The 139,653-nt window shown below is 47.7% G+C and overlaps 7 protein-coding genes across 11 annotated transcripts in view; 3 read left to right on the plus strand and 4 right to left on the minus strand.

Annotated features, from left to right (window-relative positions):
• Window positions 1–5,575, minus strand: part of GJB1 (gap junction protein beta 1) — a 6,672-nt gene extending 1,097 nt beyond the window's left edge. Inside the window, exons 1-2 of one of the 3 annotated variants that reach the window (XM_046673410.1) lie at window positions 5,507–5,575; window positions 1–405 (exon numbers count right to left, since the gene is read on the minus strand). The exon at window positions 1–405 is cut by the window's left edge and continues 1,097 nt beyond it. In XM_046673410.1, coding sequence (XP_046529366.1) covers window positions 1–389 — 389 coding nt within the window. In that variant the 5' untranslated portion in view covers window positions 390–405; window positions 5,507–5,575. Of the gene's footprint in view, window positions 406–763; window positions 783–3,197; window positions 3,420–5,506 lie in introns of those variants that run through there. The other 2 variants (XM_046673409.1, XM_046673411.1) reach the window with 2 other exon arrangements.
• Window positions 5,576–39,188: 33,613 nt separating this feature from the next.
• Window positions 39,189–60,750, minus strand: NLGN3 (neuroligin 3). Of its 2 annotated transcripts, XM_046672698.1 has the most exons (7): window positions 60,649–60,750; window positions 57,487–58,143; window positions 52,834–52,893; window positions 50,929–51,078; window positions 44,654–44,839; window positions 41,755–42,544; window positions 39,189–41,113 (listed from the first exon to the last, which is right to left on the minus strand). In XM_046672698.1, exons 2-7 carry the CDS (start codon window positions 57,941–57,943, stop codon window positions 40,270–40,272), a joined length of 2,487 nt encoding a protein of 828 aa, XP_046528654.1. In that variant the 5' UTR covers window positions 57,944–58,143; window positions 60,649–60,750; the 3' UTR covers window positions 39,189–40,269. The 2 variants fall into 2 exon arrangements, with proteins under 2 accessions (XP_046528654.1, XP_046528655.1); XM_046672699.1 differs by lacking the exon at window positions 52,834–52,893.
• Window positions 60,751–61,568: 818 nt separating this feature from the next.
• MED12 (mediator complex subunit 12) lies at window positions 61,569–83,652 on the minus strand. Its single transcript, XM_046673172.1, has 46 exons — window positions 83,459–83,652; window positions 82,842–82,946; window positions 82,444–82,635; window positions 82,148–82,307; window positions 81,464–81,645; window positions 81,164–81,274; window positions 80,801–81,055; window positions 80,298–80,444; window positions 80,051–80,150; window positions 79,784–79,920; window positions 79,433–79,564; window positions 78,936–79,062; window positions 78,249–78,478; window positions 77,792–77,872; window positions 77,501–77,671; window positions 77,153–77,297; window positions 76,936–76,986; window positions 76,473–76,591; window positions 76,137–76,280; window positions 75,518–75,681; window positions 75,163–75,294; window positions 74,527–74,754; window positions 74,208–74,352; window positions 73,914–74,034; window positions 73,446–73,547; window positions 73,232–73,345; window positions 72,805–72,980; window positions 72,446–72,625; window positions 71,305–71,376; window positions 70,725–70,858; window positions 70,394–70,555; window positions 70,022–70,133; window positions 69,766–69,855; window positions 69,164–69,273; window positions 68,780–68,915; window positions 68,362–68,523; window positions 66,947–67,321; window positions 66,580–66,730; window positions 66,222–66,427; window positions 65,979–66,056; window positions 65,832–65,886; window positions 65,669–65,756; window positions 63,879–64,113; window positions 63,362–63,505; window positions 63,067–63,148; window positions 61,569–62,862 (listed from the first exon to the last, which is right to left on the minus strand). The coding sequence occupies exons 1-46, from the start codon at window positions 83,555–83,557 to the stop codon at window positions 62,819–62,821; spliced, it is 6,486 nt and encodes a 2,161-aa protein (XP_046529128.1). The 5' UTR covers window positions 83,558–83,652; the 3' UTR covers window positions 61,569–62,818.
• A 2,160-nt stretch (window positions 83,653–85,812) lies between these two features.
• Window positions 85,813–89,461, plus strand: IL2RG (interleukin 2 receptor subunit gamma). Its single transcript, XM_046673396.1, has 8 exons — window positions 85,813–85,960; window positions 86,175–86,328; window positions 86,564–86,748; window positions 86,956–87,095; window positions 87,503–87,665; window positions 88,208–88,304; window positions 88,541–88,610; window positions 88,951–89,461. Exons 1-8 carry the CDS (start codon window positions 85,846–85,848, stop codon window positions 89,134–89,136), a joined length of 1,110 nt encoding a protein of 369 aa, XP_046529352.1. The 5' UTR covers window positions 85,813–85,845; the 3' UTR covers window positions 89,137–89,461.
• Window positions 89,462–89,961: 500 nt separating this feature from the next.
• C10HXorf65 (chromosome 10 CXorf65 homolog) lies at window positions 89,962–91,845 on the plus strand. Its single transcript, XM_046672760.1, has 6 exons — window positions 89,962–90,029; window positions 90,148–90,234; window positions 90,437–90,571; window positions 90,868–90,936; window positions 91,394–91,500; window positions 91,721–91,845. The coding sequence occupies exons 1-6, from the start codon at window positions 90,005–90,007 to the stop codon at window positions 91,820–91,822; spliced, it is 525 nt and encodes a 174-aa protein (XP_046528716.1). The 5' UTR covers window positions 89,962–90,004; the 3' UTR covers window positions 91,823–91,845.
• Window positions 91,846–92,311: 466 nt separating this feature from the next.
• On the minus strand, window positions 92,312–99,908 carry FOXO4 (forkhead box O4). The gene is made up of 3 exons (XM_046673900.1): window positions 98,895–99,908; window positions 94,109–95,168; window positions 92,312–93,782 (listed from the first exon to the last, which is right to left on the minus strand). Exons 1-3 carry the CDS (start codon window positions 99,345–99,347, stop codon window positions 93,775–93,777), a joined length of 1,521 nt encoding a protein of 506 aa, XP_046529856.1. The 5' UTR covers window positions 99,348–99,908; the 3' UTR covers window positions 92,312–93,774.
• An 18,159-nt stretch (window positions 99,909–118,067) lies between these two features.
• Window positions 118,068–126,714, plus strand: SNX12 (sorting nexin 12). 2 transcript variants are annotated; one of them, XM_046673527.1, is made up of 5 exons: window positions 118,068–118,307; window positions 123,136–123,231; window positions 123,801–123,925; window positions 124,331–124,421; window positions 126,696–126,714. In XM_046673527.1, the coding sequence occupies exons 1-5, from the start codon at window positions 118,143–118,145 to the stop codon at window positions 126,699–126,701; spliced, it is 483 nt and encodes a 160-aa protein (XP_046529483.1). In that variant the 5' UTR covers window positions 118,068–118,142; the 3' UTR covers window positions 126,702–126,714. The 2 variants fall into 2 exon arrangements, with proteins under 2 accessions (XP_046529483.1, XP_046529481.1); XM_046673525.1 differs by lacking the exon at window positions 126,696–126,714 and adding an exon at window positions 126,052–126,206.
• The last annotated feature ends 12,939 nt before the right edge of the window (window positions 126,715–139,653 follow it).

Genomic DNA, 139,653 nt, shown 5'->3' on the forward strand with positions numbered 1-139,653 from the left:
GTCCCTGAGATGTGGACCTTGTGCCTCTTCACCTCCTCCAGGTGTATGGGGTCCCCATGACCCTCAAGTCGAAGCATTTTCTTTTCTATGTGCTGCTGGTGAGCCACGTGCATGGCCACAAGGAGAGCTGGGGTGGAAACCAAGATGAGCTGCAGAGACCACAGACGCACATGGGAAATGGGGAAAAAGTGGTCGTAGCAGACGCTGTTGCAGCCGGGCTGGAGGGTGTTGCAGATGAAGGAAGACTTCTCATCACCCCACACGCTCTCTGCAGCCACCACCAGCACCATGATTCTGAAGATGAAGATGACCGAGAGCCATACTCGGCCAATGGCAGTAGAATGCCGGTTCACGCCACTGAGCAAGGTGTACAAACCTGTCCAGTTCATCCTGCCTCATTCACACCTGCAAAACATGAGCCACAAAGCAAGCTGTCAGAAAGCTGGGGCAGAAAGCCGGGCACCATAACACTGCAGACAGCCCCCTCCCCCACCCCTTCCAAGAGCCAGTGACAGGAAAGGAAGAAGGGAAGTCATAGCTTTCCTCATCACCCATCTCCCTGCCAGCCTCTCCTCCTCCTCCTCCTCCTCCTCCTCACTCACTTAGCTTGATCTCCCTTCTTTGCTTTCGTCCAAGATTCTTTCCTCTCCAGCCCCTTTCTCTGCCAGGCCCATCTTGTTCTGCCATCAGCCATCCTCTTTAGCTCCCCAGCCCCCAGCTCCTTAACTCTGGACCTGGGGCAAACCCAACAAAGCCCCATTACCTTGGGGAGCGCCTATCCCTGAGGCCACCCAGACAGGTCCCCTATGGTCTCATGTCTGTGCAGGGGGAGTGGTCCCTGGGTCCGCGCCTGCGTCCCAATTCATCGCCGCCCGGTGCTGGGGAGTCATATGCTGCTTTATACCCAGTGTCTGCACAATGGGACCTTTGTGGGGCTCTGAACAACGCCCTTTAGAATTCAGATCAAACGCCCTGACTTCCGCCCACCCTACACACAGAGCACTTGTGTCCCAGCGCCGGACACCCAGCCTGCACCCACCTGTTCTGTGCCCGCCCGGTCCATCGCCGCACCGGCCCCATAGCCCCACCAGAAGAATGGCCACGGCGGGGGTGGGGAGAGATGGGACAAAGACAGGTGCATGTAAGAGGGGACACCTGGGGATCGGGAGGCTCTGGGCTGAGGCCCTCCCCCATGACCCTACTAGAAACTGAAGGGCAGCAGGATTTTTCCTAGGCTTAGATCCGCTCCAGGGTATGGGTGAGCTAGAGGAGAGGAAAGGGAGCTCGTGTGGATGGAGCCAGGAACTGCGTTAAGCGTTTTCCCGTACCTTCTTTCTTTTGACTCACTTAACAAACCTCTAAGGACTGTTACCCTAGTCTTTTCGGGTGAGGAAGCTGAAGCTCACATAAGTAATAACTCACTCAAGTTCACACAGCTGGGAAGTGCTAGAGTAGGAGAACACAGAAGTATATGAAGCAAAAGGCTAAACTCTTTCCCCAGCATGCTCCTTGTGCTTTTGCAGATAGTGTCAGCAAAAACAAAGGCTAGCCATTAATAATAGTGGTAATAATACTAACACTAACAACAACAGCAGCAAAAGCAAAGGCTGAGGCTACCCTGAAAAGCACAAGAAACATGTGACCCGTGAGCACATTCTAACTCCAGTGTCATGGAGCAAACCCTGACCATCCGTCCTTGAGCTTCAGGAAAGGGCACACATACCGAGGGTGGACAAGTGGGCACATGGTGAGTACAAGCCGGCAGGAGAAAGGAAAGTTAACCAAGCAAACAGAAGATTAGTCAGAAGATGGACTAGGTACGAGTCACACAGCTTTGGGTTTGATTCCTGGTTCTTCACCTAACACGACCTTGGGCTGGTTGTGGAACTTCTCTGAGCTTGCTTGCTCATCTGTCAATGGGCTTCATACCCAGGGTTATCGTGAAGTTAAACGAAGCAACCTGCAAAAGTTCCCAGCCCAGCTCAAGTTTCATAGTTGGTGATCAACCGAAGCAAGAACCTTATCAGGAAGAGAAAACAATGTTGCTTTAGGGGACTAAGTGGTCTGCCAAACTCAGTATCACTCTTCTTCCCAATGCTGTTGTCGACCTATAGTGCCTGTCTGAGATAGAATAGACTGTTCCGTTGCTGTCCTGCCCCCAACATCAAGTGTATGTTGTAACCTCCTCATTTCCTGAGCTTGCCAGTGGCTCTAGGGAAGAAAGGCCCCTCTCTCCCTTGGGCAGGCAAAGAAGGCCTCCCCCTACCTCCCACCACTGCTGCCATTAAGTTGTAAGGAGATCACGCTGGAAGTGGGGAACTGGATGTGAAGAGAACACACAGGCCTGGACTGGTAGGAAATGCAGGGCATTTCCTGCCCCCAGTGCAGGGGCAGTGCTTGTGGCGGAAGTCCCATATCCAGTTCTGGGTGGCTCTCTCTGGTGAGAGAGGGTGAGGGGGTAGGGTATTAGCAACTGGAAAAGTTGGGGAATGAGATGAAAGAAACTAGGGGACAAAGGGATGGTCCATAGGACGTAGATTACCTCTCAAAACAAGGTTTCTTCATTTAGCTTAAAAAAAAAAAAGCCTTAATGAGTTCATGCTGTGGGCCTGAACCAGGGAGGGGAAGCAGGAACATGGAGGCCCCTTCTCCCAAGCCTGGGACTCTGAATGTAGAGCACCATGGTTAGCTGGAAAGGGATGCTTCATCCGGCGAGACACGTTAGATTCAAAAACAGGCAGTCAAGGAGCATTATTAAGAAGAACCATTTACCGAGCACCTGTTGTGTGCCAGGCCCTTGCATGTGCACTGGCTCGTGTAAACCTCACGGCAACCCCATGGGGTAGGTGTTATTTTCAATCCTCACATCACAGATGAGGAAACTGAGGTAAAGAAAGGTGAAGGGACTTGTCCAAGGGTCACAAGGGTTGCACAGTGAGTACGTGACAGAGCTGGCATTTGAGCCAGGCCGAGCTGACTCCAGAGCCCATACTCTTTCCTGTAAGCTCTACTGACTTGGCTGGAATTGTAGTTTTTCTTTCTATGAGTGTTTTTAGAAACAGGGAGATTCATAACTGATCTGGCTTTTATTCTCCTCTAGCCCCTTCTCCCCTTTCCCATCAGCTGACAGCTCTTTCGTCTCCTTCCTTCCAGGGCTTTCCATGGCCTCCTGATTGGTTTTGTTTTCCCATCCTTACCTTTCTCAGGCTGCTCCCTCAAACTCCAAAGCAAACTTCAGCTGTTCTCTTCTCTCTGCCCCTGAAGGGTGCCCCACAGACAGCCTGGCCTCCCGAGTTTCTAGGTTCTTATAGCTCTCCGCCTCTCATCTTCTAGAGCCCTCTGGGACGTAGCCAGTAGCTCCCTTTGGGCCCCCTAAGGGCCCTTGTGTGGGCACTGGGATCTCAGTTTTTGCTCTCGCCTTTGGAAGGAGAGCTGATCCCTACATCAACATCAGTACCTCAAGGGTTTCATTTTGAAAACATCCAGGGGAGTGACCTGATTTTGAAATTCAAACAGTTTTTGTGACTTTGGGTTAAAGTCCAGGTATTGATACACGCTGTGTTGCTCCAGGCGTGTTTTGCGCTCATGTTTAATTAGACAAGACTTCTCTGGCCGTGTCAGGCTCTGGCCTTGTCCTCAGATTCAGACTCGCCCAGGCGCTCAAGCACAGTTCAAAACCAGGAGATCGCACTTAGTCCTTACAACAGTCCTGTAATATCATCCCCATTTTTCAGACAAGGAAGTTGAGGCTCAGAGAGGTTAAATAACTTGCCTCAATGGCACCTGCACTGCTGCTAAATGGTAAAGTTTCAAATTAGCATTTTCTTCTGACCTCAGAGCCTTTTTACATTGTACTGCCTTTGGCGGCCTCTCTTCCTTTAAGGACTTTGCATTCTGAGACCAGGCCCACAACTCAAAAACTTATACTCTGTCCACGTGTGCTCGCGTGTGCACACACACACATGCACACACTCACACATGTTCATCAAGTCTGTCTCACTCTTTCTGCCCCAACCCTTCCTTGTCCTTCCTTCCAACCACAGGAAATCCTTGTGTTTTTTTGGTTTGGAGAAGAAAGGCCCAGCTGGGCTGGATGAGGTTACATTCAGCCTCAGACTCCACACTCCCTCCCCCATGTCACAGGCAGCCTCTGGCCAGGAAAGGACAGGGAGCTTTCTTTGACATTTCCTTGTGAATTTCGGGCTGCCTTCATCAGTTTGGCGTGGCTAAGGCCAAATCCCTCCAGCCCTCTTCCTCTTCCCAGCCTCCACCCTGTGGTTCCACAGCACCTCAGTCGTTTGTCCTCTCCACCCTGCCATATGTATTCTGTGGCCAGATTTGGGTCAGGGCCAGTCTAACCCCTCCTAATGTTCTCCTTCTCTTGCTCTGCCATGCTCTTTTCGTAGATCTCTCCTGCTAATGTCAGCTCCCTGACTCACTGTTTGGACTACACCCTCTTACTCCTCCATCGGCTATCTGACTTCCTGTTGCTCTCTGCTTAGGCTTATTATAACAGCCACCATTTATAGAATGCCCACTATGTGCTGGGAACTGTATGTTCATTAGCTCTCGTCCTCACAACAACCCTCTGAGCTGTGAGTTATTCTCTTCAATTCACAGGTGAGGCAGCGGAGGCTCAAGAAAGCTGAGTAACTTATCATACAGCTGGTAAGCAAGTGCTGGAGCTCAGATTAGGACCCGTGTTGGCCCCTCACCAAAGCCTGGGGCCCTTCCCCATTGCTCTGCCGCATCCTCATCTATGCTTGTCTCCACTCAAACCCCTCTTGTCTGTATGCTTCTCTCCTTATCACATTTTCTAAGTCCATGCATTCTGCCTTGCCATTCCCAACAGCTGGAACAACTTTCAAGCAGCTGGGGGGCCACCCCTCCTTTACATCTCCAAATCGTCAGTTATTCCAATCTCGATTTGAGTCTGCCTACCTCCCTTAGGAAAATGGAAATGCATGCTCCCAAATCTCGGCCCTGTTGGCTTGCCCTCTGCGCCTGCTGAGTGCACTGTATTCATCTGCCTGTAGCCCCCATGTTGGTTGCATGCCTCGTTTACCTTCTAATCTGGACAGAAAACAGCACCTGCCAGTGCCCAAGGGTCCCACCGGCCCCTAACCTTCTGTAGCAGGAAATGTCTGAAAGAGACGAAGTTGGCCACCCTGCACCTAGGGGGTCCCTTGAGTCTTTCTGGGAATTCGGCCTTGTGGGAATGAGAGGAGTCCCTGACTGGGAAAAAAGAGTGAGAGGAGAAGCAACTGTGAGCCTGGAGGATAAGAGTTGGGGGATACAGAGAGAAGCTAAGCAAGCCTGGCACCTGGCAGGAGGGGCCTCACCCCAGCTCGCAGGGAAGCACAGAAGAGATCTATGTGGCTGAATGCTGAACCACATAGAGCCACAAGAGAAGGCAAGACCCGAGCCTCTCCCCAACCCCCATTTCTGTCCCCCTGTGCCACACCAGCCCCTCTGGCCCACCTCCCTCGGCCTCCAGCTTCCTCACCTGGCTGCTGCTGCCCTTTCCCAGGGAATGTCTGCAGGCGTGTCTGCACTATGCCACTAGGTACTGTCAGCCCAGCCCAGGGGAGGGACAAAGAACCCAGGGCCAGAGCCAGATATGGCCCACAGCCCAAGAGGAACCAGACAAACATTAACCAGCCCCACCTCCTCCCACACACAATCATTAAATAAGATTGATCCCCTGAGCTCCCAATGGGTTTGGAGAGACAAATCACATAGCCTGGAGTTACTGCCTTGTCCCAGAGGAAGCGAGGCATCATTGTCACCCATGTTTAGCCCGTCTGGGACACTGGACCTGGGTTCATCAACAACCCTCAGCCTTTCCCTACCCCCTGGCCACAGGTAGACCCAATGTGTGGGCAAGCTACAGAGAGGGCTCCTGCACTGGGTACCATCCCTGCCATTCCTTACAGCTCCCAGCCTCTAAAACGATATGACTATGAGGAGAAAAAAGCCATGGGCAGTGCGTCCTGGCACCTGAGGTCAAAGTGGGTGATGGCAGTGCTTCCCACCCGTATGGCAGTACCACGGTGCTCTTTGGCCCTCTGCTTATTGTCCACGTCCTGAGTGGCTGGGGATGGACAAGAGTATTTCCAGTCCCATCCCGGAACCCTAAAATGTCTTCAAAACTTGCCTTCTACCCTCGGGGCCAAGACAGTTGAACCACAAAGTGTGCCATGTGCAGCAACAGATCTTGGCAATCATTAAGGTAAACAGAGAATGTCAACCATTAACTGAGAGATCAGTCTAGTTTGAAAGAGGACTTACCTGAAGGCCCTGCTAATTCTGTGGCCTGCATGGCAGTGAAGAAATAAGCAAAGTTAGCAGAAACTTGTTCCCTGCCTCCTGCTCTTCACCCCAGCCTGAGCTCACCGCCAGAACGAGAACCAGAGCCTCAGCTTTTCTTGGCTAAACCCAGGCATATGCATACATCAATCGATAAGTCTTTACTGGACACCTATTGGGTACCCAGTACTGAATCCATGCTGGGGGCAGGCGGCAGAGGAGGGAAAAACATCTCAACTGTTCTTAAGGAATTTACCAACTTCCTGGGGAGACAAGACCAAGACTCAAGAAGTTGCCATGAAAAATGTCAGCGTATGTTCAGTTATGCGGTTCTGAGGGACTTCAAAGAAGGGGAAGCTAGAGTAAACTGAAGTAATCAGGGAAGGCTTCCTAGAGGAGGCGAGGCTTGAGTGAATTAAAGGACGGATGGGAGTTGGAAAGGGGATGGGTAGAGCTAGCATTCCAGGGAGGAGGAACAGGGTGAGTCAAGGCACAGAGAGAGGTAGGAATGAGCAGGGCATGTCTGGGAGACAGAAGGGAGACAGGACTGTGTTGGGTGGCTGTGGAAGATACCGTCAGTCAGCTAAGGGGCTCAGGGTATGAAGGGCATTTAAAGTCAAGTAGGGAATTCCTTTAGTGAGTGTCTGGTAAATTTGGTATAAGGTATAACTGAGCTAGACACCATGGGGGACAGGCTGAATGCCGTTCTTTGGCACTTGGCTATTCCTGCTGAGAGTACAGGTTGGAGTAGATAAAGAGGAGTAGCATTTCTTGAGCACTTAATGCGTGAGAGGCAACATTCAAAGTCCTTTGCAAGTATTGCTTTCTTTGATCCTCAGCATAAGCCTATGAAATAGGCATTGTTAATATTCCCATGTCACAGGGGAATTAAGGCATACAGAAGTTAAGTGACATTACTGAGGGCACTCAGCTAGAAAGTAACAAAGCTAGATTTGAACCCAGGCAGTCTGGCTCGAGAACTTGTTCACTTAACCAGTACATCACAGCTGATGAGCTCTACAGGTCCCACTGAGAATCTGAGTAGGAACCGGTCCCTGACTCTAGAAGATTCTAAGCTAGCAGGAGAGATGAGACATGTACCCAAGTACCTACAACAAGGGAGTATGTCCTAAATGCCATATGTAGATATGAGATGCCAGAGGGCGTTCAGATGTAGGAGAAAAGGGAAGGTTTAATGGAAGAGGCAGAGGTGGACATAGGTCATAAAGGAGATGGAGAAGCCAAGCATTCCAGGTGACAGGAAGCTGTGAGATGTGCTCCGGGAATGGTGGGCAGACCTGTTTGACCAGAAGAGAGAGCTCCTATACTGAACTCCTGGGAAGGGAAACTGCAGGTCGACATCAGTGTGTACTCATTGTTCCTTGGAGTTCTGGCAGAGTTTCTTCAGAGCGCTTGCAGGTCAGAAAGTCTATTTGAGTAGTTTGTAGCTGTATGAAAAATACCGTTGCTAGAATCTACTTGTCCTCTGCTGTTTACTGTGACTTGAACGTATCTTCTGGATGGGGTGCTGCTGCGAGAGAGAGAGAGAGAGAGAGAGAGAGAGAGAGAGAGAGAGGGAGAGAGAGAGATAGATTGAGAGAGAGAGAGAGAGAAGGCAAGGAGAGAGGAGGGAGAGCACGTGAGGGAAAAGAGGGGAGGGAAATGGAGAGGAGGAAAACTGTACTACAACGAGCAGTGGAAATCCATTTGCTCCTGGTAACCAGCTAAAATCAGCTTCTGCCTTGAATCTTAAGCAGACGTTCTTCTTACAATGGACATTTTGGGGTAATATTTTAAAATTTTACATCAGCTTGCTTACTTCCTCAGATTCACTCAGGGAGATCTTCGTTAGACCTTGAAACATACAAGATAAGAGGCCCTAAACATAAGCCTGCCATCTCCAGCACGGCTCAAACATCAGCCCAAAAAGGGCTTTCCCCATTCCTGTTCCACCCAGGACCAGGACGGTTGATGGAGGAAACTGATCACATTATTTAAGAGCACATCTCACCAGTGACATTGTCATAGTTCAGAGGTTCGTACCTCATCAACAGAATTGTATCGCGGAGCCATGCTGGCTGCCTCAGCACAGCAGTCTTGAGGCTTCCTCGGACAGCATGCAGCAGCACTGCCTTGCATGTGAAGTCCATCATCCAGCCTGTCCCTGGGCCTCTTTACCAAACAAAATGTGGCATTTTGCATGCCTTTGATCAGTGAGACAGCATTGCCGTACGGCTCAGAAATCAAAGGGGACAGCTTCCAATATAAATGTTGCTCAAGACACACAGGCAAAAACTCTGCTCAAATCGATCCATAGGATTAAAGAAATGGCTAACCCTGAAAATCTACAGAACATTTCAAAAGTCCCCTCTCCAGCTAGGCGGTGGAAGGTTAGGCAAACTCTTCCCAGTAGGGGCTGCCGGGCAAAGATGGAAGGGGTCCTGTGTTCATAATTGCTATTGGTTTCCACAAATCCTTTTCAAAAGGACTCATAATTATGCAAACGAGTCTGCGCCCCAGGAATTCATATTCTTAGAAGAGGTCAACTAGAGGGAGTTATCAATATTTTTCCTAGGGGGTTTCTGAAGAGCTGTACCCAGATAGTGCACCAGTTCACCTGATGCGCATATACCTTTGGCTCTAAGGAGAGTCTGGAGTGGGGAACAAAAGCAAAGTTGTTTTAGCCCTCTCCCCCAAAAAACCTAATTGGATGAAACATCCTAAAACCAGCCCCACATGGTCAGGATGGTACACTCATTCCAGCGACAGTAAAGCCTAAATGTGAGGTGGTGCTTCTTAGAGCTTAGAGATTTCCCGGGAATAAGAGCCTTAAGCAGCACCGTATCTACTCCCTGCAATGTGGAATTCGTTTTGCCCGTTTTTGTGTTTTATGAAGACCCTAATTCCTGGGGTTTAAGGAATGATTCTGTATTTCACTGATGTCTGATCACTGCACCAACAGAGGGTATGCTTGCAAAAAGACTCCAGAAAGTTTCACATCCTTTCACTAGATCAGGTAGCCAAGTGAAAAGGGAAATTGGAACTTTTGGGCTCCCGTCTTAATGTTGTTTGTACTCAGCCAATGCAGCTTGATGTCCATTTCCTGGTCTTTCTTCTCTTGAAGGTACGGTGCACTGTAGGACCTAGGGAGTGGCACAGGGGTAGAAAGTTCCAAGGTTGAATCCAGTCCTGGATTTTTACCCAAGGGGACTAGCGGTAGTGTGGCAGGGGCAAGGAATCAGAGAGGAGTCCAGGTCATAGCCAGAAAAATGGGGCCAAGTGTCAACTTTGAAGGGTGAAGTGAAAAGGACACAGAAGAATTTAGTTTGTTCTGCTAATTGTTCAAGTTTGGGTGGCCAACCTGATGAGCTGACACTCTGCCCACTAAGCTGTTAATAGTTTAGTACTTTCCTTACAGTTTTCTTTCTTTATATACACACCCATCATTGAAATCATATTGTACATACAGGAGATTTTCTTTTCACAGGATCCTTTTCCAGGTCTTCCAAATAGAAATCTACTGGTCCATCACCCATCCTCTCAAACTGATGATCCAATGAAACATGTAAACCAGGCCTGAAATAGAAGCCCTGGTGCTCACCCTTTCTATCTAATCTTTGGACTCCTCTGTGCTTTCCTCTGTCAGCCAAGTTTGCCAACGATAACAACATGAATGCCTCATCCAGAATCTCCCCGCCTCAGTAATCACAACCACTACCCCTTCTGCTTCCCTGCTCCACCCAGTGCTACCAGGTCGGTACCTAGGGGAGTGCCAGGCTGCTGACGACACCCTGAAGGCCAAGGCTTCTGCTGAGAAGCACTGCTCACAGGAGGGGAGGTGGGCTGTCGAGGTAGGAAACCCAGGCAGTTTTCTTCCTACTCCACCTGCCCAGCCAAGCCTGCTGCAAATTAGAGGGCTGATTCCTAGGCCAACTCAGATCTCTGAAATCACGAACTCCATTGCCTTCTGCTTGAAGTGCCCCCCACCCCCCGCCATCCATGCACATCTAGCCATCCTACCTGGGATAGGGAGCCAGAGTACGTGTTGCAGGGATTCCTGGACAGCCCCACCAATGTGGATTCCAGCACCTGGGCCAGGGAGAGAGCTGAGGCCAGAGGGGCACCCATAAAGGCTTGAGTCCAACCTTAACTCCCATCCATAATGCTTTGTGCCTTCCACAGAGCCAACTCAGCTCCAGCCCCAGCCAATACAGTGAGGGGCATGTGTGCGTGCTTGCATGTGTGTGTGTGTGTGTCAAAGGGAAGATAGGATCTGGTCTTTTATACCTTCTTTAAACTGCCAAGTCAGTCCCTGCAACAGGCTCTGAGCACCATACAAAAGGGGGAGTTCTAATACCTCTTCATCCTTCACAGCCTTCATTCTAACAACCTACTTCCCTCGATCCATTCCTTGTACCTGGACGGGACAATCCTGCTCCCAAGCCTCCCAGATAAAGATTTTGTCTCCCTTCTTCTATTTCCATCCTCATCGTGCCTTTTGTTTAAAGATTATGGTTGTCCTCTATGGCTTTACTGTCCTAGACCTCCTCAAGTGAAAACCTCTTCTAGTTGGATGCTCCTAGGATCCTCCTCCCTCTGCTCACCCAAGAAGCGGACACATCTGGCATAAGGATTCTATAATATATGGGGCCTCTGCTTCAGACATAAAGTAAGAGCTTCGGATCCTCTGAAGAGGCCTCCATTTTGGTTATGTTTTCCTCCTATGAAAGACAAGGATGATTGAGCTGCTTCATTATCTCCTAGGAAATGGGTGTTCAGTGGCATTGGATTTGCCAGTATGAGGGCACTTTTCAGAATATCAAGCAATTTTTGATTTCTGAATCTGAGCTAGTGCTTTACAGTAAACATAAACTGCTCTTTCTCACTGCTGACATTTCACCTCACAGTGTTGGGGCTTGGTTGAGCCATAGAATGCACTGAGGTTTGACGTTATTCCTAGAGAACAATATTATCTATGGAACTGAGCTCCACACCTTGATAAAGAAGCCCTGACTGTTATCACATGAGTCACAAGAACTTCCACAACTATTTCATAGTCATCACAAGCTTTTGGGGGGGGGGGGCTCTTTTCCAAGGATTAACCCACATTCTAAATTTTGTAGCCACATATGTAGTATTGGAGTGTTTTGCTCAGTTTTAATGATGATAAATTTGTCTCTGAGCCCAGAAAAACAATTTCTGATGTTGATTCCCTGATGTGGCTGCTGCTTCCAGTTCCACACTATGCTGTTCCCCTTACACTGGAAATCTGGATGTCAGAAGATCTTCATGACCTACCTCTCTTCAGGGTGCTCAAAGCCACCACACATGACGTTGGATTCTCAAACTGGATGATACCTTAAACTGGGTTTCTGCCCTCTCTCTTTCCCTTTTTTTTTTTTTTTTTAAAGATTGGCACCTGAGCTAACAACTGTTGCCAATCTTCTTTTTTTTTTCTTGCTTCTCCTCTCCAAATCCCCCCAGTACATAGATGTATATTTTAGTTGTGTTTATAGTTTAGTTATAGTTTAGTTATAGTTTAGTTTTAGGGCCCTTCTAGCTGTGGCATGTGGGACGCCGCCTCAGCGTGGCCTGATGAGTGGGGCCACGTCCACGCCCAGGATCTGAACCGGCAAAACCCTGGGCCACCAAAGCGGAGCGCACAAACTTAACCACTCGGCCACAGGGCCAGCCCCTCTCTTTTCCTTCTTGATCAAGTTTTGTGAAAGATGCTTCTATACTTACTGCCTACATTTCTTCATCTCCCATTCACTCTTCAGTTCCACTCAAATCTGGCATCTGCTCCCATTCCCTACTCCACTGAAAGAGTTTTCACCGAGGGCACTTTGTTGCTAAATCCAATGGATACCCCTCAGAAGGAGTCTCACTGACTGAGGTATTCGATCCGGTTGACCACTCCCACCTTCTTGAAACTGTCTTCCCCTTTGATCTTTTCCTATTTATATTAATTTTTGTGTTTGCTGATTACACTAGTAATGCATGTTCTTTATGGAAAAACTGGAAAATACAAAAAAATCATAAGGATCAAAATAAAAATAGTCTGTAACACCACCACCCAGAGATAGCCATTACTAATAGGTGTGAAACCTTACAGTTGTTTTTCACTGAAAATATATAAATGTAGGGGCTGGCCCCGTGGCCGAGTGGTTACGTTCGCGCGCTCCGCTGCAGGCGGCCCAGTGTTTCGTCGGTTCGAATCCTGGGTGCGGGCATGGCACTGCTCGTCAGACCACGCTGAGGCAGCGTCCCACATGCCACAACTAGAGGAACCCACAACTAAGAATACACAACTATGTACCGGGGGGCTTTGGGGAGAAAAAGGAAAAAATAAAATCTTTAAAAAAAAATATATATATATAAATGTACTTTTAAAATAAAATTGTCGTCATATGATACATACTATTGTTTTTTTATTTTTTATTTTTTTTAAAGATTTTATTTTTCCTTTTTCTCCCCAAAGCTCCCTGGTACACAGTTGTATATTCTTTTTAGTTGTGGGTCCCTCTAGTTGCGGCATGTGGGACGCCGCCTCAGTGTGGCCTGACTAGCGGTGCCATGTCTGCGCCCAGGATCCGAACTGGTGAAATCCTGGGCCGCCAGCCAAAGCGGAGCACGCAAACTTAACCACTCGGCCTCGGGGCCGGCCCCTATTATTGTTTTTTATTGAGGTATAATTGACATGTAACATTATGTAAGTTTCAGGTGTACAATATAATGATTCGATGCTTTCATATATTGCAAAATGATCACCACAATAAGTCTAGTTAAGATCTGTCACCCTACATAGTTAGAAAAGTTTTTTTCTTGTCATGAGAACTTTTAACATCTACTCGCTTAGCAACTTGCAAATATGCAATACAGTATTATTAGCTATAGTTACCATGCTGTATATTACATCCCCATGACTTGTTTATTTTATAACTGGAAGTTTGTACCTTTTGGCTCCTTCAGCCATTTCACCCAACCCCACCCCTGCCTCTGACAACCACCAATCTTTTCTCTGAAATACATGTTATTTCATATTCTCTTTCACTTGCCATTATATCATGGCCATTTAAAAATGTCATTAAATATTTCTCTAAAACATGGTTTTTAATGGCTATATAGTCTCCTTTAGCCAGCCCTGGTGGTCTGGTGGTTAAGATTCGGCACTCTCACCACCGTGGCCCAGGTTTGTTTCCTGGTCAAGGAACCACACCACCCGTCTGTCGGTTGTCATACTGCGGTGGCTCCCTGTTGCTGTGATGCTGAAAGCTATGCCACCAGTATTTCAAATAGCAGCAGGGTCACCCATAGCAGACAAGTTTCAGTGGAGCTTCCAGCCTAAGACAGACTAAGAAGAAGGACCTGGCCACCCACTTCCAAAAACATTAGCCATGAAAACCCTATGAATAGCAGGGGAGCATTGTCTGATATAGTGCCGGAAGGTGAGAGGATGGCGCAAAAAGACGGGGCAGGGTTCCACTGTGCTGTACACAGGGTCTCTAGGAGCCGGAATCGACTCGATGGCACTAACAACAAAGTCTCCTTTGATTTTTACTGCGCTTTTCTCCACTGATGTCTCTCTTATCTCTCTGACTGCTCCATGCTTTCCTCTTACTCTGCCCCTTAAATGTTGATGTTCCTCAGAGTTCCATTCTCTCTGTTCTTAATGCTTTTCAAACTCTCCCTGAGCAGTCTCATCCACTCCCATGGCTTCAACTCTGATAATCCCAAACCTGTACCTTCAAGCCAGACCTCACTCCTGGCCTCCAAACATATATATATATATAGGATGTCCATCTCATCTCTTCTGCTCCAAAACCTGCTGCTCCTCCAGTGCTCCATTATCCCATTGAATGGTATCATATCCACCTAATTGCCCAAGCCAAGACTCTGAAGAGCTGCCATTAGCTTCCCGCTCTTGCTCACCCCCCCTACTACTCTGTATTAAATAAATAACTAAACCTTGTGGGATTTACCTCATATCTTTTGACTCCTTCTCTCCCTTTCTATTCCATTTCCACTGCCCTAGTACAGACTCTAATAATTTTACAATTGGATTAGTAATCTAGCTTCCTAACTGTTTCCCTACTGCCATTCATGGCCTCTTCCAGTCCATTCTCCAAACTTTCTTCAGACTGGTCTTTCTAAAATGTATATCTGATCATGCCACTCCCCTGCTTAAAATCCTCCATTGGCTCCTCACTGCCTTTGGGATAAAATCTACCTATAATACCTTTTCCCCATTTCTTTACCAACTCTTCTTCATCCTTTGAAACCCAGCTCAGATAGTCTTCCCTTTACATACAAAGGCTGAGGAGTGGTGAGAGGTAGCCAGTGGCCTTTTGTGCTAAATTCAGTGTGAGTTGTATTCCCTCCACTTTCTCTAGCCCTCTGTTCCTCCCCTGCACTGTATATCTCTGTCATAACACTTATCATAGTCCACCATATTGTCTGTTTACTTGTATATCTCCTCCATTAGAAGAATCCTTTTTAGGGCAGGGACCATTCATCTCTGTATCAGTACCTATGTGCCTGGCACACAGTAGGTGTTTAGAAAAAGTTTGATGAATGACAGTTGAATGAATGAATGAAAGTGGCCAACAAAGAAAGGAACTTGAGGCCTTCAACCTGTCCTTAAGCTGTCAATATGAGAATGCAGTCATCTTTTATCTTGGCCATACCCCAGGCATCACTTCCAGAATGGGAATGATTTGCACAGCAGCCTTAGCTAAAAGCTGTGTCCAGAATAACCTGGAACAGACTCTGCTACTGAGAGACCATAAAGGTGTGTCACACATGCCAATTTACTTGGCTTGCATCTCCCATCACAGTTACCCACTCTTCAAAGGGAAATGATCCAGGGAGCTCAGTCAAAAATCCCTTTCCAGGGCAAGATTAATTTCTGGATCATGGCAGCCTCTTCTTACAAATGGCTCCGAAGAGCTTCTGCTTCTACCTCCTCACCTCTTTGCCAGTCACCGTTCTCTCCAGCTACTTGCAACTTGTTGGCTGGGGACAATGGGCCTGCACTGACCTCAGCTTATTTTAAAGAATGTGTGGATAAGGGGGCCAGCCTGGTAACGTAGTGGTTAAGTTTGCATACTCCGCTCTTGTGGCCTGGGGTTCATGGTTTCGGATCCCAGTCGTGGACCTACACACCACTCATCAAGCTGTGCTGTGGTGGCATCCCACATATGAAAAATAGAGGAAGATTGGCAACAGATGTTAGCTCAGGGCCAATCTTCCTCACCAAAAAAAAAAAGAAGAAGAAGAATGTATGAATAAGAACTTTATCTGAGTCATGTCACTTCTTACTTTATCATCCTCAAGCAAACTGTCAGGTTGAAAGTGACTGAGGCTGCCCCAAAGCACATTGTTGGAGATTTGCCAACAAAGTTTCCCAGATTTCTTTTCTCTCAACATGTCACTCCATGTTCAGCAAGAGGAGTTGGTCTTGCTGAATTACTAATGAGATGATGTCTCAAGACTTGGCTCTACAGTTTTCATTTCATTTCAGTAAATATTTGTTAAGTACCTGTTGTGCTCTAGGAACTCTTTGAGGGGCCATGGAGGATGCGAAGATGAATGATTGTGAAACTTGTCGTTTCACTAGTTGTTTAAATAATCAGCTCTAATATAAGGTAAGTGAAATGCGTGTTACACAGAGGTATAAGTAATATGTTGTGGGAACACAGGTGGAAAAAGGAAGGGAGACAGGAACTCACATTTACTAAATGCCTATCTATGATGGCAGCTCCTGTCACATATCATCTTGGAGATTAATTCCGACTAGGGGAATCTGAAAAGTCTTAATGCACTAGGACATTTGAGTTGGGTCTTGAAAGATGAATAAGAATTTTACAGGAGGATAATCAAAGTAAGGACACTCAAAGTTGAGAGAACAGTGTGTAAAAGGCAACAGGGCATGACAGTGCGCAAGGAACACAGAGCACTGGGCGTGGCTGGGCAATGGGGTATAAAAGGGTAGTGTGGGTAATGAAGCATGGAAAGGTGGGCTGGCACCAGATTTTGGAGGATGTTTTTTGCCTAGCTTGGACACTTGAGTTTTATTTAGTAGGCAATGAGGAACCACTGAAAGCTTTTCCACGAGGGGATTGACAAGATGGAAATGATGCTCTAGGGAGATTAACTTGGCAGGATGATGAACTGAGGATGGGGTAGATGAGATGTTGCAAGAGTATGTGGGAGGCTGTGTCAATAATCCAGGCAGAGGCTATAAATATTCTATCTAGGGAGGTGGCAGTGGTGACAGAGTCAACAAGATCGCAAGAGGCAATATAGTGCAGTACAAGTGCAGTAGACTGGGGTTTCAACAGCGCTGAGTTCCAATCCTGACTCCCGTTTACAGGCTATGGGGATTTGCCTTTCAGGATTCAGTTTTCTTTTCTGAAAAAGATGAAGCTTGGAGAAGTAAGTATCTTTAAGATCTCGTCCAGCTTTAATGGCCTGTGGTTCAGACTAAATCACTTGCCGAAGATCACAGAGCCAGGATTTGGTCCCAGGTGGTCTTGTCCCTAGAGGCAGTGTGCTTAACCACTGCACTACGTGCACATTTATAGAGGACTGATCCACCAAATTTGGTAAGAGACTAGCTGACTAGGAGAATGGAGGTGGCATTAGTATGGTAGTGGAGTCAAAGGGGGAAGCTAGCCTTGTGGGGAAAGACGATGTTTCAGACATGCTGAGGGGGAGGTGTCAGTGGAACATCTAGCTGACTGTTGGAAGGGGGGATAGCAGCTCTGGAGAGAGGCACGGGTGGGAGACTTCAATTTGGCAATCAAAAACCTAAAGGCAATCCTAGAAGCTACGCAAACAGACGAGTTTATAGAAAGAGGAAGAGAGTATAGGAGAGCAAAAAGCAAAGAACAGTGGGAAGTGAGAAAAGGGGAGGAAAAGACAAGGAAGGAACAACTGACTAAGAACCTTGAACATGCTACTTCCATTTTCTGGCTCTTTAGTCTCATTTGTAAAATGAGGGGGTTGGAGCAAGTCAGCTATAAGGCTTTCAGCTGAGACATCCTATGCATAATCAGAGAAGATAGAAGAGAACAGAATGCCATGGAAACTGAAGAAGAGAGTTTCTAAAAGAAGGCTTTAAGAGGTCACTTGCATCCAATGCTGCAGAAGTGTCAGGAACTGAGGACTGAAAGACGAAGCCACCGCATTTAGCAATTTAAAGATCCTCTTCAAGGTAAGGTCCTCTCCCTCCCTCTCACGCCACTAATTTTCGGTACCCTTTCTCCTACCACTTTTAAATGTGAATATTCTGCATAATTCCGTTCTCAGCCCTTCGCAGAGGCTCAGCCACTCTCCAAGATCAATTATTATCTAAGATGAATCAGAAACCTCTGGTCCATACCTCCCTTTTGCACTTCAATTCACATTTCTACCTGCCTATTGGACATTTCCATCAGTCACAGAAATTTAGCTTGCAGTAAAACTAAAAATATTAAAAATAATAGCTAACATTTATTGAGTACTTACTCTATTTTGTCTTATTTATAGGTATTTTATTATCCCCATTTTGCAGATGAGGAAGCTGAGGCTCAGAGATGTTAAATAATGTGTCTAAGGTCACACAATTGGGATGTTGCAGAGCTAGCATTCTTCCTGATTCCAGAGCTCAAGAGCTTACTGATTTCATTATGACCAATCTAAAGTCAGGTCATCATCTTTATTTCCTAGATCAGTTCAACTGCCTTATTCTCTATTTCTGTTTCATTCTCCTCCAACCTCTTGCCACTCTCTTAGATACAGGTTCTCATCCTCTCATGCTCAGACAATTATGGAATTGTCTCAACTGGTCTCCCCACTTGCAGTTTTACCCTTCTAAACTCTGGACATGTGACCGATCTAGCTTCAAAAAAAACTCTGCAGGCTTCCCATTATCTACGTTAAAGTCCAAACTCATTAATATAGCTAAAAGACCCCCTTTACAGTCAAGCCCTGCAATTTGTCTGCACGGAACCACTAGTCATCTCCAGACATGACAGAGACATTTATATCTACAAGCCTTTGCTTATGTGTCCCTTCATATGGAATGCCCTCCCCACCCCCCCACCAGGAGAACTTCCACTCATCTTTCAAATCCCAGCTCTAATGTCATTTCCTCTGTCAAGACTCCTCAGATTCCCAACCCCTTCTTCTGACAAAAATTATGTCCCCTTCTCTGTGCTCCCAGACCCTTATGTCTGTCTCCTCCTACTACACTGTGGGCACCTTGGGGATTGTGACCACAGCTTGTTCTTCTTCATATCCCCAACAGCCAAGCCACCCAAGAAATGCTTATTGAAATTGAAAGAAATTTTAATGCTCACCTTCTGTACGTTTGTTATTTAACATATGGTAACTGGTATTGCTATTTTTAAAAGAAATGCCCAGATTGTGGTTTTCAGAAAAAATAGTTCATACTCACTATCTCCACTTCTTTATTTCCCGTCATGATTCGGCACGCTGCAATTTGGCGTCTGCCCTAACTATCTGCTAAAAGTGCACTCCTTATCCTCATGAGTGACTTCCCTACTGGAAAAGCTAACAGACAGGCTTCAGAGGGAGCTTCTCGGTAGTATTTAATGCTATGAACAAATCTCGCTTCTAAAAAGTTACTCTTCCTTTGGCTTCCATGACATCATGCTCGTGATTTTCCTCCTCATTCTCTTCTTCTGGCTCCTCCTTCTCTGTAGATGTTCCCCAGAATTCTAGCCTCACTTGTCCTCTTACTCCAAGACTCTTGCTGAGTGATTTCAAGTACCATCTGTATGTTGGTGAGTCCTATAGCTCTAAGTAAGGTTTTGATAGTTCCTTCCCACCTCCAACCCTCCAGCCCATCCCAGCTATTCCCAGTGTGAGAATCCGTCTATCTGCAGACTGCCCCATCTTCTTCTGGAATCTGTGCAAGGTAAGTGGAATATGTCAGTAGTCTTTACCGCTCTTCTGGGAAGATTTTTACTCCATTTATTTGCTAAGATGAAGGGCAAAGGTGCTGGGCACTCCTGTGAGTGTATCAGACAGTGACCATTTGTGGATATAATGGTGTCCATCAGAAGCATATTAAACTGAAGGGCCGGCCCGGTGGTGCAGCGGTTAAGTTCGCACGTTCCACTTCTCGGCGGCCCGGGGTTCACTGGTTCGGATCCCGGGTACGGACGTGGCTCCGCTTGGCACACCATGCTGTGGCAGGCGTCCCACATATAAAGTAGAGGAAGATGGGCACGGATGTTAGCTCAGGGCCAGGCTTCCTCAGCAAAAAAGAGGAGCACTGGCAGTAGTTAGCTCAGGGCTAATCTTCCTCAAAGAAAAAAAAAAGAAGCATATTAAACTGAGATGAATGAATTCACCTAAAGATTTATATATAGAGAGAAATATATGTAAATAGTCCAGATCCTGCCTCTGCCCCTCCCCCACTATTCCCTATCAATAAATATGTACCCTGTAGTGAGGTAAAATAGGAAATGTGGATCTGATGTTCCCTCTTAATTGATCTCCAGCCCCATAGGAATCTCATGACCCCAAGTGGGGTTTGAATTTACGGATTTTACAACAACACGGCTCCTAACCACATGTCCACAACTTCATCAAGGCTTCAACTCAAGAAATAGCAATCTGTCCCAAGCTGACTATGTTGAATTTCTTGAGAGAGGATATGTTGGTCTCTAGCGTGACATTTTCCTCCTGGATTTTTTAGGGTGAGTTTAACTATTGTTGCTTGGAAAGAAGCAAAAGTACAAAAGGGAGGAGGAGTTGATTTAAAGGCAATTTAAAGAAAAATGTTAAGTAAGTAATAGTACAAGTGGTCACATGGATATGGCAAAAATTATGAAGATGATTCTTAAATGACTAAAGTTTTGGAAATATTGCCAAAGTGCTTGTGTGAGAACTGGCCTTAACCGTGTCCTGGGAGAGTCTAGCAAGACACTTTTGCTCTCAGTGGCAGAAAAGATTAAATTACAACCCAAGGGGTTTGTGGAGGGCAGATTCCTGATCCTGAGTTGCTTGTCTCTAGGAGAGGGCTGAGGGAGTCTATTCCAAGAGGGCAGGTGCGTGGGCAAGCCCAACAGGAAGAATTGGGTCAGGGCAAGAACTGAGGCAACGGCAGAGCAGCTGCAACCTTGCTAGCTCCACACCTGTGTTTCCGATGGCCTTCTAAACACCTCCCAGATGTTTCTCAGGCACCTGTATGGGTGTGCTGGAATCAGCTTGTACTGGCAGTTGATTTTAATTATTTTCAGGGCAGTTTTAGGTTCACAGCTAAATTGAGAGGAAGGTACAGAGATTTCCCACATACCCCTACCCCATACAGGATAACCTACTCCATTATCAATCTCTCCTGCCAGAGTGGTACAGTTGTTATAGTTGAACCTACATTGACACATCATAATCACCCAAAGCCCATGGTTTATCTTAGGATTCATTCTTGGTGTTGTACCTTCTATGGGTTTGGACATATATCCATCATTATAGTGTCATACAAAATAGTTTCACTGCGCTAAAAATCCTCTGTACTCTGCCTATTCATGCCTCCCCAACGCCTGGTGACCACTGATCTTTTTATTGTCTCCACAGTTTTGCCTTTTCCAGAATGTCACATAGTTGGAATCATACAGCATGTAGCCTTTTCAGATTGGCTTCTTTCACTTAGTAATATGCATTTGAGGTTCCTCCATGTCTTTTCACGATTTGATTGCTCATTTCTTTTTAACAATGAATACTGTTCTATTGTCTAGAGGTACCACAGTTTATTTACCCATTGACCTACTGAAGGACATCTTGATTGCCTCCGAGGTTTGGCAATTATGAATAAGGCTGCTATAAACATCTGTGTGCAGGTTTTTGAGTGGACATAAGTTTTCAACTCCTTTAGGTGAATACCAAGGAGTGCAATTTCTGGAACACATGGTAAGAGTATGCTTAGTTTTTTCAGAAACCACCAAACTGTCTTCTAAAGCATCTTCCATTTTCATGTCCACCAGCAATGAATGAGAGTTCCTGCTGTTGCATATTCTCACCAGCATTTGGTGGTGTTCCAGATTTGTGGCATTCTAATAAGTGTGTAGCGATAGCTCATTGTTTTAATTTGCATCTTTCTGATGGAATATGATGTGGAGCATATTTTCATATGCTTATTCGACACTTGTATATCTTCTTTGATGTCTGTTACAGACAGAAACTACTTTGAGGTGTCTGTTAAGGTCTTTGGCCCATTTTTAAATCAGATTGTGTTCTCATTATTAAGTTTTCAGAGTTCTTTGTATGTTTTGGATAACAGCCTTTTATAAGATGTGTCTTTTGCAAATATTTTCTCCCAGTCTATAGCGTGTGCTCTCATTCTCTTGACATTGTCTTTCACAGAGCAGAAGTTTTCCATTTTAATTTCAAGCTTATCAATTCTTTCTTTCATAGAGCGTTCCTTTAGTGTTGTATCTAAAAAGTCATTGCCATACCCAAGGTCATCTAGGTTTTCTCCTATGTTATCTCCTAGGAGTTTTACAGTTTTGAGTTTTACATTTAGGTCTATGATCCATTTTGAGTTAATTTTTGTGAGGGCTGTAAGGTCTCTTTCTAGATTCACTTTTTTTCATGTAGGTTTCCAGTTGTTCCAGCACCATTTGTTGAGAAGACTGTCTTTGTACCATTGTATTGCCTTTGCTCCTTTGTCAAAGATCAGTTGACTATATGTGCATGGGTCTACTTCCGGGATTTCTATTTTGCTCCACTGATCTCCTTGTCTATTTTTTCACCAAGATCACAATGTCTTGATTACTGTAGCTTTATAGTAAGTCTTAACGTTGGGTTGTGTCAGTCCTCCAACTTTGTTCTTCTCCTTCAATATTGTGTTGGCTATTCTGTGTCTTTTGCCTCTATGTAAACTTTAGAATCAGTTTGCTGATAACCAGTAAACACAAAATAACTTGTTGGGGTTTCGATTGGGGTTACTTTGAATCTATAGATCAAGTTGGTAAGAACTGGGGCTGGCCCCGTGGCCAAGCGGTTAAGTTCATGTGCTCTGCTGCAGGCGGCCCAGTGTTTCATTGGTTCAAATCCTGGGCGTGGACATGGCACTGCTCATCAAACCACGCTGAGGCAGCGTCCCACATGCCACAACTAGAAGGACCCACAATGAAGAATATACAACTATGTACCGGGGGGGCTTTGGGAGAAAAAGGAAAAAAAAAAGTTGGTAAGAACTGACATCTTGACAATATTGAGTCTTCCAGTCTACGAACATGGGGTAACTCTCCTTCTTTGCTTTTGTTCATCAGAATTTTGTAGTTTTCCTCATATATATCTTGTAAATATTTTGTTAGATTTATATTGAAGTATTTCATTTTTGGAGTGCTAATGTAAATGGTACTGTGTTTTTAATTTCGAATTCCACGTGTTCCTTCCTGGTATTTCGGAAAGCGATTGACTTTTGTATATTAACCTTGTATCCTGCAACCTTGCTATAATTGCTTATTAGTTCCAGGAGTTTTTTGTTGATTCTTCCATATTTTCTACATAAACAATCATGTCATTTGCAAACAAAGACATTTTTATTGCTTCCTTCCCAATCTGTATGACTTTTCTTTCCTTTTTCTGTCTTGTTGTATTAGCTAGAACTTCCAATACGATGTTGAAAAGGAGTGGTGAGAGAAGACACGCTTGACTTGTTCCTGATCTTAATGGGAAAGCTTTGAGTTTCTCATCATTAAGTATGATGTGAGCTTAGGTCTTTTTGTAGATGTTATGTATTTAGTAGAGGAAGTTCCCCTCTATTCCTAGTTTACTGAGAGTTTTTATCATGAATGGGTGTTGGATTTTATCAAATGCTTTTTCAGCATCTATTGATATGATCAAGTCATTTTTCTTTTTTAGCCTAGTGATGTGATTGATTACATTAATTTATTTTTGAATGTTGTACCAGCTTTGCAAACCTGGGATAAACCCCACTTGGTCATGGTGTATATTTCTTTTTATACATTGTTGGAGTTTATTTGTTAATATTTTCTTGAGGATTTTTTGCATCTATGTTCATGAGAGATATTGGTCTGTAGTTTTCTTTTCTTGTAATGTCTTTGTCTGGTTTTGGTGTTAGGGTAATGCTGGCCTCATAGAATGAGTTAGGAAGTATTCCCTTTGCTTCTATCCTCTGAAAGAGATTGTAGAAGAATTGGTATGATTTCTTCCTTAAATGATTAGTAGAATTCACCAGTGAACCCATCTGGGTCTGGTGCTTTCTGTTTTGGAAGGTTATTGATTCAATTTCATTTATATATAGGCCTACTTAGATCATTTATTTCTTATTGTGTAAATTTTGTCTGCTCAGCTTTCAAGGAATTGGTCCATTTCACTTAGATTATCAAACTTTTGGGCTTGGAGTTGTCCATGTTATTCCTTTATTGTCATTTTAATGTTCACAGATCTGTAGTGATGACCCATCCTTCCTTTTTGATATTGGTCATTTGTGTCCTCTTTTTTTCTTAGTTAGCCTGGCCAGAGGCTTATCGATTTTACTTATCTTCTCAAAGACTCAGCTTTTGCTTTCATTGATTTTCTCTATTGATTTTCTGCTTTCAATTGCATCGATTTCTGCTCTAATTCTTATTATTTCTTTTCTTCTGCTTACTTTGGATTTAATTTTCTATTTTTTTCTCATTTCCTAAGGTGGAAACTTAGATTATTGACTTCAGATCTTTCTTTTTTTCTGATAGAGGCATTCAATGCTATGAATTTCCCTCTAAGCATTGCTTTTGCTGCACCCCACACATTTTGATAAGTTGTATACTTATTTTCATTTAGTTCAAAATCTTTAAAAATTTCTCTTGAGGTTTCTTCTTTGATCCATGTGTTACGTAGAAGGATGTTGTTTAATCTCCACCTATTTCTGGATTTTCCAGTTAACTTTCTGTTACTGATTTCTATTCTAATTCCATTGTGGCCTGAGGGTAGACATTGAATGATTTCTATTCTTTTAAATTTGTTAAGATGGGGGCCGGCCCCATGGCCGAGTGGTTAAGTTTGCACACTCCGCTGCAGTGGCCCAGGGTTTCACTAGTTCAGATCCTGGGCACGGACATGGCACTGCTCATCAAGCCATGCTGAGGCAGCGTCTCACATGCCACAACTAGAAGGACACACAACTAAAATATACAACTATGTACTGGGGGGCTTTGGGGAGAAAAAGGAAAAAAGTAATAATAATGAAATCTTTAAATTTCTTAAGATGTGTTTTATGGTCCATAATTACTAAGAGGAGATGTCAAGGATGGGGGATTCTTGCTAAACTGACCTAACAGTCTTACTAAAGGCAGATCAAGGATTTAGATATAAAGACAGGGGATGAGGAACTTGATCAGATATCAAGGGTGATCAGATATCAAGGGTGGAAGGATGACTTAGCAGGATTCTTTGCTAAGATTGGGTTGGGCAGGCCAAAGACAGGACAAGTGCCAAGCTTGAGGCCTGGTTGAAAAGAAGACTCATAGGAACCTAATTCAAGTTTGGTCAAGGAGAGCGTCTTTGTCAGTCCCTCACTCTTGTTCAAGGAAAGAAGATTTCTTTCCTCTAAACAATTTAAGTCCATTCCTCATCTGGTCACCTTTTGTTCATTAAGGACCAGCTGAACTGTATGTTGCGAGATGGTAGTAGAAGATATTTGTTGGATGGTGTGAGCCATCAGGCATTTAATAAGGGAATTTCTATGACAACAAAAGAAAAACAAAGATTAATGGCCAGAGCAGATTATAAACCCAGTTTATGAGTCCAGACAGCAGCCAGTCAAGAAGATTTCTATATGCTTGGCTGAAGGCATCTTTAGATGGTAGAATGAGGACAGCAGTGGCAACCCAACAAGTTTCCTGGTTTGCAGTTTGCATGCTTATTTCCTGGAGCAGAACTTGGAAGATGAAGGTGTTCCAGTGAACTTCCCAAGTGGTCCACACAGCAGTAGGCACAAAGGTTGCCCATATGTGATCTGCCATGGTGATAACTCCTTTGAAGTTTATATTAGGTTGTCCAGCTTCAGCTTTCAGGGCTTCTTTAGATCCTGGGGGTAAGGTCGGCTACAAAACAACCTAGAGTCCCAATAAGGATCTGGGCAGTCAGGTTTTAGTTCTCAGTGGCACCAAGTCAGGAGGGTGGGAGAAAAATTGGAAATGCCAATTTGGAGAGTTGTAGCCAGATATTGAGGGAAACTAGAAGAATTAAGAAGTTGGTAAGGACTGCCAAATGTGCAAGATGACAGGATACAGTCCAATTCACAGGTATATAACAAAGTAGAAAGTAAAATGTAGTTTTCCAAGAGGCAAAAAATAACTCAAAGACAATGAACAGGACTAGAATTTAATAACCCGCAAGGATGTGCTATAGTTTTCTACTGAAACATAAAATTTATCTCTATGGTCACCCCTGCCTTTTTGAATCATGTTTACAAAAAAAGTCTGGTCTCGTTAAACTTGGCCTGATTACTGACATAACTGCAGCAAGAAGGGTAATTGACCACATAGGTCTTTTTAAGTTTTCTTTGCCTGGAACTTTTCATAAGGCATCTCACGTTACCCTTTTAAAAGCCTTCTGGAGGCTAGAAAGCCACGCCAAGAACTTGCTACCAGATTTCACCTGCAATACCTACAGATTCGGGTGAATTCCTCTCTTCTTGAGGGCCCCAAAGTAGCCTAAGATTCCAAGGCCTTCCAGGAAGTGAGCTTTCTGACTGGGAAGACTGTAAGCCAGGTACCAGGCCAGTTCTCTCAAGAGGGCTTTGTAAGCACTGACTCCATAAAGTCAACTTACTTCCCTAAAGTTGTCTGGTCATATCTGACTCTGTGCACGTCATTCTCAAATACAATATTCCAATCAAAGTCTTGGTTATATAAGCAATGTTTCCAGTTATGTCCTATATACCTATACAAGGAGGACACATTCTTACTGAACTTATGCAAATAATTATATTGCCACGGAAATAAGAATACTCAAGAATATAGATAACTTAAGAGGAAAGAGAAAGGGGTTCCTTAAATCCAGCAGCAATACTCCACACGAAAGCCATAATCATCCTTCATCAGTTCATTCAGTCCACGTAATTAATTCTTGTTCTGCTTGATCTTGGGTTAGCAGTTTTATGAACCTATTAGCTTCTCCACTGGAGTTCTGAAAATCCTGACTCAGTCCAGTGGTGTGGTCTCAAAACTATTTAAGCAATGCCATCAGAGGCCTGTGCCCTAGACCACCTGGCAGAGTCCTTCCCGTGGGTCTCTGAGACTGACTGTTAAATATTCAGGAATTTTGTGAGTGGGTCGACATAACATTGGTAGCTTGAAATTGGCCATCGTGGATGTATTTACACATAAAAATCCGTAAATCCACGTTCCCGCCACCACCCAGAGCTAGTAGTTAAACACTTACCAGCACACCACTAGCTAAACATTTACCAGTACACCACTGGGCACCTCCAACTCAACATGACCAAACCGAACTCCTTATTTCCTCCCGAAAGCCTGCTCCTCATCCTAGATTCCCAATCTCTGTGTGAATCATGTCACCATGGACCCGACTGTTAAGCAAGAAAACTTTGGAGTTGTCCATGGCTCCTTTCTCCCCATCACTTACCACATCAAGCACTGAGTTTTCTCAACCCTCCCTCAGAAATGTTTTCCTGAACTAATTCTTTCTGTCACTTTCCTAGTTCAAGCTCCCATCATTTTTTTTTTCTGTCTGCACAATTGCAATAACCTCCTGAGTGATCTGCCTGCCTCCGGTGCATCTGGGCCCTATCTCCCATGTAATCTGCCTAAAACACCCCAAAGCAATCCAGTCACTTGCCAACATAAAAACCTTAGCTGGCTCTCCTTTGCCTGTGGGAGAATGTCCAAGTTCTTCAGCAGCGCCCACAAAAGCTTTCATAATCTGGCCTCAGGTCTTCTTCAGACTCATATTCCCCACCATTCCTACCATATACCTCATAGTCCAGTATCAATTGCTTCTTGTTCCCCAAATGTGGCCTACTCTTTCAAAATGTTATGCCTTGGCCCATGTTATTCCTTCTGCCTGAAATCCTCTCCATCACTCAGAGCCTGGGAAATTTCTCCTCTTCTTTAAAGACCCAGCTCAGAGTTAATATTCTTTGTGAACTCTCCCAAGAAAAGTTAGTCTCCTCCCGCTACCCCCAACACACAGTCTGTCTGTGCCTCTACTATAAAACTAACCACACAGTACTTTAGCTACCTGTTTTACGGGTCTGGCTCCCCCACGAGACTGTGTCTTACCCCAGAGCCAGGTATAGCACTTGCCAACATCGTGAGAGCTCAAAAAAATGTTGTTGAAAGAATAGATTGGAGGGTGAATGAATGGCGTTGATTCCCAGTTTTAATAACTGGGCTGTTTCCTGGTTTGTTGTATAAAAGCCCCTACTTTAAGCCCCTAATCTGGTGCTCCAGTGCCTTAGTCCTATCTTGGTGCCCTGTCTACACCTTAGTCTTTGTAAGAACAGTGCTTCATATAGCTCTTGACAGACCTTTTGACATCTGGCATTGTGCTCTGGAAGCTCAGGCCCCCGGCAGAGCCTTTATCACTGGCTGCCAGACAGTCCGGCTGCCAACCACCTGCCCGTCCAGGCTTCTTCCTAGTGTCTGCTGCATCTTGGTTACCCAGGCGCTCGCTCTACCTGCCTATCTAAATAGCTGGCTGGGGGCTCTGCTGCTGCTTCTGGGATCTTCTGGTTCACCCTGTTCTGCTCTCAGAGTCCTGGCCCTCCCTGTTCTAGCTTCCCCTGCCACCAAAGGAGTTCCATTTCTATCCCTGTCCAACTAGAAGACTAGGTGGAGCACACTGATTAAATTCATGGGTTCTAGATTGTAACTGCCTAGACTCAAATCTCACCTCTCCCACTTACAGCCAGCTGTGTGATCTCGGGGTGAGTCACTTTCTCTCTTTGAACCACAGTTGGCTCATCTGCAAAATGGGCATGATAATGATACCTACATCATAAGGTCAGTGTGAGTTTTAAATAAGATCATGTGCTTAACACAGCACGTGGCACATAGTAAATAGTCAATAACTATTTGCTATCATTATTATTTTTATCTTCCCAGTATCTAGGACAGAGCTGGCACTCAACAAATGTGTGTTGAGAGGGGAGGAGGAGGAGTAACAGTTGCTGGTTGTTCAAGGCTACCTGATCAAAGTCTACTCCATCTGCGAATTCCACTCCCACCTCAGGAGGTGAAAACCTTATGACCATTTGGTTCTGTCACTCAGCTATTTCCGAAATCCCACCTCCTCTAAGAATCCTTTGCAATTGAGAGCCGATAGCTTTGCTTGTCCCCATCTGCCTAGATCTACAACTCTCACAATTGCCCACCCCCACTTTTCCTTGCAATGACATGCATTTATCCTGATTCCTCAGCCCCAAATTGCACTGACCCTCAGATGTGTCACTGATCTGAACATCTCTGGACTACATACTTTACACAGTAGCCCACTCCCCCCTCCACGTATATGTGCTTTCTGCATTTTCGGAGTCACTCAGCCCTTGTTGTCTCTGATTGTCAGAGCAAGGACTCTGTAAACTAATGAGGACAGACAGAGTCTTGGACAGAGAAATGCTTCAGAACTGTTTTGTGATGAAGATGAAGGGGAGGAGGTGGAAGCAGAAGCTGGGGAGGGGCTAGGATCTGTGTCTCCACTCACTTTTCACCCCAGCAGGGGCAGAAAGCATGCCGCCTCTTTCCTGTTCGTTGGCTACATTCCTCTCAGAGGCCAGAGGGGCAAGCCTGGACAATGCAAATGAGCTTTGGATGGGACTTAGCCAAGGGGCCTCCAAAGGGAGAGCAGTGGGGCTGGTTAGGAGGGAATAGAAAAGGAAGGTGCCTACGTATTTCTCAGCACCTTCTTTGTTTCTCCAAGCTCAAACTACTCTCTTCTCCCAGAGACACAATACCAAAGTGCAAAAGCTCCCTCCAAATAGATGCCGGAATCTGAGAGCACTTTTGCAGACTGGGTGGTCCCTGAGTCTCTAGCCTTTGGTATGCTACTCAGACTCCCGGGAGTTTGTTGTGCACTCACTATGCACAAAGCCCTATACAAGGCAGTGTTAAACCTAGGCGCAACTGGAAGCTTTCGATCACAGGCTCTAGCTGTGGCATAAGAGACACAGCAGAGAAGTAGTGATGATTGTGTGAGCAAAAAAGAGCAACTGAACCTACAAGCGCCCAAAGGCAACAAATTTAGCCAGCTCCTTGCCAACTTCCTACTATAGATCTTCTACGGGTTTCACTTGACCCTATCCAGGAAAGCAGTCTGTGAGGAGTGCATGGGCACAGCAGGGCTAGGGACCCTTGCCCAGGTGAAAGTCTATTCATTCACCTATTTAAACAGACTGGGGACAGGACAGCATCCTAGCTCAGTCTCAGCCTCCTTCTTTTTGCTCCCCTCTTCCCTCTCCCCTTCATTAACTACTCAAGGTCTGTTTCCTCTTTAGGGCTGCAGTCCCCATCAAAATTGTCATATGTGCCTGATGCAGGTGCCCAAGAGACCCACAGAAATGTTTGAACACTTCCAGCCCTACTTGTGCCTCCCTCAACTCCTCCCTCAGCGAGGCCGGCTGTGGAGCAGGGCAGCTTGACCTTTGCAAGGAACTCAGAGCTGCCTGGGGTTTGGAGCTGAACTGGAAACAGAGGCAGAAGCCCTGCTTGCGTTTCTCCCTCACCCACCCCCATCACGTGAAAGGGAAAGCTCAAGAACAGCGACGGGTTAAGCTCCTTATAAGGAAGCGAACCTCCTCTTTCCTGTGCGGAAATTGTTTTTCGCTTCTATATGTTTAAAGTACACTGTAAAAACTATACCCAATAGGATTCACAAAAACCATTCCCCCAAGGGTGGGGGACAAATAGGAGCCAAGGGAGAAAGCACGGGCGGGGCGGGTATACGGCAGGCAAGCGAGCGAGCGAAGAATTTGAGCGATGAGTCATCAAAAAGAAGCTGGGAGAGAGAGCGGAACTAGTAATCTGAGCTGGGAAGGAGACGAGCATTCATTAGACACAGGTCGTGTCAATCACATCTGCTCCACGAATGACCTGAGAGCCTCCCGGGCTTCTCAGACCGGAAAAAGGGTCGGTGGGCGGTCTAAAGGCTTTGAAATCGGAAAAGACAGAGCGCCAGCAGCCGTCAGAGGAGCCTGATGCGGCGCAGGCAGGCTTCTTAGAAAGATGGCGTTTGCCGTCAAGGTTACATGGCCAGTTTAGGGGACTAAACGAGATACTAGTGAGAATAATAGGAACAGCCGCCATAGGATTTTCAGATTTTCAGAGGCAGTCTCCAATCCAAATACGTTTTTCCAGTTAGATTCATAAGCACACTTGGATTTGTCAGAACACATGTCCTAAAAAAAATCATTAAAACAATATGTGAATGGGGTGGAGTTTCATTGGGGCCCCTCTCTGTCAGGGAGCAGGAAAAGGTGGGTGAGCCCAGGAGCCAGGGGGACGGCAGACCCAGAAGGCAGCACGTGCCAGGCCGCGAGGCACTATGGGAAGCCGGGAAGCCGATTCTGCCCAGGACCGCCAATCTCACCAGATCTATGCCAGGTTAAAGTCTAGGCAGCTTGGTCTACCTTCTGATCTCTCACCTGTTCTGAAAGGTTGCCCTGGCAAAACAGGACTGGGTGCCCTGTACGTTGCATCAGATAAGTCCCCCTACAGTTAGACCTTAGTTAATCCAGGATAAAATAAGAAATTCGAGTTAACCCATAAACCCATTTGTTTGTATATTCTTTCCTTAGTTTTCTTATCTGTTTCCTAACAAATGTTACTCTTTAAAAATTGCAACCCTGTTGTGACTAAACTATAGGATAAAAAGGGATTTGTTCACTTCTTGGCCAGTCCAGTTGGTGGGCCTCCGCTCATGCGGCCCTGTATTGTAGGGACCAGGGAAGAGCAGGGCCTATAAAAGTAGTGATCCAAGAATTGAAGCATTAATTTAGCTGATTCTTTCCTTTTGCACTTCAGCCATTTTCGTGCTCCCACCCATAATCCATACTCCAAACTGAGAGCTGGCCCAGGATTCACCAGCACTCAGAAGAGCCTGAAAGGCCTATGCCTGAGAGGGTGGAGCACAACAGAATATCAGACTTCAAGGGTACCTGAGAATGGAGGCAGTGGCACAGGGATTAACCTGTTCGCTAGTTCAGTCTTGTCCTTGCTTGGCTCTGGCCCTCCCAATTCCAGCCATCCCCTCAATCTACCTCTGCGATCCCTGCACTGTGAGGCATCATCAGACCGATTCGGTTTTAGTTTTATTGATGGCTTTGAATCTGTTCAGGAACGGGGTTTGAGGGAAAAAGGGGCCACCATCTGTTCTATTCTGTGCAGCCCCGGCGCTCCCTCCCCATACCTTTTAGAGAGGCTGGAGAAAGCCTAAGTGTAGCCTCGGGGAACAGATTTCTTATGGAGGAGTTTGGGCTCAGTCATTCCAGAACAATATAGCCCACTCAGGAGGAAACAATACTTAAACCTGAGCTCATGAGGGAACCAGACCCTTTTACTGTTACTCCCTTGGCCACTTTAGAGGCTCACGACAATTTCTCTTGGGCAAGTCTGAAAGAGAGATCATATATCATCTGTTACAGATACTCAAGCCACTATAAGAGAGTGTGTGTGAGTCGGGGGAGGGGGTGGAAAGAGGGGCACATGGCAAACACGATCCTGCAGTACTCGGGAAAATACACATTCCCACAGGCATTCTGGGGAAAATAGAGACTTTGGCAACAGAGGAAAGGACGGCCATGAGCCTGGAGCAGCGCTTTCCTTTTCTCCCTGTTTCCCATTACACAGCCCCCCGGAGTGCCTCTGAATGGCTGGCTCTACCCTACTGGGAGGAAGCTAGCCTCATCTCCAGATGCTGGGCGGCAGGATAGTGCTCTAAACTTAGGAGCGGATGGAGGCTGCTACAGCAGGGTGCTATATTCTGTCTCTGACACCAGGTGGCACCAAATTATAACCATATCTCCAAAGACGTGGTCAGGAAATAGACCTTGAGAGCCCTTGAACTGTTTTCTTCTCCCTCCCTGCTCCCTACATGGAATTGAAGAATAAGAAGCCTTTCAGATATGGTAGATAACTCTCCAGTGAAAACGCTCGAATCCTTAAGCTAGAGCCACTTCCAGCTGAAGATTCCTAAGACTTAAATGCAGCCTTAGTCTCTACCCTTCCTGGAGACTTATTTCTCAGCTGCAGATAAGGAAAAAGGTGATTTTCCTAGAATCTTTCCAGATGCCTCCACCCTCCAGAAGAGTTGTTTTTCTCCAAGGAGGTCAGCTGAAGAATAACAGACATGAGACCTAGGAGTCCCTGCTCCAATGCCGGTCCCCCTTCCAAAGGGACTGAACACTCGGTCATGGGCGTGCTGGGAATGACTGTGTCTAAAAAAGTTGTGATGTGGCCGACCAGCCTCATGGCCTCTTACAGTCAAACAGGACTGCTTCCAGCACCTCAAACGTGTTCTATAAATTCCCTTTCCTAGGCTCCTGCACCTGGAATGCTGTCCTCTCTCAGCCATTTCTATCTGTGGGATCTGCCCACTTGTTGAGGTGCCGATGGAACTCCACAAAGCCCTTCTTGGTTTCCCCCAGTCTGGAGGGACCGCCCACTCTTCTTAAATTGCCAGAATAACTTATGCCATTTGCCCTATTCTTTGACATTATATGATAATTATTTGTGAATGTGTCTCTCCTGCAAAACTGTGAGCTCCCCGAGGGCAAGGACCATACCTTGTCTTTTTGTACCCTATACTGAGGAACACAGTAGGCACTCAATAAATCATCATCATAATATTATCTTACATTGGTACGGTGCTTACAGTTTACAAAGCACATCACATCCATTTTCCCATTTAATCCTCACAACAAGCCTGTGAGGTATGTGTTACCAGCCCTGCTTCACAGATGAGCAAACAGACTCAGAAGTCCGACAACTTACCCAAGGTCATCCAGCTAGGAAGAGGCAGAGATAGGTCTGAATGCAGGTTTTCTGACCCTAAATTCAGTTCTTTCAACTTTCTATACCTGAGCTGTTGGCTGGAAATTCCTTCATGGAGACTAAAGCCATGGGACTCATCATGGGGACTGGGGGAAAGGGAGAAGATCTAAAGGTCACATTCCTCTCATTTCGTTTCCACTCCCTTCTCTCCGCACTCTTGTGTTTCCAAAGAGGATTTCAGAGTGCAACCTTATTTTGTTTAAGAATATCCTGATGTGAGATGTCCTTGTGGATAAGAAGGGAAAATGTGGGGTGAAGACAGGACAGTAAGGTGTATTCACAGCTGATGGCTAATGGATCTTTGTCAGCCTGGAGGCAGGTCCCTGGCCTATCCAATGATTTAATTAACGACTTGGATGAGGACATTGATGGTATGCTGATCATATTTGTAAGTGACATGAATCTGGTTTCAGGAAGATCCCAAGAGGCCATAATGAACCAGGAAAATGAAATGTAAAGTTTCATAGTCGAGTTCGTCAAAACCAAATGCTTACGTGCAAGGTAGGAGCGACGGGACTTAATAACGATCCGTGGGAAAAGATCTCAGGTGTTTGAGGGGCCTGTCAGCTCGTTATTTTTGACACTAGCTGCCTGCAGTGCTAGTGCATTCGGGGCTGGGGTGCAGGCATTACGGCTGTGCTTTCTTCTCTGCTCATTAGGCCACGGCGAGGACTGTCTTTAGCCTTGGACGCCACACATGAGCAGGGGCGTTAGCAACCTGGAGCAGGCACGAAAGCGAGAGACCGGGAGTGTGAGAAGACTTAAAAATCATCCCGTAGGAACCACTGGAGCTGTTTTAACCTGGAGAAGGGATCAACAGGGTGATGGTGGTGGTTTGGGAGCCAGTTTCCACATATTGGAAGGTTCATAATCCAGAAGAGGGATCTGCCTTGTTTTGCTTCGTAAGATGGCACCATCAGGGGCAAAGGGCAGGTGCTATGGGAAAACATATTTTGACTCAACCTAAGGAAGAACTTGATAATGGTTCAAGATGACCACATATTATGCAATGGTCTGCTTTGACAGGACAAGATATTCCCATCACTGGAGGTATTTAAGCAGAGGCAAGATAACTATTTGGCAAGGAGGTTGCAGAAGGGAATCAAGCATCTGATCATGAGGGAGGGCAATTAGGCAACCATTAAGGCTGCTTTTGCAACTGTAATTTTGGGATTCAAGTGGGAGGGGGGCTAGAGGTGAAAATAGTTGTAGCCCTCAGAATAGGTGCCTCTTAACCAGTTATTATCTCTACTTCTAGTCTCTCCTCCTCCAGACTGCCCCGCACCTGAGCTCCAGAAATATTTTCCTGAATACTTAACCATGAGACTTTCCAGCTCAAGTATCATAGAATCTCAGTAAACCAAGAGGCCACCTGGTTCAGTCCTTTATCAGATGCTTTCATTGACCTTGCATCATCCACACAGCGTGGTTGTCCAGTCGCTGCCTGAATATCTCTGGGGATGGGGGAGATGCTTACCTTTGGGGGCAGTCCATTCTAATTTCAGAGAGTACTACTAATTATTAAAAAGTTCTTCCTAAACACAGCAAAATGCTTATATTAGGATGTTGAGATTAGGAATTTTTTTCTTCTCTGTACTGAAACTGTTGGTAATGAATTGTAAAAGGACTTCAAGAGGCTGGAAACATGAACTGAAACTTTTATTATCATTGTTTTCATTATAAAAAAGAAAGAAAGCATCTTCCTTATATTGAACCAAAGTCTGCTTTCTTGTAACTTCCACCCATTGGATCTTGGAGGCTTTGGAGTCACAGACAGAACAAATTTACAGCTTCCTCTTCCCCGTGAGCTCGGTAATGATTTGCTGCCAATGGACACATTTCTCCCGGGATTTGCCAGTCCCCTCACTATTCTCACCACTCTTTCTCTGAATATACTTTTGTTGACATCTCCCTTGAAGTGTGATGCCTGCAACTGAAGAGAGGGCCTCAGATGCGGTCTGACTAGTGCAGAGTAGCATAAGATGATCACCTCCTTTATCCTGAAGATTATACTCTTATTAATACAGTCCAAGGTCACAATACTTCTTGTAGCAACCAAACCACGCTTTTGACTCATGGCTCATGATGAGCTTTCATTCACTCTAAAACCCTCTAAGTCACATCTCTCATATTCTACACTTGTGCTGCTACATTTTGGAATTCAAATAAGTGACTTTACATTTGTCTCTGTTAGCTTTCATTTTGCTACAGCTACTCCATTATTCCAGCCTCTTGACATCTCTATGAATTCTGATTCTGTCATCTCACATTTTGGCTCTTTCCCCCAGCTACGTGTAATTTTCAAATTTGATCTAGTGACATTAGAACAGAACCCTTTTGTGTGTAGTCATTCAACGGTTACGAATCCGCCTAGTTTTATCTTTATCTGCGCCACATTTCTCCACATTATCCCCAGAGTATCATGAGAGAATGGTCTGTTGACCTCGAAATACTCTGCAGGTATAGTGTTCTCCTCATCATCGACCCCTCCAGTCACCCTATCACAGGAAGTGAGCTGATGGGGAGCGATTTGTTTTTCCTGAATTCATGGAGGGGCTGAATGATCTTCGCTTCCTTTTATAAGTGCTTACCAACCATCCTTTTAGTCATTTGTTCTAAAATATTGCCCTCAATCAATATTTAAACTTATTGATCTCTAATTTGTGGAATTCATCTCTTCCCATTTGTAAAACTGCGGAACCACGTTTGCCCATCTCTAAGCTGCAGTGTGCATCTTCTTCACTCTCCATGGGGTTTTCAAAGCCACCGCCAGCTGTCCTGCAACTTGAGCTGCAAGTCCTTGCAATGCCCTGGGCTGTTATTGACCCAGGCTGAGATGGAGTTACTCGGAGCAGCTAAAGGCTCTCTTTAGGAGACTGCCTTTAGGAGCCTCTCTCCGGTGCTCGCTTTGTCCTTTCTACTCTGAAAATCCTTCTCCTTGCAGAAGAGAAGGAGCGAAAGAGGAGCTGAGAAGGTTTTGTTTCTCTTTATAAGATCAACAGCAAAAGAAGAGGTTGGGCGTCCCATCACTCGTCCAATAGCACCCAAACTCCTATACTGTCATAAAGAGCGCCACAACCTGCCTCTCCAAGGGGATTTCCCACCGTTCAACTCGAACCCTCTGCTTCGGTCAAGTCAGGTCCCTCACTGCTCAAATGCACCTAGACCTTCTCACTTCCATGCTCCTGCTGAGGCTTTTCTCCCAATTTGGAATGCCCACTATTCCACCCACCTACCCAAACATTGCCATAACCTTTCTTGAAATTTCTCCAGCCCCTTTAACCTTTACCATACAATTGAAGTCACATACTAGATGATGCATTTTGTGCATTTTGTCATAGTTCCGTTTTGTCTTCCTGACAGGGTATACCCCATAGTGGGTAGCTCCTATCCCTCATAGCATATAAACTAGCACAGGGCCAGGCCTACAGTCCTGATGAGCACACTCACTTCCTCCGGAGATTTCCACAGCGACCACCCTCTAGCCCTTCACACACACCGCAAGGTCAGATCCCAAGATAGCTGTGTCCAGCCCCCAAGGGACTAATATAGAAACCAGATAAATCTCGCGAGGCAGACTGGACCCAGTCTAGGCGCTAATGATTTCTGAAATGTCAAATAAAATCCAAGTATGTCTTCAGCCCCTCTTCAAACAAGTAGCTGGGCTTTTTAGCTGGGCCCAAGGCTGGTAGTCAGCAATGGGGCCGAGAACACTCCAGCTACCCAGGCACAGCATTGACCGCCAACTAGATTGAAACCTTGCCTGTCCTGGAGGTCACCTCTTCCACCCAGACCTTTCAAAGGTGTGAAGACCAACCGTAAGCTCTCACCGATGTGTCCCAAATAGGACTGGAGCTGGGTTTGCTATAGCACCTTGAGTTCTTAGAGGAGAGGCGATGCCTAAATCCTCCCCAAATAGAGAGCCTCCTAATTTTGAGGTATAAACACACACACACACGAAGAGGAGGCCCAGTTTGGTAATATCTGAGATGGAGCAATCAAAGGATCATAACAACAAAGACTCTAAATTGACCTAAAAGGGTCATTCGGCCCTCTGCTTTCAGGAGGATGAACACCAGTGCTTTCCTTAGTAGCCCTTCCTACAATTTGGCAACTGTTACTGAGGACGTTCTAAGTGCCATGATCATCTCCACAGTGCTTCCGTGTGTCTAACAATCTTTTTCCCTCTATCATTCTCAAAAAAGATGGAGAACAGCTCGTCGGCTCTGTCCTTCCTTAGGAGTTACATTTTGGAAGATGATATAGCACACTTGTCACATGGCTGGGTGCTCCACAATTATTGAACGTTACCTCATTGGCTTTCTCTTTTCTAAATTAACAAAAAAACTCCAAACTTAGTCCTTTGGCACATTGTTTTTGCTCTTCTCCAGACCCTCTCCAGCTTTTCCATGCATGCTGAAGATGTGTTGACCGAGGGCAGACCCATTAATGCTTTAAAAGGTCTGACCAATGCTAGGTAAAGTGGCAAAGTGGAGGAGCCGGGGAAGGGTCGTAGCTTACTGAACTGCATTCTAGGTCTGTTTCTAACACTAACTGTGATGTTGGGCTTTTCTGGGCCCATTTCCCCAATGACAAGTGAGTTGGATTAGATGACTCTGAGGTTACTTCTAATTCTAAAACTCGGACTCTGATCACTTCCCAGCACTCCAAGCTATATTTTTGTTATTATATGCTAGTATTCACATTAGTTTTGGAAAGAAGGAAGGAAAGGAGGGAGGGAGGGAGGGAAGAGGGAGGAAAAGAAAGAAGAGGGTGAGAGGGAGGAAGGGATGGAGGGAGGGAGAAAACCAGTTCTACACCATGGACTCATTCAACTTGTGACCCACCCTGACACCCTCCCCCCAGTTTTTCTCTTTTTTAAATACACCGTGTCACGTCAATCACTGCCCCTCTCTCTCTTGAACCCACGCACCATTTTAGTATCTTAGTTCTCAGTTTGGGTCTTCGTACCACCTTGTGTTTGTCCCCTCTGAACATCGTCCTGTTGTGTTGGTTCATCTCCCTCATTTTGTCAGGGTCACTTTGAAGAATCCTATTCCTGGTTTCTGAGGTGTCAGCAACCCCGCCCAACTGTCACACTTGATGAGCACACTCCTCGTTCAGGCCATCAAGTCACTGATCAGAATATGAAATACCACAATGCTAACTCTGTGGAGCCCCACTGAATCTGTCCCCCAGGGTTGACAGGGAGCCACTAATCGCAGTCCTGGAGAGAAATTGCTCCCAGGGCCCCAGTGACTTCTCCAAGTCTAATTCACAGAACAGGAAGCAAGTACCCCGGGGAGGAGAGGGCCCCTGCTCTGTCAGTCACCCAAGGCCAGGAGTCCACATATCTGATGCTGCACTGGATTCAGATACGAGAAGGAATTTCAGCATGTTAGAGGTCAAACCTCCTCCCAGGCCCCAGTTCAGGATGAGGGCAGGGTGGTGGTGATAGTGGCAGTGGCGGCAGCAGGTGGCAGCAATGGCGACAGCAGCAGCAGCAGTGGCGCAGAGGAGAAGGAAGTGTTATTTTTGCTGTTTCATTAGGAGGGCTGAGGTGCTGAGAGAAGGCTTCAGCGCAGGAACCCAGAGCGTTGGGGGGTGGGGGGCTGGGGACAGCAACCTGATTGAGATAGATTGGAGAGGCCTTCCTGCGAGGGGCCAGCAGAGTGCAGCCCAGACTTGTATCAGCTTAAAGGCACAGGAGGCGGAGGGAGGCTGCGACTCCTGGCCCCCGCAGAGGCACCCTGCCGGGAGGTCTGTTGGGACAAGGCCTGTGCAAGGGAGGCAGGTTGGGAGTGCTAACTGGATTTTTTATTTTTATATCAAGACACTGTGTTTAAAATTTTTACAAAGGACAAACTCCATGGGTTTCCGTTAGTGTTTTAAGAACTTTTCTTTAAAAAAAAAAAAAAGCCAACAACAACAAAAAACATTGCCTTTTTGAAAGAGAAATGACAGACACAAAAGAGACTCTGTAAAGAAAATGGGGCGAATTTCTGATAGCACTACCCCAAGGGAGAGGCAGAACCCGGATTATACCCAGGGGGGCCCGATAATGACATGGCCTCCACAAAACCTCGTTCACCAAATCTAGGGTCCCCTAGTCTAGCCAGGTTGGTGCTCCTGGCTTTTGGGGGAAGCAGGTCACCCTGTGGTCTCTGCAGCCCTCCATAAGGATGCCGAGATAGCTGGAGAGTTCTCCCCAGAGCCCTCTAACCCCACTCAGCGGCAGCCCCTTCCTCCTTCCATCTGATGGTCTTGCTCAAATCTGTTTCTTTCTTGGGGGTCATGTTCCTTGGTCGCACTGTGTGAGCACTGGGGGTTCCAGAGCCAGAGAGCCCTGGGCCTGGAGCCCTCCCTTCTGGAGGCTCTTTGCACTCATGGGTTGGAGAAGCATTTGTTCCAAAATTTTTTTAAAAAATCAACAAAAACAAGACCCAGAAAAGAGACCAAGTCTGGGGGAGAAAGAGCTCCTCTGCTCTTTAACACTCCCAAGTCTGGAGCTGGGCGGTGGTGCAGTTCCAAGGGAGGCGGAAGGCGAGCACCGAGGGGGTGTCCAGCTGGCGCTTTCAGGCCCCCAGGAGTGTCTGTGGTCAGGCTCAGGGAGCTGGCTTCAGCTGCTGTTTCACGGGTCCTCGGTTTCCCAAGGACTCATTTGCGTCCCCATTTAAAGGGTTTGTTCAGGTTTACTTCTTTATTTGTGTTCTTGTACATGCGGGTGCATGTCCACATCTGTCTATGTTTGTGCAGGTGGGTCTGCTGTCGAGTGTGGGTGTGTGCGTATACATATACGTCTGTATGTGTCTGTGTGTGTGTCTGTGTGTCTGTGTGTGTGTGCGCACACGCGCTCGAGTGCACACATGTGTTCATGGATCTGGGAGGGAGGGAGCCGGGAGATAGGCTGTGCTCAGGGCTGGAGCTATACCCGGGTAGTGGAGTGTGAGTGGGGCAGCCCAGTACTGTTGAACCCTGTGGCAAAGGTGTTATAGGGGTGCAATGTCTGCAGCCCCACCAGGGAGTTGGGAATCATAGTGATGGTGTTGGGGGTCATGAGTGGGATGTCATCAGGGGAGCGCCTCAGGGTCAGCGTGTAGTCGGGCAATGCAGTGAGGCGCAGTGTGTCATGGGGGGGACCGGCCTCACACTCATGATGGGTGGGGCCCAGCTGCAATGCTGCTAGCTCCTCCTCAGGAGCAGCTCCCAATTCAGGGGCCCCGGTTCCCCTCTGAGGGCTAGGCTGCCGCAGGGGCTCCTGACGCCGTTTGTCCTTACGGTAGTAGAGGGCAGCAAAGGCCAGAACGTTAAGGAACAGGAGGGAGGCCCCTACGGCGATGGTGACACTTAATTCAGTGGAGTAGTCACGAGGGTTCTCCACCAGGAGTGGCCCTGCATCCTGGTCCCCGTTCCAGGACCCTTGGGCGTTCTCGTTGCTGTAGGCAGGGGAGATAGCTGGCCGCTTGGTGCTCCAGGTCTTGCCGTTGGGCCTGCGGGTGATGTGGGAGCTGTGGGTGGTATCCGGGGGCGGCACTTTGGTGGTTGTGGACGTATAGTGGAACATGTCATGCAGGTTGTATAGGTGGGGCACCAGGTGCTTCCAAAAGGCCACCTTAGTGGCCCGGTAATGATCGCGGACCCTCGGTTTCAGCCCGATGTGAAGGTAGAGCTGGTCTCGGGGATTATATTTGGACCAGGCCACTTCCTCAAAGCGGTTGGCCTTGGTGTGAATGAACTTGGTGTCCTGGGGGACCGGCTTGTTGGGATCCCTGAAATACCACATGAAAACCTGGGGTCAACACTCTACCTAGATGAGGAAAGGGCCCAGCATTCTTCCTCTCACACCCACCCCTAAACCTCTTCCCCAGTCCAAAACTTCCCGGCATTTTCATCTTTTTCAAGGTCCCTCCTTCTGTCCATGTCCCAACTCTTCCCCAGGCCCCGAACTTCTACTGCCCACGGCATCATAGAAACTGTCTCACCCTTCCCTGTGCCCGTCCTGTAAGATCACGCTGGAGATGCTTTTTCTTCCCACATGCCACTGTGTATCCATTAATCTTTTCAGCTGCCCAGTTTCTCCAAGAGCCCTTTAAAGGCTCTTTCTGAAAGCACTTTATTCCTACTTCACAAGGCCTCAGACCATCTAACCTTGAATTCCATAGTTCTGCCAGTTATCTCTCATTCCTGCTGAGCCCTAAGGCCAACCAAGTTCTGAGCCTCAACAAAATTTTTGAGGGAAGGAAATGGCATGAAAGACTGGAAAGGGGGAAGTAGAGAATGGGGTGAAGGGTTACCAAGCAAGATTTGGGGAATATCTTAGGAAGGGAGATGATGGAAGAAGTTTAGATAGAGAAGCAGAGGGGAGGGCAAGCTGGGGTCCCAAAGAAGAAAAACCCCACTTTCTTCTTACCCGGTCTTGGCAAAGTTGGTCCAGTAGGTCATGACGACAGCACTGAGCATAACGTCATTCTTGGAGAAGTTGCAGGGGAAGAGGTCAGTGGGGCCTACCATAGGGACGCCGAAAACGTAGGGTACTTCGTCCCCATGAGCTGCATCTGACCAGGCAGGCTTCATGAGGCTCTGGCAGTGATGGTAGAAGGCGTAGAAGTAGGTAGGTGAGCCATAGCGGGCATGCAGATCAGCTGTCACCACCGAAGGCTCCACCCACTGGTGGTCGGTGAAGAGTGCCACCAGTGTTTTACGGCGGGTCTCAGGGTTGTCACGGTCTGCCCAGTCTGTGTACATGAATTTGATGGTCTCCCGCAGGGTGTCCTTACCCTCAGGATAGCCATACAGGTTGTCCACAAAGTTGGAGACGGAGTAGTCAAAGTCAGTGCCAGAGACACCATCCTCAGGGTCTACCACCCCTTCCACAAACTTGAGCCCCTCACCCTGGTTGACACCTAGCATGATGTCATAGTTGAGGAACTCACCCTGTTCCATGAGAATCTCAGGGTCATCAGGAATGACATCACCGTCAATCACAGGGCCGAAGGCCACATGGTAGCGGGCTGGCTGGATGTCTTGCTCTACCAGCTCCTTGGCACTCTTTTGCCGAAGACAGTCTACCATATCCACTGTGTCTAGCACGTTACAGCCCACCTTGTCTGCCAGCAGGCTGGTGTACTTCACTGGTTGGTAGTTCACAGCCCAACTGGACAGAGCAGAACCACTTTGGATGATGGCCCTCTGGAAAAGCCCTACGGAAGATAGGCAGCACCAGGTCAGATCTGTCATGTCACCCACAGCCTAGGCCCCCCTTGCCTGTACCTGAGGGACACACTAAATACCTCCTCATTCTTTTGTTACTGAGGCTGCCCTGTGGGTTGAATGGGCTGGGAAGGAGAAACAATCCTTTTGGCTGGGACGGTGGGTTAGAACCAAAGGAGGGGTTGTGGGGCCCCTTCTCTGACTGGTCCCCTGCCTGCTGCCTGCCTCCTTGTTCGGGGGTGATGGTTGGTAACTTGGGGGTTAAGTAAATGGCAGGAAGAATTAACCCCTTGGGTCCCAGACATCAGCTTCCTTATGCTCCCTCTCTTTATCTCTCCTTGTCTTCCCCTCTTGCTTCCTGCCCAGCTGGGCCCAGCTCTGTGCCAGCACACCACCAGGGAGCTCGCGCTTCCACCACAAAGGGGTCTTTTTCATGAGAGATGAGAAATGCAGGCAGGAGAGAGCCTCACATTCTGGGAGTTTGGGGAAGGATTCCCGAGGGCAAAGGCCTTGGGGTCTGAAAGTCTCCAGGGAACGTGCCTTCCCCATCTGTAGTCTCCACAGAGGCTTTCCTTTGCCTGAAACTACTGATGCCTCGGATCCAGATTTTCCCTTAGCCTTATAAGAGGGAGCCAGTCCCCCAAACTAAAAACGTGGATGATTCTCCCCCGCAACGAGGCAAAAAAGGGTCTCATTCTCTCCCTGGCTGTAACCTTCCCAAGGAGGGGAGAATCTGGCCCTCAGGCACGCAGTTCCATTCCTCTAAGAAAAAGACAGTTTGCACGGGCAGAAAGAGAGGAAGGGAAATATAGATTACTACTTAGAGAGCCTCACTTTTCGAAAGATTATTCTCCATGAATTAATTACAGAAAGACAGAGAGAACAAATCTTTAAAGCAGCCAGGCCTCCAGGGACATAGGCTCCCGATGAGAGTCTAGCACCTGTCCAAGAAAGGCCCTCTCCTCCCAGGGAAATCGTCCCCAGGCAGGAGGCACTGTCCCTCTTTTCACACAGAAGCACCCTCACAACCAGTACTTTATCCTCCTTTGTGGAAAAAGGGATTCCTGTTCCCATTACTGTCACCTAGAAACACATTCTACGGTGGGCACCCCACCTTAGTCTCCCCTCACCAAGGCAGTCCCTGGAGGGAGAGAGACAGCATCTCTATGTCAGAGAAGGTGACCTTTCTCTCTCAGAGAGACAGGCCTTCTTCCAAGAGAGACTGAAAGTCTTCCTGTGAGGATATCACCAGCTCACGGGGTGGATTGCAATGAAAAACCATGTCCTCTCTCACAGATTTCCTTACTCCAGAGAAGGGTAGCTATTTCAGGAAGATCTCTTGTTTGTGAGAAGTTCACCTTTGCCTCTCAGAGATAGAATGTGCTCTGTAGTCCAGAGGTAAAGAGAACGTTTCCTGCTGAGCAAAAAAGGGCTTATTCGGGCCCCTTGGAAGAGTCACTGGCAGAGGGACCCACAGCAAGGAGACAGGCTTTCCTTCAGGCTAAAGATGAGTCTCCCTTCAGGGCGGGTACAGCCCAGGAGGACGTCTGGAGTCAGATAACAGATCACTGCCCGCAGAAAAAGCCCACCCCACAGGGTAATGATGCTCACTTCGACCCATCTTCCCCCTCAGGGACAGTTCTCTTGTACAGACTTGTTCTTCAGCGAGAAAGGCAGAGAACGAGTGTTTCTTACACCTAAAAACTAATTTCCACCCTAGCTCACTACCCCGAAGTTGTGTGTCCTTCCCAGACAGAAAGATTTCCCCCCGCCCCAAAGGAACCATCACCCCTGCAGAGAGAGGCATTCTGCTCCCACTCCCCCAAATAAGATTCCCACATCCGAAGGAGAAGCCTACGTTCTCAAGATGTAAATGGGATTCTCTGCTCCGCTCTCTCACATTGGGAGAATTACTTCTTCCCCTAGAGAAACATTCCCTTCTGCTTCTCCCCAAAGGGAGACTGAGCCGGTAGAAGAGGGGTGGCTGAGTCCCCCGGGTGTTCCTGGGGCACGGAGCTGAGCGAGCCCTCGAGAGCCGGAGGCTCAGGGTGGGCAGCCAGCACTCTGCTAGCTCATGTTTTGCCCCAAGAGCTACTCACCCTCAGAGTGATGCGACAACGTGAGGAGGCTGACACAGGATGCACCAATGCCCGAGCCAAAGACGGTAATACGGCGGGGATCGCCACCAAAGAAGGCAATATTCTCGCTCACCCAGCGGAGGGCCTGGATTTGGTCAAGGAGCCCATAGTTGCCCTTGGCAGCCTGATCTCCAGTGCTCAGGAAACCTGGATTCAACAAGGGGCGTGAGGACAGTGAAGGCGGAAGAATGGAGAATCTGGGTTGTGAAGGCAGACAGGAGTCGGGGGCATGAGGGCAGAGAATGAGCATGCAGGGTAGGTCTTTCCACCTAGCTAGCGTAAACCACTGCTCCTTTCGACAAGGTCCAGCACCATCCACACAGGAAGGGTCAGCTCCCTGCCTCCCACTCATTCTCCAGTTTGGAAGGAGGAGTCTCTAGACCCTTCAAAGGGGATACCTCCAGTTGGGAGACTTAAATTGCAGGAACTGAAATGGCCAGGACCCAGCAGCCTCTGCCCAGATGTACTGTCTGGGACATGACCCTAGCACCTGGTAAAATAGAGGAGAAAGAGCAACCCTGGAGTCAGAGAGTCCTTGGTTCGAGTCCTGGCTCCACCACTTACTAGCTGTGTAGCCTGGGGCAAGTTATTTAAAATCTCTGGGCTATATTGTTTCTTCTTCTGTAAAATGGAGATTAAAATACTTCAAAGTGTTATAACAAGGATAAAATGAACATAAGCATCTCTAATATGCTCAGCACACTGTAAATCTATAGTTACTTTTCTTTCCCCTTCCTTCTCTCTCTGAAGGAAGTGAAGATGCCAAGAGGCAACAATCCCTAAGCTCTCCTTGTCCTTCCTGTATGAGTTCATCTATCTCCACTTCTTTCCAGGGCCTCGGATGCCCCTTCCCCTCATTCTCAGGGCAGGTCCTTATTTCTCTTCCTCCAAGACCTAATGAAGCAGAAGCTCTGGGGACAGGGCCCAGCAATCTGTTTTTAACAAGCTCTCCAGGTGATTCTGATGCCTGCTAAAGTTGGAAAACCACTGGGTTAGACCATCTTTTTCGTCTGGTGGAGAAACGGGGAAGTCAGTGCAGTGTGTTACCACAGAAACAGGTCTTCCCGCCCACCCACTGGGATTTGCTGCTGAGGAGACATGTCACCATGGAGACTACCTTCCCACCCACCTGCTGGGATTTGCTGCTGTGGAGACTTGTTGCCATGGAGACCACCTTCCCGCCCACCTGCTGGCTATCCCACAGAGATGTCCTATATTCCCCCCGACCCTGCTTCCATTTTAGACTGATCCTGCTGCCTCATTTCATCTCTCTTCCCTGATCCTTAGGCTCCTTGGAAAGCTCTATCTTCTCCTGCCCTAGGCTGTCGGAGGGCTTCCTTTTCAGGTGGGTAGTGGTGGTGCTCGTACACACTGGAAACCCATACCTGGATCAGTATTTTTTGACTCCACAGTTAAAGTTCATTTGCAGCACCTGGGGTCAACTTTGTGACAGGCCATGTTTGAGGAGGCTCCCTCAGCTCACAGAGAGAGCTGGCGGTCCTGGCAGGTCATGGGCAGAAGCTGAATTCAAATAGATTCGGGCAGGCACACGACCTCATCACTGTCTTTCTCGAGTCCTCCTGTTTCTAGCTTCTGCAAAAGAGCTCAGCTCACCCTCTTCAAGTGTGTTATTAATTTACCTTTGGTACAATTAAGTATGTAAAGTACTTAGTTATTCCTCTCAGGACCTGGTCACAAGCTCTCTTTAGCCCCAGGTTCCCGAGGAGGAAATGAGAAGGAATTAGAGAAAGCCCGAATGAGGATGAACGGAGGAGCCCTTGTTCCTCTAGACAAGGAAGCAGCTTCTCCTTTGCCTGGCCCATTCACAAACTGAAGCTGCTCCTGCAAGCCTTAAGAAGTATGCCGACCAAGATCCAACCCAGCTGTCCGAGCCTTGAGACCCTGGGGCAAAAAAACCCAAACCACTATGTGTTTCTCTTAGCCTACCTTCCCTCCCTCCCTCCTCTCGCCTTTCCCCATATTCTCTTTTCCTTTCATTTAGGCAATAGCAGACTTGGCTTCAGCCTTTGCTAAGGTATCATTCAGTGAAATGTGTCAAACACGTCTGTCTTAATCAGCAGAAAAAGCCTGCATTTAGATGTAGTAAAGTAGATTTCTCCAACATGGACCGATTTCCTGAGTTAGAAACAAAGGCCTGAAAGGGCTGGGTGGAGGATTCGACCATCACTCTCTGCTCCCTCACATCCCACAAACCTCAGGATAAGAGGCACTGAAGCCTGTGGATGATGCCATGTCAACCATCCCTACTATGAGAGTCCTGCTTGAAGCGCTATATCCAACAGGCTCAGGTGGAAGATACAGCAAACGTGACCGACCACGAAAGCTCACGAAACCTGGAAATCTGGGCAAGCAGTCACTCACTGCTAGTTCCCCAGTAACTCAGCCACTCACAGAAACCACACGAGAATGAGGGCCGAAATACCAAACTCCACAGACTGTCAGAATAAATCGGAGCCAGTCTCCCTGGGCCCAAGTTTATACTGCAGTACATGGTAAGCTGCTTGTCAACAGAAGACGGGGGAATCTCGTATATTGTATCAAAACCAGGTATCTGTGTCACTCAAGGCTTGACATTTACCAGGTTTTCAGTCTGCCTGAAGGGTACCTGAGCAAGGACATAGGATTAAATCCTGGAACCCAGAATTAAACTTGGCAAGCCCCTACTTCCTCAGCCCCGGGGATATCTACATCCTATATCCTGCTGGGGTCCCTTTCTTTTGTTGGCCTCAAGCCTAGTTGGGGCTTCTCAAATAAGACCTACCCTTCTGCCTTAGACGGGATCCATGGACTAGCCTGTGACATTCTCCAAACACACGGAATCACCCAAGATGTCTAAAGAAGCACCTTTGAGTGAACCGTCTGTTTGGGCTCAGTGCTCCAGAGAAGCTGACGGGAGGGAGGGTGAATGAATGCATATAACTGAGGTCCCAAACCGACCGCCTCTTCTGGGAGGCTTTGGGAGGCCAAACAACAAAGCCTCAGCTACACAGCGAAATCCCCAAGCTTCTGGGGAAAACCCACGTTCTACATCTGGTGCCAAGAGACAAAAACATCTTGTATGGACCCAGAATCCAATCAGTGGCTTATTGATTACATTTGTGCTCCAGAGCAAGCACTGAAGGGCACACAGGAAGCGGTGGAGAACTCCTGACCAAATCTCAGTTTGTGACTCCTTCTTATAATATTTTGATCATTAAAAGCTTAAGCCCAAAGAATAATATTTCTGCCCTAAGATGTGCTGTTCTGGTCATCCGAATGAGAGGAGGCCGTCAAGTGGGGCTTCTTAACCTGAGTTTCACAGATGAGCTTCAATAGAACCAACGAAATCACATCTCTAAGTGTGTGTGTGTGCGTGTGTGCGTGCGTGCACTTTTCTGGAGGAGAGTCCAGAGCTTTCATCAGAATCTCAAAGGGGTCCAAGACTCCACAAAACGTTAAGAACTTCTGACACGGAAGCTTAAGGACCGGGGCAGTTGAAGGCTTGTGAAGCAGTCGGCACGTCAGGGTATCACAGGCAGCGCTCACCGGCAACAGCCTTCTATGCAGCCCGCAGCTCTCAACCGACACTTCAAATCCTGCGAGTCTCCCCTTCTGCCTCCTTTCTCTGCCGCACTCTGGTCCTCTTTGCTCTCCCCAGCCTCTTCTCTTCCTCGCTTTCTCCCCTCTTTTCCCTGCTCCTCCACTCTCTCTTTTCCTTCACCCCTAGCTGGTCCAATAATCTGGAACTGAAGCGTATCCTTAGTATTCTCTGTGCTTTCCAAAAAGACCTGGTAGAATGGAGCTTTGTGTTTATAACTTTTAAAAGCAGCTGAGTTGAATACTTTCTATCACTCTCACTAAGAAAATAAAGTCACAAAATTACTTTTGGCCTTCACCTACCACGTATGTGTGCCTGCATATCTGTGTGTGATTACATTTGTATATTCATCACTTTTCAGGAACTGTGTGGGGGTTTACAGCCACCTCCATGGTACCATTTTTACTGTCAGAGACTCAGATCCCCTTTCTCAACAGGACAGAACAGCTTACAAGAGCCTTGCTGTGATGGGTAGGGCAACTCAGAAGGACAGAGGAGCAGCAGCGGAACCATGAAACCAAAGCCCACCAGACTGCTGAGAGACCAGGGAGATGCCATGCATGCTTCGTACCCAGTATCCAGATGCCACTGAAGGGGACATAGGCTCCACCTTTTTCAGGAAATAGCCTTTCTCCAATCTGATCCCCAAAAAGATATCTTGCTATCCCACACAGTATCAAGGGTAAGTCAAGAGGACATGGCCTTTCTGTGTACATTACTGCACCCAGAAGTGAAACGCAACACCAGGGCCTCTGGGATTAGAACTGGCAAAGCAATATACTCAAAAGCAAATTAGAATAATGTCCTGTGAGCCTGCCGGCCATGGAGTAAACCGTGCCTAATTGCTGGTGCAGCACCCAGGCCGACAGGCCTGGCAAACAGCCTAGACCCCCACAGACCTCTGAGCACACGAGCCCTCCAGGCAAGAAGGTGGCTTCTTCAGGCCACTCCAGGGATGGGGGGCTGCAGGCGCCCTCTGAGGCTGGGGCGAGCATCTGAAAGGCAGTGAGGCCCTATGTGCTGAGTCACCCTCTCTGAGGCTCTTGTTCACCTCAAGTCCTTGGCCACAGATAAGCATTAACAGTCACCAAGGAAGGTACAGGGTAGAGGGGCAGGCTAAATCACTGAAACAAGTGTGTGGGCAACAAAGTATGCGAGGGGCAGGGCACATGGGTGTGTACGAGGAGGCGTTTGGGACATAAGTGTGTATGTGTGGGAGTATATTTGTGTACTAACGGGGTAGGAGTGTGTGGGGATGTATGCGTGAAGAGAGTAGAAGAAATGTGTATGTGTGTATATAGGGGCATGTAAGTGTGGGACGTGCACAAGCGTGGGGGTGGGTAGAGGTGTGTGTGCATGTACAGATATGGAAGGCCAGGTGTGGGTATATGGATGTGTATGTTTTTGTGGGGTAGGGGGCGGAATATGTGCATCTGTATGTATTGGATGTATATATGCAGGGCATGTATGGGAGGAATATGTACGTGTGTGTGTGTATGTGTGCATGTAGGAATATGTGCAGGAGGTCGATGGGTGTGTGTATATGCGGGGGAAATATATAAGTATAGTGAATGGGATGCGTACGTAGATCTGGAAGCAGGGATATGGGTGTGTGTGTGTAGTATTTGTGTATGTGTGGGGTGGGGAGGTGTGGACATCTAGGTATGGGTATATATGTGTAGGGAGGGAGAATACTGGTTTGCGTTTATGTGGGGAAGGTGTATATGTGTGTATTTGGGTGTTGGGGTGGATGTGGAATGGGGTGTGTAGGGGGATATGGGTGTGTGTGTATGTGTGGAAGAAATATTTATGTACATTTAAAGTATATATATTGTGGGTTTTGTGTGTGGATGTGCAGGGTGTGGGTCTTTGTGTAGAGTATATATATGGGGGTAGAAGAAAGTGTGAGTGTGGGTATGCATGGTGTGTATGGGTATAGATGTGGAAGGAGAGAGATATAGGAACGTGTGTGTGTGTGTATGGAAGGTGAGAGAAACCTGTGTAGATGTGGGGAACGGGTGTGGAGTGTATAGAGGTATGTGGGCATATGGATATGTGTGTGGGGGACGCTATATGTGTGGAGTGTATATGGAGTGTGGGCAGTGTGCATATATGTGAGAAGGTCCGTAGAGGTGGATGTGGGGGTCTATATGTGCATGGGTATATGTGTGTGCTTGTGGGGAGTGAGTGAGAAATAATCGTATTCCTGGGAGTGGATATGTGAGGGTATGGGAGTGTGTGGATATGTGATTGGCTAGAAGGAATATCTGTGTTGGGGGGGGCGGTTTAGGGAGGTGGGGGTGGGTGGGTGGGGATGAGGACAGGACACTAGAAAATTAATGGACCCTACAGAATTCAGCCAAGCAAAAGTCTGCTAACAGAGACCTGGCTTGAGACATAACAGAAGGTGTGAAGTTTGAATTGAATTTCCAATGGCATCTAAACATTCCAGGAAACGGCCTGGGGACATGAGGAAGCTCCCAGCACTTGGGCAGGGGTGATAGGATAACAACATTTTGACTCTGGTCATTAGCACCAGCTAGAGAACCAAGGCCGTCTGTTCTTAACTCCCCCAGCATTCTTTTCTCCCTCCTTGAGAACCCAGGCTTCCTTCTAGGCACCTAGCAAGGAACCATACCTAGCACCCCAACCCGATAGTTGAGGGTGATGACGATGACGTTGCCATAACTGGCGAGGACGCTGCCGTCAATCATGTTGCCTGTCCCTTCCATGTAAGAGCCTCCATGGATGTAGACCATGACGGGCTTAGCGCCACTGTCCCGGATGTCTGCAAGGAGAAGGGTGAGACACAAGCTGGGTAGGATGCCCTTCCTCCCCGACCCCCGCCAGCCCTGGGCGGGTGCAGGCAGCAAAGCTATCCCAGGTGCCAGGACACCACCGCCAACTCTGAGGGCAGGACTAATGGGGCTGCTCAGCCTGGAGCTCAAACATCGGCCAGAGATAGTCGGACTTCAGTGATGTTTTTAAAGCCTCTGCTTTCAAGTGCCTCCCAGCTGAAGGCAGCCAGGCATGCCTGATACAGCTAGGCCTAGGTAGGCCGTGGCTGGGCCCTACCACCACGTGGCTGGGATGGGGAGCAGGAGGAAGACGAAGGCCTGGATCCAGGGAGTCCCTGCCCTGGGCACCCAGGAGTCCTGGGACCTGACATGGCTTCAGAGAGCAGGGGCTGGGGAGCCCTGAAACCCCCAAGACTAGACCAGTTACATGAAAATACAGCCATTGGCAGCAGCTGGCCCCCCAGTGCAGACACAGACATGAGGGGTGGGAATAAGGGGTGGCACAGGGAGAGAACAAGGAAGGATGTGGGGAAAGGGGAGTGAATGGCAGAGATGGGGTAGGGGGAACCTTATCGACACGGTTTCTCAGCCATGTGCTCATTTATCTCATTCTCCCCGGGCATCAGGCAGACTTAACTGGACACACTGGGGATGGGGAAGAGGAAAGGGGCAGAACTAGAATGAGAGAACCTGCCCCCAGTCAGCATTAAGATGAAGATGGAGCCTCCCCAGAGGCCATTCAACGAGGAACCTTCAAGCAACTGCTCCCAAGCCCAGGTAGCACGGCGTGGGCGTCAGGGCTGGGCAGTCAAGAGAAGGCTCCTGCCTGATCATGTCTACCTGCAGTCTCTCAGTCTGTGAGCTGGACCGACACTGCCACACCAGCGCAGCCCTACCAGCCACCAGTGGGCCCCCTGAGCTGTTCGGCCCCTCCAGAGGTGGAGAAGCAGGGCCAGAGCATGGAGGTAGAAGGGAATGCTCTCTGCAGCCAAGCAAACACAACCTGTTTTCCCAAGGAGGAAGGAAGACTGGTTCAACCGTCGCCCAAGGATCTTGTGCCCTCTACTGACTGGGCTGTGGTACCCTGGCCTCAGCCTGCTGCTTTAGCTCACAGTCTTTCTGGCCCTGTCCCGAAGCTATTGCAGCCCCGGCCCTGAGGCCATCTCTCTCTTTCTGGGAGAAGGCTGGGGAGGTTCTGGGTGGTGCTATTCTCCAGCCCCTTTGGTTGTCACTGCCTCACTCCTCAGTGACATCCTGCTGGGCCCCTCTCCCAGGAGCCAGTCTCCCCGCGAAATACAGGTGTCTCCTCAATGAAACACAGGCACCTCCTCGCCATCCAGTATCCTTTGTGCCTCTCCTCACCCTCCCTCAGCCCTGCTTTCTCTCCACCCTCCCTGCTGCTCAGTAGGAGCAGGTGCCCATGAACCACAGAAGATGGGGGAGGAAGCTGTCTCCGGCAGTGCCCGCTTCTACTGTAGGTCTGAGGACAGGGTGGAGGACCAGGGCGAGGAGGATGCCCTCCCCACGGCTCTGCTTGTGGTCCCCTGCTCCCGCCAGCCGTGTCCATCACCCTGGAACTCCCAGTGGCCAACCAGGCCAAAGATGGATGAACAGCCCAACGGCCTTGTACAGGAACAGAAACACACCAACAGACGGACAGACAGACAGACGGGGCTTCTCCCCATCGAGAGGGGGAGGGGCTCTGTGCCATGCACCAGCCGCCACGCCCTGCAGCCCCCAAATACCTTCATCTTCATCCCCGTCATTATCCGCTAAGTCCTCGCCCTGTTTCTTAGCGCCGGATCCTGGGGACCAGACACGGGGAGACACAACAGCACAGAACAGAGAACAAAACAGAGAGAGAATTCAAAAACAGCATGACTGCAGTGTGGCCCAGCAAGCCAGCTCTGGGCCTGAGCCCAGGACAGGCAGGAGGGATGGCAAGAACTGAGGGAATGGGTGGGCTGAGGCCCAGACCTTCATCAGGATGATGGTGTTGCAGGCCCCTGCTGTGCTGGCCTCCCTGCACCTCCCTGCCCCGCCTCCCTGTCCCCAACAGCCCATCTCAACCAAGTACCTTCCCAGCTAGGAAGGGGATAGCAGCAGATGGGCCGGGGCACAGAGCCAGAGACCCACTGAGGGAAAGGATTTCTTCCGGGTGGAAGAGACTGCACGTGTGTACACAGGCAGGCTGAGCTGGAGAGCAAGGGCAGGCCCGGAGGGTGAGAGGCGGCACTGCCAGCATGTGTGGATATGGATGTGAGCTATTAGGGCAGAGACGGGTACCAAGGACCCCAGCCCTGAGCTACCCTGGCCCAGTGGGCAGGCTCAAGCTGGGCCTCAGCTGACCCTGATTCCCACAGGAGAAAATGGGAGATGAAGCTTTCCCTCTGGTCTTCCTCGTTGGGGCCCCCTGAGCTGGTTAATGGCAAACGGGGTTCCAGCCACAGGAACCAGGCCTGAGAGCAGCAAGCATTGCTCTGAGATCTAGAGAGAGCCAGAGAGGGAGGGAAAGGGGGAAAGGCAAAAGGAAAAAGGGACATGAGAAAGAGAGAGAGAGAAACAGAGAGATAGGAATAATGGTAATAGCTCCTACCACGTACTGAATATTTACCATGTGCCAGACACTCTACTTCTGCCATATTGTTTGATCCTTACACCCCAATGAGGTAGGTGCTATCTCTATTCCTGTTTCACTGATGGGGAAACTGAGGTTCAGAGAGGTAAAGTGACTTGCTCAAGATCACACAGCTAGGAAGTGCTAAAGGTGAGATTCAAACCCAGGTCTGCTTGACTCCAAAGCCCATGGTCTTTCCACTGCACCATGCTACCTTTCTGGGATGGGGGAAAGGGAAGGGAAGAAAATAAATGAGAAAAGAGGTGGAGTGTGGAGGGGAGGGGAGGGAAGGGAGGGAGAAAAAAGAAGAGACTAGAGGAGAGAAGAGAGACATTTAGGACCTGGGGGTAAGCTGGCACCAGTTCTCCTCCCTGTTCTAAGGCGACGAGAAGTGCATCTTGAGAATGGCTGTGGAGAAAGAGGACCTACTGCCTGGATGCTGGTCAGCGTGTGGAAACCGAGGTCATTCTGCTGGCACCCCAGGGCTTACCCTCTTGTCTATGACACCAGATACTCTCAGCCTGGAGGCAGCAAATAGCCCTCTTTCTCAGCTGGTCTGGGCTCTGGGGACTGAATTCCCTTACAGCTATTAATCAAAACAGGAACCGCCCTCATATTACAAAATGCCTTTTCAACTAGGGCAAGAGCCAGCTTGAGGGGCAGAAACCGCCTCCGGCTTCCTGAACCTCCAGTGGTGCCTACCAGTACTGCCCTCAGAAACCCTGTGGGACTTGGGGCATCCTCACGTCTCTATTTCCCCCAAATGAAAAGAAATCACTCATCCCTAAACGCGAATTCCCTCCAACTTGATGGGGGTGGAGGCGGGGGCGTGGGGCAGGTCTTTCCCAGGAAATTCTTTACTTCCCAGGGGCCCTGATGCAGAAGATGCGTCCCTTTTGCCCCTCTCTGGGAGTGTCCCTGGGTTGCTGCATTGTCCCGGCCTCCTCCTTTGCTGGGACAGATGCCTTTGGTCTTTCAGCTTGGCACTTGCTGAGCAACTCCTTGCTGCCGTGCCTGTCACCCAGGCCAGCCAGACCACCGACCCCATCCCGACACTATGCTGCAGCAGGATCTCAGCCAGGCCAGCCCTGCCTACCCTATGCACATCACAACCCCAACGGCCTCTGGGGATGGGTCCCCCAAGAGGCAGGGTTTGTAACTCCAGTCCGACTGGCCAACAGGCCCTAGGAAGGGAACTAATTTCAACAGCTAAATGACCGAAGCCCTCCCCCACACTCTCTGGAACCTACTCCCCAGCTTGGCCTGTGGGGCTTAGCCAAACCAGCTGAGTTTAAATACACGGCTAGGATCTTCTTCAAAGTAGCCATCAGGCCTTTAGTTATTCCTCAGTCTTTCCTCTACTTCACATCCCTTCACATCCCGACAGCACCTAGCACATGGCCTTGCCCGTAGTCAACAATCCTGATTGGTAAATGCTTATATTTGGGTGGAGCCTCCAGTCAGCTCTCTAACCAGACTCTCAGGACAGGACTGAACTGCCCTAGGCTCTTACTGGCGCCCTGGGGAGATCATTCCTCCTAGGAAGCCGTTAATGTTAATGTCGTCTCCTCTCCCTGCCCCTCCCCCCACCCCAGTCAGTAACTCATAGAGGTAGGCTTAAGAAGCCCACTTCCTGAATCCGTTTGAAGGCTGATGGAATGTTAAGGCCAGAATGGTCCCCTACCATCTTCAGATGCGGAAAACAGAGGTTCTTAAAGAAAAAGACTTGCCTGAGGTCTCACCATGAGTTAGCAACAGAGCTGGGACTCAGTCAGGCTTTGTGGTTCCCAGACGTGCACTCTTGCTGCAACACGACAATGCTGCTTCATTGGTGCAAAAAAGTGTTTACTGATTGCCTGCTGTGTGCGAGGTCCTGGGCTGGGTGTGGGACTGTGGTGGAACACCTCCCCTAGGGCAGCGGGCCTTAGTGCTTCAGCGCGCCTCAAGAGCACTCAGCACACACACTCACCATGCGGATTCCTGGGCTCTGCCCCCAGAGAGTCTTATTCAGCAGGGAGCATCCGGTCCCAGGAATCCCAACCAGCCCTCTCTGGGGAACCCTGACCTAGGATTTCAAAGGAAAACAAACTCCAAGCTTGCCAAAGGGTTGTGGGGATCAGGCTGTGATCTTCCACCTGTTCCTTAGGCTGTTACTGTTTCCAGTTGGGCCCAACCCATCCAAATTTCAGCATTTTTTTTCCCAGAGTTCGGGAGGTGGGAATGACCAGATGGGAGTTGCTTCGCGTGCTACAGTGGAAAGAACACTGCCCTGAGGGTCAAGAGACCCACGTTTTGGTCCCAGCTCTACCACAGACCAGTGATGGGGCCTTGAGCATCAGCAAGTCACTCCCCTGGGCCTGTTTCCTCATCCATAAAACTGAGATACCGACTCCTGCCTTGTGAGCTTCCAGGTGTGTGGGGAGGATTTTATGAGGCAAGTATGAAAGCACTTCGCAGAAAATATAAAGTGGTATTCGAACAGGAAGAATTATTATACAGGGGTAACAAATTCTTCCCAGCAAGAGGGTAAATTTATAATCCAGGATCTCGTGTCTCATTTAGAGTCCAGAGTTCCTGGAGACCGCCAAGGTCTGCCACCAAACTAGGCTGGGTCACTCAGCTATGCTCTGGCCAGAGGTGGTGGGCAGGGTGGCAGGACTACTTTGGTCTAAGCTTCAGGGCCTGAGAGTTGAGTCTAGACTTTCACCCCAGGAAAGAGCATGGTGGGACGAGCTGGTGGCTCCCCCACCAGGAAAAGGGCAGAGCCTCCGGTTCCATCTTGGCTGCCTCAAGTTTCTCCTGAGGTGGCTCTGTCTTTGGCACACGTTTTAGGGCAGAATTTGGGGCTGGGAAGACTGGAAGAAATGGGGTTGCTGCTTCTGCTCTGAACCTGCCTTAGGCCACCAAATCCTCCCTGAAAAGCAGCCAGGGCCCTTGGATGAGGTGGAGCTTGTGCCTGCTCACCGACCGCCCCCTGAGCCTGTGCTACTTGAAGGAAGGCTGGGTCCTCAGGGGCAAGGGCAGGTGGGCAGGCAGCCCTCCCTCTCTCTCTCTCTCCCTCCCCGCCGGCTCGCTACCTACCTCCTTTCCTACAAATTTTCTTGTTGGGCTTTCGGGCGCATTCCTTGGAAATCCGCTTTACTGTAAAATGAATAAAAAACTAAAAAATAACAGGAGGCCTCTGCCCAGGGGCATGCACCCCCCACCCTCCCAGGCCCCAAGAGCTGCTCTGCAGGCAGCACATGGCAGAGAGCCTGTCCCACCATCTCCTTGTTTCTGTCACTTACCTTAGTATGACCCCCGCGGGAGGAGGCATCAGCTAGTGAAAGAGGAGGCACCTAAGTAATGCCCACCAGGCTTGTCCCCCGCCCCCCACACACACCCAGCTCCCTTGGCCACACACACCTACCACCTTTCAAAGCAGGTGGAATGGCAACAGGGGGGCCTGGTGGAGCCAGCATCCTCCCGCGGGCAGCTGCCAGCAGTGGCCCATACTCCCCCAGGGAAGCCCCATCCAGCACTCTGGCCCTAGACCTGTCAGAGCTTTCAGGCCTGGCCAGGCCCCTCCTGGTAACAGTGTCACTCACACATGGGAGCTCAGACAATGCTGGGAGAGGGAAGAACAGGGAAGAGGAAGGGGGAGGCCAAGCAGAGTGATGGTTAGAAGCGTTTTCACAGACAGACAGATGCATGCTGCAGGGCACACAACTACATGCAAGCCACAAACACAACAGGGCGGGTGGGAGGCAGGGAGGGCGCAGTGCCTGGCCGCAGCACTCACCATCCTCCGTGGGCACGTAGACGTTCAGGTAGAGGCAGTCTTCGTTGGGTTCCTGGATGTAAGTAGCGACGATATCCAAGTTGGCAGTGAACCAGACGGGGAGCATGACTTCGGGCACAGCTGTGTGGATGTTCTGGGGGCACACTGGGGGAAAGTGTGTGGCGTTCCGGATGCCAGACCAGGATGGGGGTGGTTCAGGGGGCAGGAAACGTTTCTCGCCGATTGGGGGAGCTGCGTAGGGCACCCCCAGGTATTGGTCCACAGGCCCCAGGATCTCACTGGGCAATGGTACCCGTGCACCCCTTAGCTTCCCAAAGTGAGTATTGACTGTGGGTGCCGGGGCCTGGGTACTGGCCTTCAGCACCAAGCTGAGGAACCACAGGGTGAGGCACAGGCTCCGGCCAACTGTGGGCTTGGGGCTCAGGGACAGCGAGGGCGGGCCAAGCCGCAGCCACATGTTCCGGGCAGGGGGACTGGCAGGAAAGGCAGACTCCAGGGTCACAGCATCAGCCCAACAGGCAGCCCCTTCATGGCCACACTGACTTGAACCTCAAAACTGAGCTCTCGAGGGACACCTACAGGTGCCCAGCAACGTAGAGAACAGGTCGTCCAAGCACCACAGCTTCAGAAAGGGGACTCCCTCAGGGCCAGACAGGCCTGTGGAAAGAGGGAAGTATACGTCATCCAAGATGGCTGGAGAGGGCTACCAAGTCGGTCTTTGGGGCCCTGCTGGGCTTGGGCTATTCTCCCACAGTTAGGAGAGGTTTCACATGCCCAGAGTTCCAGGGACCCATGGATGATCTCCACTGCCAGTCAGAACCATTCTATGTGCCTAGCCATTGTTGGAAAATCCACGGGGATTGACAGAGTGACAGTTGTTGCCACTGCAAGTTCCCAGTCCCCAACTCTAACTCCTTAGCCAGTGGAGCTCATCGGGGTCAGCTGGAGCCAGAGTAGCATGTGGTAGCAGGGGGTGGGGAGAACTGGAAATGGAGCTCCGGTCTCTGGGCATGCCGTGTGGACACTGACTCTCTGGCCGCCTGGACCTGGTAGCCCCACACAGGCACCTCCACATCAGGAGAGGGTGAGATTGGTACCCTCACTCTGGGACTCTAAGGCATAGAAGGGAAAGCAGCAGATAGGCAAAGGGTCCCACAGAGAGACCCTCTCGTCCTCAGGCAGGGCAGGGGGCAGGACAGCCATACACAGAGTCCACAGACCCTCCTGGGCCCCTCCTGTACATTTCTTCTCAGCCCTCAATGCTCCCCATTCCTTAAGCCTTGGTCCTTTCCATCGGCTGGGCTCCCTCTAATTCTCACAGAGTGCCAGGACCGAGGCAGAAACCGTTCTGCCTAGCACCCTAGGCATTGTCAATGCTCAGCCAGTGTAAAATAAATAACGGAGTGCAGGGGACACACACTCAGAGACTCATAGAAATAAACTCACAAAGACTCAAAGAGGGAGTGAGAGAGACCAAGCCAGGATCACAGAAACTGAGATACTCACTCCCAGAGACATACATTCCAAACCCACAGAGATCCCCTCATATAGTCCCACATTCTGAGTCAGAGAGCCTCACAGAGTCAGAGACTCACAGAGAGAGACATTCAGAGACACACAGAGACTTACTGAAATATAATCAGACACGCCGCATAGGTAAATATCCAGAGACACATGCAGCATAACGGTGACACATAGGTGGAGACAGAAACAGAAATAGCAACACACTCAAGACACACAGGTTTTCTGACACACAGTTATACCGTCAACACATGTACACAGGCACACACAGACACGCCTGCATGGACACACACACACAGAATTTGGTTTTCCCCCATTTCTCCCGCCTTCCAAGATTGCAGGCCTGCTCCTTTAAGAACTGGCTGAAGGGGTGGGGGAGGGAGATTGGGAACGCCCGGCAATCGGCCACCGTGAGAGGGGAATGAGAATGTGTGTGTGTGTGTGTGTGTGTATGTGTGAGAGAGAAATAGAGAGAGAGAGAGAGAGAGAGAGGAAAGAGGGAAGAGGAAGAAAAGGGAGGAGGAGGGAGGGCGGGCAGAGACTAAAGGGGTGGGGGCTCAGAGGAAATGGGGAGCAAAGTATGAGGGGTTAGATCCCAGACACTGCCCAGAATGCACCCGGGTGGAGGGGAGAAAGGGAAGGGAAAGGAAGGGGTAGGAGTAGGGAGGTGGGGCAGGAGGGAGTGGGGGTGTGTGTGTGTATGGGGGGGATAGTCCGCAGCTGAGTTCACACAATCCCCCCATTCACCGTCTCCATGGCAACTCCGGGGCACAGACCGCTCATTCACACGGCCTCCCCCCCCCCCCCCCCCCCCCCCCCCCACCATTAACCCCCTCGGTGCCGCCCCTCCCCACAAATTCCATTAACCCTTTCGGGATGCATCCCTCTCCAGTAACCCTTCGGCGCCAAATGCGCCTCCCCTGTGAACACCTAGACAAATCGACCAACCCCCAAACGCCCTCTGTACCCTAAGACCCACTATGAGTCCCCAAGGCTGAGATCTCCATCCTGGTCCAACTTGCAATTTGGGAGAAGACAGGGGGAGGCGGCAATGCTGGGAATCAGAATGGCATCTGGGGGTACTTTCTGGGCTGGAGCAGTATTGGGCGAGGGGCATTGTGCAGGAATGGACTGGTATTGAGAACTACAGCATTGGGGGCCACGCGGGTTCCGAACGGTATTGGGGGACGGAGCTGCATTGGAATGGGGGAGGATAGGATAAAGGCCTCCATTGGAGGGGGGGGCTTGCAGAGAGTGGGGGAGGGAGCCTGGCTGTGAGATGCTATAATGGAAGAGAGATGGGGCTGCACTGCGGGGGAGGGGGGACTGGCAATGTGCAATACAGGAATGGGGCTGGGGGCCCTTGGTAGGGGTATTTTTTTGATGGGCATGCCGGCCGGGCTGTGGAAATAGAGGGACCATAGGCAGGAGGATGATAGAGATGCGGGATTCAGGGAGGAGGTGGAGGAGAGAAGGGAAGCGGGGGAGGACCGGGGGGTCAGGGGTGCCGATGGAGAACATGGGGTTGAGCAGGCTGGGGAGCACTGGCTGGGGAGTGGAGGAGCCTGGGATTGGGAGGGGATAGGATCTGGGCAAGGTATGGACAGCTAGAGGATGAGAGACCGGGGCAGGCGGCCTCACCTGTTCCCCAGGCTGTAGCGAGCGACTGAAGCGGGCCGTGGACCACCCATATCGCCTCCAGGCCAAGGGCTCCGCACCCGAATCCCCGAGATCTGCTCTCCGGCAGCCTGGCTGCTGTGCCCGCGCACCGAGGGGGCGCGCTGCGCGTGCCCGGACACAGGGTGGGGGGGGGGGCGCGGTCCCTGCCATTAACTCCTTTTGTGCCAGAGATGGCTCAAGTCCTGGGGCATGGCCCAATTCCTCCCATGCTCAAGCACGCTCTGCCCAGGCTTTCTCTCCCTCTCTCACGTACACACACCCCTCCAGTCACAGACAGGTGGTCCAGAGCAGCTAGTCCCAACTTTACCTGCAAAGCTTGAGACCTTGAAACAAAGGGAGAAACTGAGGCACTGCCTTCAGGAGCCTCCCGTCATGCTCCGTAAAGACACGCCTCCGCCTCACTCAGCATCCCTACCTCTCCTCAGCACCAGCACTACTCAAGCGGCAACCAGTGAGGCGGGCCAGCGGGCAGGGGGAGGTGGCATTTTGCCCTCATCCTGTCACTCTCCCAAAGGTCAATGCTGTTCCTTTCTGCTGCTTCTGCTGGGGCACGTCAGACTCAGACAGTCAGCATGTCAGCTGTCCAACCATTTCAGTCTCTCCACCCCAGACCCAGCCGTCCTTGTGTCTTGCGTTTCTGTATGTAGTACACCTGTCCAGTTTGTTTAGCCCCCCACCCCAAGCCCCTCTGAGTCTCCCTTATCCCAGCCAAGTCTCTACCCATGTAGCTCCTCAGAATGTGGATGTCAGGACAGAAAAGGTCAGAAGAAAGCTTCAGTCAGCTCTGCCTTTACCCTGTTGGGGAGTTCCATTCTTTGTGCACACAACTCTTAAACTTGGTAAGTCCCATACGAGCAAGGGCTTTGTGGACTTCAAAGAGGGATTTTATTATTTTTTTATTTTTTATAACCTGGGTATTGATTTGGTGCTCCTGGTTTTACCAGCACACCTGACACTTCCAGTGATATAGGCAACTATGGCCTGGATGTTATCTTGAAGTTGTCAAGTCATCCTGTACCAGCCACCCACAAAGCTGGGGCTGGTCCTCTTCCAGCCCCAGCTGGGCACACCAGAAGACTCCAATGTAGTAAACTAGTTGGCTCTCCTGGATAGCCTTAGATCTAGGGCCCCAAACCTGAAGGCAAGAGGGCTGAGAATGGCCCTGCCACTGTTCTACATGTGACTGGAACAACAGCTTTGAGTTTTCTCTACTGTACAATGAGAGCAAGCACTAGTCATCCTGGGTCCTGCTAAGGTGGGTTGTGTGAAAACAAGCAGTTCCAAAAACAGATCAGAGAGAGAAAAGGGTGCTTCCTTTCACTGGTCTCTTCCTCCCAGAGCCACACCATCCTTCCACCACCTATTTGATGGTGACACTTCTCAATGGAAGGCAATTTTTCATCCCGGAAATGAGACTCTCAGGGAAGTTCTCTGTCTAGGATACCGCTGGGTGCACAATGGGGACCACACAAGATGGCAAAAAAAAAAGGGTAGGCAGTCTGTCACCTCCTCCACCCCGAAGCTTGTTCAAACCCCAGCATGTGTGATGGGTGGAAGGAGAATCAGGTTTCACTAATTTTTCCTCTGGCCTATTGGCCCCTTTCCAATCCCAGTGGTATATCCTCCACGGAGTAAATTGGTAAAGAAGCTACAACATCTAGCCGAGGCGGTAAGCTACCCTTCTTAAGAGACTAAGGGCCCAAACCTTCATATGTTGTCAGATTGGAGAGGGGAAGACAGGGTAGCAATCCAATTAGAATTGAGAGATTTAGGGGGTGGAAGGTAAACTGGGGGGATGATCTGAACAGAAGGAAGGCTCTGACTCGTCGGTCCAGCTCCCAGCACTCTCCCAAGAGCCCACCCTTCCCAGCCACACAGAACTCACACACTCCCTTTGCAAAGAAGCTCTGTGTATTGGGTGCAACAGCTCTGGGGTCTCTATATAAATAATATACAAAACCCAACAGCTCAATGCCTCACATTAACAAAAATACTAAAAACTCATTAAAAATGGAGCCTGAGGGAAGAGCCCCAACCACTACTGGTGCTAGCCCGGGAAGGGGACTGGGAATTAAGAGGAAAGTGGGGGGGGGGGGGCACATCCAGTGCACAAGCAGTTCCTCCAGGTGGCTCAGAAGCGTCCAAATAGGTTGGTACTGGGCTGTGGCTGGGTATCTGTGGAAAACCAGAGATTATCAGGGGTGGGAGACCAAGCAGAGGTGTGGGTGTGCATGAGGAAAGCTATTCAGGTACCAAGGGAAGGGATGGAATGCAATGCTTCCCCCCACAACCTGAGCCTGAAGCAATCACCTCAGTGACTTCGTCCCCCCACCCCCATCTAATCCATGGGGTTCTTCTTGGGAAGGAAGGCAGGCTTACTGGAGAGCTGTTGTTGGAGCTGCCGGACCAAAGCTGCTGTCTGTTGCTGTTGCTGTGTCTGCTGAAGCCCCTGGCGCTGGAACTGAGGTGGAAACAGGAAGTGGAAGACTGAACTTGAACCTTCCACTTCAAACCTTCCAGTTCCTTCTCCATCCTCATCTCCCAACCCCTTTTTCGAGTGCCATGCCTTGCCTCCCACCTCTACCCCATTGCACACTGTCCCCAACCAGTTCCATGGCTGTGTGCCCAACCTGGGCAGCCGTCCCTGAGCCCGGGACTGTAGTCCAGCAGCTACCTGGGGCTGGGACTGGGGCTGGGGTTGGGGAGGAGCCGCCTGCTGCTGCTGCTGCTGGTGTGCTTGCTGTTGCTGCTGCTGCTGTTGCTGTTGCTGCTGCTGCTGTTGCTGCTGCTGCTGCTGCTGCTGCTGTTGCTGCTGCTGCTGCTGTGAAAACATGAGAGATACTCCTAAGGAGAGCAAGGGAGCTGAGCCTCAGTGGTGGAGGGATGGGGATGGGGAAGCAGCAGCAGGGAGGGAACTCTGGGTCCACTGCCCTCCTTCCTCAGAGAGCTGCAGAGGAAGAAAACACATCTAAAGGATCCAGCAGACAACTCCCAACTCTCTCCCACCAGGACCCCCAGAACAAAACGGGGGAGAGGAGGGAACTAACTTCTTAAGCCTCTACTATGTGCCAGCCACTCTGCCGGGAGCTTTATGTACACAGCCTCATTCAGCCTTCATAACAACCTGGAAGAGCTTGTGCCTCCCCTCCTTCTTGGGCTCCCAGATCCCAGAGGAAATCCCAGGGCCTTACCCGCAGGATCTGCTGCTGCTGCTGCTGCCGGATGTGGTATTGCTGCTGTTGCTGCTGCTGCTGCTGCTGCTGCTGTTGCTGCTGCTGTTGCTGCTGCTGCTGCTGCTGCTGCTGCTGCTGTTGCTGCTGCTCAGGCAAGATGGAAGCTGATCGGACGCCGGCCTGGACGCCCTGGGCGCCCAGTGGAGTCATGGTACCCATCATGGGTGTTTGCTGCAGTGTCTGGTGTGAAAACCTACAAAGAAAGAGGTCCAGAGGTCAAGGCACAGAGCGGGGAGAGAGGGGGAATATAAGGCCTGGGTCCGTGGCCTGAAAGAAGTGTCAACAAGTCATTTCATTCATTCTTCCTGTCACTAACCAGAAAAGCCCTCTTAGGTTCTGACATACTTCTAGGCTGAGGAACAAGAGGCAAAGACAGCAGCCCATTTCAGTGTCTCAGAACCTTCATGGGTAGGAATTTTTCTACGCCGTTTTAGCTCTTTTTCTCTTATGAAAATGAAAACCAGTTTTAGCACGGGGCAGGTATTCTATAAACACTCACTGAGGTGGTTTCTGGTATTGTTGATGGTGGTCCCCAATAACATCTCAGCGTCTTAAAGACTATTGAGTCCCACTGCTCTTTACGCCTTCCTCACCCCAATCTGTACATCACTGTAACAGGCTACTGGCTGGGCCCTCTGCCTCATATTTTCCCTCACCTTTCCTATGTATCGTATCCACACGTTCCACATTAATCTCTCAAAATGCCCAACTCATCACATCACTTTCCTCATCAAAAGAGCGCTTTCTGGGATTGTGTCTCAACTCTGCACTAGCACTCAAGGCCCTCTATCAACCTGCCCGCTCCTAGCCTATCCCTTACTTCCCTGGCATGAATTTTACACTCTATCCAAGCACTTTTTCCTCCTGTCCTCCCAGCCACCCAACTCATTCTGCTCCCCGTGTCTTCGTTCATGCTATGTCCTCTGCCTAGAACACCCTTCCCTCTCCTCCTCTCCACAAACCCAAATCAGCTATTCTTCGAAGGCCAACGCAAGTCTGACCTCCTTCCTGGCACTTTCTCCGATGACTCAGGCCCCCAGTGGTGTTATCCCCTACCTGTCTGAATTCCCTTTTCACTTCACAGCACACAACTGCACACCTAATGCTGCCTCTTCTCATAATGTTCTCTAAGTGTTCTTCTTAAGTGTTCAGTCTCATCTTCCCCAACGACAGTAAAAATTCTTCATGGTGAAGGACTTGGTATTTTTTTTTTTTGGCATCTTTCCTCACCCCACCCAGTGCTAGCATAGTGCTAGCCACACAGTGGGCAGTTAATCCTTCCAAGTAAAGGACTTTTCCTCGGGTCCACCCCGCAGTATTCTAAATTCTAAGCCGCAGAACCCCAAGACATGATTACAATGTCTTATCTGAGGCCTGATTAACATGCGGCATGGTGGGACGATTTGTTCATTAGTCTATTCCAGTGCGAAACTGCTCTGCTAAGAGCTTGGTGACTCTTGGTCACACAGTGCATCAATGAACCCCAAATTTTTCCTTATCATAGTTGGAGAAATGATTTCTCCTCTCTGGGCCTCAAAGACACGTTGGGGAAGTAGGTGTGAGTCTAGTGCTTGCCAGGGTCCCTTCCAGCTCTGGCATTTTGTGATGACAGGCTATGTGGCCAGATAAGTGGTTTGCACATCTCGAAAAGTCTGACTAGTCCCATCACTCCCAGGCGTCAGTTTTCCCAAGTCAAATGCGCCCTCCTATCTCACTACGTCTTCACAGCCCTCCATCTCCTTGGGTACCTCTGACTGGAGGTCAGCCCATGTCCGTAGGTTGGGGCCTGCTGGTGCACATAGCCACTGGGCCGCTGTTGCAGGTGGCGAGTAGGATCTACAAGAGTAGGATTGGTAGAAGGGTGGGTGCTCTGATAAGGCTGGCTGGAGTAGCTGGGGGGCACCATGGTACCTGCGGGGCCTGTGTGTTGCTGCAATCCCACATGAGAAACATAAGGAGTATAGCCCTGGAGGGAAGGAGGAGAGAGGGAGTCAGGGTCAAGAGTGTGCAGAGCAGCTTGCCTCAAGCTCCCCAAGTCTCACCACCTTGTGCCCTTACCTGGGAGGTCTGCAAACCGTAGGAAGAGCTGGGAGTCATCTGATGGACAGATGACTGTCCCAACATCCCCTGACTCTGCTAAAGGGAAAAAGGGGACAAACTCAAACTCAGGAAACACTTTTCGCCATCTCGTTTCTTCTATCTCCCACTCCGCCTGTCCTTGTGAAGATCCCAAGTGTCTCCTCAGTCCTGCTGCCCTCAAAAGCCCCTCTCCCTGACGGCCCTCCCTACTGCCCCTCTCACTATCTTTGCCTGGAGCTGTTGGCGAAGGCGCTGTCCTTGGGGCACCGCAGGCTGCTGCTGTCGGTACACAGAGGTCTTGTAGGAAGAGGGTTCCAGTCCCATGACGCCAGTCACGGCTGTGGGTAGCACTCCAGGGTAAGGTGGTCGGGTCGGCAGCTTCTGCATTGGTAACCGCATAGGGCGGTATGGGTCCACACGAGGGCCACCTGGAAAGGGGATCAGGCTGACCTCTGTAGGCTCCTCATCCCTCTGGTCCCTGCTCTGTCCTGGTCATCCATAGCTCCTCGGAGGAGTGGCATCATCCTTCAGGTGGGAGGAATGTTCAGTAATTGCCCTGTTCCTAGTGGCTGGCACTCACCTGCAGGTAGTGGCTGGTTCTGGGTGTACAGGCCTATGGAACCCTGCCTGTAGCTAAGGTGGGATATGGAACCAGGGTTGGCGTGGTGCAGGAGGTCCGGAGGCACGGTCACACCATAGGGGCCACTCCGCCCTGGGCCCATTCCATAGTCCTATATGAACGCAGAGGAGGGTGAGTGAGCAGTAGCTGAGGAGTGGGACGAGGTTGGGTAGGAGGGCTGAAGAGGAGCTGGATCCACAGAGTTAATTTTTGTAATTCTTATGGCACCCCTTCTGCACACACCTGTGCCCCTCCCACAAACCAGAAACTGAACAGAATCATGAAGCGCGAGAAGCTGTGGAAGCAGCAGAATGGAGGCAGCACTAACCTCTGTCTTGGCAGCAGGCTGGCTGCGTTTCTTGCCCTTCGTGGACTTCTTCTTGCGTTCCTCAGTACTAGGTGGAGCAGCCCCAGGCTTGTCAGTTTTGGGGGGCTCTGGAGCCTTTTTCTCAGGCTCTAGCGGGGTGGGAGCGGGGGGCTCCTCATCCTCTGGTGGCAGTGGCAGTGGCTCCAGGTAATAGGCACGGGGCCGGGGCCGCAGGTGTGTGTGGTAGAGCAGCAACCGCTGCTGCTCCTCGCCTCGGGCCACTCGCCTGTCGACCCGGACTGTTCCAAACCAGCCCCAAGAGAGTGGTGCAGACGGCTTCAGCCCCTCAAAAAGATCCCAGGGAGAGATCTTTTGTTTGGTGGAAACCTGTAGACCCTGCTCCAGAAAATGAGAAACAGTGAGCTGTTGAAACTCGGAAAACAGAAGACAGACTTTGAGGACTTGTAGGAGCAGGGAAAATATCTGTTGGCAATAAAGGAAAAAAGTCACGGGTAGATTCAGGGGAGATGGTGAGAGGAAGACAGATGGACACAGACACACGTACATCCACACGGAGGAGACAGAGTCAAGAGGGGAGAGGGCGATGGGTGGAGGGAGCACACTCAGAGACAGACTGACATTCAGAGGAAGACAGAGACAGAAACAGGAAGGGAGAGAGAAAAGGCAGTGAGAGACTAAAGACAGGCAGAGAGAAAGAGAGAGACGGGGGAGAGAGAAAAAAACAGGAAGAGAGAGAGAGACGAAGAGACAAAGTGGAGAGAGACAGAGAAAGGCGAGGTGAGAGTCGGGCAGCGAGCGAGCGAGCAAGACAAGGACACTCAGAAAGACAGACAGAGACAGACGGGCCAGGAAAAGCAGTGAAGAGAATGTATATATGAACTGCTTGGCTTTTGGATTTTAAACTCTGCATCCTCTTTTTCCTCTCCCTCTCTACTATACACAATGATTATGGTTACTCAACAAATACTGCAACTGACAGAGTGAGGGGAAAGAGAAAACTGTGCTGAGATGGTGAGTGGGGGGAGAGAAATGCAGGGATAAAAGAGATACTGGCTGTCAGCCAGACAGAAGGGTGCGGCACAGGCAGGGGTGGAGTAGGACAGGAGGCAAGTGGGGCAGAGGATAGAGGAGGGTGGGGTGCTGAGAAATGGGTAGTATGTTCAAAGGTGGGTAGGAGTGGTGAGAGGTGGGCAGGAGTGAAGCAAGAGACCAAGGCGAGAGGGTGAGACTCCCAAGATGGGGAGAAGAAATGTAAGGAAAGGCACGTGATTAGCTCAGCGCCCAGAGTCGGCTCTCACTGGCCAGGCCCTGTGAGCCTGCTATAGCTACAAGGTTAAGGCAGGGAGGCTCTGGCCCAACGGGGAAAAGCAGCGGCGGGGGTGGGGGGCCCAGGACTGGAAGACAACAGAACATGCCTCTTTCTTGAAGATGGAATCAAAGCCGGCAATCTTGTTGCCCTTGGTGTCAATAAGGGAGCCCTGTGGCTCACATGTGATGACATCTCGGGTCTGCTTGGGCAGTGGCAGCAGCTGGCGAACTTTTTCCAGACTGTCTGATTGGCGCTCCCCCAACTCTTTCTGCAGGCACAGGAAGATGGGACAAGAGTTCAAGGACACAGAAAAAGAGGGATGGGAAGTCTCAGAGGACAGCACAGAACCTGGCATGAAGACGCTCAGTAAATCCTCACTGTATGAAGAACGAAGGAAAAATGGACATGAAAGGGGAGGGTAGGGGCTCTGGCCAGAAAGAAGTCCCTGGGCTGGACAGTAAACACAGGGGAGAGGGAGCCCATATCGTAGTCCCCCGAGCCTCGTCCTTGCCTCCTCTGCTCACCCGCAGCTTCTTCACCAGGTTCATGTAGGCACGTTTGTTTTCCTCCATGCTGCCTTGAGAGATGCTGGACATGTCCGCAGCCAGGGTCCCATTGATGAGCACGCTCAGCATGTCCAATACAGTGGTGAAGAGCTCGCTGTGACAGGAAGCCAGGGAGAAAACAGGAGAAGAAAGAGGTTCAGACAGACAAAGGCCTCAGGGTGGGACAGAAGTAGGGAGTGTGCTTAAGACATCATCCCGAGGGCACCAAAACCATGTGGGGAACCCGGGACCTCAGAGTCTGCAGTGTCAGCCACACCAATCACAGCGGGTTGTGCAGCTGGTGTGGGGGAAGGGGGATCTCCTTGGGTACAAAATTGAAGGGAGGAGGTGGGGATGCTTTACTTGTTGGACTGCATGTCGACAGTGCCGCTGATGATGATCTCCAGGAGGAGCACAGCCCACTCTGTGGTCTGTTGGGTGCTGCGCTGCACCGTGTCAAACATGCCCCCCACCTGCCAGGGCCACAACAAGTCAGTCAGATGGTTCAGGGGCCAAGTCCGGCATTCAGGGAAAGCTCAGATTAGAACCTGGGTTTGGTCGACTTAGGACACCCAAGGTCATGTTCCAATTGTAACTATGATTTGCTACATGATCTCAGGCCAATGACTTAATTCTTGACATCTCTAGGCCTCGGTTTCCTTTCTTATAAAATGATGTGAGTTGGACTAAAGGATGTCCAAGATTCCATTCAACATTCCACAATGGGTTTCTCAGGCTGCTAGGGCCCAGCCAGAATCTAGGATACTGAGGCGGGGCACCTGCAAGGATCCATCCCCTTAACCACTTTCAGGTCTTGCATCCTTTAGGAGAGTCAGGTTATTACTTGAAGACCCAGAAGAACCTGGGCCCTCCATCCTCACCCCTGCCCTCCTCCAACTGGGGCTTCTTTGCTCTGCAGTTCTAGCCCCACCCACTTCCTTCTTCTCTTCAGCTCCCCGTCTCACCAGGTTGAGCCGCAGTTTGAGTGCCTCATGCATTAGCTGCTTTGGTTTGCAATCATCTAAGTACTGGTCATCTCGCCAATTATTCACAATCTAAGATAGAAACAAGTATAACACACAGCTCAGGGATCCTCTTGTTTCCATCCCAGAGCACCCGAGGTATTCGTCAGAAAGTACTGAAGGTTCTGAGTACATAGTGGCCTCCTGGGTGCATCCTTCTCTGCCCTCCTGCCTGGCTCCATGGCCCAGAGACCTGTACCTGGTGCACTTGGCTGTAAAGGGAGGTAAGGAGTCCCTCACGCTGCTCATCCTGCCCTTTCAGACACGTCAGCACCAGGGACAAGAAAGGCTGCTGGCTCAACAGGGACATACTAGAGAAGGGAGGAAAAGAAAAGAAAAAGAACAGGACCATGGGCTGGAGATCAGGCAACTTCCAACCTGATCCCTCCAAGCCCCAGACTCTACTCTCCTAAGATCTAGCCTCTTGTGCAGCCAGGCCCACTCTTATCCTCTGATTTTCCACTTTTCTATGATTTTTATCCTCACCCCTCTACCCCATTTTTTCTTCTTCCCTGGGCCTGCCTCCTCGCCTTTTCACCCCTCAATCCTGGGCCCCCCAAAGCCGTGTTACCTCTTTTGCTTTTGTCGATCACGTTCTTTGCGGGAAGAGGAACCCAGGTGCTGGCCCTTCTCCAATTCCTCCCCAGCAGCCTTTAACACATGCCCCTGGACTGAGGTGGGCAGTTTAGCAATGAGGGGGGCCACCAGCCATACACCAGAGCGCTCCAGAGAGCTGGAGGACAGATGGAGTACACAGGGTCACAGACGAGCCGGGCAAAGGCTGGCATCAGGTCCTCTCCTTTCCTGATGGGCACGCCTGGCATCTCCATGCGGCTGAAATCATTTACACTACCAGGACAGAAACTCATAAGGGGATGGGTCTTAACACGTTTCTACCCAACCTGAGCACAGGCTTGGTCTTGCTGCTGCTGGGCATGTTGCTTGCAGTGTTTCCAGAAGATGACCCTGTCTCTGCTGACTGTTGGAACACCTCGATTGTGGCCTTGGCAATGTTCTCTAAGAGGGAGTTCATCTCCTGGGGAGGATGAAAGGCACAGGGGTGCTAAATGGGCAGCTGGGAGTGAAGGAAAACATATGGTAGGAGGGATGGGGGATGAGGGTGGAAGGCATCTGTGGAGGTTGATGGGAGGGTAGGGACACAACTCTGCTGAAGGTCATGCCCTCCAGCACCTCCATATCTCTCCAGTTCCCCACCGTCTTCTCCTTTACATACCTCCTTACAGTTGTGGCCACAGAAAGCCTCCACCACCACCACAAACCTTCCCCACAGCGCAGAGCACCAACACTCCCAACCCATTTCCCTTATCATCAACTCCACACATTTGCCATTTTCCCATCCTCTCTTATCTCTCTCAGGTCAAGAACCCAAGAGTACGACCTAGGTTCTGCTATGGTGGCCCACCTCCCTGACACATGGAGCTGAAAGTGAGCACAGGAAAGAGAGGGCCCGGCACCACTCACATTGTTAGGGGTCTGCTTGATCATGAGCTGCAGCTCCAGGGAAGACTGACGCATGGTCCACTGGTCCAAGTTCTGTGACAGAGACCCCCCCACCCCCAAGCGGGTCACCACTGTGTGACCCCCAGCCTCTTATCACACCAAGGCCAGTTCCCGATGTCTCACAACCTTGAATCACAAACGCCTGGAAGTCTAAGAGTGACTTTTCTATGCCCCCAACTTTAGGAAAGACTATACCTAAATAACCCAAAATGGTTGAAAAACCTATCCTATTTTAAAATTGGTTCAGGAAAGATTTCACATCTTTCTCCAGTTTTCTGTTCCAGAGCCTCAGATTCCTTAGCATCAGGAAGTTCTGCTTAATGCTTAACCTAAATCCTTGACGTTAAAGTTGAAGCCTGTTTCTCCTGCTGTAAACCAGCTGCTCAAAGTCCTTTACAGACCTGAAGGCTACTGTTAGCCAATCTCTCTTCGGCATTATCTCCTCTGGGCTGAAGAGACCTCATGCCTTTAGCTTTTCCTCAGTGGCTTTATTCTTCCACCCTCCAGTCACCTGAATGTCTGAAGCAGCAGCACAGCGAAGCTAAAAGGGCACAGGCATACCTGGGTTCACATCCCGACTCCAAACTTACTAGCTGTGTCACCTTGGGCAAGTTATTTAACCTCGTCAAGCCTCAGTTTCCTCACAGGTCAAACAGAGATACTCATACCTACTTCACAGGGTTGTAAAAATTAAACGAGAAAATGTACATAGAGTGCTGAGCACAATACCAGGTACCTGGCACAAAGCAGTCACTCAATAAGTAGCAGCTGTTCAGTAGTAGGACTATTCATTACTGAGCCATGACCAAAATGACGAACATACAAGGCCAAAAACTAGGCCTCCCAGATGCTATGCTCCCCACTGATAAACGACAGTCCTACTCCAGAGAGCTGTGCCCTCACCCAGTTTACTTTAGAGTCTAGACTGTATGGGCTTGACTTCTAAACCCATGCTGGAACTGTTTCTCTCCCCACCTTTCATCCACATCCTCGTTCATCTTCCTGCTTAACTCTCCCTCTCTTTTTCTCTCAAGAGTCCTATTATTTCACCCCAGGCTTGGGCCCCACTGCTTCCTCCAAGACCCCCATCACCTTGGCCTACCTGGAGAATACGCTTAATGCGTTGTCGCTGGGGATTTTCCCCATCCTCATTGTCCAGCAGCCGATGTGGGTAGCAGATGAGCTGCATGAGGCGCTGGGCCTGGGCGCTACTCAACACTGGGTCTTGTAGGTCATTGCTGTCCTCACACAGCGATTTAAGGCAACGTTCTCCTACCCATTCCTGAGGAAGCTGATAATCAGGGGACCGGGGCAACCAGCGAGGGGGTTAGGGGTAAGAGGGATGGGCTGGGGGCTGGTGAGGGACATGATGTATAGTAGGGAGGTGGCGTGATCATGGCTGGAAACAGGACTATATTATATAGAGGCATTTAGGAGGTGTGGGGGGAAGGTGAGACTGACCTGTTGGCAGATGCTGCGCAGCACGTACTTGGCATAGACATCCAGACTGGCTGTCTCCACAGAGATGTTGCGGCCACCCTGCCTCCGACCGCCACTGCCACCTCCCCCCTCCTCCTCTGGAAGTTCTTCTGTTCCTCCTGTCACAGTGAAGCCTGAACCCTTCAGTTCCGCATCGCCTGTGGTTCACCGGTGGGAGATAGGGAGGGCAGAGTGAGATCCGAACGCTGTGTAGAGACCCAGCCCGGACCCACAGAGGCAGCAACTCCCCAAATCCTGCCCTATGGGACAGAAATATACTTCCCTCCCTCCTCTCCTCCCCAAAGGTCAGAGAGACCACCTTCAGGAGAGAGAAAGACTGTCCTTTGTAGTTTAGCTGGCACTCCACCCTATACACACTTCTGGCACCACTCCCTTCCTACCCCCATACCAAGTACAAACACAGCCTTGAGAACAGCAAACACAGCTCCATCCACGATGCGGTTCTGGGAGGCAGCCAGCAGGTGGCGGTCACAGGAGGAGCGGATTCCTACAGTAGGCTTGTCTGGGGAAGGAGCTGAAGTCAGGGGAAGCAAAAGTAGAAACAGTGGGGGTGGGGTAGCCGCACTTTCTACTGCTGGCTGGCTCAGATCAGGGGCACTTACTTCCATCCGACTGGCAAGGATTGAGTTGAGGTGTCTTGAAAAGGTGAAGGAGGATGCGGCAGGTAAGTCGGGCCCCGGGCTCAGAATCCTGCTCACTGCAAGCTAAAAGAAGGAAGACAAAACAGATTGGAAAGGATGAAGGTGGACTGTGTGTGGGTTTGCGGGTGGTGAGGGGCCAAAAGGGGAGACAGGTCAGGTGAAAGGAAAAAAACAAGAGAATGCTGGAGGAAAGGTGGAGCAGCCAACTGTTTTGCAGTATAAGGGGAGTACCTTGAAGGGTCAAACACCGGAAAGATCACAGCTGCAAATGCAGGGTAAGAAAGAGGCCCTGCGCAGCCTGAGGCACACCACAGGACTGGCCTCTGGTGAGGCCAGGGAACCCCACACTGAACAACGTGAGTCCACTCATCACATGTGTACTGAAATTTGGGGTCCAGAAATTCTAGGGGTTACGGATTGGTAGTTCACCAGCATTAAGGAGTGAAGGGATGGCAGCACAGCGAATCAGATCCTCTAGGAGCAAACACTGCCGAGCGATGAGGATGGCAACAAAAGTAGCCAGGGAATCATGAAAAGACAGGTCACTGACCTGGGGGAAAAAGCAGACAGACATCACGACTCAGTGTGGAGAGAGGGCACCTACTCAAAGTGATACGCCTTCAATTTCCAAAGCTCTGTCCCTTTACTACCTTGAGTACTGGGACCAGAGCCCTGCCCTGGTAACTGCCTCCTGCCCCAGTGGGACCCCGCCCTGAGTCTCACATCTACATTGCAGAGGAGGTCGTTGAAACCACAAGTGCCATTGTTAGAGGAGCAGCACAAGGCTTTAAGGACTCCTAGCCATTCCGCACTCAGTGACTTGCAATAGCCGGTCAGCTCTGCACACAGGATTGCGATGTCATTCACCCTGGGGAAAAGTACAAATGCCCTCAGGAAAATCCTTGTTCCACAAGACCTCAGACTCATTAACTTTTCATCTCCACCCGGCAATAACCAAGGTAGCAGTACCTCCCGGGCATCTCATCCCTCCCAATATCAGGCAGGAGCATGGTGCCCAGTCCTCACTCAGTACGCCCCATACCTATCGGGATCATGGTGCCCCACACAGACGTGCATAAGGGCATTGCAGACAAAGCTGTAGCGGTTAGCAGGGTTCTCACTAAGACTCTTGCCTAGCCCCGTGTAGGTGAAGGTGTGAGCTGCAGGGTTCTCCAGAGTGTCAATCATGAACTCAGGTGCCCAGCGCATATTGGATTCTGACGGCTCCACGTTGCAGTAGATGGTGTTCTTCACCTTGGAGCAGAAGTCGCTGCAGAGGTGGGGGAAGGGAGACAGTACTGTTGAAGAAGGTCTGGTGAGGTAGAGGGATGGTCAGCAAAGGGGAGAAAAGAAAAAAAGGAGGGACCAGGGACCCTGGGACCACAAAAGGGGAGATGGGACAAAGGAGACTGGGCAGGAAAGGAAACCAGTGAGAATAAGGCGCAGGGGCCTCTGGAGGCAGCGGGGAGGAGTGTGGGCCCCACAGAGACAGGCTGGAGGAAAGGCTGACGAGGACGGCCCATGCTCAGGACCCAAGAACATGTGGAGGACACAGTCCCCAAATGACCCTGCAGAGACAGCAGGGTCCTGGGCTGTGCTCTGCTCCCGAGTTGGGCGGCAATGGGAAGGAGGTGGAACTAGGTCCCACCCTCTACCCCTTACCTCCCACCTCTCTTACCTGAAGAGCTCCCCAAATTTGCTCTTTAAATGGCTACAGGAGGTGTACAGATCATAGAGATAAGCAAGGATACAGCGTTCTGCAGAGGAGCCATCTGACCGGTTCATCCCATGCTTCACTACGCCACACAGCCTGTCACAAGGCAGCAAGGTCAGGAGGGTCAGCAGATGGTATGCAGGGGCTGGGGCACAAAGGGCCCTGGACCCAGATTCAAGTCTCTGGGCAGTACTCTCCCCTCCCCACCTGAATGGAATGCACTTTCCCACAGTGAGAGCTTCACGTGTTCTCCACAGGCCGCTTCCAGCAGCGTTCACCAGAGCCCTGCGCCTTTCGGTTATTTCGAAGCCCTGCTTACCCCTCAAAGACCTGTGCCATCTGGTCCTGGTTGAGGATGAGGCAGGCATGATAGTGCCGCAGGACAGCCACAATGCACAGGCACAGGCTGGTAGTGTAGCTGCCCACCAGATCCGAGGATTTGAGAAGCAACTCAGCCTCAACTACACTCAGTTCATTCAGTAGCTAGCAGAGAGAGTGGGGGGTGAGAAATGAGAAGAGGCCCTGCATGTTATATATAATCCCCCTTCCTGTGAGCAAACTGTTGCAAAGCCAGGCCTGAGCCCCTTCCTGCAGGAGTCGCCTCAGTATAGAATGGCCCTGTTGCCATATGCCACTGCCGTCTATTCTATTAACAACACAAGCCACGTCAACGATCTAACCAGTCTCCAAGATGTGATCCTATGAACTGCACCATGGGAGGACACTGAGTGCCGAATGCTCTCATCTGTCTCTTGGGCCTCCCCAGGGAGCACTTGAGTCTCTATTCCTGCTGTTTTAACTCATGTTCCATTTCCCCAGTGCTAGTCTTTCTGCGCCTCCAAATAGCCTGGGACACTAGCTTGAGCCTCTACTCCTATCCTTATGACGCTATAGAGCACAAACTCCTTCCTTCCCCCTTATCTCCCCAACTTCCCCACCTGAATGGCAAAGTCGATGAGGCCACTGATGCTGAGTGAATATTCCATGAGGTCGAAGATGAACTGCACATGCTGCACCAGAGGCAAGTGGTATGACATGCCAAGGGCAAAACTTGTGATCTGCTCCAGAACATTCCGGGAGACCTGATAAGGGCAGTGGGAGTGAGACGGGAGTAGAGAGAGGTGGGAAGAACCAGGGAAGCAGGAAAGGATGATGGTGGAAGGGGATGAGACTGGGAGGCTTAGCCTGCCTAGGGGGGAAAGAAAAGATAAGGAAGAAAGGAAAGTAGGACAGGAGGCCAGTGTGGGGGAAGGGGTCTGGACTTAGGCCCACACCTGAGCCGTGACCTGGTGTTGGTCATAATGTGAAAGATGCTGGAACTTAGCAAAGATATCTTCAGCAGTGGGGAAGGCTTCAGGCCGGTTGCGCCGTCGCTTCTGCCCATCCTCCCCACCTGAGGGGACAGTCGAAAGGGACCAGTCAGGACCAGGAAGATAACTAGTTGACTGGGGGTAGGGAGGGGTGGGTATGGAGAGAAGGCTATAGGAGGGAGAGAGGGAAGGGGGAAGGAAGGGAGGGAAGGTGGGAGGGAGGGAGGGAAGGAAGGAAGGAAGAGGGAAGAAGGGAAGGGAGGGTCAAGGAAGGGACAGGGGAGGGATGAAGGGAAGGGGAGAGTGAAGCAAAGGTTTTGAGGACCACAGACTAGGGGGACCTTAGAGGAATACGTACAGGGAGGTGCTAGGTTGAGGGAGGGAAGGGAGAGGGAGGGCGGGCAGTATGGGGCTTACTGTGAGATACCTAAGAATGTCAGGTCTCCAGGATTCAGAGGCACAATAGGAGCAAGCTGGTCTGCAGAAGGGGGGAATGAGGGGGGAAGTTTCAAAAGGACTAGAGCTCTCAGGAGACTCCAAGAGACAGGACATTGGGACATGACTGGGAGTTCCCTATGCTGGGAAAGGGAAGACTGACTAGGGCGCTCTTTGGGGGAAATCTGTTTAAGGAGCCTCACACCCACCAGTTTCCGCCGTCCCCTTGCGGTTCAGAACCTTCAGGATATCCTTGGTTATTTTCTTGATGGCATGTCGGGCATCATCTCGCTGCTTTCCCACCCCAAACAGTACGACCAACCGCTGGTTGCACTCATGGCTGCATGACTCCTCCTGCATCCCAGCAGCACCATCAGACTCCAGCATGAATCTCCTTCCCTCCTCTTAAAAGCATGCTCCATGCCCCTGAGCATCCCAGGGCTCAAGCCCTTTCCCAGCATACCACACCCTCAAGAACAGCTCCAACCCCTCGGCATGGTCCTCGGACAGAAACCTAGGCTCAAAATAGATGGTCACAAGGTGTTGGGGAACAGTACCTGGGGGATGGGAAAGTGTGTGGCATACTGCACATGCCGTGGCTGGTCATAAAGAACCCCAAGGGTCCCTTCTATCTTCTCCTTGGGTGGGGGCTTCACCTCCTTCTCAACATCTGGTTTCTCAGGGGATGGACTGCCCTTCCCCTCACAGGGCATAGTAGGAGAGAACAACTAAGAGAAAGGCGAAAGGGCAGAACATTTAAAGGAAGAAAACGGGAGGAGGGGGCATAAAGAAATCCCCAAAAGCAGCAGAACAGGAGCTGGATTCTTCCATAGCGGAATCTAACTTACTGAGAAATCAGGCTTCTCCATGTCCTCAAACAGTACACTGGAACTAGGGTCTATGTCCATAGACTCCGAGAGCCCCGGATCCTGAGGGCACAGAACGTAAGCAAAGCTGCTTTAGCTCCAGGGAGCTGCTCCCCACCATCTAGAAATGTTGATTGACAGGAGAATTGGAGAGAGGAGACCACATTGGGAAAAGCATCGGATGTGGATTCAAGCCTTGACCGGTCGCTTAACCACCATGGGCCTCGGTTTCCTTCAGCTTTAAAATGGGGATAAGAGTACCTCATAGGGCTGTTGTGAGGATCAAATGAAAAAAACCAGATGTGGGAGCACTTTATAACCTGTGAAGTACTAAGCAAAGACTACCCTCATTACTAGGTGAAGGATTCTGAGGACTCTGGAAGCCAGGAAGGTGGGAATGTCAGAAGAAACTGTCCAGGGCAAGGGAAAGCCCACTCACCTCCAGCTTGCTACTGCTGCTGCCCTCAGCCTCCTTGCGCTCTGGGTCATCAGCAGGGTCATCAAAGGGAGAGGGAGGCCGGGGACCAGGGGCTCCAAAGGCAAGGTCCCCTCGGGAGATGAGGGTGCAAGTATACATGTTGTGGGAGAAAACATCATGTCGAATGAGTTCACAGAACAGCAGTACCAAGTTAAAGAACTCCACCCGCTCACTCTCACTTCGGGGGTCCGCTGGAGGGAGGGAACGAGAAAAGATGAGTTAGGAGACCACAAGAGTTGGGCAGAGAGAGAGAGGGACACACCTAAGATATGGTGCTCCTAGACTGTCTGAGGGAGGCAAGAAAAGGAACGACCAAAAAGAAAAAAACACCCCAAAACTGTTGAAGGACAAAGTGTGGTTGGTTACCCCACCTCCTGCCCCACACACCATCTCATAAAGGAATATGGCATCTTTGCTGCTATTTATACATGAAAATGCTTCGATCGTATGTTCTTTTTATTCTTCTTTTTATTTCTCTACTCTGTTAAACTGTAAGATGATCAAAGACTAGAATTATGTCCAAAAGTCATTCTGCATAGAACCCAAGACAGAAATATATACCACAAGACCCTTAATTATACTTTCTGATGACAGTGACGGGTAACTGAGTCTAGGCAGAGGTAACCAGAGGGTGGCAGGGGACCATACTCAGCATGGGAGCCTGTGTATCCAGAAACTGCAGGAGAACATCCTGGAAAATGGGAGCACTAGGAGCAGAAAGGGAGCCAGAGGCGATGGAACCCTTTTCATCTGCGGCTTCTGATTCTCCACAACGCTGTAGGACGAGAGAACCAACTGTAGGATTGGATTTTACCTGGTTCTTCACTCCTTCGTGTGTAATCCTTGAACTATCACCTGTTTCGCCTCCACCCCAAGCTTTTCACTTCCGCTCCCCCTTTGACCTCTATTTTCTTTACCACCTCCCAACTGAAGACTTGATCGCCTACAGAAGGAGTTAGAGAACTCTGACATCAATCTGCTCCTTTCTACTTTTGCCTTATGTCCTCAACTTTCCCTTTAGGTTTTCTACCACCTCTTTATTCTCACAACTTCCACTTTGGTCCCACTACCAACTGAATCTCTCTCCAACCCCGGTTGCCACTGCCCCACTGGCCAGTCGCATTGTCTTATCTCTGCCCCCTAACCTCAGCCTCAATCTCTGCCTGTCTCTTCTCCAGCAGCTTGGCTACCACCATAGCACGATGCCGACCAGAACGCTTGCAGCTGACAGCCCATTCACACAGTAATGATACCACAGCATCATCATCTGAGGAGATCTGGAGAGTAAAGGAAGACAGGGGTGAGTAAGGCAGGGCTGGGGACGAACAACTGAGTTCCAATTTTTGAAAGACTGGGCCCCACCTTAAAACATCCTAGGCCCAGTAAGATCATCTCTTCAGACATCCCCTGGTTTCAATGCCTCACCATGCCTTCCCCTCATAGATACTGTTGCTCCTGCAATGCTTTGCACTTTTTCTATACTCCCTCTTGCTTACCTCATGCCCATCCTTGCTAGGCCCCAATCCAAAGATTCGGTTACACAAGGAGTCAAGAGAGTTGCTGAAGTCAGAGCGCTCAAAACTATGGCTGTCCAGCACTTCCAAAGTATGGAGCACCCGTCCAATGGTGAAGCCTAAGAAGGAAAAGTGGTAAAGGGGACTTCACTGGAGACCCACTGCATTCTGACTCTCAGATCTATATGTCCTTACTACCCCCATCCTTTCCTCAAACATCCTTCTTACTATCTGACCGCTGACACCCACCTGCAGTAGCTTCCTGGCACTTATCAAAAGACCAGCGAACCTCAACTGCCTGTCCTCGCTCCTTGATCTGCTGCTCAATCTCCCGCAACTTTGCACGGACCTGTAATATCGAAAAGGAAGGCTTTAAGGATGTACCAAGGCATGCAAAAGGCCAGGCCCCAAGCTAAAAGAATAGTACCAGACTCCAAGTCTGGTAATTTCGCCTCACATCTCACTCTAGGGGTACCAGAGTATTGGTCAGACTTACCTGCTGAGTGAAGGCACTGTTGCCCTCTGGCATGGGCAGGTTGGAGGGGGCAATAGGCAGGTGGTCAAGTGGTGAGCCAGTCTTAATTCGGCTATCAGTCAGTGAGTAGTGCCAAACCAGGGCACTAGGACAACACAGGAGGATGGTCTGCGGGACAGGAACAGCTAAGTCAAACTCAGTTACCATGGCTCTCTCTCTAGAATCCCATTAAATGACCCAACCCTTAGATTTCCAAGCCAAAACTATTCTGAGTCCCTGGGGTGGCAACACTCCATCTCCGAGCCCCTCACTTCATCCACTCTCCTCAAAGGCTTTGGGCCTACTATTTAGCCCTGGAAGGGAACTAACTAACTGAAAAGGAACTAACACCCTAGAATGAGAAGTAACAATCTCCAAGCAAGTATTCAGTGTCTACTCCCACTTCCAATTTAGAATCACCACCATTCTCCAGGACGGGCACCCAGCTCTTCTCAGGATTTTCCTTGAGCCCACCCAGTACCTACCTGAAGGATACAGCTGAGGCCAAAAACTAGGGGCCGGTGCTGAGGGCACATAAGTAGGTCACTAAAGGGTGTAGAGGGTGTGCTGCTAGTCGGGGGCTGAGGAGCAGGGGTGGTGGGCAGTGTGCCTGTCGACTGAGCAGACATCACATGAGACGAGTGACTGCTCACACCATCCAGCTGCAGGGCCAGCCTCCGGGTACAGAAGTAGGCAAGGCGGCGAGAGAGGTATGCAGACTGAACGAATTCCCCAGAGTACTGTGAAGACATGAGGATCAAAACCCCCAGTTCTCTCCAAGGGACACTGCTTTCATGTCTTATCCCTCCTCAAATCCTCCCCAGCCCCACCCAAATCCTAGGCCTTACTCGAAGCAGCAGGGGCAACAGCAGTTTAAGCAATTCATCCTCTCCAGGGCGGATTTTCTCAAAACACTCAAGTACCCAGGTCAGGAACTCATGTCTGTCCAGCATTCCATCCTATGGGTACGAGGGGTGGGAAGAGTATTAGTTTAGCCCAGGGACTACTAGAGATGAGGCAGATAAAGGAAATGAAAGGATCAAGAGAACCACAACTGGGGCAAGGCAGCAGGCAGATTCTGTTCCACACTGACAGAGTATGAGACCAGGCTCAATCCAACGTTCCACACAACATGCCCCACTTCCTACCTGAAACATGAACATGGCCAGCTTCTCATTGTAGTCCCACTGCCGGATTGCCACTTCTACATCATGGGGCAAGGGCCCTATAGTGGAACCACAGCCCCCGCTTCCTGCAGGCCCTGGCCGGTAGTATTCAGCCATCTTTTGCAGCTGCTCCCATAAGTACTTGGTGATGATCTGAGTCCATTCTGGGGGAAAGATGGGAAAAGGGCTATTTCATACTCTCTCTCTGCTCAGAACACCTTCTGTCCCCCACCCCAAAGCCCACTCACCATACTTCTAAATCCTATTTGTCCTCTTGGGCTCTAGTCAAATGCCATCTTCCTAAAGCCTTCCCAGGTGTCCCCAAAAGAAAGTAATATTTCTGCCCACTGAAGTCTCAAAGAACCTTCTGCCACCTCTTTTGACACTTACTACTTTCTACATTTAATTACATGATTCGTACATATGCCTTAGCAGCCCTACTAGAGTATAAGCATCCTAAGGGCAGGGATTAGGTACTGGTCATCTTCATATCCCAGCATCCGGACACAGTAGGTACTCGAGAAACTCCATGTTTACTAATTGAGTGAATGCAAGATACAAACAGAAGCAGGGAATATAGATAAGGAAGGAGAACGATTCCAAGGGCCTCTCTATCACTCCTTGAAGCAATGAGTGGTGGGACTCCTGGTATTAGGAGTTACTCACCCATGAAGGGGTCAATGACATGTCTCTTCTTAACCTTGGTCTCAGTGATTGCTGCATAGTAGGCACAGGTCATCTTAATGAGCCAGGCAGCCCGCATCACAGGCACTGTGTATTTGGCTAAGTACCCAAACACTTCTTCCTTCTTACTGAAAATGGGGACCTGCATGGACATCGCAAATAGTGAGACCTCTATCACCCCTACAAGCTGGCATCCATGTAGCTTAACCTGGGAATAGGAGGGTACTTGGTGCCCACGCTCCCCTCCTTGGCCTGAAGAACAGGAAACAGTAGCTCACCTTTTTGGCTAGTTGTGTGAGTGGCTTGGTGCCAGCCAGGTCAGTGAACCAGGTGTTAATGGCACTCTGGGATCGCGCCGTCACCAGCCAGAAGTTGTCCTTCTGGTTCACTTGGGGCTTCCTGCGACCAGTGTCAGGGAGGGTGTTACAACGTAACTTCTCTGCAATAATGCTGCTGAAGTTGGAACTGATCTGAGGGAAGAAAACTACACCTCAGGGTGGGAAGAAGGGGCAGAGAGGTGGTTGTGCCTTTGATGGGCAAATGCCAATGTGGTAGCATTAGGTTATGAAGGAAAACTCAACCATTTAGGTTGTCCCTTGAAGTCTTCCCAACCCAAGCCTTTGCTCCTTCTCAGATTCTTCCAGCCTTTTCCTTCAGCCTGGCAGGGTTGTCTCACCTTGGCAGGATTGAAGTTGACGTTCTTGGCACTGCCATGTTCATCCCCAGAGACAGCAGGCTGGTTATTGAAGCCTTGTTTTACATTCAGGGCCGTCAGTTCATCCTGAGGCAGGAAAACGACATTTTAGCTTTTTTTTTCCCCTCAGGGGTGGTGGTGGTGGGAGAGGAGGGCAGAAGAGAAGGGAAGAAGGGAGAAAAACAGAGGAGGATCCTGAGTGGAACAGATTGTTACTTAAAGCTAGGCCCTTACATTCATTTGGACACCACCCTCACCCCGCAGTCACTAAGATTCCCGATCGCCCAGAGCTCACTCAACATCTCTCTTCCTTGCAAGCTTGCGAGCAGCCGTAGCTCACCAAGCTGCCTCCGACAACTTTCTGAGGTGTGTGTGTGGAGAGGGGGGCGCCTCCAGCGTAGCCCCTACATCACCCCCTATTCACACCCAGGACCCCCCGCCGGGTCCTACTCTCCTACACCAGCCCACTTTACTCTTCCCCCTTTCGGGACTTTCGCTCCCACGAACCCGCCCCGCCCCCCCTCCCCAAACCATCAGTGCTTCCTTCTAGGCGGATCGCTTGCCCCTGGCCCCTCGAGAGCCCGGATTTCTGAACGCACCTCCTTCTGTTTGGGATCTTGAGGGTACACATCGGGAGGCCCCAGCCGCGGCCGCTTCAGGGGCCGGTGTTCGTAGCTCAAGATCCCGAAGGCCGCCATCTTGCCCAGCCCGTAACGCCAGAGGCGCCAGCCGGCCCGGCGGCGGGGGGAGGGGGAGGGGGAGCCGAAAAGGGGGGCGGCGGGGGCGCGGACGGCAGCCGAAAGACAACAAGGGGGCACGCTCAAAACTCTCGATCATTGCCGGAAACTGCCGAGGGGAACCGAGGGACGCCGGGAACCGTCGGACAACGCCGAGCGCAGCGGGGGCGGGGCCTGGGCCGGCGTGGGGCGGAGCTCCGCGCCCGGGAGCCGGCCGCTGGCGGCTGGAGGTCGGTGTCGCCCGGCGAAGGTCTACGGAGCGGCCGCGCGCGGTCGTGGGGTCCGGCCCGAAGGCGGAGGCCGCCGCGGCGCAGAGCTCTCGCTGGCATTGGCCTCCCAGCGCCTCGCTCGGTTCTTGGCCTCGAATAGGTGCCCTTTACAAACCACTTCTTCGTTTCTTAGTTTCCGCATCTGAAAAATGGGTGTACTAACACTTCCTTCAAAGGAGTGTTGTGAAGATGAGAAACTATGTGTGCATAAGAAAGCAGCTATTAACCCCTGAAAGGCCGGTTCTAATCTCTCAGGGTCTTTATGGTCTAGCGCGGAGGTTCTTAAGCGTTTTTTATTTACAACCCTGCTAAGATGCTGATGGAAGCTATGGCCCTTCTTCCCGGAAAAGTGCACATAGAGACGTACAAAATGTTAGATACTTGCCAGGGAGATTCTTAAACTCCCTGAAGCTCATCGAAATATCCCCTAAGTGTCCATGAACTCCAGGTTAAGAACCCTTGCTCTAGCGAAAGAGGCATCTGCTCAGTGTCAGATGCTTTTCAGACATTCTCCCTTTTAATCCGCAAACAGCCCCATGAGTTAGGGATTATTATTGTCTCCATTTTGTGGATGAGGCAGCTGGTTTTCAAAGAGTGGAAGTCCGCTTGCCTGATATTATACAGCTGCTGAGTAATAGAGCTGAGACTAGGATTTTTTCTTGACTCTTCTTTCTATGATAGTATTGCCTTTTACAGAATAGACGGAGTGCTACAATAAAAGCCACAAATAAGAATAAATAAAAAATAATAAAACTAGCAAATAAGTAAAAATAACAATAAAATGCTATTGAATCACAATGGGAAGACAGATTAATTCTGATTGGGGAGAGGAAAACATATTGGAGGAGGTAACAGTTGAACTAACTCTGAGGAATTTTAACCTGCAGAAAATTGGGGTGGGTTAGAACATAAGCACGGTGCTTGGCACATATGAAAGACTCACTCGATGTTTTGTGAATAAACGATTTCAGTAAATAGTGTCTCCAATCAGCTCTGCGTCTTGGGGAAGACAAATCTGGCCAACAGGATGAAGAAGGGATTAGAGAGCAGAGGGTCTTTAGAAAGGGAAGCCAGTTAGTGTGTTCTAGTAATAATCCTGACTAGAGGGAACGAAAGGCTGATTTAGCACAGTGGCTGTGGTCATGGAAAGGAGGACACTGCTGGGAGAAACACCACATATGCAGAGCTGATTGGACTCACAGGGTGAGAGAGAGGGAGGAGTTGAAGATGACTGTGAGGTCTCAAGTCTGGGTGACTGAGGGGGTGATGATACCATTAACTGAGATAGGCAACACAGGAAGAGAAGCAGATTTAGGGGGAGATGAAGAGTTTGAAGCTAGTATTGTTTTCCTCCATTTCCAGAGTCTACTTCTAAGTCAGACTTCCTCACCAGTCTCAACAGGGACCCAATCTCAACAGGGCAGCAGCTAAGTATGGATAGTCTGGTTTGGATTAGGTCAGAGGAAAGACAGCTATATATGTGCCCACAGGAGCCAAGATTGTATTTTCCTTCCAGCCGAGACAGTAGACCTTTGACAGAGGTTTCAGGGTGACTGAGCCAAGAAAGGAGCATCACATTGGATGGGGGGAGGCTCAGACCCCCCCCCTCCAAAGGATGAAACGATTGAGTGAGAGGTGGTTGAGAATGGTGGTGGGAGTGGTGAACAGATCCTTCTCAGGATCTAGGTGGTCTGGGGATTCTTGAATCTGTGACAATATTGTATACCCAGCCTTAGGCTCTACTTGACACCACTTTACAGTGGTGGGTTTACCCCTGCAGATTAGATTAACACCTAATCTCCCAGAGTATTTAACCAGTGTCATAGCACACATTTGCCACACCCTCTGTAAAGCCCTGGTTTCTAAGGTTCTTTCCACCGGAAGCTATGACAGAAGGAAATGTGTGGGTGGGGAGGGGTAGTGGGTGAGGGGCCCATGGTCCTGACACAGTCTACACCCAGGGAACGAAGAGCAAGCGCCATGTTGAAGCCACCATTGCCACTCAGATCCCTCTTATTCCTGCAGCTGCCTCTGCTGGGGGTGGGGCTGACCCCGAAGGTCCCCACGCCCAGTGGGAATGAAGACATCACAACTGGTGGGAAACCTGGGACTGGAGGGGGTTGGTGAGAATGGAGGCTGTGGGAAGGGGCCTTACAGAAATCTGAAACCTGGGCGTTACAAGGATGCGGGCAGAATTTAAGAATACTGTGGGGAGAGCGAGGGGAAAGGTTCCCTGCCTCACGCTGCTTCTTCTTCTGACCATGATTTCTTCTTTTCCCCTCCCCCACTTCATTTTCTTCCCAATTTAGATTTCTTCCTGACTTCTACACCCCCTAGGGCCCCCAGTGTTTCCACCCTGCCCCTCCCAAAGGTTCAGTGTTTTGTGTTCAATGTTGAGTACATGAATTGCACTTGGAACAGCAGCTCTGAGCCCCAGCCCACCAACCTGACTCTGCACTATTGGTATGAGAAGGGAAGAGGGGATAGCATGGGGGAGGAAGAGGAGGTGGGCTGGATGTGAGAAACTGCCTGGGAACCAAGAAAGAGGGTAGCAAACATTTCAGGTTCCCCACTCTTTTCTCGTGGGGTAAGTTCTTAAGTCAATTCAGAGGAGATGAGGCTGGCCCGTGGATATCTGTAATACCCAAGTTTACCCCCACCCCCGCCCCGGTTTCTCTTCCTTCCTACCCTTCTCTAGGTACAAAAACTCTGACGATGGTAAAGTCCAAGAGTGTGGCCACTATCTATTCTCTGAAGAGGTCACTTCTGGCTGTTGGTTGGGAAAAGAGGAGATCCATCTCTACGAAACATTTGTTGTCCAGCTCCAGGACCCAAGGGAACCCAGGAGGCAAGCCACACAGATGCTAAAACTGCAGGATCTGGGTAATTTGGAAAGAGGATCAAGAGTCCAGGATATTGTGGGGCATTGGGGTATATGGAGTGGTGTTCTTTCACCATAAGAGTACTCGGCCAGAAAGGAGGAGGTGAGGGGTGGGGACGGAGAAGTGGGGGAGGGATCAGGGGTACTACTTTCAGGATCCTGACTTGTCCAGACCAGGGGAATGACCACACATGCACACATATCTCCAGTGATCCCCTGGGCTCCAGAGAATCTAACACTTCACAACCTGAGTGAATCCCAGTTAGAACTGAGATGGAGCAGCAGATACTCGGACCATTGTTTGGAGCACCTGGTGCAGTACCGGAGTGACCGGGACCGCAGCTGGACTGTGAGTGACTGGGGATATGAATGTAGCAGCTAAGGCCAAGCAAGTGGGGATAAAGAATGCACTCAGCCAAATATGAGGGCCTGATCCCAAGCTCCCGTTCTCTGCCTCCCAGTTCCTCTGCCCACCCTCCACCCTCCTTTCCCTGTCATCAACAGTGAGTTTTCATTAAAGTTTCCCTACCCATACTCTTCCTAATACCAGATAGGCAAGTAAACAAAAGAAAGCTTTTAAGGGGCTCTGGAGAGGAGGCATTAGATTCTAGTCAGTGAAGGGAGCAGTGTGGCTTGAGTAGTCGAGAGGAGGGAGGAACTGGGAAGGACCAGAAGATGACATAGGAGTGGGCAGCAGTTTCAATTCTCCCTTGTTGTGTAGACACCCATCTTTCCCGCACCCTCTTTCTCCCCAAGGAACAATCAGTGGGCCACAGACCTAGCTTCTCTCTGCCTAGCGTGGATGCACAGAAACTCTACACGTTCCGTGTTCGGAGCCGCTATAACCCACTCTGTGGAAGTGCTCAGCATTGGAGTGAATGGAGCCACCCGGTCCACTGGGGCAGCAGTACTTCAAAGGGTAAAATGGGCCTGATGCATCACCCTGACCCATGAGGCCAGCACCCCAACCTTTCTAGCACCACTAAGTCTTCTGCTCTACCTCCCTACCTCAAACTTGGTGGCCCATCTTCCCTCACTGTTCAACTCCAACTCCCAGGAAGCAGGCTTTGTCTGTGGAGGGTTGGGTCGGTGTGTTGTTAGAGTAGGGGGGTGGATTGAGAAGGAGGCCGAGGAGTGCTCAGAGGGGAGATGGAATGTATAAGATTTCCCCACGGCACTCCCAGAAAGCCTGCACAGTGAAGATGGCTTTGGAACCAGACAAATCAAGGGTTTAAACCTGCCCCTGCTGCTTACTACCTCTTTGACCTTGGGCACATCACTAACCTCCTTGATTCTGTTTCCTCATCTGTAAAATGGAGATATGACTTGTTCCCCGCTCTCAGGAGCTGTGAGGATTAAGTATACGGAAAGTGTTTAGCACAGTGCCTGGCACCAAGATGGGGCTCTACAAATGTTGGCACGTAGTAGGGACACCACAAATGTTAGGTCTCTTTTCTATAGAGAGTCCTTCATTGTTTGCGTTGGAAGCTGTGCTTATCCCCGTCGGGTCCATGGGATTGATTATTGGCCTCATCTGTGTGTACTGCTTGCTTGAGCGGTGAGATTTTGGGAATCCCAGAAAAATGAGGTGGGGGTGGCTGGGAATAGTAGAGGAGAGTTGTTATAGGGTCTCCAGGAGTAGAGGGCGGGACAGTATCCAAGTGGGCATGGTGGTGGGAGCAAACTGTAGGCACAGAGAACACAGAATCACTTCATCCCATATGGGAGCACTGGGAGAAGGGTAATAAAAGAGCGTAACTGATGTGCTCCTGCTCCCTCTTTCTCCCCCCTCAGGATGATGCCCCGAATTCCTACCCTCAAGAACCTAGAGGATCTGGTTACTGAATACCATGGGAACTTTTCGGTGAGAACATTGTCATAGGCAGACTGCAGTCTGTCAACTGCCAACTGCTTGCCAGCAAGACAGACAGACTATGGGGGCAGAGGGGAGGGGAGGGAGGGCTAACTGTCAGGATGTGGCCAACCCATTGGGGGATGGGCTAGATGGAGAGAAAGACACAGAAGAACTGATTATAGATTGGTTTAAGGCAGATGGAAACAGTGGTGTTGGGGGCCCAGGAGTCTGTGTGTCCCTTCTGTAATCACAGTGGTTGCAGACATTGTGAGAGCTGCCTTGGCACAGAGCCCGGGTCTTTTACTTCCTGCTCCTAATTGACCCCTGACCTGGAGATATCTGTCTTTAGGCCTGGAGTGGTGTGTCTAAGGGATTGGCGGAAAGTCTGCGGCCAGACTACAGTGAACGGCTCTGCCACGTCAGTGAAATTCCCCCAAAAGGAGGGGCTCTAGGGGAGGGGTCTGGGGGCTCCCCCTGCAGCCAGCATAGCCCCTACTGGGCTCCCCCATGTTACACCCTGAAACTTGAAACCTGAGCCCTTATACCCTGACAGAACCCCAGGGTCCTGTAGCCCTAAATTGTACTAACATCCCTTAGTCTAACCAGGCTGGGTCCGATCCTTACCTCACTCCCCTGATTTTGAATTTTGTGCCCACTATAACAGCTCCCTTATTCAATATCTCCTACTTGAGGATTTTGCCCTGGTACATGTTTCATCTCCTCCAATCCAGCCCTCCCTCTTTGCTGGATTCTTTCCCCGCTGTCCCGCCGTCCCTCCGTCCCTCCGTCCCTCCCTCCCTCTTTCCGTCTACCCTTCAATTGTTCCTGAATCAATGAGAAATAAAGTTTCTGCTGATGATCATCAAGAATGTCTGTTGTTGGGGTGGGGAGCAAGGGAAATGTGGGGTGCTATGAGGATGGGAGACATGCTGCCCATGGTAGGAAAAAGGAGTAGTAGACTGATGCTGTGGAAGCAAGCAGTTGTACCACAAATTAACTAGAAAAGAGTACTGTTCCAGAAACTTGTTTTTCTCTAAGTGTCCTGCTCTCCTTCCAGAGTCCAGTTTAGAGTTAGATTTCCCGTGTTTCCCCCATTCCCAACAAATCTTTTACAGACCCCACCCAAGTTCTTCTCTCCTTATCCTTCCTCCACCTTCTGACGCACATACCACTTCTGACCTCATAATCCCTCAACTGCAGCCTCAGGCCCCACCCCTAGGGATGCTGGTTATCCACAACTGCCAAAAGCTCTCTCCTGTCTGCCCAGTCTGGGCCTCCTCGGCTTATGTAATCCATCTGCTTCTACACCATGGGCCTGCTTGGCCCCTCCAGGCCTCTAGAACACCCTCTCCCTGTATGACTCATCAGGGGCTCTCTCTGAAGAGTGAGAAGATCTTCAGAGCATGTTCATCTTCATCAAACATGGAGGTGAGGGACATCACAGAGCCAGAGTCTAAGTGTAGTGCTGGGAGGTTTGAGGGCAGTGGAGATCATAGGGATGGTATAAGTAGAGAAGTGCCACATGCCCCATCCCATCTCTTCTCAGATGATCAGCAGTTTCTGGTCAACACCAATTGCTCTGTCCTCCTGTTGTTGCATTACATCCGAAATAAAATGAAATTGTCTAAAAAAGGTGAGGAGTTTGGGGTGGGGACTAATGGCCAAGGGTCAGAAGTAGTAGGGTCATCTCTAGCCCCCAAACCCTTCTGGTAGCAAAAAGAGAGCTCCTTGAATCCTGACAGCTTCCTCCAACCCATTCGGGATAGGATCACTGGCCCCTTTTGCTCCGGCTCTCCTTCCTTGGCTGCTCCAATTACCCTGTGGCCTCTCTCTAGATACCATCGATCTGTGTGATGAAGAGGGGACAATGAAGTTCTTCTTCCTGTTGAAGACCCCTGGAGACTATGCCAGCAAATTCCTTACAGTTCGAAACACCTACTATGTTTGTAGGGTGGAGCGTGGGCCACCAGGTAGAGGCTTGGGATCATTCCCAAGAGATAGAGCAAGGCCCTCAAGATGGATTGTGAACCTTGTCCTTAAAATAGGGCATCTCTAGTCAGCCTAAGAAAGGGCACTGCCTCTATGCCAATAGGTTAGGTTCACACATACGATGCCCCCCACCTGATCCTAGGGATGGACCTGAGGGGAGGAAATAAGGTATACCAGCTCAAGGTAGTGTTGAGTGTTAAGGTCCTGAAATCTTGGGCTTTGGAAGGGTGGAAACGGGGTGACACGGGCTGGGGATAGCACACTGCTGTGTTCACAGGAACCCGACTTGGGACTGCCTACAAAGCTTTTGTGCCCCTCCTGAAGAATCCAGAACCTGAGCTAATTGGTAAGGAGCATGATGGAGGAAGAAGGAACACGGAGAGTACTGTACATAGCTGGGTGATGGGAGATATAGGGTGAGACTGGTATAATACAGCAGGTAGGATCACAGGATCCTAGGAAAAGGGGAATAGGGTCTGGGTCTACTTTAGGAGGGAGTTTAGCTCAAATCATGTGGAATGTGCGTGCGTCACTATCTCTTCGCCCTCATTTCTCAGCCATCTTCTCAGTATATCTCCCTATCACCACCCCACCGTTTCCATATTTCCCTTCATCTTTTTCTCTAGGAGTCTTGGTGTCCCAATTCCTACTAAAAAGGGGAAAGCTTAGGCACCTTCAGATCACTCCTCAGCCTAGCTTTAGGCCTTGTTACTCCAAGTGATCCTTTGAACGATGGGAGGGACGGGATGGGTAGGTAAGCTCTCTAGTCCTCAGAGGTGGGGGTGCCTTTTCCTCATTCCTAGGGGCCTTGCGCACACAATGTGATGAGCTGGAGAGGAGCCGAATAAAAATGCTTAAAAGCCAAGAAGCCAAGAAAGTCGTTATAATTGAACCCTCTGCGAAAGTCCCAGTAAGACTCCCCAAATGTGGTCTGTCCCAGCACCCCCCTTTTCCCACCAGCCAACTGAAGGCTCCTCTACCCCTGCCCTCTGGGATGAATTTCCTTTCCAAATCTAACATGCATGCCCAAGACCTGCCTCTCACCTCTTTTGTCCTACCTTTGGCCCTAGCTGAAGAAAGCTTCCCTGCAGGGGCCTCTTTAACTACTTACTGATCCTTTCCTTTTCCAGTCCAAATCATCAAGACGATCATATGACCGGAAGCCCACTCGCAGGGGTCCGTTCTTTAAGACCAGAGCAGACTTTCTCCGTAGGAGGACTAAACGTCGCTAACCAAATAAACAGACCAAGTGAGAGCAGCAATACTAGGTATGAAATGACTGGTATTTAATGTGAGGTTCCTTTTTCAAGAAAGACTCCTTCCTCTCAATATCTGCACCAAGGCCTAAGTATGCTCCAGGCACTGTGGAGGCTCTGAGGGTGGGTAGGAGCAGCAGGAGAGGGCTGGGGTGGGCACACAGGTGGGAATGAGGAAAGACTGGGAAGTCTAGTACAATGAACCTTTGAGGGACAGAGTAGGAGGTGGGGTCTTCTCCAACTAGATTACCTCCCCTTGGGAGGCCTATCACAGCCCTCCTGCTACTGCTGGGGTTAGGTGACCATGGGCACCTTCCCTCCCCCCACCACACTCCACCACCCCCACCTGCCTGCCAAAATCCAGACCCCTCACATCTCTGCCTCTGGGCAGTCCCTCTGGTCAGCCATTTGTCTTTCCCCTCCCTCCCCCTTATCCGAGGGGAGCAGCAAGACAGCAGAAACAAGGGCTGGTTATAGGCATTTATTGAATTTATTCATTTATTGATTTGACACACTTCCCCACTCCAATCTAGCACATGATACAATCTGGGTAGGCCAGGCGCTGACACAGGAAATGATGGGAACCCACAGCAGGGGCGGGGGAGGGGACAATGCAAAGGGGACTGGGGGAGGGGCTGCTTTGGGGGCTAGGGTGGAGAAGGAGCCCCAGATGGCCTCCCTGGCAGGTGCTAGTAAACCTGATCCACATTCCCCTCCATCCCTGCTCATTTCCCAGACCCTCAGCCAAGCTCTCCTGCTCCCCCTTCCCTGTCTTGCCCCTCCCCCTGTCTGCCGCCACACACACTTCCACATAACCCCTGTAGTCAGGCAAGGGGAAGAAGGGCAGGGACAGCTGTCAGGGGCCTTGAACAGGGAGGTCTCTGTGCCTAACTTTACCACCCTAAATCCTTCCCTCCTTCTCTTCTCTCCCCTCCCATCCCCTTCCCAGGCCACAAACTAATTCCAGGTCTTCAATGCACTCTCCCACCATAGCACTAACTCACAGTGGGTCATGCAAGAGTGTGGCTGCACCCCAATACCACACACTGCCAGGCACAAGGTGACAGAATGAGGGGACCTGGCTTAGCTTTCTCCTTAGGGAAACTCCAAGCTACTTCCACCAGACCTTGTTCTGACCTGGTCCACTTGGGGGCTCTTCCCCTTGCTCAGTACGCCTCCCCACTGCTGCTCTCTGTCAGCCTGGAGTTCCCTCCCCGACTTCTCCATGTTTCCCCAAGTAATGTCTGTAGTGTTTGTATCCTGTCACTATGACAAAGCCTTCAGAAAGAAAAAAGCATTCTCCCCATCACTAGTACCTTGCCACTGTTAAAAATCTCTATATTTGTGTTTATATTTCTTTAAAAGTTTATAAAAAGACTTTCTGTTATCTGCAGCCTTCCAAGGATGATTTGGCCTGGTGAGCCACTCCAGTGCTCAGACCTTGGCCCTTCCAGGTCTCCACTAGCCCCCCCCCCCACCCCCCACTGGCCTAAGGGGCCACTGCATAAAAATCCCAGGCTCAGTCTAGCCTGGACCAGCTCAGATAAGACTCTACAAAAAATCCTGCTCCCAAAGGCAGGGGTAAGGCCACTGGTGACTTCACATTTCCAACAGCACTGCTCGCCCCTGCTACAAAACCTAGGGGTGGGAATGAGGGGAGGCGAGGATGGCTCCCGGGAGGGGGCCTTACCCCCTAATTGGCACAGTGAGAATAAACCCTCTCCCTTTCCCCCTCCCCTCTCCCTCCTCCCATAGTTCCCATATGGGGCAGCTTTATCTTTATAATTTCCTTAACACCCGTGTGAGTAGACCCCACCCTAGCTCTAAAGTAGGGTCCCAAATTCCCGGGGATGGGTCAAGGGTAAAGAGTGGATATGGGCATGCCTGGCTCCACCTCTGAAGCAGGGGACAAAGCTTCCAGCCATGGCTCAGGGATCTGTGGGGAGAAAAAAATGGAGGACAAGGTAAGAGGTTGATCTGGGGCATGACAACTTTCCATCATCAAGGTCCATACCAAGGAAAACAGAGAGAGCCCCTCCCCCCACCTCTCCTGTGTTGCCCTGTAGGGGTGGGCACTGCTGGAGGGCCTGGAGGTCTCATCTGGAAACCATGCCACTCTAATATGACATCCTCCCTCCAATATCCCAGGATCTCCAGCCACCCCTTGTTCGAATCTCCCGCTTGATCAGATCATGGGACTAGCTGGGCACTGAGGAGTGGGTATAGGTTGTGAGGTGCTACCATGATTAGGGGGTGCCGTACCTGGCTCGAAGTTGAAGTCCAGTCCCTCGCCCCCATCCATGAGGTCACTGATGATGTTATCCATGTCACACTCCAGGTTCTCCATATACATATCAAGATCTAGATCCTGAGGCATTCTGTCTTGGCTTGCAGCTTCAGTAGGGGGTGTGAGCACAGGAGTCGCCAGGCCCTTGGGGATGGGAGCACCCACCATGACTGGTGGTGGTGCCATCATCGAAAGGGTAGGAACCAGACTGCTGGGGCCTGGAGCCTCTAGGGGCTTAGGACATAGGCCGACTCCTGTGGCTAGCTTGCTGGAGGAAGGTATTCCCCCCAGCAACAGAAGTGTCGGAGCCTGAGACAGAATGGGATCTACTTGGGTCATGAGGACATCAGCAGGGGGTGGTGGCGTATCAGAAGTGAGCAGGGCCTCCAGAGACTGGGAGCTTGAGAAGCATCCTTCTCCTGCTGACAGGGGCCCCTCTGCTGAGCTGAAGAGGGAGGTGCTGTAGGTGTGTAAGGGGCCCGTAACCCCAGGATGCTGCAAAGAGAAGCCAGAGAGACTACTCCGAGATAGCAGGGAATGGGAAGATGTGAGGTTGAGCCCATCTAACAGCTCTAGATCTTCGTTTAGGGTGGGAGGCACACCCCCTGCATAGCTGCTGACTGAGGCTGGTATTTCCTCCTCCGTCAGCACCTCAGACTCTGGCCTCCTGGGGGAGAGCCGGGTGCTGACAGTGCTAGCATTTGAACTGCTTCGTGGACGGAAGGTGGTCCACACATCAGCTTCCTCGCGGTTTCGAGAGCAAGGGCTGCCTGACCACTTGGCAAAGTGGCCAACAGGGCTCGTCGGAGTGGCACCTTCAGGTGGGGCTGGCATCACAGCTGATTTCTTCTTGGGGGTCTTGCTGCGGCCCCGGAGTAGCTTGCTGCTGCTATCCATGGAGGCTGCTCGGCGGCGAGGCGCCTTGCCACTCTTGCCTCCCTCGGGGTTCAGCATCCACCAAGAGCTCTTGCCAGTAGCCTCGTTGTGAACCTTGATGAACTTGCTGTGCAGGGACAGGTTGTGGCGGATGGAGTTCTGGAGAGGGCAGAGGCAGCAGGAAAGGGGCATGAGGTGTGTGTAGGGGAGGTCAGCAGCCAGCAGTCCAGTCTAAAAGGATGCTGGGACATGGCAGGGGCATTCCTGGAGACTCAAAGCTAGTCAAATCCAGGGCGAAAACAGGCCAAGGTAGGGGCGGGGGTTGGGAGTGGAGGAGGAGACCATACAGAGTTCCCACCCGAAGACAAGCTGCTCGGCCTCTGCTCCAGACTCCTTTGCACAGGGGCCCAGGAGACAACCTGAGTAATAACCTATTGCAGAGGACACTGCGCCCACCCTGGAAAAGCTCACAACACTGTACTTCTCCCAAGTCTTTGGGGGGCTGTCTGGGGCTCGTGGGCATTGGGGAGATGCACTCCTGGTACATCAGGAACTAGACTCAGGTGGGAAAGAGCATGCCACAGCTCCCCTTTCCTTGAGTACAGGCTTGGATGGAGTTTACAGGGCAGTGGCATAACACCAGCCCAGGACTGACCTACCCTGTCCTGGGCCAGTTCTCTGAACAGACTGAGCGGCTGGAACCTCAGCATGGCTGGTGCTCCACTCCCCACAGGACATCTGGGCCCCAGCTCTCTACAGGATTTGAACATTCCTTTTTTCTGATTTCTCCCAGTTTGTGGACACACAGCCTCAAGTACGTTCAGGCCAGGCTTCTCACTGTGCCTCAAATACACAAGGCACATTCCTCCTTCCCTCCTGGTCCTGGGAAGGATCTCCCCTCCCTAAATTCTCCTAGTTTGTCAAGACCAAGCTTAAGGCCCCTCTCTTTTATAAAGTGGTTGCTTGACTTCTGCAGCCAAATTTCTTGTATAGTATTTTTATTTTTGAGGAAGACTAGCCCTGAGCTAACATCTGCCAATCCTCCTCTTTTTGCTGAGGAAGACTGGCCCTGAGCTAACATCCATGCTCATCTTCCTCTGCTTTATACGTGGGACGCCTGCCACAGCATGGCTTGCCAAGCGGTGCCATGTCCGCACCTGGGATCCAAACCGGTGAACCCCGGGCTGCCAAAGCGGAACGTGCGCACTTAACTGCTGTGCCACCGGGCCGGGCCCAACTTGTACAGTATTTTTTAACTGTTCCACACGATTTTACCCAATCTACATTGTATTGTTTACAGTGTCATATAATTAGTGTCAAAGTATAAGCGCCCAGGTCACGGATCACGTTGTCCAGCCAGGCAGCCCCCAGCAGTGCCCCCTCAGAGTGTCAAGCTCCCAGTACATAATCAATATTTGTTGCCCGATTGGTGGGTGGCCCCTGGGTGACGGTGGTGAGGCTCTCCTTGAGGCTCTGTCAGCTCTTGAGGCCTTGGGTATTAGAAGCTATGTGTCCTCCCTTCCTCCCTCCCTGCTGGCTGCTGATATTCTGCTAGAGATAAGTTTTTTTTTCCCCAGGGGCCCAGGGAGCAGAGATTGGCAGCTTCTTGAGCCCCCAGAGCGGCTTATTTCTACTGGTTGCTCCAGGCTAGTCACACCATCCTTTCGTGTGCCCCCTCCCCAACCTCCTTTCTCTTTTCTACCTCCTTTCCCCCACTTCTCAGGAATTTGTGCAAAAGATCTCCAACCTTAGGGGCATTTGACCTCCCACATGGAGCTCTTTAGTGTTTAAAACTCCAGAGGAGCCCAGAAAGGCTTGGAGCAACTAGGAAGCTGAGGCTATGGACAGTCAGAAATCACTTCATGTGTTTCTAGATGAGGAGACCCTTTGCCTAGGGAAAGATGCTTAAGTAGCTTCTTGTTCCAGGGCTCTTTAGCCAAAGAACTCCTGGTCTCCCTGGGACCCTGCAGTAATGGCACTCCAACTACTCTGGCTGCATTAATACTCTTAGTTCCTTCAAAGAATCACATTTGTCCATCCAGCCTGGGCTCTCAGTAACTGAGGACCACAGTGACTTCTGCCACCATGATTTCCCCCCTTTCATCCTCTAACTCTGGGTCTACTGAGAAGACCCATTCCTTTCCCTACTACTCAGTACCCACGAGGCCCATTTTTTCATCCCCTCTTCTTTAGGCCTTGGGACTAGTATACAGTACAGCTCCCTACCTGGAGAGGTCAGCTCCCTAGAAGCCTCTAATTCCTACCTGTTGGAAGGAGGGTGACTGCTAATTGCTCCCCAAGCCACCTAAACTAGGCTTTCTTGTTCTAAGTGAGTGCTGCCCCCTGGTGGGGTGGTAGTAACCTTGGCCCATCACCAGGAAAGCCAGTTCAGGAGTGAGGCTTCCCCCCTTGGAGTGGGGTGGGAGTGGAGAGTGCGGGGTGAGAGCCTTGGAGACCCCAAGCTCAGCCTGATTTGGCTTTGCCATCATTTCAATGAAGACATTTTGGCAGCATGGACGAGCAGAAAGAGCATATGATTTATAGTTAGACGAGTGCAAGTCCTCATTCTACTGATATCAGGTGAGTTTCCCAACCTTTCTATACCTTAGTTTCCTAATACGTAAAACGTGGAATCTCAGAATCGTCATGAAGATGAATAAAATAAAAAATTTAAAAACTACTTCGTAAACTAAAAAGCCCCGTATACGTGTAAATTAGAAGGAGGGACTACACTCCCACAGCATAAGTAACAACTCATGATTATTTCTCCTATCCTGGAAAATGAACCTAAGGGAAAAGAAAAACAGCTGTGTAGGCTGGGTCCAAGGAGGGGAGCTCTTTATGAGCTGAGACTGTGGCGTGGCAGTCTACCCAGAAATAGTGCCAAGGGTCTCAGTCAGCTGTCCTGTTTTCTGTTCTGCCCAGCTCCTGGGGATCCTGCAGATCTGATCCCTGGATCTCGTATCCCTACAGGAAGACCCTCTGCTCACTCAACCCTCTGTACTTCCTTGTATGCTGACCTCACCACCTACGGGGATACAGGACACCCAGAGGGATTGAAGCTCTCCAGTTTCATGATTAGAGCCCCATATTTCTCAGGACAAGTTTTCAGAGCTTCTAGCGAGATCTTTCCTCACAGTTTCTTCATGGAAGGCCAAGGGAACTCCCAACCTTGTGCTCTAAAGTCAGACCCCTACCTCTTTTTCTCATGACTAATATTCCCCAAGAGTAAAGGAAAACTTTCCCCCAAAACTTGGATAGCCCCTTACAAGGGAGAGTTTCTTGGCATTATAGGGTAAACTGAGGCAGGTAGTAGCTCACAGCCCTTTTTTTTTCTTAGTGCATAGGACCAGCTACCTTACCCCACGAATATCACTCTTCCTCCCTTTTGCCACTCCACTCCTTCTTCTTGGGTGGAACAGTAATCTAGAACAGTACCTCCACCCTGAGGTATTGGGAGGCAAGCGGGGAATCCAAGCAATCTCACAGGAATGGGAGAAAAGGTGTTGGGGTGAGAGGCAGAGGAGGAGGGCAGGCTAGGCTCCTGTGGGGAATCCACACAGTCCCTGCTGCACATAGGATAAAGACTTCTCTGTGGGGATAAGTGTTTTGGGGCAGCCCAAGCCAAAGTGCTGGGAGTGTTGAGCAGTGAGCAGAGAATTCAATTTTCTCCAGGACAAGGACAGTGTCTTATTCATCTGTGATCCTCCAGCATCAAGCACTGAGCATGGCATATACTATGTCCTAAGCAAATGTTTGTCTAATTGACGACTGAAGGTGGATCTCTGGGGTGGGGGTGTAAAAAGGGCCCCAGAGTAGAAGTAAGGAGGCTAGGGGGCCCAGGGGCAGATGGTATTGGGATGGAGGTAAGGGGGTCATAGTTACCTTCCATCCTGCTGAGCTGTTGCTGTCACCCTTGTCCTTGAAGTAGGGCACAGTGCGGACCATCCACTCATAGATCTGGGCGAGTGTCAGTCGCTTCTCTGGGGCGCTTTCAATGGCCTGGCTGATGAGTTCTGCATATGACTGATTTCCCCAGGCATTCCGGCGGGAGCCTCCCTTCCGAGGACCTGTTACGGCCCCCAGGATCCCGGGCTGGGGGCCCCCTGCCGGCTCCGGGAGCCGGGAGGGCAACAGGATCGGCTCTGAGCGCCCCTCCGTGTGTACCTTTTCTCCCAGACCTGGCTCCACCTCGGGCGGCTCGGACGGCTGGGTAGCAAGCTCTGGTCGGGGAAGGGGCCAGGTGCAGGAGCGGGGACGGCTCTGGGGTTTGAAGTCGGGATCGAGGTCTATGATCGCGGCAGCCTCTGTGGCTGAATTCTCATTCCCTGGATCCATACGTGGAGTTGGACCTCGGCCGCTCAGCGTTCAGAGGAGCCTGCCACCGTCCCTTACGATGCCTCCCCCCAGGGGGGAAGCACTAAGGGCCAGGAGGCACATTCCTGCCAGTCCTCAGAAAGTCGTGAACTTCCCCCTCGCCCCAGGACGCTAGCCCCCAAGCTGTCCCTGCCACAGTTCTCTGATCCTCTTCTCGACTACAGCCTGCAGCCTCAAGAGCTCTTTCTGAGACACCACCTGTAACCTCCGCCTAGCGAAGGCACTTTTTCTCCAACCTCTCACTCAGCTTCCTGCTCCTTTAAACCTGAGGCACGGTATCCCCTCATACATTGCGCTCCCATCACCGAACGTCTCTTTAGCCGCAGTTCCCTCCCCCTTTTAAGTTGCTGCCCCCCGGACACTCCTCCCAAATTTCCTCCACCCGGATCACTGCCCTCCCCCACGCCCCACTCCCCCACGCCCCGCTCCCCCGCGTCACTTGCCCCTCCCCTGACTCCCCCTCCCTCCGCCTCTTCCCTGCCCTCCACTCTTGATAAGGTCCACGTCCCCACAGCCCCAGGCTCCCCTATTCCCGCACCAATTCCCCTATGTACCCCCCCCCCCCCCCGCCCCCCGGGTTTCCCTTTTGTTTTGCTCCAAGCAGCAGCCCCCGCCTGACGTCTCTGTTTACCACTCGCCGGGGCAGCCATCTGCGCACGCGCCTGGAGAGCCAGTTGGGAAACCGAGTTCTTCAGTCGTGCCACCCGGTCAGGCTTGAGGACTACGTTTCCCGTCCTACTTCGCGGCCGGGAGCCCGATAAGGGCGGCAGGAGAGCGGCGTGGCAGGATATAGGGAGGTGGAACTTTAATTATTAGAGGTCGCCGCGAACTCTTTTTCTTTTCTTAAAAATCATTTTCCTCCTTTCTTCCCCCCTTCCCACCTCCTCACTTGTGATTTCGGGGTCGCCCCTGTTGAGAGATGCTAGACCTTTCCCTCTTTCAGTTAAGAGAGGGCAAAAGGGAAAAAAATGTGGTCTCTACAAGAAACAAAGCTGAGAAGCAAGAAGCAAAGAACTGATTAGAAAATAGGCTGTATGCATGTTGGGGAGTTGAGTGTTTGTGTAACATAAACAAATGGCTAGCTGATGATAGTGTGTCCCTCAGCCCCCTAAACCTCCCTTACGCAGTTCACACTGACACTGCGGTCGCTGACCGGTTTTCTCCACTGGCTCTTTTGGCCTCCCCCTGCATGTTGATATTCTCCAGGTTCCCATCCTAGGCGGCTTCACTTTTCATTCAGCAGATCCCAAACTGAACTCATTTATCTGTTCCTGCACCCACACCCCTATCCTCTGGCTAGCCTTCTCTCTGAATTTGGTTAATGGTTGTCCTCATCTACCCAATCTTCCAAGCTCGACTTACTCTTCGCTTTTTCATCTCCCTAACTTCCCGCATCCAAATACCAGTTCAAGACCTTATTTATCACTGGATTAAATTGCAATGTCATCTTAATCGGACCTCCTGCCATCAATCTTTTCCCCACTGCAGTTTATATTCCTTGCTGCCAACAAAGTTACCTTTCTAAGAAACACGCCTGGTAGTAATAGCTAAAATTTATGGAGCTCTTATTATGGACCAGGCGCTGTGCTGATTGCTTTATACATACATTAGCTCATTTACTCCTCAAATCAACCCTGCGAGGTAGGTACCACTATTATCCCCATTTTATAGATGAAGACGCTAATGCTCAGAGATTTAGTGACTTGCCCAAAGTCACACAGCTAGGAGGCAGGAGAACTGGGATCATATCACTTGTATGTGATCATATAATTTCCCTGCTTAAAACTGCCTTTGATTTTCCCCATTGCCTATGAGATAAAGTTCAAACTCCCTAGGAAGGCATACAGGTCTCCTCAGATTCAGGTCACTTCCCACCCTTCCTGCTTCATCTTTCACTGGGCACACTAAGTTCCAACCAGTCAGAGTTTCACACTATTTCCTGGAAATACTGTACCCTTTTATGCCTTTCCCTCCATATCCTGGGATGTCCTTCCTCTCATTGTCCACTCCCCAAGTCTCTTATTCTGGAAGGCTCCTATTCAGCTTTTCCTGTCTCCCTCAGTGCAGTTGGTTCTCCCTTTTCTGCATTCCCAACCACTTTGTGCAGGCTTATGTGACACGGCACAGACCATGTTGTATTGTCATTATCTGTTTACGTGTATGTCTCTTCCACTAAACTGTGAACTCCTTGAGGGCAGAGACAAGTTTTGTGTATCTCTGTGACCCTGGCTTGGAGTCACATAGTAGACATTCAATAAATGCTGGTCGAATGAATGGGTTCAGGAATCAAATGACATTGCACTTGTACATTTGACAACTTTTTAATGAATGTATCATGTGTGTTTTCTGCCTGGCCATGTCCCAATTTTCCCATTAGACTGCAAGCTCCTAGGGGTAGGGACTATAGTTTAACTTGTCTGTATAGTGCCCAGCGCTATACCATTTGCAGTGTTGCTTGATATGTGCTCTGTGATGACCAGACCTTCCTCCTGTCAGGAAGGATATCGATACAGCCTGGGATTTTTCAGAGACAGCAGCATACCGGGCCTTCAAAGTGACGTTAGTCTGCTTCTGGTAACAGAATAAACTTGGTTCTACATACTCCTGCCTCCCTCTACTCCAACATACATTTGTCCTCCATCTGTCGTGTAGAGAGTAAACAAAAGACCATGTATTCCTACCTGATGTCCAGACTTGAGAGATGGGACATAGTTGCTCACATTGCCTGGCAAACATTTCCTGCATACGCCTCTTCCTCCTGCAGCACAGCCTGGAGTACTTGGTAAGTGCTGCACAAGTGGGGAATTGGGTAGAGGAGAGAGCCTGGTGGGCACTAGGTCACAAGGAGCTCTCTTCTAACTGAAACAGGTGTGGTGGCAGATCATGCAGAGCTGCCGAGGCAGAGAAATGGCAGGGTGGGGCAGGCACCTGTCCTGGCTTGAGTTATATCTTGCATTGTCTCCCTTTGTGCATTTCTTTGAAAAGGTCCACCTCTCCACCAACTCATGTCCATCACCTCCTTAAATTTCCAATTCAAAGCTCAAAACTTACGTGCTCTTGGAAACTTCCCCCAACCAGCCCAACCTGACAGATCGCTTGCCTACTTTGCATCTCCTGAACCTCTACGAGCTCAGTTTGTATTCTTTAATTTTGTGCTTATGGTTACATGGCTTTTCATTTCATGAGGGCATATTGTCTCCCCCTTATTACTGTGGGAGTGCTGGAATATCCATTAGTCAAGAGACAGAGTTAGCAAGGTGGCTTTGGAAAATGGAAGAGACACTGGTCAGGAAAGAGGACTAATAGGAGGCCCCCAGAAAGCCACTGTAGTCATAAATTATGAACAGATATTGCAGGGTGGGGGGTGGGCACAGGCTTTTTTCCCCAGTTGCAACCTCTGAGTTTGTGGTCTCAACTGGCTCCCCATTCACGACTTGTTTTTTTCCTCTTGAAGGTCATAGGGGTTTGGCTCTCTTGCCTCTTTCACTGCCACCACCCACTCTTCTACCTGGGTGCCACCCCCCAAGCCTGCTGCCAAACCGGCTTTATTAATTTGAATCGAGATAGACATTTCCCCACTTCTTTCTCAGCCTGCTCAGCTCTGGAAGAACACACAACCCCCACCTGGGGTTTGTATAGGATTTTTGCTAGTGACTACAGGGAAAGATGCAGGGGTTAACAAAAATAACATCGAGAAAGTTCAAGGAGTCTCAGAAAGCACCACCTCTACTTGTCCTTGGTCTTCGCAGATGTGTATGGAATGTACATACTTTTGGTAGCCCTCTTCTGTAAGTCCTGCCTTCTGTTTTTCTGTGAAAGATTTTTGGTCCTTCCCTTAGAGGCCAGTATCACCCTCCCAACCCTGCTGTTGTTTTAAAAAATCTTATCAGTTGAGGAACATTTCGTAAGAGCCTGCTATTTTCCAGACACCAGACTAGGTGCTTTTACATAAAGTGCACCCCAGACTAAAGTCCTCAGGTTTAGCCCCAAGTAGATTTGAGTTAGCACCACTGCTGAGTTCAAGGCAGCTTTCAGTCCTTTCTGGACCCTAAAAGTCAGTCCGATGTAGTGAAAAGAGTGATAGATTGAGGCAGGAGATCTGAGTCCTTGTAATAGCCCTGTCACTAAATAGTTGAATAATGATAATAATTACACGAACATTAATAAGTAACATTTATGAATTTTTATTATGTGTTAGGCACTGTGCTAAGAGCTTTGCATGGATTATCTGATTTAATCCACACAATAAGCATGTTAAGTTAAATGCTATTGCTATTTTCGTTTCACAGAGGAAAATGAGACTTACAGAGGGTAAAGGGACCCACTTAAGGTCTGGAGTTGCTAAGTGGTAGAGCAGAGGTCCAAATCCAGGCAGTCTGACTCCAGAGCCTACACAAGTCAGTTCACCTCTTCTGGCTTTGTAAAATGAGAGTGTTGTATTAGATGATCTCTAAAGTTTTCCTAGCTCGAAAATCCTGTTTCCTGTGATCTTCAATCTGGGTACAAGACCCTAGATTGCTCTTTTGGCCTTAGGCTACCCTGAGCTTTCACTTCATACCCACACAAATTTGGTCCTGGCCCCCTGTAGGAATAAGGTCCGCAAAGCTTCCTCTCTCAGGTTTGGGGCTCGCCTGAACTGACCTTTGAGCTTCCTCTGTAACCCTTCCTGTAAGCCTCTATGGTTCCAACCTTTGAAAGTCCTACTTGCATGGTATTTACTAAAGTTATTCACCAAGGAGTGTCCAATACACGAAAACATGCTTATATTTTAAAGTTACATGAAAACAGCAGGATGCAATACTTTATATGCTCATAATTTTGTTTAAAATACATTGAGAAAAGATAGGGAAAAATGCCAAAAAGTGTTAACAGTGGTTATCTTTTTTCTTTTTACTTTCTTATATTTTTCCAGTTTACTATGACTGTGTATAACTTTTAAATTGGGAAAAATTCATTATATTTTGCCTCTTTCTATACAGGATTTGAAGCACTTTACCAAAATAAGAGTACAAATGTCATAAGATTATAGAAATAGAACATCAGACCATGGAAAGGAAGAGGGAACTAATGTGCGATGACTGAACATTAAATTCACCTTTGGGGGCAGCCAGGGAAAAGGCGGAACACAGTAAAATATGAAATTCTTGTTATCAGAAGGCACGACACATAGCAGTTCCTCAAGAGAGAGAGAGATTTTCCTGTCACTAAATTCTTTTCTCCCCTGATTGAAAAGACAGGGCTACAGCAAACAAAAATTTTTGAAAAAACAAAACATTTATAATCCCCTTGCCCTCATACAGTTTTCATCTTTGCCTACCCACTTTCAGTCCTTGTCCACAGACAGAAATAATTTTACATGGCTGCAATTAGGGTCTATATACCATTTTGTGTTCTGTTTTTTTAATGAACATATCATAAACACGTTTCATATTTAGTCTTCAGGAATTATAATTTTTAGCAGCTACAGAATGGCCCATTACTGGCACTAAATTCCGTAAGAAATTTTTCATGTGGGATTAACATAAGGGACAATGTCCTCAGTAAATTTCATAACGCACATAGAAGAGATTTTCATATTACTTTCTTGTAACTACCCTGGCTAAAAGCCAAGGGTGTAACATTAAAGCATTTCTGCAGGGGCTGAGCTGATACGGTTCAGGCATGTAACCTTCTGGTGCTCTAACTTGATCTGAGGACACAACTTAAAATGCCACCTAAAGGAGTGGATGGATAGAATGTCCCTTACAATATATTCCATAAATATCTCTTCTCATAGCCAGGCTTTTGACAGGACCTCAGAGGCTGACTACACTTATTCTCTGATGAAGGCCAGAAGTGTTGGTATGCTCTGTTGTTGACTGAGGCAGGATCCATATGTTTTGGAAGACAGACGAACAGGTGGTCGGGTGACAGGGTTAACATTCTGGCTTGAAAGTTGAGAAGCCTGACCAGTGTTGTTGCCTGCGTGGATGTCTACCTCACATCCCGATGAAGGTAGGGTGCAGGTGAAGCCAGATTTTTCTTAGGAAGCAGCTTTTGGATCTGAGTTCCACACCACAAAGGAGGGATTTTTGATCTGAACAGTTTTCAAAGCCCATAACCAGTCAGGTGGCCTGGCATAAGAAGGGAAGTCTCATAAATAATCCAATGGAACCTCTGGTTTTAGGAACTGTAGGCTCCCAGTGTGCCTGCCAATATGAATTAGCTGCAGAAGGGGATTTTATATTGACCAGTTGAATTTTGGAGACTGTCACCAAGGACAATTAAAATTTTTTACGTAAATGATGTTGAGCTATTATTTCTGGTACTAATTATATACCAGAGCCATTTACCTCTTATGAACTGCACCTAATGTGTGATAATACTATGTCAGCAGCATAAAGGCAGACTCATTTATTATTTTAAAATTTAACATTACAGCCACAAAACAAAAAAATTTAAAAAATAGAGAAATAGGAGAAAATAATTACCCACAATCCCATCCTCTTAACGCAACTATCACTAAGGTTTTTTTGTACTTCTCTTATTTTTTTCACCACCATGTTTTTACATATTTATATTCATATTATACATATAAATTTGTGTTCTGTGTTAATCATTGTAATTACACAGTAATACATGCGTATATTTTCCTTTGAAAATTTAGAACATTACAGAAAAAGCTAAAAGTCCATTTGGTCCCTTATCCCACTCACCTTTGCCCGCCTCCCTGAAGTTACCACTGTCATGAGCTTGATATGTATCCTTCCAGACTTTTTTAAAAAAATACTCTTACATAGGAAAAATATGTACAATAAATGATTATATTCAGCAACTGGCTTTTTTCACATAAAAATGCTTTTGAGATCTATCCTTATTGAAACAGCTAGTTCATTCCCTTTAACTGCTGTATTGTATTCCATTTAACGAATATGCCACATTTCATTTAGCCATTCCCTAAAGCAGAATTCGTATCTTTTTGTGTGTGTATGTGGCAAGAGGGTTAATAAGTCTGCTAAACTATGTCAATTTCCCTGGTGTCACTCTGAGCACATTAATGCAGAGAGACAGCCTGAAGTAAGAAAAAAATGTTACTTTACACACAGACGCAGAGATCCCTGGTCCCCAAATCACCATCCCATGAGTCTGGATTCACAGTGCTGCCCAATGGAACTTTCTGTTATGATGGAAATGTCCTATATCTGTACTGTCCAATACGGCAGCCACTAGCCACACATGCCTATTGAGCATTTAAAATGTGGCCAGGCAACTGAGGAGCTGAAGTTTTAGTTTAATTTAATTTAAATTAATTTAAATTTGGTCGCATGTAGCTAGTGGCTACTGTATTGGATAGTGCAAGACTCTAACATAGGGTAATGGAAGCCACGCTCTTTTAGGCTACAAATTAGATCATCAGGAGCTCTGAGACAATTGTGTCCACCCTCTAAAGGTCAATGGATGATGCGAAGATCTGGTATTGGTCTTTTTATATGTTCTTCTTTTAAGGTTAATTCTCCTTGTTCCTGGTTTCCAGACGGGTTAAAGACAAGGTTGCTAGAAAGCCTGTCTTTCTGGGAAATGACTATACTCAAACCAAACCATGTAGAAATTCATTTCTAATCCCAACACCCTCACTTGACGTTTAATAAACTAAAATCCCCCATCAGTCATCCCACTAGTCCAGTAAAAGCTTCAAGGATGACAGAAGTAGTACACAAAGTCAACAGAATGGTATAAACATCTTGCAAAACGGTCTTGGCTGCGAGCCAGCATTGTTCAGTTAGTCAAGTTGCATGTCGTAAATGGGATTTAGACCCAGAAAGAACTGATGTACTTTTTTGATTTCCATAAATGCCTCTGAGAGACACTGAATCCCCATCCAGATCTCCTTTATCACCCAGAAGGTTCCTGACTGTCCCATATACCCTGCTAAATCTATAGCTCACATAGATAGGCATGTGGTTATGCAATTTGTTCCCAGAGCAGGCTCCAGAATGTCCAGATCTAATGTCCAGTTGATCTTCCCTGGCAGCAGCAGGCAGATATGACAGCACATGTGGGCTGAAGAAGTACACAGCCTGCCCCTGGGAGGAATAGTGAGGCACGAGGCACAAATACAGTCTTAATACAGACAGTGATAAAATAACATGAAAAATATGCTAGCTATGCCTGTTACAAAAATCCATGACTAGCTCCTCTTTTTCATAGGGGCGCCAACGTATGAAAGTATACCTATCCTCTTGTCTTTCCCTCCCCCCTCCTGTTTCCTGCTCTTTTATGTTTATGTTCTCTGATCTCTTTGCTTAGTCTCTTTCTCCTTCTGCCTCTGGCAGTTTCCATTGCTGATCCCCTTTCTTCTTTTCCCGAGGCCAGACTTACAGCATCCTTCAACAAGGTCATGCACTCAGCTAATCTCTAAGTGGCATCAGGCCATTAAGATATAAGTTAAAGAGAAAGGAGCCTTAAACACAGTCCTGTTTTACTTGTGATCGTGGTCTGGTATACCAGGGGACTTCTACCTGCCCTGAGACTTTCTATTTTAAACTTAAAAAAAAAGAAAGTCACCCCCCAGACACTATAGAAGTAATGCATGTTTATTAAAGAAAAATTATAAAATACAGAAAAAAAATTTTTAAGTACTTATAGTTCCATCACCCAATGAAAACTACAGTTAATATTTTGCTATATTTCTTTCCAGTATTATTTTTTCCTTCTACATAAATTAAAAGAAAACACTGTTGTAACCACACTATATGTATAATTTTGTATTTGGGTTTTTTCCCCCACTTAACATATAAAGATGTTTTCAAATGATTACACAGGTTCATAAATAGAACTTTAGTTCCTGCGTATTATTCTATCAGTTGGATGTACCATAGATAATCATTTCCATATTGCTAGCCACTAACTTGAAGTAGTATTAAAATGAGGATTTTCACAAGCATTGATTGCCAAGGATCTATGTTAAGCACAAATAGATTTTCCCAAAACAGTAATTGCCATGTAATAGGAAAAAATAGGAAAATAGGAAAACAGGAAAATAGTAGTTCAATGAAGGCTGCAGTTTTTCAGAGAACAGTAGATTTCTCCAAAAAGTTGAGAGAGTACAATAGTAGTGAATCTTACAGTAGTGTCAGGACCTCCCTCTCCGTGATGGCAGCCTGGTGTAGTAGAAAGAAAAAATACTTTGGAATCAGACATTCTTTCCTTTATTCAATAAATATTAATGGAGTGCCTATTACGTGCCAGGGACTTTAAAGATACCAATAAGAAAAACAAAGTGCTTGCCCTCATGAAGCATATCGTCTAGTGGGATTCATAGGCAATCAAACAAGCAATCACATACAGCATGATAAATACTAAGATTGGGGAAATATGGGGGGTTATAGGTATATAAAAGAAGGACATCTAACTTGGACTTGGGGGACCAGGAAGGTTTCCTGGAGGAAGTGATATCTAAGCTTAGATGTGAAGGATGAGTAGGAATTAGCAAGCTGAAGATGTGGAGGAGACTAGGGGAGAGACTGTGTGTTCCAGACAGAGGGAACAGCAGGAATAAAGGTTTATAAGCATGAGAGAGACTCTCTTTTATCTGATGATGTCTTTATTTTGCCTTCATTCTTATACATATGCACATATACATTTGTTGTTGTTGTTGTTGTTTTGGTGAGGAAGATTAGCCCTGAGCTAACATCCGTGCCATTCTTCCTCTAGTTTGTAAATGGGATGCTGCCACAGCATGGCTTTATGAATGGTGTGTAGGTCCATGCCCAGGATCTGAATCTGCAAACCCGGGGCCGTCAAAGCGGAGCAAGCGAACTTAACCACTATGCAACCAGGCCGGCCCCACCTTCATTCTTGAAGAATATTTTTACTGAACATAGAATTCTGGGTTGACAATGATTTTTTCCCTAGCAATTTAAAGATGTTTTTCTACTGTTTTCTAGCAGCCATAGTTTCTGAGGAGAAGTTGACTGTTATTTGAATCATTATATGTACTGTGTTGTTGTTCTCTTGCTGCTTTCAAGATTTTCTCTCGGTCTTTGGTTCTCAGCAGTTCGACTAGAATACGCATAGGTACAGTTTCTCTGTATTTATCCTGTTTGGGCTTTGCTGAGCTTGAATGTGTAAATGTATGTCTTTCACCAAATTTGGAACGTGTTCAACCGCTATTTCTTTCGATAATGTTTCTGACCCCATTCTCTCCTTCCCCTCCTTCAGGAACTGTAATCACACTTATTTTTGACCTATGATATTGTCCCACAGGTCTATGAGGCTCTGTTCATTTTTTTCAACCCCCTCTCTCTCTTCTTCAGATTGGATGCTTTTTATTATTATATCTTCAAGTTCACCAACTCCTTCCTCTGTTATTTCATTCTGATATTGAGTCCATCTAGTTATTTATTTTTATTTCAGATATTGTGTTTTTCAGTTCTAGAATTTCCATTGAGTTCTTTTTTTATTTTATATTTCTCTGCTGAAGTTTCCTATCTTTTCATTCATTATCAGGGTATTTTTCTCTCCTCATCAAGCATCATCATGTCAGGGTTGGCCTCCATTAGTTGTCTAGTTGTCTTTTCCCTTGAGAATGGGTCACATTTTCCTGATTCTTCATATATTGAGTAATTTTAGAGGGTTTCCTGGGCATTGTGAATGCTATCTTGTGGAGACTCCAGATTCTGTTGTATTCCTCTGAAGAGTGTGGATGTATTTGTTTCAGCAAGCGATTAACATGGTTAGATTCCAACTGAAAACTCTGCCTTGTCTGCAATGGGTGGCAGCTCAAATCTCAGTTCCATCCTTTTAGTCTTAGACGAGAACTGCTTTGAGTTTGCCTTATGCATGTGTGGCTCAAGAGAAGACCTGGGAAGAATTTATACAGATAATTTTGGGTTCCTTTTCTCAGAATCTTTTTCTGAGCTATCCCCTCACTTTCTAGAGACTATGGTTGCCACAGGCCCCCTGTCCTCTGGTTCTTCAGGCTAGACATATGAGGGTTTCCTAATATGGTTTTAATGGTCTGACTGGTGACTGCAGCCTGCCCTCATAATAAAGCCATAAAAATGAGAAACTTGCCCCATGCTGTTCCCTTATTCCAAGTTCCAACCTCCCTCCAATATATGCCTGCTATTCTTCACTCTCTGGAGCTTTCAGGTAGGGATGTGTGTGTGTGTGTGTGTGTGTGTGTGTGTGTGTGTGTGTGTATTTTGTCCAGAGTTTATAGTTCTTATCTATTGAGAGAGAATGGAACCTGTGAGAGATTCTCAGATGAGCTTACTTCATATTTTGGGGGGGAAAATCATAGCCCTCAACTTCTTTCTTTTTCACCTTGGCATTTCTCTATCTTATCACCTATATTCCCCTCTTGCCTCAGAGGGGAAAAAAAGGCTAACTTGTTTACTTTTTCCCATCACCTCTTGTTTTGGGCAGGAACTACAATTCATTCATCCGTTTATTCAGTTATTCAACAAATATGTATTGAGCCAGACATTGTGCTAGGCATTAGGGGTAACGAGAGTAAGTAAAAATAGACCCTACTTCACTGAGACTGCTCTCTTCAAGGTCATCAAAGGTCTGGCTTCTTAATCACCAGATGAAATAACTTTTTCTCAGTCTTATCCTCTCTAACTTCATTGCTCTATCCCTCATTGACTCTGGTGACCAACCTCTCCTTAAAACTCTCTCCTTTGTCTTCCAGTTCTCCCACCTCACTGATTTCTCCTCTCGTTTTCTAAGTAGAAGAATTTTCAGAGACTTTGTCCTTGGCAGTCTTACTCAATCTTAGTGTTTCAACTATCACAACAATGCCCAAGATTCCAAGACTCTATCTTCTGCCCTGACCTCTCTCCTGATATTGAGACTTGAATTTCAGCTGTTTGTCTCCATCTGGTTGTCTGGAATCACATTTAACTGCACGTAGTCAAAATCCAACTCATCTAGCCCGTGAACCTACTCTTCTTCCTGCATTTCCTATTTCGGTTAATTCCTGATTCTGGAAGCATATAATTAAATAAGAGCTGGAACAGGGCTGTTGCAAAAGGGATTCTTGCACCGGGTGGGAAGTTTGACAATAAGGAAAGCTCGAAAGTCACTTCCAATTCTGTGATTCTATTATGTTCCCAGCACAGTGCTATCCATTTCCTTCCAGGAGCTCACGATCTAATTGAGGGAGACAACAAGTGAGTGATAACTAGTCCTGACTTCAAATGCAGCAGGAATTCAGAGAAAGGAGACAGTGTGCATTGAAGTAGTGAGAGAAGACTAAGCTAAGCTCTTCAAAGGTAGAAGCTGTGTCTTCAATTTCATTTCTATCCCCGCAGCATCATTCTCTACACACTGTGGAAACTCCATAAAGACTTTTTGAATGATTTTGTAATCATTATTAATGTTTATTGAGTACACATTGAGTGCATAGTTCTTCACTAAATGATGTGGGAATTAACCAACATTTGATGCAGTTTCTGACCTTTTTCAATCAATCAGTCAACCAACAAATATTTACTCAGTGCCTATTTTTGCAATACACCGTGCTAGGCATTATGGTGGATACAAGATGCAAGAGAAAGAAAAATCTTAGTCTCTTCCCTTGGAGAGTTTACAGTATGGTTGGTAAGATGAGACATAAATGCACACAAAGCTAATAGAGAATGCAAGTCAGAGCCAAATGAACGTTACAGACAAGTCTGTAAAATTTTTAAAAGTACAGATTACTGTAGACTGGATGGACATGGAGGCTTTTTGGAGGAGGTGGGACCTGCACTGGGCTTTGAAGGATAGGCAGAAATTAAATGGGCTTGAACTTCTAATAGTTATTAAGAAGATGGAATTCAACATAAAAAGTTTCAGGCTAAAGACAAAACAGATGAAGAACAACGTCTAGGCAGGAGTAGGCAGCTTACACCAGAATGTTACTGAGCAGTCGTTAGTGACATTCTATCCCTTCCCACCAAATGCACTGTTTTTCAGTCTTTCTCTCTTTTTTCTTTTTTTAATATATATATTTTTTCCATTTTACTCCCTTTATGGTGACGTACAGGGCTAAAAGAATCTTCATTGAGAGGCAGGTTAAAAACCTGGGCTCCTAAACCAGACTGTCTGGGTTCAAATCCTGGCTTTACCACTTATTAGCTGTGTGATTTGGGGCACATTGCTTAATCTGGCTGTGCCTCATCAGTAAAACGCAGATATAAAAATAGCACCTATGTGGTAGGATTGTTTTGAGGATTAATTGAGTTAAAATATATAAAGTGCTTAAAAGAGTGCCTGGCACATAGTGAGTGTTCGATAAATGTTAGCTTTTTTTGCGGGAAAAGGCTGGCTAACTGCAACATTATTATCTTTCCAGGTCTTATTGTTGCTTGGTAATTCATTATATAATTAATGAATACCTGTATGGAAGCTAGAGGCCACACTCTGGTCAGCTAAAGGGTTAGGTCTTTAGCAACCCCTGATAAACATGCATAGACACTCAGAAACTTAGGCCACGCCACTTTTTGTCAGATTGTCTTCACCCCTAGGCGATCCAGAAATACTTTAGTAAAATAAATACAATCACTGACTTAAGTAGACAAGTTGAGTATTTAATGAACAACTTCATCAACATAGGGAGAGAGCTGACAAGTTTCAGAATGGATTGAGTTTAAAGTAGAGACTATCCCTAGGGAGGCGCCAGGTGAAATTATGGTTAAATGAACTTCAGAAAGGGGAGAAGTCACTAATGGTAGTAGGCAGCTGGCTGGCTGTGTGTGGAAAGAGAGTGGGGCTGCAGAGGCAGCTAACCTCTGGATCCATGTTCCCTGGAGTATAGCCTGGCCGTCCTGAGCACTGCTCTCTGGTTTCCCTCACTGCACTACGTCTTTTACACTCAGACACCCCCCGCCCCACTCCCTCCCTTCAGTTCCAGACCCCTGCTCCCAAGAACGCCAACACTCCAAATTGTAGGGGCTTTTGATTTGCCATTTTCTTGGGACAGTCTGAATAGAAAGTAGAAAGAAGTTCTTGTCAGTTTGGTTGCCTAACACTGAGTTGGAGATTGTGCAATCTCCTTTTGGAAAAATTTAAGGGCAGGAAGATGGATAGGTGTCTGTTTGATTAAGGTACAGTATTGCCTGTAGGCAGGAGGATGAACTAATGAGATTCCTTCCAATTTAAAGATCCTAAATCTCTATCTCTCATTTTTTCCCCACTCTGGACTTGTTTTGGCAAAGAATGAACGTGCTCAAGGAAACCTGATAGAGAGAAAAATGAGCATTGCTACATCGAGTTCTGATGTCACCTGTTTACCAAGAGATTTGACTCAGCTATTCTTTTTTTTTCCCCCTTTGGTGTGATAATTGAGGTACAGAGGATAACTGTGCCTTTCCCAACATCACTTGGTAACTGTGAAGCTCTGTGCCTTTCATGAAAAGCAAAAAGCGGGGCGTGTGTGTATGTGTGTGTGTCTAAGCCAGCTGGTAACAGCTGTTAGCATGTTATTACTGCAAAGGATTTAATTAGCCCGGTACCATCTACTCTTCTCTCTCTGCCCTGTCAAATCTTTCTCTTTAAAAAAAGACCGTATATTTATGCCTCATTGTGAATTTAACTCTCACAATTCTCCTAGGGCTATTTGATTTTTAAGCCTTATTCTTTTACTTACCTGTATATTCAACTTCTCACTTTCTATGAAATCCTTCCCCCGCTCCCCGAGCTGTTAAACATATTCAAGTCTCTTCTCTCTAAAAAACAAACAAACAAATCCTTCTTTGACAAAGCATTGCCCTCTAGCTACCACATTCCTTTCTTAGGCAAGCTTCTCGAAAGAATAATCTCTACTAAATGTTTTCACTTCTCCGCCTCTGATTTAATTCTCAATCCACTGCAGTCTGGGTTCCATCTCCAGGCCTCTACTGCTCTCACGGAGGTAATGGGCAAATCGAGTGGACTTCTCTCAGGCCTTATCTTATTGAACGGTTCTACTGTTTCAAACACTGTGAACCACCTCCTTGCTCCTTCTGGAAACATTTTTTATCCCCCCTTCAGATTACTATTGTCTCCTGGTTCTCTTTCTACCTCTCTGACCACTCCTCCCTGGTCTCCTTCACAAGCTTCTCTTCCTGTGCCTGCCCTTTAATTTTTTTCCAAAATGGAAATAGTGGGTTTTTTTCTCATTAAAAAAACCATATATGTTCATTGTTTAAAAATGAGGCCCTTTAGAAAATTATAAATAAAAACATAAAATCCAACTGAAACCCCACCACACACAGGTAACCACTGCTAACATTTTAATTTATATCCTTCCAGTCTTTAAAAATTATTATATATATAAATCATATACAGTAATACAAATGGTATCATATTACAATATTTTTTACCAGCTTTTTTCACTTTTTTTGTGGGCATCATTCCATATCAACGAGTATAGAACGTTATTTTATTTTTTATTTTTTGAGGAAGATTAGCTCTGAGCTAACTACTGCCAGCCCTCCTCTTTGTGCTGAGGAAGCCTGGCCCTGAGCTAACATCCATGCCTATCTTCCTCTACTTTCCATGTGGGACGCCTACCACAGCATGGCTTGCCAAGCGGTAGCCATGTCCGCACCCGGGATCCGAACCGGCGAACCCTGGGCCGCCAAGAAGCGGAACGTGCAAACTTAACTGCTGAGCCACTGGGCCGGCCCCTAGAATGTTATTTTAAATGGATACTTAGGAGAACCCTGAATTTGGCCATTTACACAAGAGACTAAGTTTTATGATGGAAGTGACTGAGATACAAAGTCTGTAAAAAATAGAACCCACTACTCCTTTGTAAGACTTGTCATATGAACAAATTCACCAATTAGAAAAAAATGGCTACAAAAATATTCCATTGCATAACATGAACAATTATTTGCTCTTAAAGACAAGATCTGTATACTGGTATCTTTATGTGATTATCTGATTATTTTCTCAGGATAAATTATTGGAAGTGAAATTTTTGAGTCAAAACTTTTGGTAAATAACATTTAAAATTTTTTTAAAAATACAAAAATACTTAAACATAAATGAAATGAAAATGAAAAACAGCTCTCCCTGCCATCCCTGACTCCTGCTCTCCAGTTCTGCTCTCCAGAGACAAGCAGTATTACAAGTTTCTTGAGGTCAAATGTTTTTTTAATACATGCTACCAGTTTGCCTCCCAGAACGATTGTATGGATTTACACTCTCATCAACACTGCATGCCTTCACCAAGTTTTAAATCTTCTGTCCTTGCTCTTCACGTTTTTCTTTCTACACTGTATGCTGATGACTCTCAAATCTCTGTCTCTTACCCTGATCACACCCTTGAGCTCCAGGCCAGTACTTCAGCTGCCTGCTGGACATCTCCTCCCAGACACCCCAGATTTATCTAAATTGAACTCATTGTCTTCCCTCCCAAACTTACTCTTCTTTCTGTAATTCCAATTTTGATTGGTGGTACCAGGATCCACCTAGTTACATAAATCAGAAACCCAGGAGTCATTTTCAATTTCCTCCCTCTCCCCTCAAATAGTAATAATAGCCAATAGTTACTGAACACTTCCTGTTTGCATGTATTTTATTTAATTCTCACAAAAGCCCCAGAGGTAGCTTTTAGTCTTATCATTTCCATTTTCCAGATGAGGAAAACTGTTTGGATAACTTGCTCAAGGTTATACAACTAGGAAGCAGGGATTTTGACCCAGGCAGCTTAAGTTCATAGCTCACATGCTTAAGTACTGTACTACCACCATATCTAATCACATACAAGTCCTATCTATTTATTTCCTCAGTCTCAGTCCTATCTCCTCCCTTTTCTCCATTCCCACCATCACGACCAGATTCTAAGTTTTATTGTTGATACTCTTATAATTCGTCATATTCAACTCAAACACGTCTTCTATGTTGCCTGCAAAATAATCCTTTTAAAACACAAATCTGATCATGTCTTTTTCCTGTTGAAGGTCCTTCAGTGCCTCCCTATCGCCTACATCATAAAGCCAGAGACCCTTTGCTTAATATAGAAGGATCACCCTCAGCTGCCCATCCCCGGCCAGCCTACCTCTCTAAGCATTTCCATTACACAATCTGAATGGGTGATAATTGCCTAAAAATATCATGCTGTTTCTTATCAGAATGACTTTGCTATGCTATTCCCTCTGCAAGAAATTACCTTTCCCCATTTCCACTCCTATTTGTTCCTTATGTCTTTTCATGTCTGTCAAACTCAGATGTTTCCTCCTCCAGGAAGCCTTCCCTAATTCCTCCAATTATTCATGTCCTATGTGCTGCTTTGAACATTCGCTTATTTTGTATTTGTCACATTGTATTAGTTTAATTTACTTGTCTCCCTTTCTAGAATGTTAACCCCTTGAGGGCAGGAAGTTTCTTACTCAACTCTAGGTCTTTAGTGTTTAGCATAGTGCCTGGCACATAAGTGGTTGCTTAGTAGATATCTGTTAAATTGAATTAAATAACTGAATTGTGAAATTATAGGGCCTTGTGCTCTGTGGAAGGAATTTCAGGCATCAGTGACATGGGAAATTTTTTTTGCAGATGAGGGCAGGTGCGGAAAGGAGAAAAGATGACCTAAAATCACCACCCTTAATGTGGGGCACTACCCCTTCAAATGGGCCATGTGTAAATTAGTCATACAAATATTAACACATATTTCTTTTTTTTTTTTTGAGGAAGATTAGCCCTGAGCTAACTACTGCCAGTCCTCCTCTTTTTGCTGAGGAAGCCTGGCCCTGAGCTAACATCGTGCCCATCTTCCTCTACTTTCTATGTGGGACGCCTACCACAGCATGGCTTGCCAAGCAGTGCCATGTCCACACCCAGGATCCGAACCGGCGAACCCTGGGCCGCCGAGAAGCGGAACGTGCGAAGTTAACTGCTGCGCCACCGGGCCGGCCCCAACACATATTTCTATAGATATTTTCATGTAGACTCGTATTCTGTCTCCATTGTGGGCTGCAAGCAACCTCAGAGCAGTGCCAACTATGGACCTCTGCAGAGTAGCGATAGAAGGTATGAAATAAATGCCTCCAATTTGTTGAGAAATGTATTATTTGAGTACACCTGGAGTTAGCTTTTATGTGGCAACAAGTGGAAGATGAAGATATGCCCATATTTTCCTGAAAGGTGAGAATGAGAAATCATCTTTGTTTATCCCATCCTGACTGCTTTCCTGGCACCGTAGATAACGCTCAGCGAGCGCTCAACTGCGTGTAGAATGAATTGAAACTATCAGGGGCACAAGCGGCGGGGCTGCGTTCTAGGTTTTTGGTACTCTTGTTGGAACCCCACTCTCCAGAGACCACCCTCCTCCTATTTTCGCGCAGAACTCTGACTTATTCAGGTCACAGGGCTGTGGCCTATCACTGTAAGATCCTACTTTGCGGGGCAGTGCCCACTGCTGATTGAGACCCGGTACAAGACCGTTTCTTGGGTTGAGGAGCAGCGATGGGCGGATACCGCCTGGAGGGCGTCCCAGGACATTGGGTGGTGCGTACTAGAGATGCAGGTTCCGGGGCGGCTACAAACACCGCCCGGAAGACTGAATGACGCGTCCTCTGCACAGGACACACAACCGCCAACTGGGCTGCAATTCAGGGCGCCGGGCCCTGGTCCGGGGCAACGTGCGCGTGCGTGCGTGCGTGCGTGCGTGGGCGCGCGTGCGCGGCGCCGCTGTCTGTGGGTTGGCTGGTTACTTTGCAAGCGGGAGGGGCCGTGCGCGCTCCTCCCTCCGGCCTCTGTCCCCCACCCCCCTTCCCTGGTCCCAGTCTCTCCTTCGGAAAGATGTCGGACACGGCGGTAGCTGACACTCGGCGCCTTAACTCGAAGCCGCAGGACCTGACCGACGCTTATGGGCCGCCAAGTAACTTCCTGGAGATCGACATCTTTAATCCACAGACGGTGGGCGTGGGCCGCGCGCGCTTCACCACCTATGAGGTTCGCATGCGGGTGAGTCACGGGGTGAGGGAGACAGCTGAGGGAGGACCGGGCGGCTGGGCGGGGGGGGGTAGGGGGGCGGGGGCGGGCTGGGGGGAGGCTGCCATAGGGACGACTAACGGTGGAGAAGACGCTTGGAGGGGTCATTTGGGGCTTAGTAGAGCTTAATAGATTTGGAGAGAGGTCTGCAGACTCGGTTGTGGCCCGAGGGTACAGAAAACTCCTGAGGGGGACACTGGACCGGGGTGAGGGAAAACAAGTGCTCATGAGCAAGAAGTGAAGCATGGCTGGATGGGGTGGGGAGGATGGAGAAGATCAGAGTGAGGAATCAAGGAAATAGAAATCACGACTGTGGCGACAGGAGGAGGGAAGGGAGCGTGGAAGAGGGCTGGGGGGTGGAAAGCCAAGGCGCTATATCACTGGGTCCCCTAACTAAACTAGGTTGTGGGAAGTCAATCTGAAGAGGGAGGGCAGGAAGGCCCGGCTTCTTCCTAGTGAGGTCTCCCTGGGATGATGGAGTTGAGCAAAGCCTGGATTCAAGGGAAGATAGACTCCCGAAAAGGGAGGCAGTGGGCTTGGTGGAGCGGAAGTAAGAAAGGGAGTCTCCTTGAGACTGAGTGCTTCCCAGATTTGTGTAGAATTAGCATCTGAAGGAGAGAAGTGTTTTATGCTTAACTTTTCTCAGGTACCACCACGTGCTGTGTCTCACTGTGAACCCTGGCCTTGCACTGGGATTGGTGGATTGTCAGTCGCTGCTCTCCTCTTGTGCTGATCCTTTAGATTTAAAGTATCCAGAATGTTTATTTCAATATCTATTGGCTCTCAATTCTGTCCTAGATTAACCTTCTGGATTCAGACCCTGGTCTGTAGTTACTTTAATATGTGATATTTCAGGGCTGCCCCAGGAGTGGCTTCTTCCATTGTGCACTGCAGGGGACTTTATTCTCTAGTTCCTGGTCCACAATGCAAGGATCGAATATGCAGATAGACTACTCAGTTTGCAGGTTATTTTGCCCAGTTGAAATGGTTATAGGCAAAAAAGTTTGATAACCATTTTCTAATTTTTCTTATGTTTTCTTCTCAGACTAGAGGGCCAGAGTATTCTCTATGGACAGCATGCTACTCAAACAGCATTTGAAGACCTAAAAGAGTGTATGTGCTTTCATTTTTGAATGAATGAATGAACTGAATGAGAGTGTGCTCTCCTACCTGGGCTTTGAAATCTGGTTGAGAAATGATGATCTCCAAATTCCAAGTTAGGCAAAGTCCAAACTCAAGAAAGAAAAGCGAATAGTGAAAAATGAGGAAAACTTGTCTATGTAAGAACTATTTGAAATCATCTCTTTGGGGAAGAATGGAAGTTAGATCTCTCAAAATACGATAAAAGCTGGAAACTGTTCATGGTAGAGAAGTTACCTGGGGAAGCCTGGGCATACGTTGTTCAGTATAAGGACTCTCTGCTGTGGGGTTTTGGAGACATTGTATTGATGCGTTACCCAAGAGCCTTAGGGGTTATGAATGAGATAGCTCTCTACTGCAGGCATTCTAATGACAACAGGAACTGTTCGCCCAGTGCCTATTATGTGTCAGGCACCGAACTAGGTTTTAGTTGTTAAATCCTTAAAAAAACACTATTTTACAGATAGGAAACTGAGGAGGAATGCAGTTTAAGTAACTTGCCCATGTACACGTAAATAATAAGTGGCTGGGCTGGCATTTGAACCCAGGTCTGTCTGACCCCAAAGCCCATCATACTCTTTCTGCTACACTTTAGTCTCTTTGGCAACGCTTAAAGTTGCAAAACTTTAGTGTGCAAAGTTTTTCTACCCACTAAGCTTTTCATCAGTCTTTTCCACAATATCTAATTGTGTAGTGATGATAGGGTTGATGGCAGTTTCTAGTTCTGTGAGTTTGACTTAATTTGTGTAGTTTATGTTAATTTGTATGGCTATATAGGCTTTTAATATTTGATTGAATTCTGTTTTGGGGAAAAATTGGTGAAATGATTTGGTTTTAAATTGCTATTTTAAGTGATTGATTGTTGTAGGCATTATAGGGAGCATGAGACTCAGAGAATGGGCTTTGAGAGTTAGGTATTGGGTGTGGCAGAAGCAGATAGCCCTGACTTTTTTTCTTTGTATAATAGCTAAATATTTCTGAAGCTGTTCTCTTTCGTTTTGCTCAGGAAAGAATTTCCCCCCTCCCACCTCCTCAAGAAATGAGGAGTCTGGAGAGGTGTCCTGGTGACTTCACATGATGCGTATGGAAGTTTTCAAATGTCAGTTGTCCTGTGGACTTGAACTGTGCTTCTTTCTCTCCTTTCCCTTGACTTTGTGTTAATCAGAGCCAGAGGGCTCTCTATATCCTGTACTACACAGTCCTGTCTTCCTCATGTGATTTGTAGGTTGAAGCTGGGAGACTATCCTAGTCTGTAGTAGCCCCTTCCTTAGATGGCTAGGTGCTGAGATGAAAGGCTATTATTGTCACCGTTCTGTCAGGGTAGGGAAAGAACAGCATTTTTGTGAGTCAAAGAAGGAAGTCCACAAAATGGCAGTGGGTGGTGTCTCTGTGTCTTGGAAGAATCTACTCAGCATTTTTTTCTTTTCTTTGGCCCTTCTGTTGGCTTCTGTAAAAACCTACTAGTTAAGGTTCTACTGTTTGGGGATCAGAATATTTGTAATGAACTGTGGTGGAAGCCTGGAATCACATGATACTGAAGGACTTTTTTTCTTGTGGGATTATTTTTCCCCCAGCTTTATTCACATATGGTTGATGTATAACATCACGTAAGTGTAAGTTTAAGGTGTACAATGTGATGATTTGATACATGTATATATTTCTTGCAGCATTCTGAGAATGTTCTCTATAATGGTTTATTTTGAATAGTTAATACTCGCACATGGTACAAAATTCAAAAGGTACAAAAGGTGTAAAAACTAAGTCTCCCTCCCTCTGCCCTCCAGAGGTTCCCCTTTCTGAAGAAACCACTGTTTCCAGTTTCTTATTCTTCTAAAGAATAGGTAATAAAATATTACTTGGCATGTACGTCTCTCACTCCACTTCAACCTGTTGACGTTCCTTGGACCTCGATCCTGGGTAGAGTTGTAACTAATGTAAGTTGGCCAGTTATTGGGCTTTTGATGGCCTACACCTAGAAGTGGATCCTGAAAAGACAATTTCCAGTCTTGAAGACTATAAAGTATGTTGTAGTGTGTGCTGTGGGAAGCTATAGCATGGCTCCAGGATGCTCTTTTCCTGCCCTGAGGCAGTTGTGGAGAAAGGAGAGAAGCTAGTTCCTTTTATTTCCATCTGCTGATCTGAATTGGCTGGTGGGAAATATAGTCAGTATTAATACATGCAGCTGGCTATTTCTATTTAGAACTTGTAGACAGGAGTGAGGATCAAGGCTTTTTGTTTCTCTGGTATTTGCATTGCCATTAGAGCCTTGGGAAAATTCTCAATGATTAAGATGTGGAAATAAGCTGATTTATATCCGGAACAAGCTATGGTAAGCCAACGTAATGTAATTGCTATTTCTGCTGCACTTTCTAAATAAGGAGAGGGTAAACAGATACATAGGGCCTCTAGAATCAACTGAGTATTTATTGAGTAACTTGTGTAGACCGCATTTAGGGAGATGCAGAAGTAGTTGTAGCTCCTGATTTCAGTGAATTTACAATTTAGTTAGGTAGCAAGACTAAGCATGATGTATAAAACAATAGCGTGTCAGGCAGTACTAAAATATAAGTGTCATAGGTGTTCAGAGCAGAGGAAGACCAATAAATCAAGCTGGTTTTGTCAGGAAAGATTTCCTGGATGAAGCGGGACTTGTAGAATGGAGAGGATTTAGACAGGAAAAGCAGAGAAAGGCATACCTTGGAGGTGCTTATCTCTTGTTCTTTACTGGGAACTGAAATTCACTTTTCAGTTGAAAATGTAATACATGCACATGATAAATTCAAATTGCACAATGAAAAATGTGACCCTCCTACCCATTCCAGTTACCTAGTCTTTTTCTCCAAAGTCAGTCACTATTACCAGTATCTTTTCATAAATATTTTATTCATAAATATAAATATACACACATACACATATCCCTTTTTAAAATACAAAAAGAGGCAAGCTGTATATACCGTTCTGGATCTTGATTGTAATACTTACTATCTTTCCGTCCTGGCACATATATATGTTTCCCGTTCTTTTCTTAGTTGTACAGTATTCTAATGAATAGGTGTACCATAATTTACTTAACCAATTACTGATTGATAGATATTTGTTATTATTGCAAATGATAAAATGCAGTGAAAACCCTTGTACATACATATTTACATGCAACTTCAAGTCTATTTGTAGGATAAATGCTAAGCAGCAAGGGACTTCTAATCACCAACTGTGACAAGGCTGGATGTGGTAAGGATTGGTATTCACCCAGTGGTGTTTTGAAAGAATTTTAGAAGCATGGTCCATCAGAGCTATTTCTTTCTTTTTTTTTTTTTTTTTGAGGAAGATTAGCCCTGAGCTAACTACTGCCAGTCCTCCTCTTTGTGCTGAGGAAGACTGGCCCTGAGCTAACATCCATGCCCGTCTTCCTCTCTTTTATACATGGGACGCCTACCACAGCATGGCTTGCCAAGTGGTGCCATGTCTGCACCCGGGATCCGAACTGGCGAACCCCGGGCTGCCGAGAATTGCAACATGCGAACTTAACCGCTGTGCCACAGGGCCGACCTTCATCGGAGCTATTTCTTCACTGGGACCTGTCCAAGTAGTTCTGACAGGTGGCCACCACAGGCTGAACCTTACTTACCATCTCTCTTCTCTTATCCTTCCTTCCCTGTAGACAAACCTACCTATCTTCAAGCTGAAGGAGTCCTGTGTACGACGGCGCTACAGTGATTTTGAGTGGCTAAAAAATGAGCTGGAGCGAGACAGTAAGGTATGGCATCGTTCCTTGTGTGGCAGCCTTGGAGGAGGAGATACACATAGACTGAGAATGCATAAAATCACAGTCTATAAAATCTTGGAGGTAGTGGAGAGGGTGAACACACTCTATCTACCAAATCCCAATATATTGCATCTGGGTGATACCCTTTGAAACCTGAAAGTGGTAAGTTTAGGACAAATTGTAAAGAAAAAGCATTACTTAACTAGTGGCTAGTAAACTCATTCAGCTTAACTCCTGTAAGTGCTAAAAATGGAAAGTACAGTGTTGGGAAAGGCCTAGCTAAATTCTTGGATGGTAGTGGATTGTTAAAGAAAGGGAGGACTATTTGGAGTTTATTTCTTTTCTTTTGAGATAGTAAACCTGTCCTCCTACAAAAGCAGGGTTGGATTAATTTTTGGCCTGAGCCATCCCCACTGTTCTTATGGTCTCAGTTCTTACAAGTTGCTGACTGTGAGGTAGGATGGACCCTACGCCTAACAGGAAATGAGGTATATAGTACTTGGCATCTCATTCCCTCTCCTTCCTCTCCTGTGTGGCTGATATTTTGTGTCTGCCTGCAGATTGTGGTACCCCCACTGCCTGGGAAAGCCTTGAAGCGGCAGCTCCCTTTTCGAGGAGATGAAGGGATCTTTGAGGAGTCCTTCATTGAAGAGAGGAGGCAGGGCCTCGAACAGTTTATTAACAAGTAAGCCAAGTTCCTGGGGGCTCCTCTTGGCAACTTTTGCCATCATAGTCTTTCTCTATGTTTCGTCTATCTCCCCTTTTGTAATGGGTAATATGATGTGGTGCCAATTGTGTGGTGGACTGACTGGATAGTAAAACTCCATTCCTTTGAGCAGAATTCTGATCCTGTACCTCGGGGCCTGAGAAAGCACTGGATGTTGGACATGTCTAGGGATTTCCCCCTCCCTACCTCTCTATCCTCCTTCCCCTCTACAATATTAGGGTTGAAGTGGTGCCCTGCTGCTGTTCTCTACTTGCTTAAACCTCAGGGCTGACCTTGCCCTTCCTCCCCTGTCCACAACCCCATCTCTCTGCGAATTCTCTCTAATCCCAAATACTACTGATAACCATCTCGGTCTCTTTACAGAATTGCTGGGCATCCGCTGGCTCAGAATGAACGCTGCCTACACATGTTCCTGCAGGAGGAGGCAATTGACAGGAACTACGTCCCCGGGAAGGTGCGCCAGTAGGAGCCCCTCTCACCACTTGCCCTCTACTTTCCTGCTGAAATGACGTTGGTTTTTACACTAAGCCTCTTTCTCTCTTTGATCTGAAGTTGGCTACCCATCCCCTGGCCTGATAGACTGTCTGGCATTGTGTTCCTTGGTACTTGACTATACCGTGGGCACTCTGCTAGGATCCTCTTCTCTGAGGAGAGGTGGGCAACCACAGGCAGATGCCCTTTGCTTGGGGTTGGGGGGTGGGTGGGAGGATTGGAGTAGAAGGCAATTTCTTGGGCATTTACCCATGCCAGAAGGCTAACCTTGGGGTCGGGGGGCGGGTCTCGTGCTGGTGAGGCACTTGGATACATACTGATGCTGCAAGTCCAGGGGATTTTTCTTACACTTAGGTTTAACCAGGAATGCCGAGCAGGGAAAAACCTGCCTTTCCTACCTGCATGAATTTTTTCCTTTTTGGGAAGGTGATAGAGACCCAAAAGCTCTCCTTGTTTTCTCTAGGCCTGCTCCCAGTTTTTTCCAGATTCTTTTGTTGCTTTCTCTCTCCTTTCTTGCTTTTGATGGCAGTAATCCTCCTAGAGTATAAGCAGTCTGTTATGTGGAGCAAGGTGTGTGGGTTTTCTGGGCCCATCATCATGGCTGCTTCAGAGTCAGAAGAAAGCCGTAGGACAGTAGGGAGCTCCTGTTGCCTAGCCCCTCTCCTTTGTGGCTCCCTGCTCTGGCTGGCTGTTCTTGCTCACCAGCAGGTGAGTTAGTATGGACCAGCAGTTCTCCCTCCCCAAGCCCTTGCTGCTTTATGGGTTAGCTTTGCAGGTTTGGTGGCTTGAGGGGTGGGGGGAACTCACTACTGCCAGGTAACTCCCTGAAGGGTGGGCGTGGATCATTTTCTAGGTACCTCCCGGTGGTAGGGAAGGGAATGACCACTCTCTTCCTTCCATTCTCCTTTCCCCCATCCTGTTTAGTGCTGCCACAGGGCAGAAGTGCATGAACAAACCACACAGTCTCTGACTTCTGCTAAGCACTTTGAGCTGTTGAATGGGGCTCAGGCAAGAGTTGTCACTGCCCTTCCCAGCTTGGTCACAGGGTTATTGAACTGCCTGCACTTGTTTCCCATGGACCTCCAGCCTTCTCTCCAGAAGTTGAGCTAGGGATAGCAGCTGGGTATGGATTTCCCAAATCTTAGAGTCTGAAGCAGCTTCTTGAGGCTGGCAACTTTCCTGGGCTTCTCTCTGGGAGGTAGTGGTTTGTTTGCTGGGCCCCGATATCTGTCCCAAGTGGTGGGATGGGAGCAAGTTAACTCTGGTTTCAGGTCAAGAGTGGGGGTTCTTTGCTTAGACTCCTTATCACGGAAGGATTGGAGTTCTCTATACAGGGTCTTGGGGAGAAGGACGACTGATTCTGAGAAGACCCTGATCGGAGAGATTAGGATTAGATTTTGACATGGGATTTGGAGTCCATCTAAACGCTGAAGTTCCCTGAGACAGATCAGCTCTCCAGCTGCCAAGCCTTTGCCGGGGCTGAGCAGCCCCTAGAGAGAGGCTCTGCTCCCTTTCCTCCCTCCCCAATGTTGGTATTGTTGCTGCCTTTTTGATTTGTATCCTCTGTTATTGACTTTTTTTTTTTTTTTAAGATTCCTTCTTTCATTGTGCACAAGTGCTGAGAGCCTGAGGCCCCATTTCTGCTGTGTATATATCCTGACTCGGGGCTTTTATTCAGCAAACTATTCATTCTTCTGTCAGACAATGTCATATTCAACTCTGTTCATATTAAACCACTGTGAAGCAAGCCTCTGTTTTCCTGCTTAAGTTGTAAATTTAGTATTTCTCAGTGTCTAGGATATTCTGGGTATTGTGCAGAAATCATACCACGTGGTCAATATCCTGAGGTGATAAGTAAGCTTTGCATTTAACTTTTAAAAAAAAGCAGAATCCTAGCTGCCTGTAGTGATATTTACCTGTCCTTCTTGCAACTCGCAATTGACTTTGTCACAAAGGTAATGCATCTGCTTGTAGGAAGTAGCCATAGGGCTCAGTACCTGTGGTTTGGGTCAGATTTAGCAGATTTGGTTTTTAAGCTTGTGGGTTTGTGCTAATTTGGGCAGGATATATTTACAGCATGTGTGTGTGTATGTATGTATATGCATATACTATATGTGTACATAAACATGTGTGTGCATGTGCTTAATCCTCCAACACACCCACACACCACCTACAAACACTGTTTCTTTCATGGGCTTTTTACCTCAATTGAGACTTCTTTTTTTCTTTCAAATAGATTTGATGCAGGCAGAAAGGTGAGTGAACTCTGAGAACTTTTGATGGGTGGATATTTTCATCTGACCAAGGTGTTCTGAAATGGCTTCCTACACAAAGTGGGTTTTGGGAAAAGTTTGAAATGAGAGGAGGTAGGAGTCTTGTCATTTGGGAAGTCAAAGCTAGTTTTAGTCATGTAACTGAGCATGGAAAGAAGGTATAGAAAGTGATGTGGTCAAAACATTATGAATTAAGGTGACTTAACATTGATGTTTGGTTCTAAGTAGAAGAGTGGGGGCTGAATTAAGGAAGTTAAGAGGTTTTGGTAGTTCAGGAATTAGATGACTAAAGTTATCTGAGGGGGTAGGGAAGAATAGATGTTTCTGTGAGATAAGAGAGGATGAATAACGAGAGAAATGCAGTCTTCAGAGGCAGCAGTGTTAGACAATGAATTAGAGAATAACTAGAACAAGCAGCTATAAAATAAAATATTAAAATTTTGGACAGATGACATTCATTTAACAAGTACTAGTTAATAGCCTTCTGTGTGCCCAACTTTATGATAAAAGCTGGGCTGGGGATGGGGTGGGGTGGTCATGGTACAAATAGACTATGATTGCATTCTCTTTCTTTATAGACCTTACACTTCTTATACTTTAGTTCAGATGTCTGTACAGGACAAGAAAATGCTAGAGACAAAATAAGAGGTCCCGGCACATCTAGCTGGTTATCCAGTCTTTTTTTTTTTTTAATAGCAGGTTAGGTAAATTCCCCTTCTTTGGAGTCAAATGGGCCATTTTAGCACAGTAATTGGATCCCGAAAGAACCCCAATCCAAGCCCTCTTACCCATCAACACTGAGAAGAAGCATTCTGTTATGAGGAATTCAAGTTTGTGCATGCATCTAGGTGTTTACTATTAATTAATCACTTTATCCATAGCACAGAAGCGGCTCAGCCTTACACTGGACATGGGGGATAGAGGCTAACAAAAAATTTTGAACACAGTAGCTGGACCCGAAAGAAGTCTGAATCTTCACATTCCAAAGATGCCTTATCTCCCCTTTGACCCATTCTTTGAGATGTGGTGTTGAGCTAGTAAAGAATGGGAGAGGTGGACAGCATTCAGGCTTCTCTGGAGTTTTTGTTTGATGAGATTGCCTAGGTGAAACACTTGTATCTTCAAATATATGCTGTAATAATTTAAATAAAATTACTTTCTGCTGTGGAAATGCAGACCAGCTGCTCACTGAAATGGGTATTTCTTCATATCCTTGAGGACCGTTGAGTCACCCCTGATCATCTCTTCTTAGACACAATAACAGTTCTGAGTTTTCCTCACTTGGCTCATTTTTTAACCCTTTTATCTTTATTATTCTGAAATCTCTCAAAGGTCCTCACATGTCTCTAAGACATAGAGTCTAAAACTAGACACCACTGTAATTATAGCCTGAAGGTTAGATGGTTGTTAGTCCACTTACATATCATAGTTTTGTTTTTTTTTTAAAGATTTTATTTTTTCCTTTTTCTCCCCAAAGTCCCCCCGGTACATAGTTGTGTATTCTTCGTTGTGGGTTCTTCTAGTTGCGGCATGTGGGACGCTGCCTCAGCGTGGTCTGATGAGCAGTGCCATGTCCGCGCCCAGGATTCGAACTAACAAAACACTGGGCTGCCTGCAGCGGAGCGCGCGAACTTAACCACTCGGCCATGGGGCCAGCCCCTATATATCATAGTTTTAAGTTTAATTTTAAAATATGAACACTTTGTGACTAATTTAGCTTGTGGTTCTCTGCCACTCTCTGATTACCCACCACCCCTCATTCCTCTTATCTTTCTTTTTTTTTTTTTTACCTTGCTTGTACAAGAAAATGATTATTCCCTGTTTTGATTTTGTTTTCTCTCTCCTCTGCCTGTCTGTCTGCCTATCTATCTATGTATCTGTCTGTCTGTCTATCTGTCTATGCTTTGAGAACAGAAAACTCATTCCTTACAAACTGGGGTAATTATTAATATTATAAAAGGATTCTTTAAATCTCTACAGCCTTCCTTTAAATAGGTTCTTCCTATGGTGGTTTTAAGTGTTTGTATATAGATCATCAACTACTTGATAGAGGGAAACTGAAGGTAAAGGATTAAGAGGCACTGCCAATTGAAGATCAACCAGAAATTGGATAAAACAGTAGTTCTTAACAGTAAAATACAATTGGATTCACAGAAATTTATGCATTACTTTTCAAGAAAATGTTATATTATTATACCAATAATGTTTTTTGTCCAAATACAGTCAACTTTTGATCATCTGTGCTAATGGAGGGATATACATTTTTATTTTGTTAATGCATTTTTCTAAAGTTTAAATGTAGGGGTGTCTAATATTCATGAGACTTAAAAGTATTTCCTAATATGTCATCGGAATGAAGACTCAGGAAGATCTGAAAGTAGAAAGAGTACTAAGCCTAGAAGAGAAACCTAGGTTCTGGAGCTGGCTATGCTATCAGCTGGCTGTAGCACCTTAGGCAAATTGCTTCACCACTCTGGGCCTGTTTTCTCAACTATAAAATGAGGGGATTTGACTGAGGTATCTTGAATCTCTAATTTTTCTGATTTCCAACCTTTGCCAAGGAGTTGAGTAAACCCTGGAGGTGATGCCACCAAAAAGGTGAAAGCACGGTTTTTCCCATATGATGGAGTTTGCTGTATTGTAGTTAGTTTTCTCTTCCAGAAATGAATGACTCTTCACTTACCCTGATTAGGTTTTGTTTTACCACATCCTATTGTATCAAGTCATGAGTACCCTACTGAAATTCAATGGTGATTTGATTTACAGTTGCCCTAATTTTACCCCAGGTCTTCTAGCTGAAAATTTTAAATGAAATACCTATATGGAATTATTCGTATTTAAAATATATAAATTATAATTTTGTTGATTGTTCTGATGACAAAAGTGCCTATTTTGTTAAAATGTTTCATTGTGGTGATAAAAATTCAAAAGTAATGCTAGTTGACAAAATTCAAACAAAATATAAATGTGTCAAGAGGGAAAGATTTCTCCTTATTCCCTCTCCCTACTCCCATTCTCCAAGAATAACTTAATCTGGTGTCTTCCCAGACCTTTTCCTATGCACAAATATATGTATATAACTGCATGCATATATGCATACATAAATATACATATGTTCATACACACGGATATATGTATGAATACCCACACACTTGTATATAGTCATTTTAAAAACAAACTGGTCTGTTATATGTACTATTTTGAACGGAATTTTTTCACTTTGCAATGTGTTGTGGACTTCCTCTCATTAGTACATGGAAATTTACCTCATTTTAAAAAATGGCGGCATAACATTTCATAGTATGGTTGTATCACAATTTAATGATTCACCTATTGATGGCAGTTTGTCTCCAATCATTCACTGTTACAAATAATGCTATATAAAACCTTGCTCATGTATTTAAGTATTTCTGTGGGATAGATTTTGAGAGAAGGAATTGCTGGATCAAAGGATGTGTACATTTTACATTTTGGTAGGTACTACTAAGGCGCCTTCTTAGAGAGTGTGGTTTAGGCTCCCACTTACAGCAAATGAGAATTTCTGTTTCCTGTCCAAAAGTGGAAAAATTCCTGTTTCCCCACAAAAAGTTTCTTTGCCAAAAGAGGAAAACTATTAAACAACTGATAATTATTCAAACTACTTGTTGAAAATGGTATTTCTTAGTTTTAATTTGCATTTTCTGGAACACTTAGTTGTGGTGATACCACTATCAGGTTTTAAAAAATTTCCCTGCACATTTCATTTTAGTTGTTCTACAAGTAGTATTTATTGCTGCTAATTGAGCAACCCTACCACTCCTCACTGTAGATAAACCAACACTCTTAATTGAAGGCCCTGAATGGGGGCCGGGCCCCTGTGGTGTAGTGGTTAAGTTCGCCTGCTCAGCTTCAGCAGCCCAGGGTCCGGATCCCGGGTGCTGACCTAGCACCTCTCATCAAGCTGCGCTGTGGTGGCATCCTACATAAAGCAGAGGAAGATTGGTACAGATGTTAGCCCAGTGACAGTCTTCCTCAAGCAAAAAGAGGACAGTTGGTAACAGATGTTAGCTCAGGGCAAATCTTCCTCACACACACACAAACATAAAGGCCCTGAATGTTCCTAGACTTCTTCCTACCTGACTTTGGGGGAAAGTGAAGCAATCAGCCTGGTGGCAAAGCAACATTATCTGACCTCAGGGCCAACCTCCTTGGAAACTGGGGGAAATATTACTTCGCCTCGTGGGCCACCATCCCTCCAGCTTGGACCTCCTTTTTGGTTATATCTCTCAAATCCAAACCTTAGATTCCAGGCAGGACAGACAAGGACAGGCACCTAGATCGAGATGGTGACTGAACTAGGAGGCTGAATAACCAGCCCTCGGCTCTTCTGGTTGGCTGTCCACGTGTCAGTCAGAAATGAGCAAGCTTTTAGTTGGTCTTACGCGATGGGAAGCACATACCCTCTCCTGATTGGCCTCTTAATCGAGGCGTGGGCCATAGGGAGACCTGCTGGTTGGCTGGAATGGAAAACCAATGGAAACGCTGTGGCGCTGCTTTCGAAAGCGAAGCCTGCCCCACGGCCACTGGAAGAGGCGGCAGGTTGCTTCGGAGCTTGTGCGGTGTATTTGGTAATTGCGCCCTCCCGCAACCTAGCTGCCCTCTATACCCCCATCCCCGTCACGCTTCTGGTGTCTCAGAGTGTCTCCAGGTGTGCTGTGGCGACTCAGGCTGTAGTCTTCTTGTGTGGCGCTTAGGGAAGCTCTGCCTTAGCCTGCTCGTCTCCTTCCACCACCGCCAGCCTGGAGCTCTGCCTCTGATGTGTCCGCTGAGGTCATGGATCTGGAGCTGGGCAGTGGGGACCGGGAATGGGGCAAGAGTTTGCTGGCATCGGGGCGAGGTTCATGACGGCAGAAGCGGGAGAGGCTGTGCTCTGCGGCTGTGAAGGCCTTTGTATTAAGTCCCGGGAAGGGAGCAGGAGGTGTCTGACCCAGAAAGTTGCGCGGGCCAGGTGGCCACCACCATTTCGGCCAGCCCATCCCCTCTGTCGCCTGGTTTCACCCTTCGTGGCTCTTGCCTAGACTCATCAACTCCAGAACCACTGTGGCAAATACACTGGCCCTCTCAGCCTGCACTCAGAGCGAGTCCTTTCTTTCTCAATGCCAGTGGGCTTGACCTCGTTGGCTTTATTCCTTTTTCCTCATTATCTTTAATTACACTAGTACATTCTCCTTGTAAAACAAAAACAAAAACTCAAAACATTATACATAGATGGGACTAAAGTACCCTTTGGCCATTACCCACAATCCTAGTCCTCTTTTCCCCTTCCCAAAGGGGAAAAAACTGTTAACAGTTTGGTATGTATCCTGGTAGCCTTTCTGGTCTTTTTTTTTTTTTTTTTTTTAGAAAATGCATTGTGTTGTGTTTTTATTTCTACAAAAAGTATACCATACTGTACATATCCTGCAGGTTTTTTCATTCAGTGTTTTGGAAACATTTTTATTTCGCCACATCCAGATTTACTCTATTTTTTTAAAAAAATGTGGCATAATATCCAATAGTATGGCTATAAAATGGTTTATTAACCATTCTTTTTTTTTTTTTTTTGAGGGAGATTAGTCCTAAGCTAACATCTGCTGCCAGTCCTCCTCTTTTTGCTGAGGAAGACTGGCCCTGAGCTAACATCCGTGCTCATCTTCCTCTACTTTATATGTGGGACGCCCACCACAGCATGGCGTGCCAAGCATTGTGTAGGTCTGCACCCGGGATCTGAACCGGTGAACCCCAGGCTGCTGAAGTGGAATGTGCAAACTTAACTGCTGTGCCACTGGGCCAGCCCTAACCATTCTTTATTGATAGACTACTAGATTTTTCCCAATGTTTTGCTTTTACAAGCAATACTGCTGTGAACATTTCTGAACATGACTCCTTGTCAGAGTTTCTCTAGGGCAGTGGTTCCCAGACTTTTTGATCTCTCAGAACCCCTTTACACTCCTAAGAGAATTTGTTTATGTGGGTTTATATCTATCGCTATTCAATATATGAGAGATTAAAAGTGAGAAATTTTAAAAATATTTATTCATTAAAAATAATAGCAATAAGCCCATTACATGTTAACATAAATGATATTTTTAAATGAAAAATAACTTTTCCAAAGCCAAATTATAATTAATGACAACAGGAATATTGTATTACATTTTTTGCAATTCTCTTTAATAGGCTTAACAGGAGCCAACCCTGATGGCCTGGTGGTTTAAGTTTGGCACTCTTACTGCTTTGGCAGCCCAGGTTCATTTTGGGTGGTGGAACCACACTACTCATTTGTCAGTTGCCATGCTGTGGAGATGGCTCACATAGAAGTACTAGAAGGACTTACGACTAGGATATACAACCATGCAGTGGGGCTTTGGGGAGGAAAAAAAAAGGGGGGGTGATTGGCAATGGATATTAGCTCAGGGTGAATCCTTCCCTGCCAAAAAAAAAAAAACAAAAAAACCCCCAAAAAAACAAGAGCAGTTAAAAAAAAATAGGCTTAATAGGAGACATCTGGATTCTCATATCTGCTTCTGCGTTTTCTCTATTACGATGTTTTGGTTGAAGTATATCACACAGATATGTAATTAGAAAAATGAGGAGGTGTTTTAATAGCCTTTTCAGATAATTGTGGATATTCTTTAATACTACATCAATGCTCAGCAAGTTATAGTTTCTTAAAATTGCTTTTAATGTGGATATTGAAAGCATGTTAATCAACTTTTCTTTCTTTCTTTGTTTTTTTGAGGAAGATTAGCCCTGAGCTAACTACTGCCAATCTTCCTCTTTTTGCTGAGGAAGACTGGCCCTAAGCTAATATCCATGCCCATCTTCCTCTACTTTATATGTGGGATGCGTACCACAGCATGGCTTTTGCCAAGCGGTGCCATGTCCGCATCCGGGATCCGAACTGGCGAACCCCTGGCCGCCAAGAAGCAGAACATGCGCACTTAACCACTGCGCCGCCAGGCCCGCCCTAATCAACTTTCCATACTTTGTTATATTAAAATCTGTTGGTCTACCTGGTAGTTCAACAGATCTTTTGCCTGTGAATGATTTTATAACACCATACACTGGCAATTTGGAAAATATTGGTTCACTGAGTTATGCAGATCTTTCAAATGCAGACACGGTTCATTATACAGTGTCAATGTCTCATTCATTAATATCACCACTGCTCTCATTTTAAGCGTATGGTGGAGGTGAAAGTTTTCCAAAATGCTAATTTTTGCTTGAAAGCTCAGATTTTATCAATGACACCAGATACCGTCAGTTGTTTTTCTTGAAGTGACAGGTTCACTTGTTCATGTTTGAGAAAATGCCAGCCAAATACCCAAGTCTGAATAGCCATAATTTATCTGTCAGTAATTATTTCAAGAAAAAGGGTGTTCTATGAAAAAAGTGACTAGTTCAGCTCCCAACTCAATCTCACAAGTGCTTTTCCTTGGGTCAACCGTTGTACTTCAGTATGCAACACAAGTGCTTTCTCTGTACTTCCGGTTTTGTTACACAGAATATTAGAAAGCCATCTACTCAAGGATGGAGATTTAATACTTTTTACTGTTTCACCAAGGACGTTCTTAAGTGTGTGGTGGTGAAAAATACAGTGACTACTAGTACAGTTTAATGCCACTGCCTTGATGAGCACTAAGGCACTAGCAGTTTTACTCAGTCTTGCTTTTTCTTTTCCTCTTACCTTTGCTTTTGCACTATCAGTGCAAATGTCACACAGTAAAAAAGACAAACAATGTCTTAATACTATTATGAAAATAGTTTTGAATCTTATAGACCCCCGAAAGGGTTTTGGGCGCCCCAAAGGATCTATGGACCACATTTTGAGAACATTTGAACATCTGCTCTAGGGCATATACCTAGGAGTGGTATCCTAAACTATGCATTTGTAATCTTAGTAGATACTGCCAAACGCCCCTCCAACGTGACTGTACTAGTTTATGCTCCCACCAGCAGGGTGTAAGCGGTCTCATTTCTCCTTACTCTTCCCAACACTGAATATTATCAAATGTTAAATTTTGCCAATATGAAAGGTAGAAAATAGAATCTCATTGTTTTCTTTCTAGTACTTTGATAATAGGGAAGTTGAACATCCATTCATATGTTTATTGGCCATTTGTGTTTTTTTCTGTGATATACCTGCTCATATCCTTTACCTGTTTTTCTATATTGTTTGTCTCTTCCTGATCCAGGATAATTAAAGAAAAATATTAGTCCTTTTTTATATATGTTGCAAATATCTTCTCCCAGTCTTTCTCTTGCCTTTTAACTGTGTGGTATCTTGTATTGAAAAGAAGTTTTAAATTTTGAGGTCAGATTTATCAATCTTTTCTTTCTTAGCTTTTGATTTTTGTGTTTTAATAAGGTCTTTCATATGACAAGATCATTAACATTCTTCTGTGTTTTCTGATACTTGTATAGTGGTTTCTGTGCTTACATCTTTGATCCAGCTAGGATTTATTTTTGTGGATAGTGTGAGTGACCATAGTGTGAGTGACCTATATATTTTTGTTCTTTGTTTTCAAAGGACTGTCTGTCTTGGGACTCAGCAGAGAATAGAGAGACCCTAGGATTGTGAATCTCCAGGGCTCCTCAATTGAAGTCTTGCCCATGGTGTTTTCCGACCTCAGCAGTTGGCTGCATTCACTGGGACACACCTGATAAGGGGGACATTTCCTGTAAAGAGGGATCCCATTCAGAGCCCAGCATCACCACACCCAGCTCTCATCCGCTAATCATTGAGAGCTTCCTATGTGGCGCTGGCTCTTTCCTGGTCTCCACTCTCATGCTGGGAAGAGGTGACCTATAGGTGAGCTAAACATCTTCCTAGGAAAATCCTCACCGTGGTTGACCAAGGGGAAGGGAAGAGTCAGACCTAGTTCCAGGTATGTTCCAGAGGATGGGAATGGGAGAGTCGTCACCTAGCCCATCCAGACAAAGAACCCTCAAGGCAAGATAGCAGAAAAATCACTAGGTGGTCTCACTAGACTTACTCTGGAGAAGAGGTTCCTTGAGGCTTTTCTTGTCATAATGGGAAGTCAGAAGAGTTTTCTTGGGGCCAACCATCTTTGCTTTAGGATCCAGTTTGTTTCTTTATTTTTTACCTTTTAAAGTGGGTATATTCATTTCCTGTTGCTGCTGTAACAAATTACCACAAACTTAGTGGCTTAAAACAACAGAAATTTATTATCTTACAGCTCTGGAGGTCAGAAGTCCAAAAGAGGTCTTATGGGGCTAAAAATCAATGTGTTGGCAGGGGTGTGTTCCTTCTAGAGGCTCTAGGGGAGAAGCTATTCCTTGTCTTTTCCAGTTTCTAGAGGCTGTTTGTATTCCTTGGCTCATGGGCCCTTTCCATCTCCGAAGCTAGCAGTCTCCACTCCACTTCTACTTCGGTCTTCACATCTCCTTCTCTGACTCTCCTGCCTTCCTCTTTCACTTACAAGAACGCTTGCGATTATGTTGGGGCCTCCAGAATAATCCAGGATAATCTCCCTATCTCAAGACCTTTAACTTAATCATATCTTCTCAGTCTTTTTTTTTTTTCCTTCTGCAAAGTCTCTTTTGCCATGTAAAGGTAAAATATTCACAGGTTCTGGGGAGTAAGATGTGGACATCCTTTGCTATTTAGCCTACCACAGGGGGTTACTTCAGCAGAAGGCTATGCTTATTCACTTGATATTGATTCATAGTGGGGAGAGAAGTAGCTTTGTTTTAGGCTTGCAGGATTATTTGCAATAGAATTTGTAACCCTTCCATAATAATTTTCCAATCACATTCTATCTGCCTTTGGTTGGATTATATAGGAAGTAGGAGGTAGAAGAAGAGAAGCTCATAGAGGAAGCTGAAGAATAGGAAGAGATGTAGGAGGAAAACCAGAAGGATGAGGTGTCATGAAAGCCAAGGGACTAGAGTATTAACAGAAGGAGGGAAGGAAAGGGTACATTTAATACTGTATCAAAGGCTGCTGAGAGACCAAAGTAAGCCGATGACTGAAGGCATCTCTTATGTTTAGTGACCTTTGCAATAGCTATTTTCGTGGAGTGATGGGAAGTGGGAAGAACGTTGAGAACACAGCTCATTCAAGAATTTTAAAAATTTTTCTATAAAGGAGTAGAGAATGGGAGGATGGAGTTGAGAAGGAGTTTTTTCCCCTTAAAGTTGAGAGAGACTGGAGTCTACCTAAATGTCGATGTAAAGGAGCCAGTTGAGAGGGTGAGGTTTATGACACAGAAGAGACTGAATTCTCCTGGCTTCAGTAGCCTGACTCCCAAATGTGCGATTCTAACCAGACATCTCTCCCGAGTTCCAGACCTGTATAATTCAACCCCCTATTGAACACGTCCACTTGGAAATCCTTTTCAAATTAAATGCCCAATATCAAACAACCCTCTGTTGTTCCTTGCCTGTCCCCCCTTCATCAACTCCTACCCCCTTTTATCATTTCTCTCCTGGATTACTAAAGTAGCTTTGAAAGTGACCTTTTTGGTTTTACAACTACTATTCAATCAATTTTCTGCACAACAGCTAGAGCGATCTTTCTAAAACTTCCCGGCGACTCCTATAAGCTTTAAAAATTCCCTATTGTTTTCAGTGTAAAAGCCAAATCCTACACTCATCTACATAGATTCTGTGCTTCAAGGCTGGTGAACTATTTCCAGTTCCCAGAGAAAGCTATGTTCTTTCATACCTCCATGCCCTCACACGTTCATTTCCCTCTGCCTATAATACCCTCTCCATCTTTTTCTTCCCACTCACATTTTTCTTGGCTACTTTATACTCTTCTTTCAAGACTTGTTTCAAGCTTTCTTTTCTCCTCTGGGAAGCCTTCCTTGTTTTTCCCAGGCTGCAGTGAGGTACCCTGTGTATGTTCATAGCACCTGTGCTTTCTGGTATGCCTACAGCACCTCTGCCTTCTTTACTTACCACACTATATATTTTCTGTAGTTGACCCCTTCTTTTCATTTTTTATAAAAAGCATTTCAATTCTTCAAGTAATACATGAATATGTTTTTGTTGTTTAAGTCAAACATTATAGGTAGATCTCCTTTTTGACCTCTTCATGTAGGTCCCTGTCCCAAAGGAAACTAATGTTACTAGGTTGGTATTTGTTCTTCCAGATCATTTTCTGTGTATTTAAAAATAGAAATATAGCTTTTGTTTATTTTCCCCTGTATAAATGAAATCATGCTCTATATTGTTCCACAGTTTGCTTTTTTTACTCAGCAATATGCTTAAGAGAGTGAGGTGGATCAGTGGTTGCAACATAGAACATGCTGCACAGTATTCTGTAGTATGCATACACCATTTCCCATTTCCCTTTTTTTAATTGTAGTAAAATAAACATAACATAAAATTTACCGTTTTAACTATTTATTTATTTATTTATTTGCTGAGGAAGATTAGCCCTGAGCTAACATCCATGCCAGTCTTCCTCCACTTTATATGTGGGTCACTGCCACAGTATGGCTGATGAATGGTGTAGGTGCACGCCCAGGATCTGAACCCGTGAACCTGGGCCACTGGAGTGGAGTGCACCAAACTTAACCACTAAGCCACGGGGCTGGCCCCCCATTTTAACAGTTTTTAAGTGTACAGTTCAGTGTCATTAAATATATTCACACTGTTGTGCAACCATCACCACCATCCATGTGCAGAACTTTTTCTATCTTCCCAAACTGAAATTCCATACCCATTAAACAATAATTCCCCATTACCCCTTCTCCCCAGCCCCTGGCAACCACCATTCTACTTTCTATCTCTATAAATTTGACTATTCTACGTACCTCATATTAGTGGAACCATATAGAATTTTTTTTTTTGTGACTGGATTATTTCACTTAGCATAAGGTCTTCAAGGGTCATTCACATTGTAGCATGTGTCAGGATTTCTTTCCTTTTTGAGGTTGAATAATATTCTATTGCATGTATATACCACATTTTGTTTATCCATCTATTCATTGATGAACACTTGGGTTGCTTCCACCTTTTGGCTGTTGTGAACAATGCTGCTGTGAACATGGGGGTACAAATATCCATTCAGGTCTTTGCTTCTAATTCTTTTGGGTATATATCCAGAAGTGGAATTGCTGGGTCATATAGCAAGTCCCATTCCCTTTTGATGGGCATTTAGATCAGTACTAGTAAAATTGTATTCCACAGACTGGTGCCAGTCATGAACTATCACCTGTCTACTGTGAGAGAAGTACAGAAGTTGAGAGTAAGCATTTAAAAACTTTTGTAGCAATTTGACATTGCCATGACATCCAAGTACATAATCACTTTTCTAGTAATTCCTTTTTTCTCTACTTTACAAAGCTATCAGTCCATAACAGATTGGAAATTTACCCAAAAAAACTGGTCCTTTACCACATGTAGTTTGAAAATCACTGAGAGGGAGTTTCTAGTTTTTTGGTTTTTTTCCCAAGAACTCTTTTTGTGGACATATGCAAGTGTTTCTCTAGGGTAGTAATGAAGAATAGAATTACTGGGTCGAAGGGTATGCACATTTTACATTTTAACAGATAGTACGAAACTGCTCAAGAAAAGGCTGAATCCTTCCAACAACACTATGTGAGAGCACCTATTTCCCTGTACCCCTGCCAACACTTGACGTCAGTCTTTTAAAACTTTTGTTAATATCTTAGGCAAAAAGTGATGTCTTGTTTTAATTCGTAGTTCTCTGATTACTAGTCAATTTATGCATCCTTCTTTCATATGTCTATTAATATTTGCATTTCTTCTTAGTTGCTTGTTATATTGTTTGCTCATGTTTCTATTGGGTTGTTTTTTCTTATTGATTTGTAGGAGTTCTTTATATTTTGGATATTAATTATCCATTATCTATATATATTAGATATATTTTTCCCTAATCTACTCTTCTTTTGTATCTATTTACAATGT

The sequence above is a fragment of the Equus quagga genome, chromosome 10, assembly GCF_021613505.1.
Source record: "Equus quagga isolate Etosha38 chromosome 10, UCLA_HA_Equagga_1.0, whole genome shotgun sequence".
NCBI classification, from domain to species: Eukaryota; Metazoa; Chordata; class Mammalia; order Perissodactyla; family Equidae; genus Equus; species Equus quagga.

Bases quoted from the DNA above. Each gene is read 5' to 3' on its own strand.
- NLGN3 (XM_046672698.1), bottom strand. From the start codon at position 57,943: ATGTGGCTGCGGCTTGGCCCGCCCTCGCTGTCCCTGAGCCCCAAGCCC. The intron at 52,894-57,486 runs GTGAGTGCTGCG...TCTGGTCCCCAG, and splicing joins CTACGTGCCCACGGAGGATG to GATCCGGCGCTAAGAAACAG. The intron at 41,114-41,754 runs GTAAGAAGAAAG...GTGGTATTTCAG, and splicing joins ACCAACTTTGCCAAGACCGG to GGATCCCAACAAGCCGGTCC.
- MED12 (XM_046673172.1), bottom strand. From the start codon at position 83,557: ATGGCGGCCTTCGGGATCTTGAGCTACGAACACCGGCCCCTGAAGCGG. The intron at 74,755-75,162 runs GTAAGAGAGGTG...CCACCTCTGCAG, and splicing joins AAATTTGGGGAGCTCTTCAG to CGACTTCTGCTCCAAGGTGA. The intron at 70,556-70,724 runs GTTGGGTAGAAA...TCTGTCCTCCAG, and splicing joins AAGACCAAGCCTGTGCTCAG to CTCTCTGGAGCGCTCTGGTG.
- IL2RG (XM_046673396.1), top strand. From the start codon at position 85,846: ATGTTGAAGCCACCATTGCCACTCAGATCCCTCTTATTCCTGCAGCTG. The intron at 87,096-87,502 runs GTGAGTGACTGG...TTTCTCCCCAAG, and splicing joins ACCGGGACCGCAGCTGGACT to GAACAATCAGTGGGCCACAG. The intron at 88,611-88,950 runs GTGAGAACATTG...ATCTGTCTTTAG, and splicing joins AATACCATGGGAACTTTTCG to GCCTGGAGTGGTGTGTCTAA.
- C10HXorf65 (XM_046672760.1), top strand. From the start codon at position 90,005: ATGTTCATCTTCATCAAACATGGAG. The intron at 90,030-90,147 runs GTGAGGGACATC...ATCTCTTCTCAG, and splicing joins CATCTTCATCAAACATGGAG to ATGATCAGCAGTTTCTGGTC. The intron at 90,572-90,867 runs GTAGAGGCTTGG...CTGTGTTCACAG, and splicing joins GGTGGAGCGTGGGCCACCAG to GAACCCGACTTGGGACTGCC.
- FOXO4 (XM_046673900.1), bottom strand. From the start codon at position 99,347: ATGGATCCAGGGAATGAGAATTCAGCCACAGAGGCTGCCGCGATCATA. The intron at 95,169-98,894 runs GTAACTATGACC...TGCCCTCTCCAG, and splicing joins ACAGCTCAGCAGGATGGAAG to AACTCCATCCGCCACAACCT.
- SNX12 (XM_046673525.1), top strand. From the start codon at position 118,143: ATGTCGGACACGGCGGTAGCTGACACTCGGCGCCTTAACTCGAAGCCG. The intron at 123,232-123,800 runs GTATGGCATCGT...GTCTGCCTGCAG, and splicing joins AGCTGGAGCGAGACAGTAAG to ATTGTGGTACCCCCACTGCC. The intron at 123,926-124,330 runs GTAAGCCAAGTT...GTCTCTTTACAG, and splicing joins CTCGAACAGTTTATTAACAA to AATTGCTGGGCATCCGCTGG.